The sequence below is a fragment of the Notamacropus eugenii genome, chromosome 4 (assembly GCF_028372415.1).
Source record: "Notamacropus eugenii isolate mMacEug1 chromosome 4, mMacEug1.pri_v2, whole genome shotgun sequence".
NCBI lineage: Eukaryota > Metazoa > Chordata > Mammalia > Diprotodontia > Macropodidae > Notamacropus > Notamacropus eugenii.
The window spans coordinates 121365590-121500947 of NC_092875.1; the positions used below are offsets into that span (position 1 = coordinate 121365590).

General features: G+C 39.8%; 1 protein-coding gene and 1 long non-coding RNA gene across 3 annotated transcripts; both read left to right on the forward strand.

The window, feature by feature from the left end:
- Window positions 1-20603: 20603 nt before the first annotated feature.
- DERL1 (derlin 1) lies at window positions 20604-64893 on the forward strand. 2 transcript variants are annotated; one of them, XM_072603176.1, is made up of 8 exons: window positions 20604-21044; window positions 45947-46058; window positions 50833-50897; window positions 52096-52122; window positions 53203-53298; window positions 54396-54448; window positions 58062-58172; window positions 63573-64893. In XM_072603176.1, exons 1-8 carry the CDS (start codon window positions 20892-20894, stop codon window positions 63712-63714), a joined length of 759 nt encoding a protein of 252 aa, XP_072459277.1. In that variant the 5' UTR covers window positions 20604-20891; the 3' UTR covers window positions 63715-64893. The 2 variants fall into 2 exon arrangements, with proteins under 2 accessions (XP_072459277.1, XP_072459278.1); XM_072603177.1 differs by lacking the exon at window positions 20604-21044 and adding an exon at window positions 36320-36582.
- Window positions 21051-44424, forward strand: LOC140500549 (uncharacterized). The gene is made up of 2 exons (XR_011965785.1): window positions 21051-29624; window positions 36628-44424. It is a non-coding gene; the product is annotated as an uncharacterized lncRNA (long non-coding RNA).
- Window positions 64894-135358: the final 70465 nt, after the last annotated feature.

Below are 135358 nucleotides of genomic sequence, written 5' to 3' on the forward strand. Positions count from 1 at the left end.
ATTTCTTGAGCTTTTTATATTAATATATTTAGTTCAGAGTTTGTAGGCTTTACAAACTCAGCTAATGTCATAATAATTCAAGGGTCCCTATAGATACATGTCCACTAAAATCTGAGCTCACAAGCCCCTACTGATACATGAATCTTTAAAAGCCAGACAGAAGACAAAATTAGTCTAAAAGCAAAGTCATTTTTTAAAATGGCATAGTAATACAAGTAGCAATAAAGCATTTCCCCCATAATCCTGGGGCATGCTCTCCCACAAATACACTCATTATCAGTTCTAAGAGTACATATATGGGGAACATTGCCGGGGTACAGGCACAGAGGTGTACTCATTGTAGGAGCCATTTGTAGTAAGAACACATTCTTAGAGAACCAGATCACGCCATCAGCATTGTACAGCTTCCGGTGTTTATCACCATGCTGCTCCCTGGTAGTCTTGTGCCCTATGCAGGGGTGGACTGGTAAATGTTTAGCAATCAGCTCTACAGAAAACAACTGTTTGCAGCATTTTTAATACTTTTTCCCTCATCTTCTTAAGCTTAAAAAATCAACAGAACAAGGAATCTAAGTCCTCATTTATAGTGTTTACTGATTTCAGAGCTATAAATGCTCATGCTGAAAATTCAGAGCTGGCTCCCATACGTCCCTATCAGTAAGTGTCTTCTAGGTGTATATTCTCTGCCAGTTACTGCTCTGCAAGATGCTGTGATTCTAGATTTGTATTCTCTACTGAATGCTGCCAGGCACAGCCCCACCAGATACGATGTTCCTGTGGAACTTGCTCCTCCTTTGTGGAGGTAAAGAAAGAGGGGCCTTGTATTCTCTGTTTCTTGACATGAAAGCCTCCATTTTAGATCTATCTCCCTTTCGTGTAGAATGAGCAATGTCCTGTGTTTGAGTTTACTCCTGTTTCCCTTTGTTCTAAAAGGCTATGCAGGGAGAGACAACTGTGGAAGAAACACATTTTTCTGCTTCTCTTAAAGAGGCTGAATTTAGAGAAAATTATCCCTTTGTCCTGCTTGAAATGACAGTTATAGACAGCTTTCCTTTGAGTATAAAAAGTTTGCTATCTACTTAGGTTGTAAGAATCTTTCCTGTGTCTGTGCAAGGACCTTCATAAAATTTTTCTTTAACTTCATCAGGGTTTGTCATGGTGGGAGTATAGGCACTGATGATGGTGGCATGGCGTTTTGCTGTTGAGTGGCAATTGCATTGTCATGAGCCTGTCATTCACTTCTTTTGGTAGGCATACCAACTTGCTGATTAGATTAGTTTTGATTGCAAAATCTATGCCAGCTTCACGGCGCTCCCCTTCACTGTGCCCACTCCAGAAAAAGGTGTGTATCCAGCTCCAACTTCAGTAAGCTGGCCTTCATTTGCCAACCTTGTTTCACTCAGGGCTGCTATTTGGATGTGATACCTGTTGAGTTCTCTTGCAATAAGAGCAGTTCTTCTTTCAGATCTACCAGATTTTGTGTTGTCTATCAGTGTGTGCATGTTCCACGTGCCGATGGTAAGTGGAATCATCTTTGCAGATGTTTTCGTACATTTTTTTGTGTTTCGACCACATAGTGGGATTCCCCGCCTGCCGTGGTAATCAGGCCAGGGTTGGGTAAGCAGGCAATGTTTAGGGCACCTTTTCTAACCACCTTCCTCACACCAGGAGGTGAGTAGTGCGATCCTTAAAATGCTGCTCAGACACCCAAAGGGTTGCTGAGTCCCACTGCTGCTTCCCTATAAAATGACCCTATGACCTGGGCTGTCTGTGTGCAGGGTCATGACTACAGTTCCCAGTGTATCCGCATCTGCTGCTTCATCACTTGCCTATCGCCATAGGACTTTGAGGCATAATAGTGAAATGGTATGGGTGATGTCTTTTGATTCGTGAGTAAATTGGATTTAAGTGAGGCAGAGTTGCACGAAGTCGTCAGCCTCACTCTCTCCTCCTGAGTCATCATAGTCCAGTGGCAGTACAGACTCAAGAGAGAAGAGGTATTAATTAGACTGATTACCAAACTGAAGGGCTACAGAGCCATTGTGCTGACTTCATTGTTGTATGCCTGTGAAACATGGACAATACACTAGTACCATGACAGGAAACTGAATCACTTTCATTTGAATTCTCTTAGGAATATTCTGAAAATCACCTGGTAGGATAAGATACCAGACACTGAGGTCCTTTCTCAAATTAAATTGCCAAGCATTCAAACTAAGCTTCAGAGAGCTTAACTCAGACAGGCTGGCCATATTGTTCAAATGCAAAATGAACACTTGCCAAAAAAAGATTATTTTATGGAGAGCTCACATAGGGCAAGCATGGTGGTCAGAAGCAGAGATACAAGGACACTCTCAAGGTCTCTCTTAAGAACTTTGTAATTGATTGTATGACATGGGAGACACTGGCACAGGACTGCTGAGCATGGCATGCTCACATCAGAGAAAGTGCTGTGTTCTATGAACAAGGCAGAATTGAAGTAACTCAAAAGAAATGTGAGATCCACAAATCTAGAGAATTCACCTCAAATGCTCACAAAGACTATTTGTGCCCACCCTGTGGTAGAACATACCAAGCTCTTATTGCTCTGATCAGCCACAGTTGGACACACTGTAACTTGACTCTAACCTAGTGATGTCATTTTGGTCCTATTCTAGAAGGAGGAACAGCCACCACCACCACCACTACCACCACCATCACAAAGAGGACCTAATCTAAGTGAATTCCAGCCCATTGTGTTTTCAGGCTTGGGAAGGGGGTAGATCCTTTGCCTAGAGTGCCCAAGACCAGGGATGGTGTGAGGGTAAATGACATAATCATGTCTCCCCAATTCCTCATTAAAATAGGTCCACCACTCATTATAATATTCATTTTCTCATTAATTGTTAAATAATCAGAGTTGATTACTACCTGTCAGGAACACCCTCTCTTCTAAGGGCATATAAACATTAAGAGGTCTCCGTGACTGGTCTTTGGTTTATGAGAGAAGGCCAAATGACCATCCTCTTATTAGGTATTTGCTAGCCATAATTAATAAAATGATTAATTACCCAGAAACTAAACCTCTCAAACTTTTCATTCATCACATAGGTGATGAAATCCTAGACAGGAAGGGACAGAAGGCAACAAGTGGGAGAGATACTTTGGAGGTAAAATTGGCGTCCCTTGCTTAGAAGATCAATTTTGCTCTCTCCTTCCATTGCTATGATGACAAATGATGAATATCTAAGGGATCATCCATTGAGTGGGAGAGGAGGAGATACCATGGACATAACATCACATATCAGCAGGTAGGTTATTATCTACCACTATATTATCTAAACTGTTTAGGAGACATACTTGTCCTTTACTGACTTTATTGGCCTGCATTGGCAAATATGCAATGGACATACTTAGATGGATACTAAATTTTCTTTGAGGTCACTAAATACTCATTCAGTCTGCTTGGATTAGTTTCAAACGAACATGGCTGACACAATCATTGATGCTTAGAATACTTTGCCCACCAAAACTATCCCTGTGTGCATATCATTCTTATAGTAACAGAAATAATATTCCATGACAGAAACAGGCCAAATGTCCCACTTTCCCTGAAAAATGTGAAATTGCTTTCCTTCTTAGCATTCATGCTCTCATTTCCCATAAATACTATTTGTTTGTTCTGCTAATGAGCTCTTTGCGTAAAATAGTACCTCCTATTTGTGAAAGCTTCATACCCCCGGTATTGTCCTCTCCCTTCACTGGGGACACAGGAAAAGCACTGAACCCCTTCTCTCGCTTTTCATGGAAATTTTGATATTATTATTATTATTATAGATCCAAAGTAATTTTGACATTGTCATACTGGTACAATTGGATACTGAAATGTCACTCCCCTGGGGAGTCTGGAGAGGTGTAGACTGAGGCATTCCAGTTGAACTTAGGAATTGTCAGTCATATCTGCTCTGCAAATGAAGTGAGAATTTGATGTGTCCCTCAAATTATATCACCTCATCTCAACTGAGTCTTAAAGAATAGCAGTACACCAGAGCTCCAGGAAGGAGGCATGATGTCAGTGGAGAACTGGAGAAAGAACCCTGAGGCTGTGGGATACTGGTGCTCAGCAAGGGATGATAGTATTGCAATTTACCCTTGCAAATATTGGACTTCAGAAACTGTAGAAGAAGACAACCCAGAGAATTGACCACATGTGGAGAGGGCTGGCAGCTTGGCACCAGAGGCTAGGCAAATCCTTTCATCTGTAGGGTATCTGCAGATTTCCATACTGGATAGCAAGAGACCCAACTGAGAAGAGACAGAAGAACTGAATCTTTTTCAGCCTGTCCACTTACATGCAGGATGGATTGTTATCCACCTCCACACAACAATAATAATAACTAGGATTTATATAATGCGTTAAGGTTTGCAAAGCACTTTACAAATATTATCACATTCGATCCTTACAACAGCCCTGGGAGATTGGCGCTATTATTATTCCTATTTACAGTTGAGGAAACTGAAGCAAACAGAGGTTAAGTGACTTGCTAAGGGTCACACAGCTATTAAGGTTAAATTTGAACTTAGGTTTTCCTGACTCAGTGCTCTATCTGCCTCTAATGAGATAATACATGTAAAGTGCTTTGCAGGTTTATTTAACAATAGATTATTATGTAAGTGTGAATCATCATCATCATCATCATTTTTCCTATTTTTTTCCTTTTTTGGAGATTGGGTCTTTCTATCTCACTCAAGGTGGAAGTGTAGCAGCCACTCACAAACCTGATCTAGCTGCTGGTCAGCACTAGAGCTCTGACCTGCTCCATTTATGACTTGAACTGGTTTATCCCTGTTTAGTTAGTCTGGTGGCTTACCATATTGAGGCTGCACTTAGCACAGACACTCCATCGTCTTCACTGCTTTAGCTCAGAACTCCTAAAGGGTTCCCTCTGGCTCAGCTTCCTCCAGGAACAAGAATTATAGGCATGTGCCACCATGTCTAGCCTGTTTGCTATTAATTAAATACTTTATCATTTCACTTATGGTTTTGTAGGACATGTGAATCATCTACTGCAATGGGGGTTCAAATCATATTTACATGTAGTTAGTATTACTCAAAATACTTAATACTGTATTTAGAGGAAGGTTCCAGAGTTGATGGAAGTTGGAGGGGCATGCTAGATTTATGGTGGTATAAGTATTAATATTCTCATTTTAAAGATGAGGCTAAAATAAGTTAAATGACTTATTTAATGTTACGTAGTTGCTAAGTAGCAAGAAGAGTCAAGGGAGGTGGATTTAGGATATTAGAAGAAATTGATAAAATATAAACCAGGATACAGGGATTCTTCATTTCCATCCCCAAGGCCACATGGTAATAAGGAAACAGGCCCAGATGCTAATTTATGAAAGGTCAAGGATACACATTTTACCCAAGGGTAGAACAAACCTTAAAAACTAACTCATGAATTTAGACTTACTGAATAGGATAGAGAGAAATGGAACCATGATGAAAGTAAGACTTTAAGGAATCAGTCAAAAAGACTTCTAGGAGAAGGTTTCTATGATGAGAGGATTAAAACTAGAAGGGACTTCAGACATCATCTGATGCCTAAAGAAGTAAATGACTTTGTGGTGTGGTGGTGACCTAGGTTTCTGTCACTGCAATGCAAGTTCTGGCAAGCTGGAAACATTTCAAGAATGGTCATGCTTCTGGTAATGGGCTCAAGGACCTCTGGAGAGGAACATCTCCAGAAGGTTAGCTTTTGTTGTTGTTGTTTAGTTCTTTCCTTCTCAAGTGGATTAAATCCAGTGGATTAAGCAGAGGTTAAGTGACTTGCCCAGTGTCACATAGCCAGTAAGCCCCTAAGGCTGCATTTGCACTCAGGTCTTTCTGACTCTAGGCCCAGCATTCTAAGCACCAAGCCATCCAACTGTTCTGGAAGGTTAGCTCCTTGGTGATGAATCCCTGGGCCACACTTGCTCATGAAGAACAACTATGAAAGCCTAGAGGCCTTGAGATCTGTGTCACTCGGTTAGGTGCTGCCGACCTGAAAGTTTGGCTAAAAAAAAAGGCAAACAGGCTAAATGCATACTGTTTATTTCCTTAAAGCTAGCAGTTACATGGCCATGGAGCCAGAAAGAAACCTCTGACTGAATGTTGCAGGAATTGATGGGGTGCTTGGGTGCATGTGCTTGGGCCCCAATTCTAAAATCACATTTCTCTTTAAAAGTCACATTTCTTCCTAAACTCAAAACACTATCCTAGGCAGTTTCTCCCCAGCCTGCCCCAGCAATAACCATTATGTTCCTTCCTGCTACAGCAGCCAGTTGCACCTATACAATTTATTAGTCTGAACCAGCTGTGTACTGGTTGAACTGGCTGTGCACTGGGTCATAACGATATTTACTACTCACTGATCAATCATATGTATCCTAGACTTAGACATATGTATACTCCCTTACATTTATCTTGTCTAACAAGACATTGATGAGAGCAGCCTATTATTCCTAAGCCAATGCTGACCACTAGTTGACTTAGTTACATTTCAAGTCTAAAACCACACCTCCATGGGCTATTTCCCAATGAACTCTGGGTAAAATACCTGCACAGTAGATACCAAAAGTATATGTTCCTTAAAGAACTAACCACTCCTTAACTACTCCCTAATCCCACTCCAAAACACCTAGTTAGCATATTTGGCACATGCTTCACTATAGAATATCCTATATAAACTCTACCTGTACCCCTCTAAGGTTTCAGGTACCCTAAGAACTCTTGCCCCCTGAAAAGCTGAATAAATCTTTACCTTGACCTCAACAATGCTTAGTCCATGAATTCATTCCAGGCAACCTGCCATTGTACTATGGTCTTTGTGGGTGTCTCACCCCCCCTTCCAGCCCTCATTAGAATGACCAGGCTTAAATCTATTTTAGGACAATCCAAGGGTGTCTGTATCCATCAGATTCATGGTCTCTATATGTGTTTAACTATTCCATGAGAAAGGAATTTTCCTAATTGAATAGGTTGTAAATACAAAAAGATATGAGAGTTGACAAAGCTTCAATTGAAATTATGACCTAAGACATCTGTGTTTTCTTTACCATTAACATGCCATAACATAGTATATGTCTACAAAATATTAAGATATGGAAAAAGTCCCATTATTCAAGACAGTGTCTCTGGTTAAGAGTCTCATAAAGTATGCTAAGTCAGCCCCATCTGGCCTTGTTGACATAAGAAGAGGTATTCTCTGAGTTTACTTTGGAGAACAAAGAGACTCTTAGGTCTAGGCTCTTCTTCTGATTGATTAATTCAAGCTCTGGTCCTTATTAAAGTCCAAAAATGATATTAAATGTTAACAGTGCAAAATGATAATAATATGCATATAACCATTGATTCTTGAAGTATTGAAGAAATCCTGGTACAGGAAGACATTCCTGCAAAGAGGCTAGTTCATATACAACTGATTTATTCACATCTATACACAGTTTATAGTTACCAGATTTGAGGAGTATGGTGGGAAACTTGGTGATTTCCAAGAGATTCAGGGGAATTGTCAAATGTGCTTACCAACTTCTGGTGGGTATACTATGGGAACTTCAACAGAATTTCATTTCACTGCATTCTCTTATATTAAAAAATCTAGTTGGCATTACTCAAAGTTCGTTTAAGTCACTTCACTCTCTGTTGTCTGTTGGGGGACAGCTCTGGACCGGGGTCCCCCGTGAGGACCGTGAGACGCCTGAGGGTCCGAACCTGCTTACGTGGCAGGCTAGCTGGTCTAGCAAGCCACGAGGTACTGGGATGGCCCTGGTAACAGGCTGGCTCCACCCATGGGGAGGCACTTGGGAGGAGCTCGCCCGCCCATGGGAGGTACGGGGGAGGAGACAGGGGATAATAAAAGGGGATGACCATGAGAGCTGGAGAGGGAAACGGAATAAAGCTTGCTGGCTGCAACTCCTTTCGGGTGCTCTGCCTGTTTATTCCCCTTCCCCAACAGGGAGAGGGAATTCCCTCCCCCGAACCAGGAGGAGGGCCAGAGACGTCTGAGGACCGGGGATAGGTAAGTAGAAGGCGAAGGCCCGGGAGTCGCCCCGGGCAGTTGTCCACTTAGCTCTTTCTCAGCCTTCACCAAAGGCCTTGTTAAGAAGCAGAATGAGACCATGTTCTACAAGAACATATGTCCTGGAGTACCACTATCCTGTTTGGTGATGGTCTCTCTAAGATTCATATTTCAGGAAAGTTTCTACCATCATGCTATACTTTATTCCCTACTTTGAGTCAGGCTCTGTGGCAATCAAGGGCTGGGGATATAAAAGACTATCCCCGCCCTCAAGGAGCTTGCAATCTACCAGGGAAGACAACACACAAGCAAATATATGCAAACAACCTATATACAGGATAAACAGAAAATAATAGGGCAATGTGGAAATTTGTTTTGATTATTCATGTTTAAAACAGGGGAAAAAGTACTGGTTAATTTAGTAAACTTGTGTTTACTAGATAGTGTACCTATGCAAAACAGCAAGGCATCTTGAGGAGAAAACAGGAAGGGGTACGTGGCCAGAGAATTAAACTACTGCCACCAACATGACTATCATGTCCAGAATACTTTGGGCATGGCAGAAATTGTCCAGCTCATTGAGCCTAGGGAACAGACATGTCCTCCCGGTGACCACAATAACAATACAAATTAATCCTTGGGCCTGTGCACTCCCTTCTACTTCAGAAATGATGACTTAGTGGAGGAAAGTGGGGAGAGGGTGCTAAGAATCATTGTTTCAGGAACATCTATAAACTTGAATTTAGTTATTGATGTTCTACATATGAGTTCTCTATCCAAATGTTGAGGTTTAGGGGTACTGAATACCCCAAAATACCAACATGCTGGGTCCTGCCTAAATGAATTCCATTCAAGCTTTCTTTCAGTCAAAGAAAAACAAAGTTTATTTAAGATCCGCTGTATTGGCCACACTCAAGAAATCTGAGCATTTGTGATGCTTCTATTGACAAGCAGGTCAGATAGAATTTGAGCAGATTGAACCTGAGCATTTCATGGAAGCAACATGGATCTTATATACAGAAAGACTGGGGAGGGATCTAGGGTTGGCTAAGTAATCTGGGATAACTAGACGATGATTTTAGGGAGGGTCTTGATGGGAGTGGCCAGTAGCTAAGGTGACTAGAGGTCAGATATCAGGAACCAAGAAAATGGAATTTTGATGGGATCAAGGGTGGGAACTAATTGGAGGCAATCTGGAGATAACAGATAATGGAGGGCTAGGCTAGGTTAAGGGTAACAGATTTGGGCATGAAAAGCCAAATCAAGTGAGAAGATTCAAGGAGAGTTCAAGGTAGGGTTTTCTAGGGCATATGGACAACTGGGACTCAAATTCTTTTGGGGTGAGGGGGGGAAGGTTTTGGCTTGGGTCTGGACCCTATCACAAAGCCCAAAAAGTTGATATACTACTTAGAGGAAAGGAATGAAGTCCTACAGCCTTTCCTAGGAATCATATCAATCTTGCCACTTTCATTATGAATTGTGAGAAATAAATATTTTTCTCTTATATTTAATAACTAATTTTTCTATTAGGACCAAGGTTTTTCCCCTTTTCTACTTCCTCACCCAGAAACCAACCAATGTGGGAAATTTCTCTTAGAGATGTACCCAGGCCAACATCTAATCAGACACTGTAAGAAATTGTAAGTTCAGGCTAATAGGTCTATTCCTGCTTATTGTGTTTTTTCAGACAGGTCCTGGGAAAATGTTAATTCTCCTTACAAGCAAGACAGGTGATAGGGAAATTAATGTCTCCTTGACCAAGATTTGAATGACCTAAGTCACTTACCCCAAGATAGCCCACCTCTTATTTGATTAACCAATCAGAATTGGATTGGCTCTCCTTGGGACCACCTTTTCTTAGAAGGGCATATAAACTGTGACCCCACCACAGTTAGGGGGTCTTTGGTCTGATAGAGATGGCCAAATGACTGTCCTTTTATTAATAACTTGCTGGCCTCTTTAATAAAATGATTAAATTATTCAGAAACTATGTCGCTTGAAACTTTTTAATCATCATAGAATGAAATCCAGAGAAAGAAGAGAGTGGCAGCTAAACGGAAGTATGGTCCTCAGATTTTGAAGGGGAGACAACTGACTTGGTTTTATTGCAGATCTCAAAGTAACTGAAAACATTATTTCAAGGAACATATGGTCAACTTATATTGCAGTGTTCATGCTAAATATTTGGGGGAAAAACCATGACAATAATTGCAACGTATGTAGCAGCATGTGTTGTACAGGGTGAAGAGATAAATAAATTCCATTAGAACATGATAATGAGGAAAAGTAATATTATGTTTTATCATTTGATATTTAATATTAATTTGTAATATACCCTTTTCTGTCAGAATCCTCATCTTTTAGCCTAACTTAAAATAGACCTCTTCCAAACTGGGTGAGGAATATAATTACTACCAGCCTCCAAGGTATCTGCCTGGACAGGAACTCTGCTTTTGTTTACCCAATAAACAGAAGACATCCAGGTCCCAGAATGAGTCAATTGGAATTAAGTGACTTGCCCAAGGTCACACAGCTAGTGACCTTAAATCCAGCTGCCCCATCTATGAGGATAAGCACCAGTCTTTTTGGATGACTTGTGAGGGCTTTTCCAACTCAAAATCTATACTCTGGATATCAATACTTAAATGTCAAGGGCATCTAGATGGTGCAGTGGATAGAGCATCAGTGCAGGAGTCAGGAGGACCTGAGTTCAAATCTCACTTCAGACGCTTGACACTCACTAGCTGTGTGACCTTGGGCAAGTCACTTAACCCCAACTGCCTCATCCTGGGTCATCTCCAATCATCTTGATGAATATCTGATCACCGGATTCAGATGGCTCTGGGGGAGAAGTAAGACTGGTGACCTGCACAGCCCTCCCTCACTCAAAACAAAGTCAAGTGCAAGTCATGTCATTATTTCTCCGATGGCATGGTCTTCTTCGGCAACAAAGGACGAACACACACACAAACAGAAGACAGTCAGAGAAAGATTCTTCCCCAGGACGATGTCCCTTAGTCCTTGCTTTTTCTAATTTGCAACTTTACCCCCACCCTCCAAAGAAAGGATGAAGTAATAGGAAGGAGCTGAGAACTCTTAGCCTATCTTCTCATTTAAATGTCCACCAATCAAGGTTGCCTTATATCTGCCAGGGAAGGCCCAAATGATGCACTGTTAGGGCAATAAAAGACACACTTGGGTATAAAAGATCTCATCAACCCTCTTTCTGGGTTCCTTTGTTACCAGACTGCATGCCCCTGCCTCTGGCTCAGAGTCTACCTTTTGTTAAATTCAAGCAATTACACTAATACCTTCTAGACCTGAAGAAAGCCAGGGAAGCTTGGAAAGTAGGAATAGGTAAGGACAGCAAGAACTATAAATTTATATTGGAAAATAAGGGTCAGGAATAAGGAATGAGAAAAGCCATAAACTTTTAGACTAGAAGAAGTTTCACACCTATATCACAAATACAAGCTATCTACTATCAAAAAACAACTAACCTGGAAAACAGGAGAAACAATTTAAGAATCATGAATCTCCCTGAAAACCAAGACAACACACACACACACACACACACACACACACACACACACACACACACACACACACGCACACGTACTCCATGCACATAAACTTCACATTTTTTAAAAAAAGATTATGCTTTATTTTAACATTCATTTTAAAAAATTTTAAGTTCCAAATTCTCTTCCTCCAGCCCCTCTACCCACTGAGAAACCAAGTAATATAATATTAGTTATGCATATGAAGTAGGCAAAGCATATTTCTATATTAGTCATGTTCCAAAAAAAAATAAAGAGGAAGAAAAATAAAGAAATGAAAAAGTATTCTTCAATTTGCACTCAGAGTTCATCACATCTCTCTCTGGCGGTGGATATAATTTTTTCATAATGAATAGTCTTTTGGAATTGCCTTAGATCACAGTATTGATTAGAATGGTTAAGTCTTTCACAGTTGATAATTGTTACAATATTGCAATTATTGTGTACACCTTATTTTAAGAAATCGTAAAAGAAAACTGCCAAAATCGTTTAGAACCAGAGGGATATGTCTAGTCCTGTGGTTCTACAGGTATAAGGACTACCTGAAAAATAGAATGGATTCCTTTTTAAGAAATTCCTTTCACTATTTCTGATCAGTAACTTATTTGAAATTATAGTCTCAGAGAATTGCTTAGAGCACTGAGTGCGGTTAAGACATGCTTGGGGTTACACAGCCACTATAAGTCAGAGGCAGATCTTAAAGCAAGATCTTTCATAATCTGAGGCTGAATCTTTACCCATTATGCTACACTGCCTCTCTAGGACCAGAGGATAAGGCAAAAATACAAAGAATCCATGGGTTAACTCCGGAAAGAAACCCTAAATTGAAATCATGTAAAAATGTCTTAGTCAAAGTCAGAGTATTTGGGACAAAAAAAAATATTACAAGTATCCAGAAAGAAAGAGTTCCAGTACCAAAGAACCATAGTTAGAATCATATTTGACTAAGTTGCAACTACTTATAGAGGAGAAAAATATCTTGGAATGTGATACATCAGAAAGCTTTTTTTTTTAAGGTTTAAAAGCTTCCAAAGCTTTTAAGCCTTCTTTAAAGGCTTATTCTGACCAAGAATATTACATTGCAAAACTGAGTACAACCTGTAAGGTTAAAAAAAGTAGATCTTTAACAGAACAGAGGACTTTCAAGGAATCTTGATATTAATACATGAGTTACCACCAGGGAAGAATCTTTGAATGCGAAAGCAGAGGACAAAAAAACAAAAGCAAAACCAAAAGCAAATACTAAGCCTAGAAAAGTAAATGCATTTAAGTAATGAGAGGAGGCTCAATGATAATGAAATGTTTACATTCTGATTCAGGAGAGGACACAAATGTCCCTTCAGACTCAAAATGGCTTTTTAGGACAATTAAGGAGTAGAGAAAGATAAACATAAGACCTGGGAGTGGCTTGTTTTTATATTTTATATTTATATTTTATGGGAATTCCCTAATACTAGGGAAGACAGAATGAAGGATAAGGAACTTATTTCTAATAACTGGGATGCTCTACAAAAGTGGCATCAAAATCAAATAGAAACAGATCCCCTCTGTTGTGTATTGACTTAGAAAACCACTTCTATGTTGTACTATATTTTTGTTTATTTTGTTAAACGTTGCATAAATACATTTTAATTTGATTTTTGGCCACTTTGGAGCTGTGTCTAAAGTTTGTGGCACAAAGTCTACAAGTTTGACACTTTTGCATACTAGGGGTGCAGGAGAGGGCATCTCATGAATCACATTCTTATCTGAACCAGGATAAAAAGAAGCGCTAAACACATACGTACAAATAGTTTGCTGTGAATATGTATTATATTAAATATGGAAACAGGTGAGGACAGAGAGATTGTAGAGTTGGAAAAGGAACAAGCACAAGTAAAACAAAGTTTAACTTCAGAGGGTAGATCATAAATCAGGGAATCACAAGGAGAGGAAGAAAATTTAAAGATCAGTATTCAGAATCACAGGCAAAGAGGAGTGGTATTGGACTACTTCAATTATAATTTGCCTTTATTGTTGTTTAGTCATTTTCAGTCATGATCCCTTTTGGGGTTTTCTTGGCAAAGTTACTGGAGTGGTTTCCAATTCCCTTCTCCAGTTCATTTTACAGAGGAGGAAAATGAGACAAATACAGTGAAGTGACTAATAAGTGTCTAAGGTCAGATTTGAACTCGGGAAGATGAGTCTTCCTGATTCCAGATACAATCTTCTTATCTACGATGCCACCTAAATACCCCTATAATTTGCTAGTGCTAACCATATATTTTTTCTTTCACTATCTTCTGTATTGTAAATAGTGGAATGGGGCAAAGAGAGCGAAAGGTATGAGGATATGATGGAGGGAAAAATGCAATTATCCATCATAACCATAAATATAATTAACTTATCCAGTATGCAGAGAAGCAGAATGAATTATAAAGTAGAATCCAACCATATGCTATTTACAAGAAACACACTTGAAATACAGAGATTCAAAAAACTAAAATAAGGGGTTAGAGAAGAATTTATTATGCTTCAAGCAAATTATAAAAAAACCTGGAGTGGCAAGGCAATAGTACACGGTTAAAAGTGTTAAGCAAGGAAAATATATTATGTTGAAAGGTACCATAGAAAATAAAATACTCTCTCTCTCTGTATCTCAATATATGTACCAAAACTACATAATATTTAAATACCTAATGGAAAAAAATCAAATTACAGAGAGAAATAGATAGTAAAATTATAATTGGGAGGTACTCCAATGTGACCCTTCCAGATTTAGTTTAAAGGATAAACAATAAAGAAATTAAGGACTTGAATAAAATTTTAGAAAATATGATACACCTGCCAGTTATTGAGTGGCAATTGAAAGGTTCATACTAGTTGTTGTCCTTCATTCTCAAAGAGGACCAAAATGACATCACCATGACAAAGTGAAGTTTCAGTGTGTCCAACTATGGCTGATCAGACCAATAAGAGCTCAGAATGCACTACCACAGGTTGGGCACAGATAGTCTATATGAATTTTTGGGGTGGATACTCCAAATTTGCACATCGTATGTTAACTTTGTGCTGTTTCAATTCTGCTTTGCTCATATAGCACAGTAGCCTTTTTGATGTGGGCATGCCATGCTGAGCAGTCCTGTGCCAGTGTCTCCCATGTTGCACAGTCAAATCCAAAGTTCTTGAGAAAGACCTTGAAAGTGTCCTTGTATTGCTTCTGACCACCATGAGATCGCCTGCCCCATATGAGTTCTCCATAAAATAGTCTTTTTGGCAAGCGTATATTTTGCATTTGAACAATGTGACCAGCCCATTGGAATTACGCTGTCTGAAGCATAGTTTGAATGCTTGGCAGTTCAGCTTTAGCATGGACTTCAGTGTCTGGTACCTTATCCTGCTAGGTGATCCTCAGAATCTTCCTAAGACAGTTCAAATGGAAGCAAGTGAGGTTCCTGGCATGGCGCTGGTAGACTGTCCATGTTTCACAAGCATATACCCATGAGGTCAAGACAACGGCTCTGTAGACCTTCAGTTTGGTAGTCAGTCTAATACCTCTTTTTTCCCAAACTTTTCTTCGGAGCCTCTCAAACACTGAGCTAGCTCTGGTAATGTGTGCATCAACTTCATTGTCAATGTGTACCTCCCTGGAAAGTATACTACCAAGGTAAGTGAACTTATCCACAGCATTCAAAACTTCGCCATTTGTTATAATCAATGGTTCCACATATGGATGGTGTAGTGGTGGCTGACGGAGCACCTGTGTTTTCTTGGTATTGATTATTAAGCCAAAATTAGCACAGGCAGCAGAGAATTGATCCACACTTTGTTGCATCTCAGCTTCAAAGGATGCATTGAGTGCATAACCACCTGCAAACAGAAAATCATGCACTCCCTCCACTTTGGTTTTGGCTTGTAGCCTTTTCAAATTGAAGAACTTACCATCAGTCGACCTTGATGCCTTGTTCATCCTCATTGAAAGCATTTGACAACATGGATGAAAACATCATGCTAAAAAGCATGGGAGCAAGCACACAGTCCTGTTTCACTCCATTGGTGAGTAAGAAGGCATGAGAGCTTTGTCCATTATCCAGAACCCGGGCAAACATCATCATGAAATTGATGTACAATACTGATGAACTTCTCTGGGCAGCCAAATTTTGACATAATTTCCATAAGGCCTTGGTCAGTTCTACAAATGTTGTGTGTAGACCTCTGTTCTGTTCCTGGCATTTCTCCTGGAGTTGTCAGGCAGCAACATCATATTGACTGTTCCTTGGCCCTTTCTGAAGCCACACTGGCCCTCAGGTATATGACCATCTTCCAGGTGAAGAGTCAGCCTATTAAGGAAGATTCTAGCAAGAATTTTGCCAGTAATGGCTAAGAGAGAGAGCCCACTGTGATTGTTGCAGGACAATTTATTCCCTTTACTTTTATAGAGATGGACAATGGAGGCATCTTTGAACTCCTGGGGGATAACTTCGTCTTGCCATATGATAATTTTGAATCGTTACAAAATTTAACTGTGTGCTAGAGTAAAAAAACTTGAGAAATGTAGAAAAGCAAAAAATTAAATATGTTCTTTACTAACCACAATTTAATAAAAAACTATAATCAATGAAGGGCCTTTGAAGAGTTTAAACTTTGATGGTGAAATTCAATCCTGTGGAGTTGGAGGCTCAAAGAAAAAAATCACAGAAATCATAGAAAATTCCATCAAAGAAAATGCCAACAATGGGCCAAAATACCGAAACTCCTGGGATGTAATCAAAGTAGTCCCTAGAGGAAAAATTCTATCTTTAAATATTTTCATTAAAAAAAAAAAAAAGAGAAAGAATGACCATCTCAATGAATTGGGAAAATACCTAAAAACCTTGAAGAACAACATATAAAAAAATCCCAAATAAACTCCAAAACAGACATTCAGAAAATTAAAGAAGAAATAAAATTAAAATACTACTAAATTGATAAATAAAATTAGGAGTTGTTTCTTTAAAAAAAAACAACCAAAAATAAAAAAACCAACTGACAAACCATTAGTTAATTTGACCAAGAAAGAGTAAAACCAAATAGCCATAATAAAAAATGAAAAAGAATTCATAACAGATAAATAGAAAATAGAGGAAATCATTAGAAACCATTTTACCCAATTACATGATATTACCAATAAATAAAATGGATGAACATTTCCAAAAACATAAAAGATCCAGAGTAACAAAACAAAAGGTAGAGAATTTAATAACCCAATCTCAGAAAAGTAAATTGAAAAAGCCATAAAGGAATTCCCAAGACCAGAAAAATTTACAAATAAATTATAACAAAAATTAAGGAACAACTAACTTCAATTTTTTGTAAACTATAAAAAGAGGAAAAGAAGGCATCCTACCAAACCATATTTGTCTCATATCTGCTATGAGACAAATATGGTCTTGATCACCAAACTAGAGAGAGATGTCAGAAAAGAAACTACATGTAGCCCTATGGATTACAGGGTGGTCTTTGATACCATGCTGGTTCTTCATATAAAACTATATTTTAAAGTTTGTGCACTGAGGCTCTAGGTCTTTGACCAGTAGGCAAAACCATTGCATGTTTCCACATTCAGAAACTACCCCACTGCGTGCTGCACAATGAAGGCCACACACTGAGATTGTTCTTTTTTGGCTTTGTTTTCCTTCTTTCCTTGTGAGAAGTAATAACATTTTGTTAATTGCTAAACCTGACCTTTATCTGAACTCTTCTGCATTATATTATTACCTAAACTGATTTAATGATTCGAGGTTATTTATTAACAACCTCTCTGTTTCTTGGTGTTCTCATCTGTAAAATGAAAAAGTTGGACTAGAGGACCTCTTAGGTTTCTTGATGATTTAGGGGAAAGGGAGGAAGGCCCCTTGCTCTGCTAGTTAGCTATAGTTTCCAATGCCTTCAAATTCTGGAGAAGCTGAAATCCATTCCTACAGGACTACTAGACTCTTTCAGAAAGAACCAGATCCCTTCTTGGAACCAGCAGAAAGCCTTCCCATTTCTGGAACCTTAGCTGTGTCCTAGTGACAGGATTTCATCTCCAGTTTTATTTCTTCAAAACCTCTTATCCTAGAGGAAGCTGGAGTTCAGAAAGCAATATCCTCTTAGTTTTGTACAGTCATGTGCTTCTGTAAAAGGATGCCATTGCCACTGGTGAGGACAGAGAATCCCTCTCCTGGAGGAAGAGTCCCACCCCTCCAAAGAGATACCAAGGAAAATGATGAGTAAACTCCTTACTTAGAACTTACAGACTCCGCAACTTACAGGGTTGCTTTTTAAAGACTACCAGTCTTTATACCATCAAGATCAGTCTAGCTGATTTTCAGCTGTCACCAAATTACTTGGTTGTTGTTCAGTAGGGTCCTATTCTTCATGATCCCATCTGCGTTTTCTTGGCAGAGATACTGGAATAGTTTGCCATTTCCTTCTCCATCTCATTTTACAGAGGAAGAAACAGAAGCAGCCTGGGTTAAGTGACTTCCCCAGGGTCACACAGCTATTGTTATTATTTGTCCTTCATTCTCAGAGAGGACCACTGACATCGCAAACACGATGTCTTGACTTGGGGATGAGTTGGATTTGAACGAGGCCATGCTCTCTCTTCCAGAGTCATCAGAGTCCAGATAAAAGTAGAGATGACTGGTGATGGCTCAGAATACAGTGGGTAAACCTGGCCTTTCTAAATTAAGATCTTTCCCAGGTCTCAGTTTGTCTGAGGCCACAACCATTAAATGACAAGGGCTAGGTAAGAATTGAAACCAAAGATGGGAGGGGAAGAGGTGGAGGAAGGAAAGTAGGAGGAGGAGGAGGGTCACTCCTTTCCACAAATACACACAGCTTCCATGGGAGTTGTAGCCTTAAACCTAGACCACAGTAGTGAGGCATAAGTGTAAGAAATAGGGTCACATAGCTGCACTCTATCCACTGTGCCACCTAGGAGGGTATTTATGCAATTCCTTTATACTTCATTATCTAGTTGTTTAAAAAAAAATTCTTCAATTTGATCAGAGACTCCTGTGATCCACCTCCTTCAAACTACTTATCAAAAGGATCACAAGGAAATATCAATTAGAGGCAAGAAAGTCCTGTCTTAGGCATTGCTCCATTATGTAGTAGAAATTGTCTCTTAAGCTTCTGACATTAATTATCACTGTTCTCCTTTCAACTTCTTAAGTGTACTTTACCATCGCATAACTTAATAATAACAGGTAAATACTTCTGATGATGACAAGGATATAAGAAGAATTCACTTTTAGAAAAGGCTGTTAAATTCCAGAACAAGCTACTGGAAAAGGCTGAAGAATTTTCTTTTCTGGGTAGGTAGGTAACAATAAAGATACAGTGGCAGCTGTTGATGATTACAGTGAGACAATCAGGTTGGTTTTCATAGAAACATAGGGCAGAAGAGGATTATGAAGGCATCACAAAATCCTAATGGACAGGACTAGAGTGAGGTGAGATTCTATCTTGTTTTTAAAGATACTCATCCAACAATTATTTAATGAATACTCTGGATTCAGAGGATCCAGGTTCAAATTCTACCTCTGAGTCTTAATGCCTGGGTGACTGGGCAAGTCACTTAAATCTCCCAGGGTTTCAGTTTCCTTATCTGTAAAATGAGAGGGTTGGGCTAGAAGGCCTCTAAAGTTCTATTTACCTTTGGATCTAGGATCCATTATTCTGTTAAGGTAGGGGACAAGTACATGCGATCCTTGATCTCAAGGAATGTATAATCCAATGGAATGAACAGGAAAAATTCACAAAAAGTTAAAGACTGTTTATGGAAGGAGGAAATGCTTTTGTAGTTCACCAGAATCCATCACATTTTACTGATGAAACTACTTTCTTTTCTCTGTATAATTTTTTCTTCCCCTTCTCTTTTATCTCTGACTCTTCTTCCTGACCACTGGCTATCAAGTGAAGGATAGGGGAATCATTCCTGAGATCCTATATTTTATGTGATTTAATAAGGCTTCAGATAATAATTGCTCACATTTATACAGTACCTTGCAACTACTTTTATATAGAGACAGAGCTACATATTGTTACATATACATGTATGGTAATATATGTTTACATGTAGTTATTTATAATTATGTATTTCTATATAAATATAGGTAAATTGTATAGTTTTACATGTTTGCTACTAGCTTTACATTTAGAGCTACATAGTTACATATAAATATAGGTAGATACGTTCACAACTAGCTTTACATATGCTTACTTGTAACTATATATATATAAAGATGTTATGTAGTTATGTTTGAAACTAGTTGTATACAAAGAGCTACATATAGTTGTATATACCTATATAATTACTTATAACTATATATTTACATATAAATTATTTAGTTTTATACATATAATGTTTGCAGCTTTATGTATGTAACTATATATATAAATGTCTATACCTATACATTGTTCAGTCCACTCTTCATTTGGTACTTGGTATTTTCTTGGCAAAGATACTGGAGTAGTTTGCCATTTCCTTCTCCAGCTCATTTTACAGATGAAGAAACCGAGGCAAACAGGGTGAAGTGACTTGCCCAGGGTCACACATCTTGCACGTGTCTGGGGAAGCATCTGAACTCAGGTCTCCCGGACTTCAAGACAATGCACCACTGCACCACTTAGTAAGACCAGAGACCATTTCGTCCCCACGGACTAAGAAACTGAGGCACAGAATGAGTGCTTTTCTCAGGGTCCCACTGCAAGAATCTCCTTAGTTTCAATCCGGATCTTTTCTCACCACATCACATTTTCATCTACGCAAGTTAGCCCTTTCACAAGTCGGTCCATCCAGGAGATTGGGAGGAGGGAGATGGGAGGGGAGGGGAGGGGAGGGGGAAGGGAAAGAATGCGGCCCTGCCATTGGCTGGCACATCTGACGTTGTTGCTCCAGACGACCTCTGTTCCCCGCCCCTTCTCCCTCTCGCCCCACCTCCAGTCGCCCTTCCAAGCCTTAAGGTTGCGCTTCCCCTTTAAGAGGTGGGATTTCCGGTTGCGTTGCCCCGGGAGTTGGAACGGGAAGTTTCCTTCCCGGAACACCCCGCCCGCCGCTCTCCACCTCCGAATTCGGCCCCGCCACGTCTTGGGGGCTGCACCCGCTGGTCTCCGCCTCCTGTGCCTGTCTCCGCCGCCTGCCGCGGCTTCCGCCTCCACATCTTCGCGGAGCCGGAGCCGGAGCCGGAGCCGGAGCCGGGGCCGGCCGCGGATCGCGGGGGCGGGCGGGGGGGCGGGGAGTCGGCGACGCTGCTGGTCTCCGTGAACCGGAGCTGCTAAGATGTCGGATCTCGGGGACTGGTTTAGGAGCATCCCGATCATCACGCGGTACTGGTTCGCCGGCGCCATCGTAGTACCCTTCGTCGGCAAACTCGGCCTCATCAACCCAAGCTACTTCTTACTCTGGCCTGACGCCTTCCTCTACCACTTCCAGGTATCGGCCCACCTCGGGACTGGGAAAGGGAGAAGACGAGGGGGTGGGGAAGCGCGAACTACAAATACCAGGTGACTTTGCGGCGGTTGGAGCCCGGCGGCCTCGGGTCTGGGCGCGTTTTGAATCACGGGCTTTGTAGTCCCGTGTGTGCGAACGTAGGCTTCAGAGCGTAGGGTGGGGTCAAGTCCTAGGGAATAGGATGGAGAGGTCAAAGGTTGGTCTGATTTTCTATTCCTTGAGGATTTTCGCTCTTTAACTCATTTCCTTTTCCTCTGTTCAGTAAAATAAGGCCTAAGTAATCAAAATGGATAACAGCCCAGAGAGGCAGCGTGTTGTAAAGTCTTGGGACTTAAGCACTGGAACACGTGGATTTAAATCTGGGCCACCTTGGATAATCCTAATTCATATTGGGCCTCAGTTTCCTCATCAGTGAGATGAGGAAGTTGAATTGGTTGGACCTTTGCTATCCTAAATCGTGTCAGCTTGATGACTAATCAGATCTTCCAAACACAACGCATGTTATGGGGTCATCTGCTCAGTAGTCTAGGACGTTCCTAAATTGGATTATATTCACAGGATTTAGAGTAAAGCATTAGTGAAGACTGGGTGATTTTATGAACTACGGTGTTCTTCCCTTTCTTCCTTCTCTCCCTCCTTCCAGCCCCAGAGACACAAAAGAGGAAATTAAGAGATGGTGACAATTCCCAAGGGATTGTTTCCCAGATGCCTAAAGTATCATAGTTGCCAGATGGAAGGAGGAGAGGAGGTGTAGGCTTTGGGCTTATTTGGGAGCCCGTGTCCTCACTTGGGTGAATGTGGGTGGCACTTTGTTATTTTATCTTGTCTTGTGAGTTTCTTTAGATTCAACTTAAGGTTCCATTGGAAGAAATCTTTGATAGGTGCCACTAATTTTCAAAGCAGATGTGATTACATCATGAGGGATACACAGGAGAAATCAGATTCTGATGTGGATATCAGCATTTTTGAAGAAATTCATCTGCTTTCAGGTGTTAAGACGTTTATGCACTAATATGGTGTTGTTCAGTGGTGTCCTACTCTTTAGTGACCCCATTTGGGGTTTTCTTGGCAGATACTGAAGTGGTTTGCCATTTCCTTCTCCAGCTCATTTTTAAGGTGAGGAAACGGAGACAAACAGGTACATGACTTGCCCAGGGTCACACAGCTAGTAAGTGTCTAAGGCTGAATTTGAATCCAGGAAGATGAGTCTTCCTGACTCCATGCCAGACATACTCTATCCTCTGTGCCACCTAGCTTCCTAGTTATATGGTAGAATCTTTTATTCTGTGGATTCTAATTTACTGTTGGTCACATCACATTCTCTGAAATATAATGATAACTGACATGATATAACACTTCACTCATAACTCTTGTTAGATTACATACTACAAATGTTATCCCCATTTTGTAGATGAGGAATGGGGCTCAGAGGTTAGGTAACTTGCTCCTGGTCACAGCTAGTTAATGGCATAACTGGGGTTTGAACCTAAGTTCTCTTACTCTAGTGGTGTCACATTCAAAAAGAAAGGGATTCCCTGGCAGCAGCATATTGAGACAGAAAATCACAGTTAACATTTATCTGTTTTGTATTGTGTTTATGTTCTGTTAAACATTAACCAAGTACGTTTTATTCTGGTTCAGGCCACGCTGGGGAGTTTTGCAGGCCTCAGACCATGAATTTGATACCCCTGAAATTACATCATGGTATTTCTCAACAGTAAAAATCTAATATAACACTTGCTATGTATAGTCAGTTTTCTTACCTCCAGTGTTATAAAGGCATTCCTCTCTTTTTACCTAGTGTTACCATTTCATTGTCAGCTAATGACCAAATTTGTTTCTCTTGATTTTTGCTTTAAGAATCAACAAATAGTGAATGACCACTATATATTTCTTTAGAAAGCCTGTCTTGATTCCCTAGGGCCTAGGCAGCTAATGTACTCTCTCCCAAAACTACCTCGTATTTATTTTATTTTGTATATATTTAAGATACGTACATAAGTATAGTAATATTGTTCTCCCCATTAGAATGTAAGTTTCTTGAGGACAGAGAATGTTTCACATTTGTCTTTTTTATCTCCATATCACAGCACAGTGCCTGGCACTTAGATGTGCTTACATACAGTCTATTTGTGGTTACTAAATGGCCCTTAAATTTGTAAGTTGTAGAGAGGGAGTTGAAAACTTAGATATTATGGATCTCTGGCTCTGTTCCTCTTTGCCTCCCCTTCCCCAAAACAAAAACAACTTAAAACCGATTGATTTGATGACCTAATCTTGCTCATTTTGTGCTTTTAGAGGAAAAAAGTGGTAATATGGACTCTTAAGTAGGGGATGAAATTAGGAAGGAGGTGAAGAGGAGACTTGTATGTCACATGTAAACACCTTCTCTAAACACCTTCCCTTGACTCACTTCTCCACCCTATATTCTTCCTTATCAAACATTTGGTGCAGAATTGAGTTAGTATAACCAAAGTTCATTTTTTATGTAATCCAGTGGGCCTAGGCTACTGCATGCCAGTCACTTTCAGGATGACTCCTAGTATACCGTACCCCACCTTGTCTCTCTTACTGGCTGTGTCCTTCACTCAGAAATTCTTGAAGCATGGATCAAACCATGCAGAATACCAAGAAAACCGTGGTGAGTCCATCTGTCTGTCCCCTACTTGAAGAAAAGAAGTCAGTCAGGGAGCAGAGCAAGCATTTATTGTGATCGTACTATACACCAGACTGTGCTAAGCACTAGGGTTACAAAAGAAGACCAAAAATGGTCCCTTCTCTCAAGGACCTCACAAGTCTAAGGATGGAGACAACATGCATACAACAACTATGTGGAGCCTTGATATAGACAGGATAAATTGGGAGTAATCTCAGAAGGAAGGCACTATGATGAAGGAGGACTGGGAAAGATTTCTTGTGGAAAGTGGGGCTTTAGCTAAGACTTCAAGGAAATTGGAGAAGTCAGGATGTGGAGATGAGGAGGGAGGGTGTTCAAGCCTTGGAGAACAGCCAGTGAAGATAATATGTAGAAGGCTGATGGAGTGTAGTTGAGAGGAACAGCCAGGAGCCAAGGTCACTGCATCATACAGTATATTCAGGGGAGTAAGACACTTGAAAAGTAGGAAGGGACCAGATTATGAAAGGCTTTCCTCCTAGAGGAATGCTTCCTAGCTTATTTGGTGGATCACCTGTAGAGAGTGGAGAGAGAGAGAGAGAGAGAGAGAGAGAGAGAGAGAGAGTGTGTGTGTGTGTGTGTGTGTGTGTGTGTGTATGTATGTGAGTATAGAGAGATATATTCAGATTTTAAAATCTCATCAAGGCACAACGCATATCTTGATCTGACTCTTGAAAACGAAAGTCTCACATATGTTTCCCCCACCCCACCCCCATCACCAAGGAATTTCAGAAAAATTTTATTGAGTGTCTACTCATTTGACAGATGAAGAAAGTGAGGCCTTGGAAAGTGGTCAGGGCCACTCAGTTTATTGCTGTTTCTACTTTATCATGTTTTGTATTCTCCACCCTGTTACTGTTACAGAGATGGAAGAGACCTCAGATATCCTCTAGGCAACTGGTGTCAGACTCAAGTAGAAACAGGGACCAAGTACATAAGAATCTCTGCTGGCAGCATATTGACTAGGAAAGCTACATATTGCCATTATTTGTGTTCTGTTATATTTTTATTCAGTTAAATTTTTTCTATTACATTAATCTGATTGTAGCCACACTGAGGAGTGTTGTGAGCTGTGTTTGACACTTCATTCCCATTTGTAACTTAAAATCAATTGCTTATCCTTTTAATTACAGCTCTCTTCTCTGTAGCTTATTGGTTTGGAACATTAGGTAAAAGTAAATTATTTTTACTTGGTTTGGTGCAGCATAAATGTGTTTGCCACAGGTGCTAGTCTAGACTAATACGTCTCGTTAACTTGTAATTTGCTCTGTGTTCTCAGGCTTGTAGCATATAGTGTCTGCGATTTCTTTTTTCCTCTGTACCATCCTCATGTTTCTCTAGCTTTTCATTTCTCCCGGTGATCATTAGCATGGCTAATATTGGTGATGAAATTCCATTTTCTTTTTGAAGACTTCACTGGAGGAAAAGTGAACAATCTTGTTTGACTCACTTTTTTTACAGACATACAGTGAAAACTTTGCTATCAGACTGGGGCAAGGGGAGGATGTAAAATTGATATTATTATTGCTGTTAATAAGGCTTTCATTTATTTAACTGTTTAAGAATTACAAAGTGAGACATAACAGAGCAAAAAGTCTTGTCTCTGACATGTAACTTTGTAATCCATAGCAAATCACTTCCGTTTTCAGTTAACCTAAATTACTCCCTAAGAGCTACAGTTGCAAATTTACATTGGTGGAGGGAGTTTTCCTTACACGGACTTCTACTATACCAGTGAAATCATAGGCCAGGGACCCACCAAAGGATTAAAAAAGCACTTTCTTCCTACCAATCCTATGAGGTAGGTCAGAGGATCATAGAGTAGAGCTGGAAAGGACCTCAGAGGTCATCTTGCCCAGTATCCTATTTTGTATGTAAGAAAATTGAGACGCTAATTGCAAGCATTATTATGGATAGTGTGGTCCTTTTGGAATCACATTCATGGGTTCAAATCTTGCCTCTGACAATTACTAGCCATGTGGGCCTGGGCAAGTCACTTAACTTCTTTGAAACTAGCCTTTTCTTATCCTACCTCAGATGAACCTTAAATGAAATAATGTGTCTAAAGTGCTATGAAACCTTTATCATGCATGTGAATGTCAGTTGCTGTTAAATGATAATACTACCATTTTACAGATGTAGAAACTGAGGCACAGAAAGATTAAGTGACTTCTCAGGAATCACACTTCTGGTAAATTAGAACTAGAAAATTCATGTTGGCTGGATCTAGGCAAGTGCTCCATAATTGTTAATATAGATTAGTGACAAAAATATACATGTAAATTTGTCCCTAAATTGAACTTGTAACAAATTTTCTTATGATTTCCTAAAATGTTCTGAAACTTTTTGCTTTCCACCTGTTTTCTGAACCTACAGAAATAGAAACTGAAATTATAGTTTTGACCTTAGAAAAAAATGATTCAGCTTCTAGCTTTAGCCTGTCATAGAGGCAATTTCAGATTTTCGTTTTCATCATTGCCTCTTTAACTCTGATTATTTTAACAAGGATTTCCTAATTGCTCTGTTTTTCAAAATTAGCTTTCATATTTTGCATTCATAAGAATAAAGTAACATAATTTCTCATGAACTTCAGAATCTTGTTTGCAGGGAAGGTTTTCCTTCAAAGTTGGTTCTAATTAGCTAAGGTGTTATAAACTCTTATTTTTTCAATATGCTTTCATTTATTTTGCTAAATATTTCCCAATTATATGTAAAAAAATTTTAACAATCATTTTTTAAAATTTTTAGTTCTAAATTCTCCTATTCCCTTCCACCTCAGTCCTCTTCTTGAGAAGGCAAGCAATTTGATATTGATTATGCATGAGAAATCATGCAAAACATTTCCATATTAGCCATAGTTACAAATTAGTTTAACTTCATGTTGGGATGTTACTGGTAAAAAAATTTATTTTTATTCTGAACTTAATGAAAAATGAACCCTTCCATATTCAAAGTAGAATATAAAAAGGGAGTCATGTGAAACTATGAATCTATTACGTACAATTAGCTATTAAAAAAGTATATAATACATTCAATATATTACTTTCAAAGCAGTCCAGCTTGCCTATGTTTCCTTCTGAACTTCCTTCTGTTCTCTCCTTTGCCTTTTAAAAAATACTTGCATGAGCATGAGGTCACGTTCAAAGTGTGTTGAGTCTGTCCTTGAAGTACTTCTGACTCTCATTGAAAATTTGTATTAAGGAATCAGAATTACTGATTTCTAAAGCTTTAGGTTAATAAAATAGTGAATGACAGTATTTGCTATTTGAAAATTTGTGTATTTATTCTGTGATCTCAGCACTTAACTAGTACTGATTGTCTTATTTAATTTCTTTGTAGGATACCTAGCAAAGTATATAGCTGGTGTTTAATAAAGGTATTTTGATGATAATCTCCATGACAATTTAATTTTCTCTTTTCATACTTCTACCAACTACATTCACACCATAATTAAGAACAATTCTAGTGTTAGTTATTGAAATGTTCTTGAGTGGTGCTTTCTTGTTTTTTGTTTTCTTTTAAAAAAAATACTTCATACTAAAATGGGAGAGAATTGATCTTCAAATTTCATTGAATTTTTTCAGGACATAATGAAAAACCTAACCATTCAGTCTTAGTCTGTAGGGAGACCCAATCCTTGGTTGTTTTTCAGGGTTTTATTTTTGATTTTCTTCTATCATGACATTCTTTCCTTGGTGATGTAATTTAATTCCTTGGTTTCAACTATCACCTCTCTCTAAATGGCTGTCATATCAATCCATCACTCAGTAAACATTTATTAAATGCCTCAGTGCTGAGGATACAAAAGGAGGCAAAAGGCAATGCTTGCCTTCAGGGAGCTCACTGTATAATAGGGGAGACAACCAGCAAGCAGATAAGCCCAAACCAGCTACATACAGGATAAATAGGAAAGAAAGAAGAGAGTGAAGACACTGGAGTTAAGAGGGGCTAGGAAAAACTTGTTGTAGAAGATGGCATTTTAGTTGGAACTTCAAGGAAGCCAGAGAAGTCAGTAGGCAGAGCTGAGAGAGTAGAGCATTCTAGACAAGGGGGACAGCCAGAGAAAATGCCTCAAGCCTAGAGATGGAGTGTCTTGGTCCTGTGACAACCAGGAGCCCATTGTCACTGGATCAAAAGGTACATGGTAGGAGCAAAGGTGTAAGAAGACTGGAGAGGTAGAAGGGAGCTAGGTTATAGAGGACTTTGAATGCCAAACGGAACATTTTGGTTTTGATCCTGGAGGTGATAAGGAACCACTAGAGTTTATGGAGTATATGGTGTGATCTGCACATTTGGAAAATCACTTTGGTGGCTAAATGGAACATGACTTGGGAGAGGCTTCAGGTCCGTAGACCCACCAGTAGCTGGGATGTATTCGAGAAATGTTGCCAAGGTGAAACTGAGGCTGTGACAACAGATTGGATATGGGAAGGAGGTGGGAGTTTGTGTGAGAGAGATATACAGGCGTCAAAGATGACACCTAGGTTAATAGTCTGAGGGAATAAGAGGATGCTGTTGTCCTTTATAGTAATAAGGAGGATAGGAACTTGAGGAGGAAAGATACTCAGTTCAGTTTTGGATATGACTTGAAGATGTCTACTTGACATCTTCAGGATGTCTGAGATGTCTGAAATGCTGTTGGAAATGGAAGATTGGAGCAGGAAAGGTAGATTTGAGAATTGTCAGCGTAGAGATGGTGATTAAATCCACAAATGCTGATGAGATCAGGAAGGGAAGTACCGTGAAGGGAGAAGAGACAGAGAGCTGTGAGGGACACCTACACTTAGAGGATATGATGTGGATGAATCAGAATCAGCATGCCTAAACTGAACCCCTCAGCCATCCCTTCCACCTCCTGTAGTACATTTTCTCTTCCCACCATCCCTGATCTCTATCTTAACATCACTATTTATATGAATATCACTATCATTCTTGTAATTCAGGTTCAGAACCTTGGAATTATCATTGACTTTTCCACCTGTGGTTCCCATATCCAGTTACAAAGGCATGTTGAGCATTTATTCCCACTTCCCATTCATTTGCATCTGTGCCTTCCTTTCTGTACACCAATCCTTGGATCTGTGTTCCTCTCACCTGGATGATCAAAGTTATCTCCTGGTAATTCCCAACCCTGCCAATCTTCTTTCTGCCAGTCAACAGTGCACTCTTGCTGCCATGCTCTGTCACTGCCTCATTCAGAAACCTTCAGTTGCTCTTCATTTCCCTATTGTTGTTCCAGACCCCATTTGGGGTTTTCTTGGCAAAGATACTGAAGAAGTTTGCTGTTTCCTTCTCCAGCTCATTTTACAGATAAGGAAACTGAGGCAAACAGGGTTAAGTGACTTGCCCAGGTCATACAGCTAGTAAGTATCTGAGGCCAGATATGAACTCAGAAAGATGAGTCTTCCAGACTTCAGGCCCAGCACTCAATCCACTGTATTACCTAGCTGTCTCCATTTCTCTATTGAATAAAGTTCAAATTCTGCCTATTAGTCAAGGCTCTCTACAAGCTATCTCTAATTACCTTTCCAATCTTATTTTCTACTATTAAAAACTTTGTGTTATCCTATCCCTTTCTCATCTCCAGGGTTCCATTTATATTCTTCTTCCTCTCTGTGATGCCTTTTCATCATCTCTACTCATCAGGTCATGCTTTTTCTTAAGGCTTTGCTCAGATGTCAGTTTTATCATGAAATCTTACTTGATCCTTCTAACAAATTGTGATCACACCTTTCTTCAAAGTACCGTAAAAGAGTACCTCGCACGTAGGAACCACTTAATCAATGTTTCTTGACCGACACTTTGTATTATGAAAGTCAACCCTTTTTTTTCCTGCCTTTTGTTATATTCATTTGTGTGAACAGGCAGTGTTATGGATTTGGAATCAGGTGCTGAGTTTTTTTTTTTTTTTTTTTTTTTTTTTTTTTTTTTTTAATTTTTATTTCTTTTTTTTTTTTTTATTAATTTTTTTATTTTTTTAATGTTTAACAATCACTGCCATACAATTGCGATTTTATCCCTCCCCACCCACCCCCCACTACCTCCCTCCCTCCCCACGACTGCATACAATTCTGTATAGATTCTACATATACTTTCCTATTGAGTATATTTTCACTATAGTCATGCTATGTAGTCAGACTAAGATAAATGAAAGAATCCGTATAACAAATCAGAACATGATACACAAACAGATACACATACACAAACATGATCTGCTACATTATGTGAGTGACTTCCATATTTCTCTCTCTGAGTGTGGAAGGCATTTTGCCTTGAGGTCCACCATTGGGATTTTTTTTTTTTTTTTCAGAAGTTCTTGTGTTATTACAAAAATCTAAGTCTACCAGAAAAAACTCTCACACACTGTGGTTGTTGCTGTGCATAAAGTTCTCCTGGTTCTGCTCCTTTCACTCAGCATCAGGTCATATAAGTCCTTCCAGGCCTCTCTGAAGTCTTCTTGTTCATCATTTCTTATGGCACAATAGTACTCCATTACATTCATATACCATAATTTATTCAGCCATTCCCCAATTGATGGACATCCCCTTGACTTCCAGTTTTTGGCAACTACATAGAGTGCTGCTATAAATATTTTTGTACATGTGGGACCCTTTCCCATTTTTATGATCTCTTGGGGATATAGTCCTAGTAGCGATATTGCTGGGTCAAAGGGTATGCACATTTTTGTAGCCCTTTGGGCATAGTTCCAAATTGCTCTCCAGAATGGTTGGATGCGCTCACAGCTCCACCAACAATGAATTAGTGTTCCAACTCTCCCACATCCTCTCCAGCATTTATCATTTTCTTGTTCTGTCATGTTTGCCAATCTTATAGGTGTGATGTGGTACCTCAGAGTTGTTTTGATTTGCATCTCTCTAACCAATAGTGATTTAGAGCATTTTTTCATATGATTATAGATATCTTTAATTTCTTCCTCTGAAAATTGCCTGTTCATATCCTTTGACCATTTATCAATTGGGGAATGACTTGTATGATTATACATTTGGGTCAGTTCTCTATATATTCTAGAAATGAGGCCTTTATCCCCGAGCTTAGCTGTAAAAATTTTTTCCCAATTTACTACATCCCTCCGGATTTTGGTTGCATTGGGTTTGGTTGTGCAAAAACTTCTCAGTTTAATGTACTCAAAGTTATCCATTTTGCATTTCATAATGCATTCTATCTCTCCTTTAGTAAAGAATTCTTCCCTTCTCCATAGATCTGATAAATACACTATTCCTTGCTTCTCCAGTTTGTTCATGGTATCAATCTTTATACCTAAATCATGTACCCATTTGGACTTTATTCTTGTGTACGGTGTCAGGTATGGGTCTATGCCTAATTTCCGCCACACTGTTATCCAGTTTTCCCAGCAATTTTTGTCAGACAATGAGTTCTTATCCCAGAAGCTGGGGTCCTTGGGTTTATCAAACAGAAGGTTGCTATATTCCTTGCCTACTGCATCTTGAGTGCCAAGTCTATTCCACTTGTCTACCTCTCTGTTTCTTAGCCAATACCAAGTGGTTTTGATAATTGCTGCTTTATAGTACAGTTTAAGGTCTGGTAGCGCTAGGCCACCTTCCCAAGCATTTCTTTTCATTAGTCCCTTTGATATTCTGGACCTTTTGTTTTTCCAAATGAATTTTGATATTATTTTATCCAGCTCTAGAAAGTAATTGTCTGATAGTTTAATTGGTATGGCACTAAATAAGTATATTAATTTGGGTAGAATTGTCATTTTTATTATATTAGCACGGCCTACCCATGAGCAACTAATGTTTTTCCACTTACTTAAATCTGAGTTTATTTGTGCAAAAAGTGTCTTGTAATTGTGTTCATATAGTCCCTGGGTTTGTTTTGGCAGGTAGACTCCTAAGTATTTTATACTGTCTACCCTAACTTTAAATGGGATTTCTCTTTCTATCTCTTGCTGTTGAACTTTGTTGCTAATATATAGGAATGCAGAGGATTTGTGTGGGTTTATTTTGTACCCTGCAACTTTGCCAAAGTTGTTTATTAATTCAAGTAATTTTTTACTTGAATCTCTGGGATTCTCTAGGTAAATCATCATATCATCTGCAAAGAGTGATAACTTAGTTTCTTCTTTGGCTATTCTAATTCCTTGAATATCTTTATCTTGTCTAATTGCTACAGCTAACATTTCTAGTACCATATTGAATAATAGTGGTGATAATGGACAACCTTGTTTCACCCCTGATCTTATTGGGAATGCATCTAGCTTATCCCCATTGCATATAATGCTTGCTGAAGGTTTTAGATAGATACTGCTTATTATTTTATGGAAAGTTCCCTTTATTCCTACGTTCTCCAATGTTTTTAGTAGGAATGGATGTTGTATTTTGTCAAAAGCTTTTTCTGCATCTATTGAGATAATCATGTGGTTTTTGTTAGCTTTGTTGTTGATGTGGTCGATAATGCTAATAGTTTTCCTAATATTGAACCAGCCCTGTAGTCCTGGTATGAATCCTACCTGATCATAATGTATTAATCTCGTGATAAGATGCTGTATTCGTTTTGCTACAATCTTATTTAAAATTTTTGCATCTATATTCATTAGGGAAATTGGTCTATAATTTTCTTTCTCTGTTTTGTCTCTTCCTGGTTTGGGTATCAAGACCATATTTGTATCATAGAAAGAATTTGGGAGGACTCCTTCTTCCCCAATTTTCAAGAATAATGTATGTAGTATTGGAATTAACTGTTCTTTAAATGTTTGATAGAATTCACTTGTGAATCCATCTGGCCCTGGAGATTTTTTCCTAGGGAGTTCATTGATGGCTTGTTCAATTTCTTTTTCTGAGATGGGGTTGTTTAAGTATTCAACTTCCTCTTCTGTTAATCTGGGCAATTTGTATTTTTTAAAATATTCATCCATCTCGTTTAGATTGTCGAATTTGTGGGCATAAAGTTGGGCAAAGTAGTTTCTAATTATTGTTTTAATTTCCTCCTCATTGGAGGTGAGTTCACCCCTTTCATTTTTAATGTTAGTAATTTGGTTTTCTTCTTTCTTTTTTTTGATCAGATTAACCAAAGGTTTATCAATTTTATTAGTTTTTTCATAAAACCAACTATTGGTTTTATTTATTAATTCAATAGTTTTCTTTATTTCAATTTTATTAATCTCTCCTTTGGTTTTCAGTATTTCTAATTTGGTATTTACTTGGGGATTTTCAATTTGTTCTTTTTCTAGCTTTTTCAACTGCAAGCCTAAGTCATTGATCTCCTCTTTCTCTATTTTATTTATGTAAGCATTCAGAGATATAAAACTTCCCCTAATAACTGCTTTTGCAGCGTCCCATAAGTTTTGGTACGTTGTCTCACTATTGTCATTCTCTTGAATGAAGTTGTTGATTGTTTCTATGATTTCTTCTTTAACCCAATCCTTCTTTAGAATTAGATTATTTAGTTTCCAGTTGATTTTTGGTATCTCTTTCCATGGCCTTTTATTACATGTAATTTTTAATGCATTATGATCTGAAAAGGATGCATTGATTATCTCTACCTTTCTGCACTGGATTGTGAGATTTTTATGTCCTAGTACATGGTCAATTTTTGTAAATGTTCCATGTACCGCTGAGAAAAAGGTATATTCCTTTCTATTCCCATTTAATTTTCTCCAAAGATCTATCATATCTACCTTATCCAGAGTTTTATTTACCTCCTTAACCTCTTTCTTGTTTATTTTAAGGTTGGATTTATCGAGTTCAGAGAGGGGGAGGTTGAGGTCCCCCACTAGTATAGTTTTGCTATCAATTTCTTCCTTCAACTCCCCCAACCTCTCCTCTAAGAATCTGGATGCTATACCACTTGGAGCATACATGTTTAGTAATGATATTGCTTCATTGTCTATGGTGCCTTTTAGTAGGATATAGTTTCCATCCTTATCCCTTTTGATTAGATCTATTTCTGCTTTTGCTTTGTCTGAGATTAGGATTGCTACTCCTGCCTTTCTTACATGAGCTGAAGCACAGTATATTCTGCTCCATCCTTTGACCTTTATCCTATGTGTATCCCCCCGTTTCAAATGTGTTTCTTGTAAGCAGCATATTGTTGGATTATGGCTTTTAATCCATTCTGCTATCCGTCTCCGTTTTATGGGAGAGTTCATCCCATTCACATTCACAGTTATGATTACAATCTGTGTATTTCCCTCCACCCTCTTTCCCACCATTTGTGCTTTTAACTCTCCCGTCTCCCTTCCCCTCCTCAATAGTATTCACTTTTCTCCCCCTCCTCCTGCAGCCTTCCCCTCCTTCTTTTAGCCCCCCTCCCTTTTAGTCCCCTTTACTCTTATTGCTTCTTTCCTCCCTTTTAGCCACCCTCCCCTTTCTTCCCCCTTCCCCTCCTACTACCTATAGAGCTAGTTAGGATTATCTGCTTAAGGTTATTGTTCCCTCCTTTGAACAAATCAGATGAGAGTACCTCTCAAACAATGCTCATCTCCCTCCCCTCCTTCCCTCTACTATGGTTTTGTACTTCTTCCTGTGATATAATTTGCCATTTTCTGCTTCCCCCTTTCCACACCTCCTATTACATTCCCTTCTCATACTTAAATCATATTTTTGCCATGACATCATTTACTTTATGCCCGTTCCCTCTACATATATCCCTTTTATCATAATAGCTGCACAGTTCTCAAGATTAACAGGTATCATCTTCCCTTTCAGGGAGGTAAACAGATTGCCCTAATTGAGTTGCAAGTTTTTGTTTTTGTTTTTTCCCCTCTGTTTACCTTTTTATGATTCTCTGGAGACCTGCATTTGAAGATCAAATTGTCTATTGAGTTCTGGTGTTTTGGTCAGGAAGCTCTGGAAATCCCTTATTTCGTTGAATGACTTTCTCCTTGCCTGAAATGTTATGCTGAACTTTGCTGGGTAGTTGATCCTCGGTTGGAGTCCCAACTCCTTTGCCTTACGGAATATTGGGTTCCAATTCTTTCGATCTTTTAATGTAGAAGCTGCAAGGTCCTGTGTGATCCTGACTGTGTGACCTTGATATTTAAATTGTTTCTTTCTGGCTGCTTGTAGTATTTTCTCCTTCACTTGATAGCTCTGGAATTTGGCAACTATATTTCTTGGGGTTTTGAGTTTGGGATCCCTTTCCGGTGGGGAACGGTGGATTCTTTCGATGACTATTTTGCCCTCTGAGTCTAGTACTTCTGGGCAGTTTTCCTTGATGATTTCCTGGAAGATATTGTCCAGACTCTTTTCTTCATCATGGGTTTCTGGCAGGCCAATAATTCTTAGATTTTCTCTCCTGGATCTATTTTCCAGGTCAGTTGTTTTTCCAATTAAATATTTTAGATTTTCTTCTATCTTTTCATTCTTTACATTTTGTTTGACTGATTCTTGTTGCCTCATTGAGTCATTAGTTTCTACTTGCCCAATTCTAATCTTGATCGTATTGTTTTCTTCAGTTAGCTTTCGCATCTCCTTTTCCATCTGGCCAATTTTTCCCTTTAAGGAGCTATTTTCTCCATTTAATTTTTGTACTTCTTTTTCCATTCGACCAATTTTCCCAGTTAGGTTTTGGGTTTCCTTTTCCATCTGATCAATTTTCCCTATTAGGTTTTGAGTTTCCTTTTCCGTTTGATTAACTCTTCCTTTTAGGGAATTATTCTCTCCAGTTAATTTTTGAACTTCCTTTTCCATTTCTTCAATTTTCTTTTTCAGATTGATGTTCTCATCAGTGAATTCTTTTTTTATGGTTTTAAAATCATTGGCCAGTTTTTCTTTTATATCCTTCTTCAGACGTTCCAGGTAATCTAGTTGTGCTTGCGAGAAATTCATAGTCCCATCTGAGGTTTCAGATGGAAGTACAGTCTCAGCTCTGACCTCTTTGGTGTTTGTGTTTTGGTCCTTATCCCCATAGAAAGATTCTATGGTTTTTTCACTTTTCGTCTGCTTTTTCCGATTCATGATGTTGGCTGAGTGTTGTAGCTTTTGGTTCTTTCAGTCAGAAGATACAGATCTTTTAAGTTGAGTTGATGTTTGTCTAGGCTAAAAGCAGGCTTTTTTTTGTTGTTGTTGTTTCCCAGATCAACCCTGGGCTTAGCTTGATAGGTGTGTGGGAGGTGTGCTCTGGTCTCAGGCTATCTCCTCAGCTGGCCTGAGGCAAAGGCAAGGTCCAGGGGGATGGTGATCCCAGCTTCCCTATTGTCTTCCCTTTTCCCCTGGAGGGCTGGGGCACGCCTAGAGGCTAATGCGTGTTCCCGCCCCTCCTGGGGCTCGTCTCCCGGGCTGAGGCTTGCTTGGGTCTCAGTGCGAATTTTTCTCTGCCCTGGGTCGTCTGTCCCTCCAGATAGCCTCCACCACGGTAGGAAGAATCCCCCTTTGCCACCTCTCCAGCCTCTGGTGTTATGAGATCACCCGCCCCCTTCTGCTGCTCCCACTGATCCAGGATCAATCTGGGGAAGAATTTTATGGTTCCCTCACGGTCATGGGGGGGAGGGGAGAGCACTTACTGATCACTCCGGCATCCCAGCTCCTGGATGTTCAAGTAGTGACCCACTGAAGTCCCGTCTTTAGGCTGAAGATTTCAAAGGCTGTTGCGCTGATATCGTTGGCTCGGCCTGGCTTATCTCCTGCTCCGCTGGTCTCGCCCGCCACTCTCGGGCCCCTCGGGTTGCCTCCGCCCTGCCGCGCCGACCGCGCTGCGCTGTGCGCCGGGGTCTTACCCCCGCGGAACAGATCCCTCCCGTGGACCTTCCAGTCCAGCCTGGGCTCCGAATCTGTCAAAGTCCGTCTCCCACTGGATTCTACACCTCCAAAGTCTGGTGAGACTCTCCCCCCAGAAATATCCAAAGGAGTTTTTCCAGGAGCTTAGGTGAGTCGTTGCTTTCACTCCGCCATCTTGGCTCCGCCCCCCCAGGTGCTGAGTTTGAACCCCTGCTCTGTGTGTATGACTCTGCTCCACCTTGTGGCTATAAGCAAGTCACACAATTGCAGAATATGAGTTGGAAGAGATCTCGGAGACCTTTTAGGCCACAGGTTCTTAACTTGAGGTCTCTACGGGTAGATTTGAGAGCAGTCTATAAAGGTGGATGGGGAAAAAAAAATACATTTTGATTTTCACCAGTCTTTGGTTTCCTTTGTAAGTCTATGAATTTTATGCATTTTTGAAATGTAAGTTTTAAAGACTCATTTATTTAAACGCCTCCTATGTGCGTGCCACTGAGCTAAGTGCTTTACAGATATTATTTCTTTTTATCTTCACAACCACCCTGGGAGTTAGGTGCTGTTTTTATCCTTATTTTGAAGGTGGAGAGAGCTGAGGCAAATTGAGGTTAAATTACTTGCATAGGATCACACAGCTAGTAAGTGTCTTAGGCTGGATTTGAACTCAGGTCTTCCTTACCCCATATCCACCATGCCATCTAGCTGTCTCCTTTTTTTAAAACATTATCTTGAGGAATCCCTAGGTTTCTCCAGATTACCAAAGGGGTCCAGGACATGAATGAAAGGTTAACTTTGATCTAGTCCAAACAGTTTTCTCATCTGTAAAATGAAAGAGCTGGGCTAGATGATCTTTAAGGCCTTTATGAAATTGTTAGTTGTACCTTGGGCAAGTGATGTCATCTGCAAAATGGGAGTAATTCTTTACCTCCTTCACAGGTTTGTAATGAGGGAAGAACTTTTCAAATTGAAGCTATATAACAATGCATTTTAAATGAATGTGATCTTAATATTTAATGATACTATACTATAAAAAGTAGAAGAGGAGATCACATAAATCTGTTTTGTAGTAGAGTCAACCTGTGTCAGCAGAAATTACTGTTATTAGGACAATTTAAAACATAGAGGGATTGGTTACAGATTTGCCTCAGTTTCTTCAACTATAAAAATGGCATTAATGATAGCACGTACCATTATAAGATTATTGAGAAGAACAGATGTGATATTTGCAAATCACTTTGTATAGCGTCTGGCACATAGTAGGGATGATGAAATATAATTACCATTATTAAATATCAAGATGATTTTGGTATTCCATTGCTAATTGTCAACATTCAGTGAGCCATATTTGCTGATTATGCAGCTGCAGGATTGACATTCAGTAAGAAAACTGGTGTTTCCTGACTTTTCATAAATAGTGACACTTCCTGTTTTACAGTTGCCCGATCTTGATCTTAAATACTCCCTCTGCTCCCCTTCCCTGGCAGCCCCTCACATTGGGCAGCTACTTAGTGATTATTTCTATTACTGGCCTACCTCAGTTGACAGCCGCCTCTCTTACTCAATGATGCAAAGTGTTAGGCAAATACTGCTTTGTGTATCTTCTACAGAACCCTAGCTTCTGAAATATTTAAGAAGTGCTCAATGAAAGAAGTAAAAGCTGAAAGTTTTGTTAGTCATGGCTACTAGAAAATACTTTTAGTCTTTCTCTGAATAAGTAGGATACCGTAAAGATTTGTTTTTAGAGGTTATGTCGATGTTCTTTATTTTTTTAACATCACTGTCACTTCCCTACTCCAAACAGATTGACACCTTGGACACCTTGTTGCATACGATACCCCTAGTCCTCCATCCCTCTGCTGGGAGGGGGTAGATTTACTTCTTTGAAGTTGTGATTGCTCTATGTAGTGATCAGAATTCTGGGTTTTTTTCTTTTATAGAAATTAATCTGTTTTTATTATGAGCTTCACAAACATGAACATTTCACTACATAAAGAATAGAAAGGAGGATTCTACATGAAAGTGAACTTCTGTTATGTGTAGTTAGGTTAAAAAAGGTTAAATTTGGCACAGTAACAAAACTAACCTGTTTATCTATGTGACCTTTTAAACATCCTTCTGCTCTTTCTTGAGTTATTTAAAAAATGTTTCATTAATAAGCTTTTTTCCCTTTTTTCTAATGATTTTGAATATAATTTTCCTTTATATTATTGTGGTCATTGTATAAATTGTTCTTCAGGCTCTGCTTGTTTTGTTCTCTATCAGTTAATACAGATTTTCTCAAGTTTCCCCCAAATTTTCATATTCATTTTTCTTGTGGCATGATTACATTTATAGTTGACAATTTGTTCAAGTCTTCCTCAGTTAGCAGACAGGCATATTTTTTCTCATTCTTTGTTATTACGGAAAGTGATGTTATGAATATTATGACCATGTTGGGATATTTGCCTGGGGAGAGGTATTGATGGATCAAAGGGCATGCACACGTAGATCAGTGGAATGGTTGCATTTGTTGATAGCTCCACTAAGAGTTCATTCAAGTGTTTCTCTTCCCACAGCCCCTCCAACATTGACAAGTTTTGTTCTGTTGTCTTGTTCATTCTGTTTGGTGTGAGGTGAAATGGGGAGGGAATTCTCAGTCAGGTATGTGTTGTACAAGATGGCCCTGAGAACCCCACGATTCTGTGACATCCCTCTCTTCTTTATACTCTGCTGCTATTTAAAACAAAACTGTGTATGGCTTACACAGAAAATCAATAGTTATGTTTTGTTTTTGTGTAAGCTTTCATTTTTTCATGCCTTATTTCATTATAGCTAAACAATGATGTGGTAAGGAATTATTGTCCCCAGTTGATAAACAAGAAAATTAAAGCATAAGTTATGTCTCTAAGGTTATTAGGTATCTCATAGTCATGGGATTTTTTTTAGGGCAGCTTGATAGTGTGGTGAATATGGTGGCAGACCTGGTGGCAGGAAGACTCCCTGAGTTCCACCTGGTCTCAGATACTGACGAGCTGTGTGACCCTGGACAAGTCCCTTAAGTCTGTTTATTGCAGTCTTCTCATCTGTAAAATGAGCTGGAGAAGGAAATGGCAAATGACTCCAGTATCTTTGCCAAGAAAATTCCAAATGAAGTCACAAAGAGTTGAATATAACTGAAAAAACAACTAAACCACAACAAAGTGATAGGATTTTAGAGGTGTGGATTATATTCTTCCTTTTAGATCTCGTTGCTTCTGCCTAGTTGATTTGGTTGCAAACTAACGTATACTGATTGGCATTTGTAATCTGCCAGTGTGTGTATGTAGTACTCCCTTCCCTCAGAATTCTGGAGATAAAATGAAAACTTCAACTATTGGTATTTATTCGAGCAGGTGATCATATATAAAAGAAGCTGTCAGATTGGAAAGGAAGAAGAGATTTAGTGGTACTTTCAGTAGTAATATTGTATTTTTATAGTATCCTATTTTTCCAGGACACTCAGTATTTGGGATAGTTTAATGTTTCACATGAAGAGTTAAAATGTGGTTAAAGTCACTTTTTGTTGTTGTTGTTAAGCCATTTCAGTCATGTCTGACAATATTGTGACCCCATTTGGATTTTCTTGGGATATTTATTGGAGTTGCTTACCATTTCCTTCTCCAGTTCGTTTTATAGATGAGGAAACTGAGGCAAACAGGTTTAAGTGACTTGCCCATCGTCACATGACTAGTAAGTGTCAGGGCCTGGATTTGAACTTAGGACATAAGTCTTCCTGACTTCAGGACCAGCACTATATCCACCATACCACCTAGCTGCCTTGAAGTCACTTAGATGCTAATAAAAGCCAACTTCCTGGGTAAATTTAATTAAGAGGAAAAGGGTTCTTGTTTTTTAATTTCGGCAGCTGTGAGTTCTAAAGAGGAAGTTGCTAAAAATAGTGCTGTGGTATCTATTGCATTTATAAAACTCAAGTCAGAAGGAATTATGGTAGTTTCTTGAATGAATAAAGCATTTATTAAATGCTTATTATCTGCAGAGCCCTGGGGATCAAAATAGAAAAGGAAGAAGAGGCGCTTGTCTCAAGGAGCTCCCATTCCAATAATAGCCCATGTGGAGGGTTTTGGCTGCAAGGGGCAAGGGTGCTCCTCTTAGTATCATTTCCACTCATTTCTTTTCCAGTTTCTTATACTATGATAGGGTGGTTGGGTGCATGTGCTTAGACCCCAATTCTAAAATCATCTCTCTCTAAAAGTCACATTGCTCCCTAGCCTCAAAACACTGTCCCAGGCAGTTTCTCCCCAGCCCAAGGACACAGCCTGCCCCAGCAACAACTGTTATGTCCTTTCCTGCTAGAGTAGCCAGCTGCACCTTTAGAATTTATTAGTTTGAACCAGCTGTGTACTGGCTGAACTGACTGTGTTCTGGGTCATGGTGACATTTACTACTCACTGACCAATCGTATGTATCCTAGTTTTAGACATACTTATACTCCCTTACATTAATCTCATCTAACAAGACATTGATGAGAACAGCCTGGTATTTCTTAGTCAGTCCTGACTGCTAGTTGACTTAGTTATGTTTCAGATCTAAAACCACACCTCAGTGTAGCCCCCTCTTGGCCTATTTCCTGATGAACTCTGAGTAAAATGCCTGCACAATAGATACTAAAAGTACATGTTCCTTTAAGAACTACACTCCTTAACCATTCTGTAATCCCGCCCCAATCACCTAGTTTGCATATTTGGCACATGTTTTACTACAGAATATCCTATATAAATTTACCTGTACCCCTTCAAATTGCAGGTTCCCTAAGAACTCTTGCCCCCTGAAAAGCATAATAAATGTTTACCTTGACCTCAAAAATGCTTGAGTCCCCCCCAGCCCTCATCAGCAGTGTAGGGGAAAGCACACAGGGCTAGGAATGCAGTTGGATTCTGGATGTTAAGTGGGTCCCTTATCTATCAAGTGACTGAGTGGGACTGGAAAGCCACTTTTAGCTTTAAAATTCTGTTTCTGTTCAATTAAGACAAGGAAATGTAGGGATAAGTTCAGCCAACGTGTCATTAACATCTAGTGTTGTGAGATTGCCCAGGTGCATCCTGAGGTCAGACTTCTACCTGTTTACTTTGTTTTCCAACATGAACAGTAACTCATAAAATGGCATGGAAGAGCAACAGTAAGACTTCTATTCTGAGGTATTGTCTGTGGACTGTTTTGAATGGTAAAAAACAAAAACCAGAACTGGGAATGTAAAATATCTTATCCTTCTAGTTTCTTATCCCTCAATAAACTCCAGTGGATCACTGTACCTCCAGGATCAAATATAAAATCTGCTGTTTGACTTTTAAAACTTGCCTTTCCAGTATTCTTAGCCCTTCTTCTTTATTGTTCTCTTAGCTTTCTTTACCTGAAAGATATTGGTGTTAGGTGATTCCCTCTCTATGCTAAGTAATGATGAACAGTGACTCTCCATATGGCCCTGTCACAGTGGGACTATGCATACAGTGCCCTCCCCCCTCACCTCTACCTCTTAGAATGCCTGAATTTCTTCAGGACTTTGCTCCATCTGCATGAGGCTTTTTTGGGTTCCTTTCAGACCCCAAGGTTTTTCTGAATATATGGACTGAAAGCCTAGAAACTCCTTAAGGATATTTCATTTTTCCCTTTGCATTTCTAGCACATTGAACAGTGTCTGTCATAGAGGAGGTACTTAATAAATGTTTATTGATAGATTACAGCCTCAAAGAGGGAGATTTAGATTGATTATTAGGACTTTTCCCTTACAGTTAGAGCTCTAACACAGCAGAATGGGCTGCCCCAAGAGGTAATGAGTTTCTTCTCATTAGAGGGTGTTTCACAGGTAACACACAGGAGGCACTGGAGTTTTTGGACTCCAGCCTCTAAAAGGTTTACTCTTTATCTGGTCAGATAGGAAGGACAGGAAGACAACTTTAGAGGGTTTAATAATCTTACTTTATTCTAGTCTATTCTTCTCAAAGGGGTTGCTGATAATGGGGGCACCAGCTCCTACAGCATTCCCTAATCACCCTTCTTGCAGAGGCCAACAAGAAGGGAGGGGCAACCACCCCTGTGTCTTGATGGGGTCAGTTGAGACAAGCACAGCATTCCAACTTGGGCACTCCCCTAAATCCCTTCAAGCCTCAATGGGGGCTGGTTGAGGCATGTACATGCATTCCTCTCTGCATTACCTGAATCCGAAATGAGTCCCCCATGGACTCCCCACTCACTAACCAGTGCCCACTTGCTTTATAGGGCAACAGACAAAGAAGGCATCTTGCCAACGTTAAGCTCACAGGTTAACTTTAAGCAATATTGTCATTCTGCGCAAGTATAGTCAGTATCACATTATATCACCCCATATCTCGCTGCACAGTCTCAGTAGGACTGTCTATTGCTATGATTCTAGGGATTACTATCTAGGATCCTTGGGACTATTCTAGGAGTTATTATCTGACACCTGGAAAGTAGACATTGCCATGGCTGTGGATCCTGAGAAACTAAACTCTAAAAGGATAACAAAATCCTCCTTATTTACAGAAAGTCTTCAGGCAAAGACTACATATTGGATGTGTTGTATAGGTTAACTAGATTATTTTCTGACTGAGGTCCCTTCCAACTTGTAGGCTCTGATTCTATAGTCAGTGTTATAACCTGGAGAAAGAGGGAGGGAGCCTCCACCCAGTATGTACCTGGCAATCTAGAGACGGCCAGAAGGGGTGTCAATTGATAGAAAGGTTCTTACTGTTCTCCATCCTTCCCCCCAGTAAGTGGAAGCAAAAGTGAGTCAGCCTCCCTTTGCCGATTGGTCCTCCAGTTTCCCATGGTTAATCGATATTGAAGGATGCCAGCCAAGTTGGTTACTTTTGTTTATCCCCCTTAGTAAAGGCAACCAAGGTGGTTTGTGAGGGACCTTGAAGCTGAATCTAGCTTTTATAATGTGATGTTTAGTTGAGAGGCAGCACCGAATGGTGGAAAAAGTATTTTGCTTTTTACCTGAAGTTGGAATTGTGTTTTGAATATTTACTACTCACTCTTTACTCATGGACTATTTTACAGATGAGGAAAAGTGAGACTCTAAGAGGTTAACTGACTTTGGGGAAGTCACTTTTAGAGCCTCACTTTTCCTCATCTGTAAAATGGTTCATCAGTACACATTAAGAGCTTACTCTCTGCCAGACACTATGCTAAGCACTAGGGATACAGAAAGGCAAAATATATTCCCTGCCCTCAAGGAGCTCACATTATAATGGGGGAGACAACATGCAAACAGATATGTGCAGAGCAAGCTATATGCAGGACAAATAGGAAATAATTAACAGAGGGAAGACACTGGAATTGGAAGGGTTAGGGAAGGCTTCCCACAGAAGGTAGGATTTTAGTTGGGACTTCAAGGAAGCCAAGGAGGTTGGTAGAATGGAGAAGGCAGAGCATTGAAGAGAGGGAGGACAGCAGAATGAATGTTTGGAGCTAAGAGATGTCTTATTGGTGGAACAACCAGGAGACCCATGTCACTGGATCAAGGAGTATGTGTTGTTGGGAGGAAGGTGTAAAAAGACTGGAAAGGTAGGAGGGGCCTAGGCTATGAAGGGCTTTGAATGCCAAATAAAGCATTTTGCTATATGCTATGTAATCAGACCTACTATGTGATCAGGCCTACATTTTTTAAAAATCGCTTCAGTGGCTGAATGGTGGATAGATTGCGGTGGGGACAGATGTGAGGCAGGCAGATGCATCAGCAAGCTATTGAAATAATCAAGACATGAGGTGATGAGGGCCATATTACAGTGGTGGCAATATCAGAGCAGAAGGGGTTATATTTGAGAGGTGTTGCAAAGGTGAAATTGACAGGCCTTGGCAACAGCTTGGATATGGTGGAATGAGAGATAGTGAGGAGTCCAGGAGGAGGCCTAGATTGTCCTCAGGTCCTAGGGGGATAATGTTGCCTCTACAGTAATAGGGAAGGTAGGACAGGGGGAGATTTAAGGGGAAAGATACTGAGTTCTGTTTTTGACATTGAGTATAAGATATCTATTGGACATACATTTTGAGATGTCTGAAAGGCAGTTGGAGATGAGAGGTTGGAGGTCAGGAGAGAAATTGGGGAAGGATGTATAGATCTGAGACTCATCAGCAGAGATATCATAATTAAATCCATGGGAATTAATGAGATCACCGTGGGAAGGAGAAGAGGGCCCAGGACATAATTCTGAGGGTCATCTGCAGTTAGAGGGTGTGATCTGAAGGAGGATCTAGCAAAGGAGACAGAGAGGTAGTGATCAGATATGTAGGAGGAAAGCCAGGAGAGAATGGTATCTTCAAAACCTCAAAGAAGAAAGTATCAGGGAAGAAAGGGTGATCAGCGGCTGCAGAGAAGTGGAGAATGAAGATTGAGATGCAAGAGATCACTAGTCACTTTGGAAAGAGCAGTTTCTGTGGAATGATAAAATTGGAAACCAGATTATAAGGGGTTAAGAAGAGAGTGAGAAGAGAGAAAGTGGGGGGCACCTATTCTGGATGGCCTTTTCCAAAATAGTTCCTGCCTCACATAATTGTTGAGAAAATATAAAGTACTTTATAAACGTTAAAGCACTATGTAATAAATATGAATTCTGAGTAGCCTCCAGCTAGGCACTGCAATAAATGTCGTGACTTGCCTCTGAGAGTTTTTTTCTCTTCTTTGCTCTCCAAGTGTGTTCTGAGCTGAGAAGTGGAGCAGCTGGGGGCAGTTTGGTGCTGTAGTAGATAGAGTACTAGTTTTGGAGACCAGAATATCCAAGTTCAAATCCTGTCTCAGATACTTGGTAGCTGTGCAATCCTGGCCAAGTCACTTAACCTCTCTTAGCCTACAGTATCCTCATTTGTAAATGTGGGACATAATAGTATCCTATCTTAAAGGGTTGCTGTGAGAATCAAATGAGATAATATTTGTAAAGTGCTTTGCAAACCTGAAAGCTCTGTGTAAATGCTTCTTGTTATTATTATGCTGGAGAAAGGCTTCCCTGGAAACAGTAGGAGTTCTTCCTATTCCCAAATGGAGGTTGGGCTTATAGGATTCCGGGAAAAACCTGGATGTCAGCAAGACAGGACTTAGAATAACTAGCATTTATATAGCACTTTAAAGTTTGTGAAAGCACTTTATATGTTATTCTCACATGATCCTCATCACAGCCTGGTGAGGTAGATCCTGTTATTATCTCCATTTTGCAGATAAGGAAACTGGGGCTGAAAGGTTAAGTGACTTGTACAGGGTCATATAGTTAGTAAGTTTATGTGTTAGGATTCAATTTCAAGTCTTTCTGATTACAAGTCCAGTGTCCTAGCCAATGTGCCACATAGCTTACTTAAATAATGATTTCTTTCAACAACCGAGATGTTATTACTCAACAGTAATAAACTGTAAATAAACAGTAAAAAAGGGAGAGTACTTTGCTAGGGTCTAATTTTGACTTTATTTTGTTTCAGAATAAGCTAAACTTATTAATATTTATGAATCTTTGTTTTGATTTGGACAGATATGGAGGCCAATCACTGCAACATTTTTTTTCCCAGTTGGCCCAGGAACCGGATTTCTCTACTTGGTGAATTTATATTTCTTATATCAGTATTCTACACGACTAGAAACAGGTATGTTTTTTTTACAATGATTTCCATATGAGTGTGTGCTTTGAGTGTGGTCTTTGCATAATGCATCTGTCCAAATGTTTTCTTCTTTGATGGGATATTGAAGGCAATTAAGAGAAGAGAAACCTAAAGTATGCCTGATATCAGAGAAAAACTACTTGTTTAAATGTTAACCTTTCATTTGTAATTGGGTAGGTTCACTTTCATACTTTTTGGTTGGGGGGTGAGGTGTAGCTTCTTGGGTAATTAGGGTCAGGTATAGTCTTAAGTAGAAGGAAGTCATTTACAGAGAAACTTTGAAAGCTCAGTTTAGCTACATACTTGGGTTCTAATCCTTTGGTTTCCAGATTTATGGTTTGAATTATAGCTACACTGGAACAACCTTCAGCTAAAATTTTCTGTTCACTAAATTGTAATTTATTCCTTGTGTGCTCTTGTGAATTGCTGCTTATATTAAGAAATGCTAAATCGATACTACTGTGATAAAAATGTGAAAATAATTTGACTGTTAAGTCTAAATGGTTTGGAAAAGGTTGACTAACTCTAGAGTCTTTATATTCTTAAAATAAAATGACTGGTTATTAGTCCAGGATATAGATTGAGGGTCCTGAACTGCCCATGATTCTAATAAAGAATTTATGCCACTGAAAAAATAGTAGTTACATCTTTGTCGTTTGGAAATATGAAACTTATTTCACATTTTAAACTTAAAAAAAAATTTATGTTGCACTTTTCTTAGTTGATATTCTCAATAAAGAGCTATTACAAAAATGCACATAGAGAATACAAGCATCTTATTCTCCATATATGTATATTATTCTTTCATAGATTTTACCTTTGGAAAAGAGCTTCCAGCTCATTCAGATTCTTATTTCACATATGAAGAAAGCTCAGAGAGAAGCTAGGTAACTTGCCCAAGGCTGCACAGCTATTTGATGGCAGAAGGATCTCCTGAATGTCAGCATTGAGCTAGAAACTGCAGTCATGTGTCATCCTGACCTTCTGGCATATGCTTTCTAAGTATATTGCTTCCATTAACAAAATAGTCTTTTTGGATGACTTGTGAGGGCTTTTCCAACTCTAAATCTATACTCTGGATATCAATACTTAAATGTCATCCAGGTAGATTATCAGTGGCCAGTTATTAATTCCAGGCTGACTCTCCCTAGTTTGCGTGGCTTCTTTGAGCCCACCTCTGCTTAGCCAGCCAGTATTTGCTCAGGAAATACAAACTGATTTTTAATATTAATCAAAACTACACATAATTAGATAGATCCATGACAAAAATATTATGCATTTCCAGGCCAAATGTGTTTTTTGCAGTTGTGCCCTACTCATTGGCATGGATAATTGAAAGCTGACTTTGCACAAATGTCATTGAGGAAACATGAATTCCCATCAAATTACATAAGAAGTTTGAGGTAGAAGAGCTTAGAAGAGTTTAGAGATCATTTTATTCAGTCTCTTCATTTTTGAGATGAAGAAATTGGAATCCAGAAGTTTTAAATGGCTTATTGAAGGTCACACCGCTTTTTTTAGGACAGTCAGGATTAGAACTCAAGGTTTCTATCTTCCAGCTCAGTGCTTTATCCATGATACTATTTAGACTCAGTAAATTGGACTTAATGTAATTTTTATCAGCCCCAGGTGTTGCTGCCTGAATATTTACCAACCTGACCAAATTTTTTAGATACTCAGTATGTGTAGTGCTTACTTATTTATGAGGCTTCTGATTTGAATGGGAAATTGCAATTTGAGGCCTGTTAATTTGCAAGTTTTAATTCACTCAAGTAACTGAAATATGTTTTAGTTGGTGTGATAGAAATTTTAAAACTGAAAGCCATTTTGAAGGCGTAAAGCCTTCATTCGGAAATTGAATTGGAATTTCACTCAGATTCATCACTGTGAGACCTTCACATTACGTTTTTCTCAGTGTTGTGGTCAGAATTACTCCATGCTGCAATGTGGGGTGAAAACAAAGGAACTTGGAGGAGACTGAGCTTGGAATTTATGAGCTTCCTCCTACACTGACCTGTGTTCTGCTTAGGAGTGTAGATTTCCTTTGTTTTTTTTTTTTTTCATCCTCATTAAACATGCCTTGTAACCAAGAATACTCTAGTTCAATTCTTGATTTACTGGCTGTGTGACCCTAGGGAAGTCATTTAACTACACTGAACCTCAGTTTCCTCACATGTAAAATGGTTAGTAATAGCAGCACTGCCTTTTCAGGGGATGTTATCAAATGTGATAACATATAGGGAGAGCTTCACAAACCAGAAAATGCCATATAAATGCCATTATTATTACTACTGTGACTAATAAAATTTAGTTCAACTCACATATTGTAAGTGTTTGCTGTGTTAGGTAGGCCCTGTGCTAGCTACTGTTCGTTTTCATGTAATCAGTTGATGGGGACAAGTCCACTTTTCCAACAGACACACCTTCCTGTGGAAGGAAAGGCAAGGAGGGGCAAGTGCTACCTTTTTATTTGTTCTGTTGGGCCTTGACCACCGTCTTTAATATGGGGGGAGGAGGAGGTGTACACCTGGGCAGGTGGCATTGCAGGCTTGGGTGTGTGTCACAGTGACATGAAATTAACCCAGGCTTAGAGATCCAAGAGTGTCAGGCCTTGTCTTATTTCTGACATTGATTTTCTGTGTGACTCTGGGCAAGTCTCTTCCTTTCTTTGGTTCTTGATTCTTCTATAAAATGGGGATGATACCTTCTCTCCCTATATCAGAGAGATTTTCTAGTGATGAGGGCTGGAAAGGGGGATGGATAAAATTCTGAAATCCCCTACAGACCAGAGTACAGGGGCAGGACATGGGCCTCCTGGAATGAATTTTCAGACTCAAGCATTGTTGAAGTCAAGGTGATAAAAGATTTATTACGCTTTTCAGCAGGCAAGAGTTCTTAGGAAACCTGCAACCTTAGAGAGGTATAGATAAAGTTTATATAGGATATTCCATAGTAAAACTCTGCCAAATATGCTAACAAGGTGATTCTGGAAGGGATTAGGGAGTAGTTCGTTCTTAAAGGAACATGCACTTTTAGTATCTACTGTGCAGGAATTTTACCCAGAGTTCATCAGGAAATAGCCCAAGATAGGGCTACGTGGAGGTGTGGTTTTAGATCTGCAACATAACTAAGTCAACTAGCAGTCGGGACTGACTAAGGAATGCCAGGCTGCTCTCATCAATGTCTTGTTAGATGAGATAAATGTAAGGGAGTATAAGTAAAGTGTAGGATACATATGATTGGTCAGTGAGTAGTAAATGTGGCCATGACCCAGTACACAGCTGGTTCAGACTAATAAATTCTATAGGTGCAGCTGGCTATTGTAGCAGGAAGGGACATAATGGTTGTTGCTGGGACAGGCTGTGTCCTTGGGCTGGGGAGAAACTGCCTGGGACAGCGTTTGGAGACTAGGGAGCAATGTGATTTTTAAAGAGAAATGTGATTTTAGAATTGGAGTCCAAGCACATGCACCCAAGCACCCATCACTAGAACTCAGTATAGCTTCAAAATGCAAAGTACCATAGTCATTACTAGATATTTGAAAAGGTGATTGACATCTGGAACATTTTAACTCCTTATTGCATGTTTTCACTAAGATGGTTCTTTTCATTAGGGAATTCTTTGCAAATAACAGAATTTGCATATTACATGGATTTTGAAGGGTCAATGAATGATTTTTTTTGGAGCTGAGAGGTCTAAGGTACTAAACTTGTAGATTTTTAAAGAAATATTTTGTTGTTTCCTCTCAGACCGGTTTTTTCTCCTGCCGTCTTACTCTGCTTGATGTGTCATGACCCTCTTCTCTATATAGTACTTTCAGGAACACAATGTTGCTGTAAAAGGAAGACCAACTTTGCTTATGATCACATGTTGCCCCAGTTACAGTGGGATGACTGTGGCCTATTCCATGCTGCTTTTAATATGGGGCCACTAGCTTTTTGTTATTCTCTTGCATGCTGTCTGCTATAGGCAGAGGGCCTGGGGTCAAACCTCATATTGTCATTACTAGCTCGGTGATTGTGGCCAAGTCTTTGAACTTTGGTTCTCAGTTTTCTAATCTATAAAATGTACACAGTATTTCCGTTTACCACAGAGGATTGTCCTGAGGAGCAAATGAGACATTGTACATGAAAATACTTTGTAAATTATAGATATTATGTGAATGTAATTATTGATAATCATGTCGTAGAATTTTAGAGAAACCTGGTACTTTCTAGTCATTAATCCAGCCCCTTAAAATAATAGATGATTCTAGGTATAGAGTAGTCAAGTGACTTGCCTGAGGTCACATGCACATAAGTGGTAAAGCTTTGACAAGAACCCAGACCTCCTGGGCTTTGTCCAGGGCCTCCTCTCCATGCTTGCTGCTGGCTGGCTGATGCTTGCCTTTACCTCTCATCTCTATAAGTCCCCCTTGGAGACACTTAGAGCGTGATTATCCTGAGAGACCTTTGGATTTGATCCCAGGGCAGTGCATCAAAAGCATATTGGAATTCAGATGGCAAAGCAGAGCTGATTTTACTCGAGTGACTTTAGTTTGGGGGCTATATATCTGCGTCATTTAAGATGTCAGAAAAGCTCGCGTTCTCCTTTTGTCATTTTATTCGGCAGGTTCTCTTCCCTCATGAAATTGACTCTTTTTCAGTATTATTATTTGTTCCCTCATTTATTCTGGATATGTGCTATTTTGTTTATTTAACTTTTTGCCACAAGATACATCTTGATCAGGAAATCTGAACTTGTTTATTTTTGTTTTCAGGGGCTTTTGATGGAAGGCCAGCTGACTATATGTTCATGCTCCTTTTTAACTGGGTTTGCATCGTTGTATCCTTCTGCTCATCATTACTTTCCATGTGAACGAGCCCCTCCTTTTCATGTTTTAAAAATCCAAACAAGATTTCATCAAACCCTGCACATTGTTAGTCTCTTTGCTTGCTAGCTAATCCAGCTTCTTCTTAAAAGCTACTCCAGGGTTAAGAAGAGCTGTGATGCTTTTTCTCACTGTTTCCTTTGTGAGACTTTTCACATTGTTGTGTGGGTTTCATTCCTCTTCTTGCTTCCTGTTCTTTGTGTTCTTATGTGACAGCTTGTTGACTACAAGAAGAAGAGATGCAGTCCCTTAAGGGAGCTTTGAAAACTGGTTATCCTGGACATTTAGTCTGAAATCAGCCTAAACCCTTTTATCACTACACTGTTTCCTTCGGCTTCAGGTACTCAGTGGTAATTAAGTCTTCCCCTTCCATTAAAGATTCTATCTCTGTAAAATGATAGAGGAGTCCAGTTTGCTCTTTGCATCAACAGAATTGTCAGCAGGCCGGGCCCTCCATCTTCTGAGTCCTTATGACAGCCAGTGAGAGCGGCAGAAGGAAAGAACTCAGCGGTTTGGATCCTGTGCCGTGTTGGGGAGGCTGGCAGCAAGAAAAATTGCCATTGGGTTTTTAAACTTCCATTTTCAGCTTGGAAGAGAGCCAGTAAATAGGACCCTGTTGAGTCTTTTCTCCCTTCTTTTTGAAAAGTTGCTTTCTGACTTGTAGCCACACTTTGAAGTCCAGTAATGAGCCAAGTCCCAAGGAGCATTGGCAGGCCCAGTTTCATAGGGATGAGCACTTGTCTTCTCTGCATGAGAAAGAAAGGCTGAAACTCTTAAGGGCAAAGACTAGGCAGATTTGAGTTTTGTACATAAAAAGCAATTAATTTCTATTGTTGCTTGTTTCTTCATGGCGTCTGTTTTAAAATGTGAAGAGTCACCACAGACTATGGCAGCGTATAGCATGTGCTTGGACATTTTAAACAAACTGAACTATGGAAAATATTTTTCGCTTCTGAATTTTACTTTCATGCTTCAGAGCACTGTCTTGAACTAGATAAACCCCCAGCATAAAACCTCCAACACAGATTCTGTGAAGAAAAACCTTTTATTGAAAAAAAATCACCACCAACCACCACCACAAACCGATAACCAAATCCGATTTGATTATGCACATTATTTCCTGCTGAATTTTCTTTAACTATATAAACTAAGATCACTGGTTTAATAATGGACATGCAGGTAAGTACCTCCATTAAAAATACATATTAGTTTGCCAAGATTTTTAATATATTAACTGCTTTATCAGAAGAATTGCTTGTGTGTTGCATGTCTGTTCTGTGGTGTTTGAAAATATTAATATTTTATTCAGATTGAGTTTTTGCATGAGAAAATTGGTGATATTTAAGCCAGTGATGTGGGTACTTATTTGCCTGTCTTTTGCATTGTGTTGTCTTTAGCTCTCTTAAGATAATGGGCATGATCCTTGAATGCCTTTCAAATGAGGGGAGAAAAGGAATAGAATTTTGGAAAAAGCATATATCCATTTCCTTTATCTTAATGCATTACTTGAGCATTTGTTAGTTTCCCAGCTGTGAGTTTCAGCCCCCCCCCCCCCTTTTGCTATCACTCCCCATGAGTTGTTGTCCAATAAAATATATACATTGGACTGATTTATGTGTATTGCGTAATCCATCTGAAAGTGGTTAGGTTGTGTTGCATCTGACCTTTACTTGCCTGATGGAATTGATCCATTTGTTGCAAGATTTCAATTTTTTCCCCCCACAGTAATAGTGGTAGTAGTTATACTGTATTTTTTTGCTACTGATGCTTTCATTTTTCCCTTTTGGTCAGGAAAATAGCTATTTGATTATTTCCAATTTATTCTGTATATATCTTGCTTATACATAGTTTTTGTGTCTCCCTCATTAGACTGTGAACTGGGACTGTTTTTTTCCCCTTTTTTGTATTCCCAGCACTTCGCACTGTGCCTGGCACATAGTAGATGTTACATAATAAATGCTTAATGGATTGACTGATGATCAGTTGCTTTTTTATAAATTTAAAAAAAAAAAAGATTATGGCTTGCATAGCCTAATTATAAAACCCACCAGATTTATATCATGTTCCTTTTTTCCCTCCCATGCCAGCTTAGGGGTATATGTTCCCTCATTTTCCTTTTTTACATCCATATTTGAAACGCTTGGTTGTTTCATCAGGTTAAGTTCTAGCTTGATAGGCACTAGAAAAAGTCAGGAACTAGCTGGATTTCTCTGTGAGTCCCTCTGTTACTTGGCCTTACATGTGTGATTTCTTTTGCAGTTGCTGATGATTCCTTTGATCATGTCAGTGCTCTATGTCTGGGCCCAGCTGAACAGAGAAATGATTGTATCATTTTGGTTTGGAACACGTTTTAAGGTACATTCCCCAAAGCAGGAATTCATCTTCCTTCAGCCCTCTGGAGGGAGGGCTCAGCCTTCTTTTCTTCAGCTTCAAGATCCAGTTTCTGGCTCCTCCAGAAGAGGTCACTGCAGAGCAACATAACTACAGGCAGCTCCAGGGGCTGAGTTTTTATTTATTTAGTCTACTTAAAAAGACTAACCTTGTCTGAACTCCTGTGCTATTTTAGTATGTGTAACACCTGTTGGAGCAAAAGGTGGTGGGTGCCTTACCTCACAAAAAGGTTAATTTGTCTGAAGGCAGGCAGGTTTTTTCTTGTTGAAGTCAGGTAGGAGGAAATGCTTCATTATTTAAAATCTTATTTTTTGAGCTTTTCCTGTCTCCTCATTTCATCTGAGTACAGTTGTGTGAGTTTCAGTCCTACCCACGGAATGAATGATTGGAATGTGTACACTTTCATTTCTCTTCAGCTGTGTGACAGAAACATTCAAGGCACCTTGTTTTCTACAGTTGAAGAAACTAAGGACCGGAATTGCTAGATCTGTTTGTGCAGCTAGTTTATGGTAGAAATGGTTTGTTTTAGGCCAGTGAATAGCATCTCCCTTGAAAAGTAGAAAGTGTACTGTAAACAGCACCTTACAAACAAAGAGAAGAAGGGGGTCTTCCAAGATGGAGACAGTGTGGGTCAGTAAAGTATCAAACTGGGGCTCTGATCTCAGCTCCTTTGACTTCTGGTATTCTGGGACAGGATGAGTCACTTCACTATTCTGATGTACAAGTAGCAATAATACCGGCCCAGGCCCTGCTTGACAGGCAACTCAAGTAGTAGACAAATGAAAGGTGCTTTGTGGACTTTCTTTCACTCCCTTTCTCATCATTTAGAAACAACAATAACAAACCACAACCATGAGGTTTAAAAGTCACATATATGCGTGACCTGTTTCAAGATCTCATACATATATGATCTTGCCCATATATGGTTTTAGTTTCTCTTACATGAAAAGTATAGAAGTGATTGTTGTACTCACAAAGGGTTTTGTAGAGTTCCATTCCTGGGTATCATGACTTAATGAGGTGCCAACCTGATACTCATTTGTTTGTGTATTTCTTTCTAGGCCTGTTACTTGCCTTGGGTCATTCTTGTATTCAACTACATTATTGGAGGATCGTAAGTATTATTATATTTTATTTCTTTGGGAACTTAATCTTTTCTCTCCTTTATTTTCTCTTCAGTCTTTATAAATATTAAAATAGAGAATGCTAGCTTGGAATGTTCTGCTATTCCCATGAAGAAATAACTACATTGCACTAATATGGCATACTCCTGTTCCTTATTGTTACAGCTTATTGAATCGCAGGGGGCTAAGGACTTAGGTTATGAGGTGGTTGCTATTTTAATTCACTATTGTTGGATAGCACATTTTAGTCACGGTAGAAAGTGTCTTTGACCTTTTTATGCAGTGTTTTCTTTATGTATTCATTTTTCAGATTGAGTTGGTGAATATCTAAAATTGCATATAGATTGACTGTCCCTCAGGGATTTAATCTTTAAATATTCTAACTAAAATGATTCATTTTATCTTCAGTAATCTTAAAATACTTAGGAAACTCATGTTGATATCATTCCACCAGTCACAGAAGTGTAAGTATTTTTCTAGGTGGAATTTATTTTCTGAAGTGGAAACAACTTTTAAAGTACAGGAAAATTTTGTCAAAGTTTGTATATGAGGCCAAATGTCAGAGTCTCATTTGAATATACTCTTATTGTTTTCCTGTGTGATAGTCTGGATTTATACCAAACATTATTTAGGTGTGGAATGGCGAGTCAGACTTAGAATCACATTTGATCTAATGGGGATAAAAATGTTATTCACCTAAAATTTAATAAAGAATGTAAGTAGGTGGAAATAAGTTAAGTGAAAATAGTGTTCAGCATTCAGTAAGCATTTATTTGTTAAGCTTTTACTACATGCTAGGCACTGGTGATAAAAAGACAAAAAGGTAATAATCCCTGTCCTCAAGAAGCTTTATATTCTAAGAATTCTTTATTTCTGTGAAGTGTCATCTGGTTTGGAATGACTCCAGTAGGCAGGATGTCAGTTAATACATTGTTAGGGTTGTCTCTACTGAATGCTAGTGAACTGAGAAAGTTAGTCATATAAAAAGTTTGTGCACTGAAAACCTGGGAAAGGAAACTGCTTTTCTGATACAAATTATTAAAACAGGAGAGAAGAATCCCATTTGATGAAAAGGGGTGGTTGTGGTTATTGACTGACTGTTGACAATAAGCAGAGTGAACTTTAAAATAGAGACTTCATGTCCGGCTGCTGGGGGAGAGCAGAGAGTTGGTGACCTCTATAATATTAAATACATAGAGATTTATAAATGTAAGGTTATGAAAGAACTGGAAAGGGAAAATATTTAGCATAGGGATGCCCAGTGGAGATCAGACTTCCTTTTGTAAGTAGTCATGGTGCCTTAATCATCCATCAGATTAATGTTTTAGGGAATAAACTACAAATAGGACTTCCCACCAACCTGTCCTACCTTTCCTACTACTGTTTTCTTTTTGGCAAAGTTGGGACCATAACAGTAGTTGGAAGCCACCTGTTATAAATTCTCTCTCTTCCCTAATTCCATACTTCAAATCCCCTCAACATCGTCTCCTGTTTGCTCCAACTTTTCTGTGGTTTCTGCAGAGGTAGACTTTATTCTTGCTAAGTCTAACCTCTCTTTTTGGGTCCTTCATTCCATCCCCTCCTTTGGATGTTTAAAAGTAAAACCAAACTTTCACTTGATTCACCCATCCCCTCAAGCTACCATTCTACCTTCTTTTCAAACTTCTGGATAAAGCAGTTTGCATTGAGTTCCTTTACATTCTCATCTCCCATTCACTTTCCAGCCCTTTACAGTCTGACTTTCAGTCTTACTTCTTGACTAAAGTCAACTTCACATCTCTGATGCAGGCTCCCAAGGGGATCTCAGTCACTAAGTCCAGTTTTCTTTGCTCAGTACTCGCCCTGATCACTTTAGTGTCCAGCACTGTTGACTACCACCCTCTCCTCCTAGATAGTGTCTTTTCCTTGGGTTTTCATGGCACTGCTCTTCCCTGTCTGGTCAGTTCTTCTTAGTCCTCTTTCCTGGATTGTCATCGTCATTATCCATGTTGTGCCCCATCAGGGGCTATGCCCTTTCTGGGCTCTGTTCTGGGCCCTCCTCACCTTCTCTATACTCTCTTCATTGAAGATCTGAACAGCTCCCATGGAAGTCATTTGTCAGCCCTGTGCAGATGGTTCTGAAGTCTTACTGCTCCTGAGTTTCTAGTCCTATATTACCAATCGTTTTCTAAACTTTTCAGCCCAGGTAGTCCAAAGGGTGTCTCAGATGCAGCATGTCCAAAATGGAACTCATCTTTGCCCCTACTTTTCCTTAGTATTCTGTTTCTGTTGACTGCACTTGTCATCCTTCTTGTCACCTAGGAATCATCTGAAGTTTTTCCTTCTTCACATTTCCCATTGCCTGTTTTGCATGACTGCATATGTATCAAATTGCTTGCCTTCTCAAGGTTGGGGGAAGGTCAGGAAGGAGGGAGAGAATTTGAAATGCAGTTTTTAAAATTGATTGTTAAAATTCTTTTAATGTAATTGAAATATTTAACAAAATAAATGAGTCTTTTTTTAAAAAGAAAAGAAATAATGAACGACTTAAATTTTTAAAAAAGCCTTTCAAACCAACCAAACAAAAAAAAAGACATTCCCCATTTCTAATTTGTTGACTCCAACTTCACAACATCTCTCATCCAACTCCTTATATCTACCCATTAACCTCATTTAGGCTTTTGTAGTGTCTTGTCTAAACTTTTGAAATAGTCTCCTAATTGACCTCCTCTCCTCTCTGCTTGTAGCCTCTTACTCCTCCAATTCATACTTGACACAGTAGAGACATTATTTTTTTCTCTTTCCCTTCCTCTCTTCCTCCTACCCTGCCCCACCATGGTCTAGCCAAATGGGCCAACTTTTGATGTTGCCTTTATACAACATTTCCTCCCTTTTTTGTGCCTTGGCACAGGTTGCTGTGTGCCTGGAATTCTGTGCCTCCTGGGTCCTCTTCAAGATTTTGCTTAGGGGACACTTTCTACACAAAGTCATTCTTACTTACTTCCCTACCACATGCCTTTTATTTACTTTTTAATGTATTTTGCAATTTCTCATCTATGTACCTGCTGTTTCTCTCATTCGAGGGTAAGCTTCTTGAAGTAAGGGTCTGTTTCCCCTTTGGCACAGGGTATGAACCAAAGTGAATAGTTGGAACTAATGACCTTGGAAGAATTTCAGATAACAATCTTCTGCAGGGCTAAATTTTCCCTGCCGGTCACCGAAATTCCTCACAGGAGCATAGACTCATAGAATTCTTATGTGGTCCTGAGCCACAGTGAAGGCTGCTGTTGCTGATACCTCATGGAAGCAGGGTTGATAGACCCTGGCCTTGAAGTCAGGAGAATCTGCGGTCAGATTCTGCCTCAGACACTAAACGGGCTCTGTGATCCTGGGCAGGTCACTGCTTCTCCCAGCCTCAGTTTCCTTTATTATAGAATGGGAGTAACCTCACAGGGTTGTTGTGAGAATCAAATGAGATAATGTATATAAAATGCTTTTTAAATGGTAAAGCATTATATAAGTGTTAGCTATCTTGTCATCGTCCTCTTTGTCATCATCGTAAAGATTCAAAGCCATTCATTGTTCGCAAGATTCCTGTAAAATAACGTGACTTTTATATTTCAGGGTTATCAATGAGCTGATAGGAAATCTTGTTGGACATCTGTACTACTTCTTAATGTTCAAATACCCGATGGATTTGGGAGGAAGAACTTTTCTGTCTACACCTCAGTGTCTGTGAGTGGTTTTTCTTTTTTTCCATTTGTAATTGTTACCAGTTATCTTTCACTAATCCTGCCAGCTTCTCTGTGAGCTAAATAGGATGGGAATTAACTTCACATTGGGAGAAGAAATCTGAGGCAGAGACAGTAAATTACTTGAGAAGGATCACAGGGTTAGTGGGAAGTCAAGTGTTATTGAGGACAGGTCTCTCAATTCCTAACCTCTCCTCTGATCCTTCCATAGTTCTGTAAGTGAGTAGCTAGACCATTGGCCCATGAAACACTATTTCTACAGAAATTGGGGGAAATACCCCCTGCCCAACAAAGTGACTAAATTTAGGGGCAACTCCCCTAGACAGAGGATTAGCATTATCTGTATTTTACTCCACATTTACATAATACCATGGAGTCTTAGACATCCACAACTGGATAGTGATCAGATAGGACAGGACAGTCCGTTCCCCCCTCAGTTTCCAAATAAGGACGCTGCAGCTAAAAGAGTTTGAGCAGTTTGCCTGAGGTCACAGGGTTAATGAATTACAGAGATAGTTTGCTTGATTCTCATTCCAACATCGTGACCACTCTAAGTTTGTTGAATACCTGCCATTTGAAGTAACACTTACTATTTGGAAATCAGAGTGGGTTGTTACTAACATCTAAATTTCTTCAGGCTTTTTACCCATATTTCCGAACACTTGAGGTAGTGATTGGTAAAGTGAATTACATTAAGCATAGAAAAGGCACCTTCTCTTAAGTAGATGTAGAGTTTTCAGAAGCACATCTCTAACACCTCTCTCCCCATGATATACCTGACTTTTACTGTAGAAGTTACATTAGAGACAAGGATGAGAGTGTGATTGAGACAATACTTTACTGTACTTCAGGTTTATTGTGACTTATGTAGGTTAAGTGCTTGATACATAAGAGGCACATGGAATCTGTTTGAATTGTAAATGAATCACTATTTTCCCAACTTTATTTCTGATGAGAAATGTATTTTATTTTCTAAATGCCAGGTAGAAAATGTACTTTTAATATTCAACTTGTTTGTAAAGGACTGCCTCTGTTGTGAATCCTTGAATAGGAATATTGTCAGGTAATTCTGGCGATCAGGCTACGGGGGAGAAGGCAGTGCTACCCTGGGCCAGGCTGAATCCAGGAACAGATCTGAAGGAACACTAAATCTGATTAGGAGCAGCTCCCTTTAGGCATGGAGGGAAGAAGTAGAGAGGTCAGAACCCCAAAGGTCAGAATCCAGGTTAAAGGGAAGTGCTAGAGTGCATAGAAGAAATTATTTAATGCTTTTAACTCCTGCCAAAAAAAACAAAACAAAACCCCAAAACAACTTACTGACTTGAGCTCCTTAGCTATATGTCATTTACATGCCCCAATCTCACATTTTTAGCAGTAATGAATAATAATGACAAAATCAGTTAGTATGAGGAGGCTTCTGAAAGGTCCATCCAGGTTGTGGTAGGATGTTGAGGTCCCTGTAGGGAGGAAACCTGCTGATGGCATCACTGTGCTCATCTTCTTCCTGCTGTAAAATCCTGATAGTTGATCCACAAGCATTTATTAAGAGCTTTTGTACCAGGAACCATGCTAAGCCCTGGGAATTTATATTTGTAACCTCTTCCTGTACAGCTATTTTCCTAGAATTTGGGAAAGCCCCAATTCATGTTTGTGGGAAGAGTGGCTGCATTTGGAATTGGAGGACCTGGGTTTAAAATCGTGGCCTCTGTAACTCTGGGCAAGTCACTTCACTTCTGGGCCTCAGGGTACAGATTGAATGAGACTCTGAAGTTCTGTTACAGCTCTCAGTCTTTGGTCCTGTGACTCTTAAGTGATGCTAGTTGACTAGACAAGTTCAGGCATAAGAATGGGGAAGGAGTCAGAGGACTTCAGTGCTGATCTTAACTCTGCTCTTTTCTTGGGCAAGCCCATTAACCTCTCTGTGCCTAAATTCCCTGGTTTGTAAGATGAGGGGCTTGGGCTTAGTGGTTCAGAAGGTCTAATCCAGTGATTTTCTGCGAGCATCCAAGGAAAGAAGCAAAAGCCCGTTAAGAATGGGTCAGCCACAGAGCCATCTGGATGCCCAAGCCTGGCTGGCAGTCGTGTCTGATCTCACGTCTGAAACACAAAAATGTTTTGAAATCCTAACAACTTGTGTCTAGATTGTGCTTTTTACTTTTTAAACCATTTTCTCACCCTGTCAGTTTGGCTGATTTGCTGTCCTGATTCCCATAATTGACAAGAAAGGGAGAGCCCTGACAGTTTAGGAAAAGCCTTGGCTGTGTTTGTGCTCAGGGGGCTGTGGTCAGGAGAAGGGTATAGAGGTTGGAGGCTAGAGGCACAAAAGGGACTTAGTTCTCTTTTGAACTCTGTTGCTTCTAGTCTCTGAACACAAATGACAAACCTGCTTTTTAAATAATCATAGGGTACACCAGCTGAATAACAGATTTTCGTCTCTGGTTCACATTTCCTTGGTTGTGCAAGATAATTGTATTAACAAAATCAGCTACAGTTTGGTTTGCTTCCTTTGGAGGAAGCAGGTAGCTTCTTGTCCCTCCCTCCTTACCCCCTTCCAGCCTCCATAGGTCCCAGGACACTGAATGCAACAGTATACATTAGGTTTGTAGTGCACAAAGGTAGGCAGTTCTGTGATTTCTAATGGCACTCTGGCTTTCTTCTGGAGCTTCTCGGCTGGTGGAAGCCTTTCTGTTGAATTTTGTAAGATGATCACATTACAAAATGTAACTTAAAATATGTTCATTGCAAAAGCAATAACTGCTTCAAAATTACCATAAATTTTTGTTGATTATGTATAATTGGGTGTCTTTTTATACTAATTACTTGCATTTAATTTCCCTGTAATATGTTTGAGCAGTGGAAACAGCTTCAGTATTGTCTTACAGCAGCAAAGCAAAATTGCCCTTAGCGTGGTGTCTTTTTTTTATATGAATATTGTTATGTTAGAACCAGTCATCATAATGTTGAATAAGAGGCTTTGAAAATGTACTTTAATTTAATATTCAACATTTATTTGTTTAAAGAGGGGAAATGTCAGTGTTAGAACGTTAAGATGTGGCAGTGTTTTTGGCATTCCATTTTAAAATGGAATCCCAGAGGGATAATGTTAGATAGGCTCCTTTAGTTACTTTTTTCTGATGAAGAGTGATTCATTGTGCTTCTCAAGAAAGAAAACAGTGCAGTGAGAGACAATATTCAGGTCAGGGGAAATAAAATCATATGTTTCATTTCTAAGACTGAGAGTGAGTATCACCAGAACCAAGAGTTGGAAGAGGTTTCAGAGGCTATCTGGTCCAGCCTGTACCTCTTTATGACGTTTCTGGCCAGTGAAAGTTTCCAAGTGAAGGGACAGCCACTTACCTGTCTCATGCGTTGTGCCTGGTCCTGTCTTCTGGGGCCATAAGGTTGATCCTTCCACGTGAGAGCCCTTCAGCCACATGGAGACAGTTATCATGACCTCTCCCTGCAGCAAGTCTCATCTTTTCCAGGCTGAACAACATCCCCATTTGGTATTTTCTAGCTTGTCAGTGTTTTTCTTAAATGTGGTACCCAGAACTGATTATGGTATTCTAGATGAGGGCTGACCACTGCATGAAGTAGTTTAGTTGTGTGTTTCCTATCACCTCCCCCATTATAGATGCCGTGTCTTTTTCTCAATTCTTCCTGAGATCACATTAGTTTTTTGGCTGACAGATTGCAATATTGACTTTTTGAATTTGCAATTCACTAAAACCCCCAGGTATTCTTCAGAGAAACTACTGTTTAGCCATATCTCTGTTCTTTACTTGTGAAGTTGGTTTGTTGATCCTAAGTATAGTATATGTTTTCGTTGTTAACTTTTTTCATCTTAGATTTGGCCCAGTGCTCTTGGTTTTTGGAGCCCTCTGTTTTTGACAGTCATCCATGATGTTAGATGTCCTTCTCCCTTGTGTGTCACCTGCAGCTTAGATAGGGATGCCATTTGAGTGATGGGAGTGTTAAATAGCATAGGGTCCACCAAAAATCCCATAGGCACTCTGCTTGGGACTTCTGAGCAAGTCAGCATCACCCCTTTTAATGACTACTCTTTAGATTTAATTATGCAGCCTGAATCCACCATATAGTCATTTAACTCCCCCATTTCTCCAAACTTTCCATATGAAAAGCATGACTTATCCATACATATACCATTTTGGCACTTTTAGGCCATCATGCCAGGTTCAAATCAGGAATTATTTATTGAGTACTGATTAAATGACCATATTAGATCAAGAAAAGTAGGGGTAAAGGTCTTCAAGGAACCTGTCCTTTTCTCGTTGGGGAGACAAACCACATATGAAGCCATAGGAGAACAATGTAAGATCAGCAGGTAATAAGAGAGCCAGACAACAATAACTGGAATAGGAGTTCAGAGAGAAGGGAATGCTCAGGGTGGGCTAGAGTAATTGGCTAAAGCTTTGTTATGGAGAGACTGGCTTTGGAGCTAAGCCTCCAGTGATGGTGAGGATTTGGCAGTGTGCAAAGGAGAGGGCTCTTGTGGACTGTGTATGCTTTGCCATAGCACAGTTAAGCTAGATTCCACTCAGAATATGGCTCTATACATTTAATTGCTTTTTCATTAAGTAGTGTCCCTGTAGCTTCTTCAGCTCTCTACTTTGTTTTCCCCCCTCCAAATCTTGATAAAACATTTTGAACATAGTAGCACAAATCTGAGCACCCTTATACAGCTGTTTTCTCACTATCCCCTACTGGAAAAGGTATGACTTTCCAGCACTTGTAGAGCAGCTTCTCAGCTGGGAGGTGGCAGACCTATTCTGAACTTGAAGCTCAGGGATGATTCAAACCTCATCATTTATTCTTTTGGTTTCTATTTTATTTTGTGTTCACAGTAAACATTTAGTTAGTGCCTAAAAGTGTAGAGTATGGTACTGTACTAGATGGACAGGTCCAGTGAGGTCTGTCATTTGTTGGAAGGCTGAGGATGTCAGGCAGATGCGTTGAAACTCCACACAGTGGGCATTAAGAAGCACTGGCAGATTTTTGTGCATCTCTAAAATAGAAGGACTAAAGACTACAATATGAAAGGAGATTAAAAAAAAATTAGGATTCTTTTTGTCTGGATGCAGCAACTGCAGGGATGTAATTGAAGTTTATAAAAACCTTTTCCTAAATTTAACAGTAATATACTTCCTAGTACTTAATTGGGAAAGATGATGCTGTGGAAATATTTGTGAGGAAAATGCTACATAAGTATGAGTTGTTATTTTTATATTCTGAAACTGAGGAATGCTTACCCAGTAAGAATTTGTCTTTTAGAGGTGTGAATTTAAAGCTTCAGTTTTGTGGAAATTCATCCCTTTTTTTTCCCTTCCTTCCTCCTCTTCTCCCCCTTCCTTTTCTGTTCCAGGTACCGCTGGCTTCCTAGTAGGAGAGGAAATGTCTCTGGATTTGGTGTTCCGCCAGCTAGCATGCGGCGAGCTGCAGAACATCAGCTTGGTGGAGGTGGTCGGCACAACTGGGGCCAGGGCTTCCGACTAGGAGACCAGTGAAAAACTCAGTGATGTTCAGCAAACAGTGATCCTGGGCAGTTCAGGATTCTTCCTGGTGTGGGTTGTGCGTAAGGCCTGTGTTTTATCTAATGCTGGTGGATCTGACCCGTGCAGAATGTAATTATTTTTTCCAGTCCAAGAGAGATTGTTAAAAGTCCTGAAGAGAAATGTTCAACCTTCCTCCAAATTAGTGATCACGCTCTACTCTTTACTACTCTGAAGAAAGAAACATCAACTCTGCATCTTTCAAAACCAGCTGCTGTTTTTGTGTCTTTTATGCTTCCTCCCCCTTTTCTGAACAGCGGGTACTCTGGTCCAAGTTTGAATTGCTCTGTAGATTTTTGTTTCTGTGGCAAACCAAAATTTTGCCAAAAGACGATCTAAGGAAAACCCTCCCACCCCCCCACTCCTCTCCCCACCCCACCAAAAATGCCATTATTCTTTGAAATTTAGAGGTCATTTATTTAGTGATTTTATGGTGAGCTCTCCTACCTTACAGTGCTGACTCTTCGGTTGGCTTGAGTGCCAGGAGCTATCATGGAAGGACAGTTTTCCTTGCCTGTGGTGGCAGAAAGGAGGAGAGGACACCAGAACTTGAGAAAGAAGATGGGGAGAAGATTGGCCGTGAGCAGAAGTGATAAGGACAGAAGCTGGCTTTGACTCTGACTCTGGGAATGTTGGGTGTTGGAAGAGTTCTAGCATTGACTCCTCTGTGGGTGCTCCTGCAGAGCTGCAGCCAGACCTCACCTGTGACCATTTGCCACACTTCTGCAGATATTTTTATGTTTCATTTGACATTTTATTGAGTCATTGAGCCATGCAGATTTGTATTAGGATTAGCAACCTTGTGTCCATCATGGATTATGAATGGGAGAGCGTTGCTTGCCAGAATCCCCCCTTTTAAAAACCAAAACCAAATAAAATATGTGAATTGATCCTAAACTGCATTATATACTAGAAGTTAAACATTTTAAAGGTGAACACAAGAAGGCCCAAATGGGTTGCAGACACCTTTTGAGTTATCAGGTGTGTCTTGAATTGTTTCTGTTTTTGTCATTCTGAGACATGAGTGTATGACTTCTGTGAAACAAAAGAATTTGAAAATCTTTTTCCTAAGTGGGTTATCTTTTTTTCCCCATCAGGGCAAGGTTTGTCACTAAATAAAGCTTTTGAAGCCTACAGTGTTTCACACAGCTAAATGTTTCTTTTTTCAGCCTGTGTTTTTAGTTTCAAGTCAGCTGACTTTGCTGTGATATCCTTACAGTAGATCCACAAATTTGAGTCAGGATGAACTAGCTTCAAAACCTTTCTGATCCTCAGTCTCGTTGAAAGAGACACCATTCTAGACCCTAGTAGTGCATTTTGGTTTTCCATGCACGGGCATGTACAAGAAATTCAGGGATGGTTATTTGTGTTGTTATTCAGGGCTTTGTTGGTGGAAAAATAGTTTCTTATTTTCAGTACTAAATTGACATCTGCTTTCTTAACACCTGCCTCTCCCATCCATTTTTATTTATATTTTTAAAAAAGTTAGGCAGAGAGCATTTGAAACTTATTGTCATACATGTTCTGCTGTTGGCCATAAATAAAGTTTACCTATACAATTTTAGAAACCATTATTCCTACTATGTTTTGTCTGTACTACCTCTAGTCTTGGGCATCCCTGGAGTAGTCTGATACTGGTTCGATATTTTCTTTTTTTAAATGGAGCCTGATGGTGAGCTAAACGCCAGCTCTTTAAAGATCAAGTGCAGTGGTTTCTAAAACTTCACAAGTGATCTGCACTGTGCTCATCATAACATTCTCTCTCTTAACAGTTCTAAGAAGATGTAGTTGATTGATCTTATCAGGATCCCTTGTTATGCTTGAGGCTGGAGTGATCTTAACAAAAAGTGCCCCTTACACATGCTAGCCTCACTAGAGCCTGTGATGACAGTGGAGTCTATGCTCTCTATAGAGAATATTTCTTTGTGTGAATCAACATTTTGTTGGCATAAAGATGATAAATTTCACAACTTGAAACATTGTACTGTCTGTTTCGTATTACCATTTTCTAGGATGGTGCTTGTGAGACTGAAGTCCTGGTTTTGAGCCTCTTGGGCTCATTAACCCCGTGTGCCCTATTGCTGCAGACTGTTCTCCTAGCCTCAGCCATTTGCAAAAGCGTCCAGTAAGGGCTTATGGGTAACTCATTGCCAGCCATTCCCACAACTGGATACTGGACTCCAAACACTACTGACAGGGAGAAAACTGCCTCACTCTTGTTGATGAATGACTGCCTTTGACAGCACATGCTCAGTAGTATTTTCAAAACCGTTAAGTGGCAATGTCTAAAGCAATAATAAACCTCTAAAGCTTAATAAATGTTGACTGACTGAGTAAAGCAGCTGTCTTCCTGTGCCTGTCTTGGTTTTTGTGGACAGTGAAGACTTGTACTTGGAATATAGTGGCGTTCTTTATCATGAGGCATCACTGTCATCAAGTTACAGACTTTATATGGTGGTGGTTCTTGGGCATGTTTAGTTTGTGGGCTAGTAACAGAGTAAGGTCCCTCCCTCCCCTCCAAGTCCCTTTCCAACCGTTTCTGTTTACTGTGACAAAACAAGCTGACAAAATCCACCAGAATTCATGGAAAATTGAAACTCTTTTCAGCGTGAACCTGGGAGCTTGTCTGCTTTATAAATTTGCCTACTTAATGACTGTTGAGCTCCTGTGTGTGTGAGGCATTGTGTGAGACATGCTTCCTTCTAGTGAGGTCCTTATGGCCATATTGAGGATAAGATAGGCATACAAATAATCATAAAACCAGGCAGCAAGGATGGGCTATGGGAGTGGATGCATTGTATTTCAGAAGAGACCATGATCACTTGTAATCCCAGGAAATTGGGGAAGTGTCAGGGAGGAGAGGAGCTGTTAGAACTAGTGTTTCAAGCTAAGTAGCTTTTTGATAGAGATTTTGAGCAGGTGGGGGGTGTCTGTGGCATGTGACACTAAAATGCATGCATTTATGCCTAGGCATAAATCAGCCTTTGAGTTTTCTTCTGTAGACCCCAGTATACAGGACAGCATATTGTCTAAACTAGGGGTGGAGAACCTGTGACCTCTAGGTCCTCAAGTGTGGACCTTTGAATCCAAACTTCCCGGAACAAATCCCATTAATAAAAGGATTTGTTCTGCAAAACTTGGACTCAGTCAAAGGGCTGCACCCAAGCACCTAGAAGTCCACATGTGGCATCAAGGCCGCACGTTCCTTGCCCCTTGAAACCCTCTGTACTTTATGCTTATGGCATCTATGGGAAAAAGAAAAAAAGGAAGCACAGCTAGAATTCTAATCCTTTGTTCTCAGAATTTTTCATTGGCCTAATGGCAGGCAGGCTCTCTTGGTATTAGTGAAAGACCACAAGGTTTTTGTATGGAATGTGTCACTTTTTAGAATGAAACAAGTTCCCATCTCCCTCTCAGGTTGGTTCCTCTTTCTGCACTGGTTTTTATTTAGGGTGCTAGACCTGTTGAATTACTGAAAGGAAAGGATTTACTTAGGAGGAAGGTGTGAGGGATGTTTGTTGGACCTACCAGCAAGAGCACTTGACTTAGCCCAAAGACTTGGCTTCATTTTCCTTCTTTGATCCTTCACCATTTGTGTACAGTGTCTGTGGGTCTCATAATAATGCTCCCTCCCCTCATGGATCGATGAGGAAAGTGCTTTGGCAATTACAATGTTCCCTATAAATGTGAGCCTAACTTTCAAGTATGAGACTCTTAGGAGTCTAGTGTTAGGAAGATAAATGAAGCAGCACAGTAATAGTAATTAAAAACCCATTAAGTGAAACTTAAAATCACTTGAACAGTAGGAGGCTCTGTAGAGATATTTACACATCAGGAAAGAACATTGAATTTGGAACCAGAGGAACTTAGTTCAAATCCTGGCCTTGCTGCTTACTGCCTGGGTGACCTCAGGAAAGTCACTTAACCTCTCTTGGCTTCAATTTTGCCTCACCTGTCACAGGAGGAGGATGAATCAGCTGAACCACTAAGATTTCTCCTAGCCTTCAATCTATGGTGATGATGCCATAAAGTTGTATGGAATGGTCTTTGGTCTTTTTCACCTCAGATTCTAGGATTACTATCCCTTCTCCTTTGCCCTGATTTGACAATATAATTAATATCCAAATGAGTGAAGATGTGTAGAATTTCTAACCATTGTTAATTGGTTCATTATCTGGATTGCTCTAAATACTTTTGGTTTGCCACTCCCTGTAGGTAGGGCCAAGCTGTTTTAATCAGACCAGTGAAAATAGCAGCTGCTATTTGTGGGGGAGGGCAGTCAATAACTAGAAATGAAAAAGCTGTTTAGCAAATAGGCACTTAACAAGTTTTACACTGAAGTTTAGCAGGAGTTGAAAAGTTATGTGATTCTGTCAGGATAAACCCAAGACCACACAGGGTAATATGCAAGTCACTTGGCATCTTAGACCTTTTGCTGCCTTTTTAGAAGGGAGCTCACAAGTCATCTAGGCCAACACCCCTGCCCTACCATTTTCTTTCTTGAGTATCTACCATGTGGGTACTCCTTCCAGTGGTGTGGATTATAACTTTTCATCTGTGCCCTCTTGTCTATGTTTTTCCATGTGTAATACAGGATCTACAGTAAATATATTTGGGGCATCCTTTGGGTCTTTTGTCAGGTCAGAATATGGCCTGACCATCAGTATTTCCTCATTCATGCTATGTGACTGGCTTGCCTTCCTTTCTGGTCATACATCTCTTTGAGCATACACGCTGTTACTTTGTTATTAGTAATAGGCTACTGCATATTTATGTTCAAAACTTCATAAATCTGATTTGTAATCTTTCAAAAGAATTTGGCCTTCCTAACCATCCATACAGAGAGAAACCCTCGAACATTTTTTTTTTTTTTTTTACAAAGAAGTGAAACAGAGATCCAGGGACAGAAAATAACGCCCAAGCTTTGACAGCCAGTGACTTGCAAAGCTGGGGCTGAAGGTAGTTCGTCTCAGTTGATGTCAAATACCATCACTCGTCGATACTGCCAAAGATAGGCTGATAAAGCAAGTGCTCATGGTCTAGGAGTTCCTAATCTCATTCAACAGTGACAGGCAACTGGCTTTGCCTAAGGATGCTGACATTTAGAGCACATCGATTCTCTTTCCTCCCCACCATGGGGCAGTGTCCTCCCTTTCCCCTCCACTCCTCAAATCCCCTTATTCTCCAAGTTTTGGCTCAGCGACTGTAGTATTGGTTGCTTCCTTTACAATTGAAGTTCCATGCACATTTTGTCCAAATATCCTCTTTTGTGTGAATCTGGCTTTTTCAGAAGAGTCAAGTGTGGCTTACCCTTGGTTGCCTTTTTCAACATGATCTGATTCCACATGAAGGGACAGACCTGCAAAGAACAGTCTCAGTCCAAGGTTATTAACATTGGGAGTATTGGCTTTCTTAACTTGTCATTTTAAAATACAACATTGGACTGTTTATTTTAAGAAAATGTATCTGCTGGCATTAGCTTTGGTACCAGATCCCTGCTTGTTTCCAAAGAATCAAGGGTCAGCCAGTTGTTAGTAACTTGAATTCTCCAACAGGCATTTTGAAATTGCCATTAAAGCAGAGAGACATTTGCTGAGTACTTAATTTTTTAGCACCGATTAAGAACATATCTTTTTGGTAAGGGGTTCTACAGCACCTCTGGTTCAGGGGAAAGAATATCAGACAAGGAGTTGAGGCTTGAGTTCTAGTTTTGGCCTGAGTTCTAGTTTTGGGTTTTTCAGCATCTGTTTGACCATGGGCAGATCCCTTAACCTCACTAGAACTCATCTATAAAATGAAGGGATTAGACTATATAATCTTGGTGTAGTAGAGATAGTACTGGACTTGGAATCTTTTTCTAAATCTCTCCTTTCTCCCCAGCCCAACTAGTAAGTTGTGTGCCCATGGGCAAGTCACTTAAGATTTCTGGGCCTGAATAAATGTAAAGTGAGGAAGTAGGACTCAGTGGCCTCTAAGAGCTCTTTGGGCTCCATAGCCACGATCCTCTGTTGTCCAGTTTTTCTGCTATAATGTGTGATTCCATGTTCAGCATCTCTAAAGATAAAGCAAATCCATGCCTTCTAGGAATACCATTAAAAAATGTAACATTTACAAGAACAGAAGCTATGTGTATGTGTGTGTATATATGTATGTATATGTACTATCAGCTGGTCCCTAAGATGAATTGCTGAAATCACTTATACCAGCAAGGATTTGGGACAAATCAGTGTAGGAAGGCTTCCTGGACATAAGTCTGACAGAGGCTTCAAAAAAAAAAAAGGTAGAAACATGCTTTGCCATTAACATCTGACAATACTTTATAATAATTTATGGTTAACAAAATGCTTTATATACCTAGATTCTTACAGAAACCCTGTGAAGTGTCTGTCCCCCCATTTTACAATCAGTTAAGTATTTCTTAATCACCTACTATGTGTCAGGTACTGAAAGAGTCCCTGCCTTTAAAGAACCTACATTCTAATGGCAAGTACCATGTTTTTGCCTCTCTTTGTATCCCTAATGTTAGCAAAGTACCTGTGATACAGTAAGTGCTTAATGTATGCTTGTTGACTGACAGCTCACTGATATATACAAAGCAGATATTGGGTAACTTTGAAGGGGATAGTAGCAACAGCTGAGTAGACCAAGAAAGGCCTTATGCACACGGTGATGCTGGAGTAGAGTCTTGAAGGAGGCCAGGAATTACAAAGCCACAGAAATGGAGTGTCACGTGTGAGGAACTTCCAGAGGACCATCATGTCTAGGGCAGTGATGTGTCAGGTGAGATAGGTCCAGGTTGTAAAGAGTTTTTCCTTTTTAAATTTGTTTTAATAATTAACATTTTTTCTCAATTATGTGTAAAGACAATTAACATTCATTTTTTAAAAATCTGAGTTCCAAATTCTCTCCCTCCCCTCCCCTCAACAAGTTGGTAAACTGTCATGCAAAATATAGTTTCATATTAGTCATGTTGTGAAAGAAGACACAGACCAAGAGAAAAAAAACATGAAGAAGCGAAAGCGAAGTACAGAATTCTTCGATTTGTGTTCAGACTCCATCAATTCTTTCTCTGGAGGTAGGTAGTATTTTTCATCATGAGTACTTTGGGAGTTGTGGATCATTATATTGCTGAGAATAGCTAAGTTGTTCACAGTTGATCATCGTACAATATTGCTGACTGTATTCCATGTTCTGGTTCTGCTCACTTCACCTTGCAACAGTTTATGTAAGTCTTTCCAAGTTTTTCTGAGAGCATCCTGCTTGTCATTTCTTTTGGTACAATAATATTCCATTACAATTATATACCACATATGACTTGGTCAGCTATTCCCAATTGATGGGTGTTCTGTCAATTTCCACTTCTTTACCATCACAAACAGAACTGCGATAAATATTTTTGCCCATATAAGTCTTTTTCCTTTTTTTTCCATCTCGGGGATGCAGACCCAGCAGTCGTACTGCTGGGTGAAAGGGTACGCAAAGTTTTATAGCCCTTTGGGCATAGTTTGAAATTGCTCTCCAGAGTGATTGATCAATTCACAACTCCGTCAACGAGGCAACAGCGTTCCAACAATTTTTCCACATCCCCTCCAACATTGATCATTTTCTTTTTCTGTCTTATTAGACAATCTGATGGGTGTGAGGTGGCGCCTTAGAGGTGAAGAGCTTAAATGTCTAAAAGAATGGTTTATCTGTGATCCTAGAGAAAATAGGAAACCACTGGAGCTTACTGAATAGGGGGAAGGGATATATGATCAGATCTGTTCTTGAGGAAAATCACTGGCAACTTTGTGAAAGGGGGATTGGATGGGAGAGACTTAGCCAGGGAGATCAATTAGAATGAATCTGAATTAGACATGCTTATGGGTTGAGAGAATTGAATAGATGTGAGAGGTTTGGAAAAAGAAATAAGATTTGGCAGCTAATTGAACAGGGAAGGTGAGGGAGGTGAGGAGTTAAGAATGACAGGGAGCAAAGTTGAGTGATTAGAAGGATAGTGATGCTTATAACAAAAATAGGGAAGTATGGAGGTCATGTGAATTTGGGGAAAAGATAAATAATTACGCTGGAGGAAATGGAAACTCCAACTCTGGTTTTGATCTTATGAGGCTGGATTTGAATTCAGGTCTTTCTTTTTTAATATTTAATTTAAAATTTTTTTCAAGCACATGTAAACAAAAGTTTTTAATATTCTTATTAAAATTTTTTGAGTTCCATATTCTCTTCCTCCTTGAAAAGGCAAGCAATTTAAGTACGTTATACATGTTCGATCATGGAGAACATTTCCATATTAGCCATGTTGCAAAAGAAAACAGACCAAAAAAAAAAAATCAAGGATACGAAAGCAATTAAAAAAAATATGCTTCAATCAGCATTCAGACTCTATGAGTTCTTTCTCTGGAAGTGGATAGCATTTTTCATCATAAGTGTTTCAGCCTTGTCTTGGATCATTGTTGAGAATAGCTAAGTTGTTCACAGCTATTCATTATACAGTACTGTTGTTACTGCATATGATGTTCCCCTGGTTTTGCTCATTTCACTTTGCATCAGTTTATGTAAATTTTCTCAAATTTTTCCTGAAGTCTTCCTGCTCATCATTTGTTATAGCTCAATAGTATTCCATCACCATCATATACCACAACTCGTTCAACCATTCCGCAATTAATGGATATCCCCTTAATTTCCAATTCTTTGCCACCGCTAAAAGAACTTCTATAAATATTTTTGTACAAATAGGTCCTTTTCCTTTTCCTTTGATCTCTTTGGGATACAGAGCTAGTAGTGATATGGCTGGGTCAAAGGGTATGCACAATTTGATAGCTCTTTGAGCATATGAACTCAGGTCTTTCAGAATCCAGGCTCAGTGCTCTATTTCTTGTACCACCTAGCTGCCTCTCAGGTAGTAGAGTCAAGATTTGAACCCAGGCCTTATGATCCAGTGTAATTTCTACTCCATCATACTTGCTTTATCTCTAGACTTCTGTTCCTTCTCTAAGTAAATTCCATCATCTTAAAGGCAATGACTTTCTCCTTATTCCTCTCCTTCAATGAATAACTCCACTTAGTATATGCAGCTGGTGCTTCTAGTGACCGTCACTACCTGTGCTTCAGGGGATGTAGCTTCCATAATAAATCCTGGACCCTCTCCTTTCCCACCCTTTCTTGGGGATCCCCTCCTATGGATTCAGTTATATCTATACAGAGAAGTACTGTATACATTTAGCCATATATCTTTTCCTGAGCTACCTGCTGGACAATACCTGGATGTATTAGCAAAGCTCAGTAAGTTTAAAATGCAATCATTTTTCCTAAACCTACATCTCTTCCACTCTTTCTATTAATGACACCACTGTTCTAGTCACTCAGGTTCCCAACCTATGGGTCTTTTTGGATTCTTTCTTTAATTTCCCATATCCAAATCAGTTACTGAGTCTTATCAATTCTGCTTTCACAGTTCTCATGTTCAACTCCTCCTTTACATTTAACACAGACCCTGCCCTAATTCAGGCCCTCGTCACTTAGTAGTGTCTGAAATAAAGCAGCCTCATTGGACTCCCTCTTTAGGTCTCTCCCTTCTCCCATGCATCCTCCACACAGTTTCCAGGATAATTTTTCTCCTTAATTTATTTTTAGTTTTCAGTATTCCACAAGATCTTGAGTTCCAAATTTTTTCCCCATCCCTCCCCTCCCCACATTCCAAGACTGCATGCCCCTTCTCCCAATCTTCCCTCCCTTCTATCACACCCTCTCTTCTCTTATCTCCTTCCCTTCTATTTTCCTATAGGGCAAGATAGATCTTATTTCCCAGCTGCATGTAAAAAACAATTTTTTAACATTCATTTTTAAACAGGATAATTTTTTTTAAGACACAGGTCTGATTTACTCCCATTTTCAAAGATCTTTGGTGGGTTCCCCGTTGCTTCCAGTAGAGAAATGTAAACTCCTCACCTGACTTTATTTAAAGCTTTCCACAATCCTCCTTCAACTTAATTTTATGGATTTATTTTAAAATTCCTCCCCCCCCCCCACCCTGTTCCCACACTCTGCATTCCAGGCATCATATCCTGAAATCAAGCTTTCATCTCCCATTTCTTTGTACAATCTGTCCACCTTGCCCAGGATTCACTCCCTTCTCCCTTTCATCCTAGAATGACTTTCTTTAAGTGTCTGTTCAGGGACATCCTCCTGCTTTAAGTTTCTCCTGATTTTCCTTCTCCCCTTCCATTGTAGTGCTCCCCTCCTCCTCCACTTGCCCTGTGTGATTAGTTACCTGTGCACATAATATCTTCCCAGTAGAATGTAGACTCAAGGATGGGCACTGTTTCACCTTTATCTTGACACCTCCATAGCTTAACACAGTGCTTGGCACACAGTGGGCAATTAGTGTTTGAGCTGAGTTGTTAATGGTGAATATAAACCCCAAAGCAGTACCTCCAGATGTCTGTAATGTACAATCCACCTGTTCTCAGTAGCCCATGATGAACGCTTTTTCTGTCACGGTGATGTCCTTAGAAACCAGCTCTACTGGGTTGCATTACTGGATAATTATTTTTTTTCCAAGGCACATGGATAGTACTTGCTCATGGGTCTGACATTCTTCAATATTGTGCAGCGTCATGTGCTATTCTGCATTTCCCAACAGGTAAGAGAGCAGGGAGGGAGAATCTGCTTGAAACAAAGAGCATCCACAACTACTTGGCATTCTCAGTTGGGCAATACACATTTACTAAGCCCCTACTATGTATGTGTCAGGCACTACACTAAGCTCTGGGGATACAAAGAAAGGCAAAAGACAGTCCCTCCCCTCAAGGAGTTCATAGTCCAATGGAAGAAACCATGTGCAAATAGCTATATAACAAGCATGCTATATACAAGTTAAATGCTAGTTAAGGGGGAATTAGGAAAGGCTTCTTGTAGAAGGTAGGATTTTAACTGAGACTTAAAGGAAGCCAGGAGGCAGAAATAATAAGAAAGGTTCTTTGGTATCAATTCAGCTGAATAAATATTAAGCACCTACTGTGTGTGGATCACTTTGCAGGTACTAGACAAGATACAAGGCTTAGATGATTTACTTCAGTTTGATGATTAAACAAGCATTTATTGATCACCTACTGCCCCTATTCTCTTCCTCCCTCATTTATGCATTATTTCATTCTCCTTGGTAGCTGTTCTAAACCCTCTTTTTTGTCCTCAACCTTCCCATAGCAACCCATCCCCTCAACCTCTGAACTGAAGACCTTGACTTCTACTTCACCATAAAAATTGAGGAGAATAGGATAGACTGCCTATTAGGCAAGAGCAAAAGAATTGCTGCAGTGAGATCCCAGTTCACATCAGATAAATTTGCAGTGGACCTATTCAGCACAGTTGCATAACTTCCTATTTCAGAGTTCAACATCATGTCTGTAGGTGGATGGTGGGAGTATTCTAATTGGGCAAGGTATGTGTGAAAGGTCAATGGGGTCAAGGACTTAAGGATGGTAGACAGTGAAAAATTGAACTGGATAACTAGAGGACTAAGATTTTAAAGGGAGTAGAGTGAGTAGAGGTCAGAACAGAGAAATGGAAAATAGGAAAGGGTACAGTGACTGGGGGTTGTGGAGATGATGAAGAAAAGATTTGGTGAAGTGGAAGAGAGGACAAAGTACAGGGAGAGGTAGGTAAGAGGCACTGGTCAGATAGAGCAACACTGGGATGAAACATTGTAGAGGTAGAACACACATTGGTGATTAGATCAAGTATGAGCATCCTTATGTCTAGTGACTATAGAAGTACAACATTTCCTTCCAATACCTGGGGGCACATTTTCCTCTGTACCACACATACCCCAGGGGAGAGTGGGGCTCAAACTTTTTAATTTTAAATTCCAAATTCTTTCCCTCCCTCTATCCTCCCACCCATTGAAAGGGCAAGAAATGTAATTCTCATTATACATATGAAGTCATGCAAAACATTTCTGTATTAGCTATGCCCCGCCCTGCAAAATCAATAAAAATGAAGAAAAAAAGTTTTATTCTGCACTTCCATCAGTTCTCTACCTGGTAGCATTTTTTATCATGTGTCTTTTGGATTTGTAGTGAATCTTGTATTGATCAGTTACTAAGTCTTCCGCAGTTGATTATCTTTACAATGTTGCTGTATTTTGTTCTCCTAGTTCTGATCACTGCATCAGTTCATAAAAATCTTCAATCAAACTACCAAAAATTATTTTATAGAGCCAGAAAAAAATAATAACAAAATCCATCCAAAGGTCAAGAATACCAAGGAAATTAATGAAACCAAATGTGAAGGAAGGTGGCCTGGCCATACCAGATCTCAAACTGTATTATAAAGGGGTAATCATTCAAACTGTCTGGTACGGACTAAGAAAGAGAGTGGTAGATCAATATAATAGATTAGGTACACAAGACAGTCAGTAAATGATCATAGTAATCTAGTGTTAGAAAATCCAAAGACTCCAGCTTTTAGAACAAAAACCCACTATTTGACAAAAACTGCTGGGAAAATTGGAAAAGTTTTGCAGAAATGAAGTGTAAACCAACTTCTTGCACCATATGCCAGGGTAAGGTCAAAATGGGCATTTTATTTAGACATAAAGGTGATACCATAAGCAAATTAGTAGAGCAAGGAATAGTCTGCCTGTCAGATCTATGGAGAAAGGAAGAATTTATGAGCAAACAAGACAGGGAGCATCACTAGATATAAAATGGATAATTTTGATTATATTAAATTTAAAAGATTCTGCATAAACAAAACCATGCAGCCAAGGTTAGAAGGAAAGCAGAAAGCTGAGAAAGAATTTTTACAGCAAGTATCTCTGATAAAGGCTTCATTTCTCAAATATATAAAGAACTGAGTAAAATTTTTAGATAGCTTTGATTTCTTCATCTGAAAACTATCTATTCATATCCTTTGATCATTTATCAATTGAGAAATGACTTAAATTCTTATAAATTTTACTTTGACCCAGCAATAGTACTACTAAGTTTGTATCCTAAAGAATTTTGTTTTTAAAAAAAGGTGGTGGGTAGGAAAGGATGTATTTGTACAAAAATATTTATAGCAGTTCTTTTTGTGGTGGCAAAGAATTGAAAATTGAGGGGATGCCCATCAATTGAGGAATGGCTGAACAAGTTGTGGTATATGATTGTGAAGGAATACTATTTTGCCATAAGAAATGGCAAGCAGGATACTCTCAGAAAAACCTGGAAAGACTTAGATGAACTGATGAACAATTAAATGAGCAGAACTAGGAGACCTTTGTACACCATAACAACAATGTTGTGTGATGATCAGTTGTGAATAACTTAGCTATTCTCAGCAATACAATGATCCACGACAACAATGATCCATGATTCACGATAAAAAAAAATGCTATCTGTCTCCAGAGAAAGAACTGATGCAGTCTGAATGTATATTTAAGCAAACTGTATTTCACTTTATTTTCTTATGATTTTTTTCTTTTGGTCTGTGTCTTCTTTCACAACATGGCTAATATGGAAATATGTTTTGCATGATTGCACATATATAACTCATATCGAATTGCTTACCATCTCAGGAAGGGAGGAGGTGAGGAAAAGAGGAAGGAAGAAAATTTAGAACTCAAATTTAAAAAAAAAGGTGAATGTCAAAATTTGTCTTTATATGTAACTGAAAAAAATAAAATATTATTAAAATAACTATATAAGTTGATAAAAAGTCTTATCAGTTTTTAATGAAATTATCCCTCTATTATTTCTTATAGCACAATAGTATTTCATTACATTCATATATTATAATTTATTCAGCCATTCCTCAATGGATGGCCATCCCCCACTTTCCAATTCTTTGCCACTACCAAAAGAGCTCTTCTCAATATTTTTGTAGGTTTATAGGTCATTTTCCTTTTGCTTTGCTCTCCTTAGGGTACCAATCTAATAGTGATATTGCTGGATCAAAGGATAGATATAGTTTTATAACCTCTTGAGCATAGTTCCATATCATTCTCTGAATGGTTGGATTTATTCACAACTCCACCAACTGTAGTGCATTAATGCACCTCTTTTCTTAAACTCCTTCAGCATTTGACATTTTCCTTTTCTGCCAGCTTAGCCAATCTGATGAGTATGAAGTGATAACTCAGAGTTGTTTTAATTTTCATTTCTCTAATTATTAGTAATTTAGAACATTTTTATATGAGTACTGATTACTTCGATTTCTTTCTCTGAAAACTGCCTTCATGTCCTTTGACCATTTATCAATTGGAGAATGGTTCTTCTTAAAATTTTTATAAATTTAGCTCTATTTTTCATATATTTGAGAAATTAAGCCTTTACCAGGGAAATATGATATAAAATTTTCTCCTCAGTTTCCTGTGTTTCTTCTCAATTTGTCTGCATTGGTTTAACTCCCATGAACTTCACTATCTCTTGTTTGTTCATGAACTCTGCTCCTATCATAGATCTGACAGGTAATTTTTTTCCATACTCCCCTGATTTGCTTACCAAACGGCCCTTCATGTTTAAATCAAATATCTGCTTTGAGCTTATGACATATGATGTTGTATGTATATATGAAATATACGATGTGATACGCTGGTCTGTGCTTAATTTCTGCCAGACTACCTTCCAGTTTTCCCAGCAGTTGTGAATAGTGAATTCTTGCCTCAGTAGCTGAGATCTTTGGACTTCTCAAACAATAGACTGCTGTACTCATTTGCTTCTATGTATTATGTACCTAATCTAGAGAGTGGATTCAAACTTAAAGCAATTTCTACAAAATGTTTGCCCCACCAAGTTCACTTCCAAACGTAACGTATCAGTTCCCTCCCTCTTGTAGAAACCAGAATCGTGAGTGCAGGGTCATTGCTGAGCTATTTCCCGGTTGTTCCTTAGGGAGGTAACATAAAGTCTGGCCTGGACTCCAGCTTTCAGACCTCTCCTTTACCCTCAGAGTCAGGTGAGTTTCTTGCATGGGTAGACAAACCTTTGTTTATATTGCTATAAAGCATGTATATATTTTTGTCTGCCTTGCATGATAATAAAGCTCCAGATCATTTCATTTCCTGAGTACCAGTTTTTTAGGAATCCCAAACCCAGGTGTTTGCTTTAATCAGAGAGGAGAGGTCAATTAAGCAATCACTAATGGAGTGGCACATAATGTTACATCTACCTTTTCAGTCAATGACCATGTTATGTGACCAACAAATTATGAAACCAAATTAGAAGAAATATGGTAGAGGCAGAGTAATATTTACATTAAATATCATCACTAAAAGTCTTATATCCAAAGCATGTAGGAGTATAAAATATAAATGTAATAATATAATGAATATAAAACAGCCAGAACCTTCCCTAACAGATAAGTGGTAAAATAATATGAACAGGTAGTTTTAAAAGAATTGCAGACTTTAGATGATAATGTGAAAGCTTGTTTCAAATACACAGAAATCTAACAGAAATGCAAATTAAAACAACTGAGATTTTACTTTACCCCTATGCAAATTGGCAAAGATGTAAAAAAAGGGTGAGAATAGCTAATATTGTAGGGGTTATGGGAAAACAGGCACACAGATGTTCTGTTAGTAGAGCTGTAACTTGGTTCTGTGTTTCAGTTTGGAATTATGTAAGAAGGGTGTCTAAACTGACTTTGATCTAGCAATCTTGCTCCTGGGTGCATATGCCAAGGATGTCAGAGATGGCAACAAAGGCCCAATGGTTGACAAAATATTCATAGCAGCATTCTTTGTGGAACAAAGCATTAGAAGCAGAGTGGGTGCCTAGAGATTGGGGAATAGTTGAAAGAAAAGTCAAATCTGTGGCCTCTGATTGTAGTGGGATATTATAGCTCAGTAAGAAGGGACAAATATGAAGAATTCGGGGAGACGTGAGATGATTTGTATGCACTGCTATAGGGTGAATGAAATGAACTAAGAGAACAATAGCATACACAGGGAAAACAATGTACATGAGCAAATCACTAAAAGGAAGTTGGACTGTCAGGCACGAAGAAGCCACTGAAGGGTCTAGAGAAGAGATGATGGAAATTATCTACTCCCTTATGTCAGAGATGGAGAACTGCTAGCTAAGAATATTGCTTACCTATAATTTGTGCCCGTTGTCTCAGATATTTTTGATTGTTTTTCTTTGGGAGGATGCTAGGTGGGATGTGATCGTCATACAAAGACAACATCAATGCAATGTATTTTTAAAAGACTAATTCAGAAGCCTCCTCCCTCTCTCCCTCCTTTCATCTCTTCCTCCTTTTCTTTCTTTTCCTCCCTTCCTTTTCCTCCTTCCTTCCTTCCTTCCTCCCTCCCTCCTTTCCTTCCTTCCTTCCTTCCTCCCTTCCTTCCTTCCTTCCTTCCTCCCTTCCTTCCTTCCTTCCTTCCTCCCTCCCTCCCTCCCTCCCTTCCTTCTTCCCTTCCTTCCTTTTCCTTCTTTCTGTCCTTCCTTCCTTTTCCTTCTTTCTGTGCTTCCCTCCTTCCCTCATTTCCTTCTTGCTCCTCTCCTACCTCATTCCTTCCCTCTTTCTATATAGCACAGACTTGTCTTGTCCAGAGTCATTGCCATGGAAACTTGGTTATCCAGATGAGCTGGCAGACTGCTCTGAGCTCTAGAACTTCCTGTCATTTTTTCCTTGGTCTTGAATAGACTTCTGAGAAGAAGCCAGCAGGGCCGGTGTTGCAGGGAGACACTGAGCAGAGCTGATGGAAGCCCAGGGTGGGGTGACCACAGGACTTCATTGAATGTTGCTTGACCATGGAGAAGAGTAATGATGGCTAGGAACAAAGAACAGTGGAGGAGATGGGCTATGTTGCCGAGGAATGAGTCTGGACCTGATTGACTGAGCAGGCATGAGTCAGGAGATGGTCTTAGAACTAGCTGGTGAGGAATATCAGCCCAGTTGGAAGCTCTTTTTTTTCCTTCACTTGTTAATAAATTCCATCTCTTCTACTTTTCTTCTTCTAGTTTTCTTGTTTGTGTTCTCTAAATTGTTGTCATAAAAACTTGATGGCCATCATTCCTAAGACTGCTTGGTTATTCAAAATCACATACACCACACACACACACACACACACACACACACACACACACACACACACACACACACACACACACACACACACACACATACACACACACACATCACAGAATCCCATTCCTTAAAGGGATAGGAGACTTCTCTTGCTGGAGTGAAAATGATGAGAATTTGGGGAAGGGGCGGGGAGTGTCCACTCCCTCTTAGAATTGAATGGGTAAGTAAAAAAATGCATTTATTAAATAATCGCTGTGGGCCAAGAGCAATGCCAGAGTCTGGGGATAAAAATATAAAAGTGAGATAGATACTCTCTAGCCTCAGAAAGCTTACATGCTGGTCTTTTGGTTTGGGAAACAGCAGGGGGAGGGGAAGAGAGTCTGAATGCACGTGGTGGCAGAGTAGTTAGGAGAGAGATAGCTGGGGTGGAATGTGAAGCTTGGCTGGGGCTAGATAAATATAATAGGCAATATCACACATTTACCCTTTAAGGCATTGGGAGCCCTAGGGCTTGTGCTCCAGAGCTGAGAGGCTCAAGTCCTCTAGGACAAGGTCTAAATGGTACAATGGTGGACAGCGCCAAAGGCAAGAAGAGGAGCAGAGTGAAATGTGGAAACCTGACTGGGGCTGGCTAGATGGAGAGGACGCTGTGACACATTCATGTGACACCAATCAGGGCAGCCTACTCATGTGCCAGAGTAGGAATACCAGGGCACAGAAAGCTAAGTCCCCTAGGTCAAGGGAGAAGTGAGAAAAACCAGGCATGGTCTACTTGTTTCCTCGATTTGAAGAGATTCGATTTTAGAGTGTTCAGATAAGGGACACACACACATTATTATTATTGCATATTATTTATAATACATGAGTATACATACACACATATTCCTATAGAAAGAAATCCCACAGGGGAAGTTAACTAAAGGAGGATGGGAAGCTATCAAGAATGCAACTCCAAACATACAAAGAGAAATAACTTCAATGAAAGAGGGAGTTGTTTAAAAAGACAGATGTGGATAATAGTAGGCACCTGGGAGGTATAGGAGATAAAATACTGGACTTGGAGTCAGAAAGTTCTGAGTTAAAAATCCTAATTCAGATGCTTATTAGCTGAATGACCCTGGCCAAGTCACTTAACTTCTTTCAGCCTCAGTTTTCTAATCTGTAAAATGGGTACTTGAGGCAGCTAGGTGGCACAGTGGATAATAGAGCACGAGTCCTAGAGATAGGAGCACCTGAGTTTAAATCCAGCCTCAGACACTTACTAGATGTGTGACCCTGGGCAAGTCATTTAACCCTCATGCCTCAAAAAAACCTCCCCCAAAATAAAAAAACAAAACCCAACTAATACTCCTAGCCCTTACCTTACAAGGCTGTTGTGAGTGTCAAATGAGATAATACATGTACACCTTAGAGCACTATATAAATACCGGCCATCATTCTAATAATGACAGATGTTTGTGTAGCACAAACGTTTGCAAAGCACTTTACATGTGTCATCTCATCCGGACCTCGCCTCAACCTTGTGGAACAAGCGCTACAGATACCATTACACCCAGTTTACAGATGAGGAAAGGGGATTCAAAATCAAAAATCTTGTTTGTTTTTTTGAAGCTACTCTTTAAACAGCTTCTATCTAAGCCATGTAATTAACTGCGAAGGAACGTTCACGTGTAAATTGGTCGATTCAGGCAAAATACTAGTAGTCTTGAAAGTGAATGCCAGTGGGGTTGGAGAGTCCAGGAAAGAGCAGAACTGCAGAGTCAGGAATGGGTCAGAAATAATCTTGGGAATGCCGATTGAGGCCTGTTTCACCTCAGTCTAGGGTGGGGAGTCTTCATCTTTTTGAGTGTCCTGGACCCCTTGGACAGTCCATTGAAGCCTGTGGACTTCTTCTCAGAATAATGTGTTTAAATGCATAAAATAAAATTTGTGGGACTGCAAAAGAAACCAATTATATCAAAATCAGTTACTAAAATACTGAAAAAAGAAAAGGAAAAAAAAGGGCCAAAGAAAGGAACTTACTCAATGTCACAGGCAAGAATTAGTGAAGCCAGCATTTGAACTCAGATCTACCAACTCCAAATCCAGTATCTAAGCCAGGGTGCCATGCTGTTTCTTCCACAGATCACCAAAGGTTGATGTTTATGTCAAGTCTTGAAGAAAATCAGAGATTCAAGAGATGGAGGTAAGGAGGGAGAGCATTTCAGACATGGGGGACAGCCAGTGCAAAGGCTTGGAAATCAAAGATGATGGGGAGTATGTGGGGAGTGGAGAGGGGGCCATTGTGTTTGGATGGGAGGGGATAGAGGGGAGTAACGTACAAGAACCTGGAGGGTCAGGAAGGGACCAGCTTGTGAAGGCTTTAAATGCCAAACAGAGTAGAACTAGAAATAATAGTGTTGTAGGGGAAATTTAACTGATAAATAAAGTTAGGCCATTTCTCTGAGCATAACATAATTTATTAATAGATGCATATGATCTATTAATAAAGGACCGGTCAAGGACATACCTCCATTTGTGCCAAAGACCCTGAGTGAGAGCTAGCATGGTTTTTTATACCAATATGGATCTTTCTTCTGATTGGTGTGACAGACATCATAGGGACCTCCCCTGGCGATCCTGATTGGTGGACATTTTAAGGAGGAGGTAGGCTAAAAGTTTTAGTATGGTCCATAGGGTTTTCTTGGCAAAGATACTGGAATGGTTTGTCATTCCCTTCTACAATGAATTAAGGCAAATAGAGGTTAAGTGACTTGCAGAGGGTCACATAGCTAGGAAATATCTGAAGTCAGAATTCTGTACTATGATATGTCCATCTGCATGTCATGGCTCATTGTTTCATTGCAAGGCTCTCTATCATGACAAGAGAGTGATGGGTGATGGCGGTGGTGGTGAGATTGCTGTTTAGTCATGCCCAATTTTTCATAACCCCATTTGGGGTTTTCTTGGCAAAGATACTAGAGTAGTTTGCCATTTCCTTCTTCAGCTTATTTTACAGATGAGGAAACTGAGGCAAACAGATTTAAGTGGCTTGCCCAGGGTCACACAGTTAGTAAGTGTCTGAGGCCAGATTTGAACTCAGGGACAGAGTTCTGACTCCAGACCCCCATGTTCTATCCACTGTACCACCTAGCTGCCAGTTGGACTATAATGAAAGAATCTCAGCAGAATCAATGCTTTGGAATTGTGGTGCTAAAACAGGCTTTTGAGAGTCCCTTGGACAAAGGAGATCAAATCAGTCAACACTTAAATTGATTCAATCTACTCCCTGGAAGGTCAAATACTGAAGCTAAACCTTAAATACTTTGGCCACATAAGGTGACTCAATTGAAAAGATCCCAGTGTTGGGAAAAATTGAAGGCAAAGAGGACAACAGAGGATGAGATGGATATAGTGTCACAGAAACAAAGAACATGAACTTGGACAGACTTTGAGACACAGTGAAGCACAGAAGGGCCTGGCATGCTATGGTCCATGGGGTCATAAAGAGTTGAACATAACTGAGCAACAAACAGGCTAAGAGTTTTCAGCTCCTCCCTTTTGCTTCATCTGTGGGCCGAAGGGAAGGCAGGGGGAAGGTGGGCTGGTCCTCAGATGTGGCTGATCATGCCCCATTCTGACTACTAAAGGAATGCAAGTTGCTAGCAATCTAGAAAAACACACATCATCTCAGTCAGGTTTTCACTGGCTTGTTCTCCACTTTGTAGACCAGGTCACCCCAAATTTTAATGAAGCGAGCAAGGACACAGCTCATATTCCCTGGAGGAGGGTCTAACTCAAATGGGGTCCTATTTATAGGGTAAGCAGAAGCCAGGGTACCATTTGGGTGAGACCCAACCCAAATTAGTTAAGGTGCAGATGCCTTGGGGGCTAAGAATGACCACATTACTTGGCCGCACCCTTCAATGATTACTTGGTCTTTTCAGATTTGGGCTCTTGATAAAAATAGGAGGAAAAAGGATGGATCACAAATTAATAATTGGTTATTAGCATAATAGTGTAATATTAATTTCTATCAATAGATAGCCACTGGAATTGAGTCTGTGGAGGTTTGACATCAGACCTGTGCTTTCAGAAAATCACAAGGTATTGTAGGTGGGAATGTTTCTACAGAGCCAGGCAGACCTTTAGGTGCTGAGTGATTCCCAGAGTGGAATGGTAGCAGGAATCTGCCTGACTTGCCTGCATGGGTAGGCACATGCCATTATCTGATATTAGTAGCTTGACAGCTAATAGCAGCTGGGAACTGCCTCAATTACTTGAAATCTGTACATTTCACTCAGCCGGAACACTCCCTGTCCATTTAGCCAGTGAACCCTCTGTTATCTCAATCACTGTTATTGGCCAAACTTTTGGAGATTAGTAGCCCTGTGAACTTCAGGGTTACTCGCCCTTTATCTGCGAAAGCATTAGGCTGGAGTTGTTGATTGAAATAAAGTTTTCTCAGCCTTTAGGTGATGGCTGCTTGGACTTCCCAGAAGAGGCTGTACGGGAGCAGGCTTTCAACACTCAAGCGAGGGATTTGTCTTTTATTTAAAAAAAACAAACAAACCAAAAACCTCTCAATTCTCAGATCCTTTAAAGCTGACGATCATCTCCCTAAAGCCTAAAATCTTAGAAACCTAAGCACTTTGCAAACGTCAAATTTGTCTAAACATCCAATGAGGAAAAATGTAGCCCTCTTATAAATGGTGCCAGAGAGTGACAGCAATGATATGTGCAGCTTATACTTACTAATAAATGAAAACTTGCCTCATCATAGGAAGTAGGTGCCAGAGGTCACTGGCAATTTCTTTCTGCATCAGCATGATGCAAGAGAGATGTGTTAAATTTGAAGTCGGGGATCTATGTTCAAATTCTGTCTATATTACAGTGTATCAATTTTCTGATGTGTAAAATAAGGGGGGGTTGGATTAGATTGCTTTTGAGGTCCTTTGCAGTTCTAGATGTGTGATATAATTTTTCCTCTTTGTGCCTCAGTTTCCTCATCTGTAAAATGACAGAGTTAGACTATGTAGCCTGTGAAGACCTGTCTAGCTCTAAATATACTTTCATGATCTCAAAGTCACTGACAGCTGGTAGCACTGGAAATAAAATATTTTATTTTACTCCTTTTCTATTAAGCGGGATGGTCCTAGATTTTGTACGCAATACAGAGTGGGACTGGGAATCAGAAGAGCCAGCTTCATCTCTTTGTTCTGCCTCTTCCAAGTTGTTGATCATGGACCATTGATTTCACTTCCCAGTTTTCTCACCTGTAAAGTAAGGGTATTGGGGTAGGTGAACTCTGAGGTTCTTTCCAGTTTTAATATCCTATGATGATTTGATGACTTCTTCCTCTCCTGAGACTTTGATGGGTCAGTGTGATTTTATCAGTATGAGTATTCCTTTCTCAGCAAGGAGACACAGTGGATAGAACACCACACCTAGAGTTAAGACCTGAGTTGAAAATAGACCTTAGACATTTACTAGCTGTGTCACCCTGAGTTAGTCACTTAACCTCTGTTTGCCTGAGATTCCTCAACTATAAAATGGGGAAATAATAGCGCCTACCACCCAGGGTATTTGTGAGGATCAAATGAGGTAATAATTATTAAGTAATTAGCATAGTGCTTGGCACATAGTTGGTTGTTGTCCTTCGTCTTCAAACAGGACCAAAATGACATCACCATGATGAAGTGAAATTTCAGTGTGTCCGACTGTGGCTGATCAGACCAACACAAGCCTGGAATGCTCTACCACAGGTTGGATATAGATAGTCCATATGAATATTTGGGATGGATATCCCAAATTTGCGCATCCTGCATTTATTTTGTGCTGTTTCAATTCTGCTTTGCTCAAAGAGCACAGCACCCTTTCTGATGTGGGCATGCCATGCTGAGTGGTCCTATGCCAGTGTCTCCCATGTTGCACAGTCAAATCCAGAGTTCTTGAGAGTGTCCTTGTATTGTTTCTTCTGTCCACCATGTGATCGCCTGCCCCATGTGAGTTCTCCATAAAATAGTCTTTTTGGCAAGCGTACATTTTACATTTGAACAATATGGCCAGCCCATCGCAGTTGCGCTCTCTGAAGCATAGTTTGAATACTTGGCAGTTCAGCTCAAGCAAGGAGTTCAGTATCTGGTACCTTATCCTGCCAGGTGATCCTCAGCACATAGTAGGTACTTAATAAATGCTTATTTTCTCCTGTGTCTCTTCAGCCCGAGTCTTATATATTTTATCTTATTAAAACATATGTTGATTATTATGTTGATAATATTTCTGGAAAGTAAGACATCCTTGATAACATGTTATGTCCAGCTTACTCTTACCATGCGATTTTCCATCGGAAGCTCCTTAAGAGTGTTGCTCAGTTGTGTCTAACTCTTCATGACTGCATTTGGAGTTTTCTTGGCCAAGATGCTAGAATACTTTGCCATTTCCTTTTCCAGCTCATTTTACAGATAAGGAAAGTGAGACAAACAGGGTTAAGTAATTTGACCAGGGTCACCCAGCTAGTAAGTGTCTGAGACCAGATTTGAACTCAGGAAGGTGAGTCTTCCTGATTCCAAACCCCATACTCGATCTACTGCACCACCTAGTGGTCTCTTTAAGAGAAGTCATTGTTTCGTTCCTCATATTTGAATCCCTAGCTCTCAGAATAGTTCCTGGCATATAGTAAGTGCTTAATAAATGCTTGTTGATTGATTTTGGGTTGTTTGTGGTTTTCATTTTTCCTGCAATCCTGCTGTTTCATGATTTGAAACTATATAGCCATGTAGCATGAATGAAAGAATATTTGTATAAAAAGATGAATTTCTCCAAGAGGAAATTGCATCTCTCCTCATTTATCCCTTGAAGTCTCTTGCTAAAACATCTTGTCTTTCAGCAAGCTTGGGGTGATATGGCAACGAAGAAAGCTAATGGGATCTTGGGATTCATTAAGAGAGGCCTAGCTTTCCAGACCAAGGCAGGCATGGTCCTTCTTTCTTACTCCACTGGATTAGAATGTTCATTTCTGGGTAACAGCCTGAAAAGGACATTGATAAGATGGGAAACATCCTGGGGAGGATCAGTGGAAGGAGCTGGGGATGATTAGATAGGAGAAGAGAAGACCCTAGAGGCAGACATGTTTATGCTCAGTATTTTAGGGAAGAAAGATTAGCCTTGCTGCGTTTGGCCCTAGAAGGCAAAATGGGGAGCACTGGGTAGAAATCGCTGTATCAGAGAAAGGGATCTACATTTCAGAGATAGTAGAATCATATTCCCTACTCCTAACTCAAGTTGATTTGTGCATATATGTTTATCATGAATCCTTCTCCAATGAGGCAATTAGCTCTAGCATCCCAATAGCACAAAATGTCCAGGTTATTTGCTTAACTAAGTCATTTAGGAATGGTCTAAAAAAAGAGTTTTCTGCATCTGGAATCATTATGGCTAGGTGGAGGGAGTGAGGTTTTACAGTGGATCTCCATACACTTGGATTGGACTTGGAAGACCTGAGTTTGAATTCTGCCTCAGATGCTTACCAGCTAGGCGGCTCTGAGGAAGTCACTTAACTTCTGCCTGCCTCAGTTTCCTCATCTGTAAAATGAGAATAATAGTAGCCACCTTCTTCCCAGGGTTTTGTGAGGATAAAACGAAATAATGTTTGTAAAGTACTTTGCAAGCTTTGAAGTACTAGATAAGTGCTAGTTTTTTTGTAGTATGATCATTGTTAGATGTGCTTTGCTGAAGAGGTGGGGATGAAATGAGGCAAGGAAGAGCAGTGAGAGCTGAGGAACTCTGGGGCAAATTCTATTCTGGTGTCCTTCCCAGGAGAATAAGACAGTGGAAAGAAGGCTGGATTTAGAACTGGAAGACCTGAGTGCATATTCTGGCATGACCTTAGCTAAGTCATTTCCCCTCATTAGGCCTTAATTCTTTCATTTATAAAGTGAGGGGGATTGAGTAGATGGCCTTCCAGGTCTCTTGCATCTCTAAAGCTATGATCCCACTATTTCAGAAGCACTTTAACCTTATTCCTGGAAATTATGGGTCTCATAATGAGGTGACCTGGTCACATCAGCACTTTTAGCTGTCATATCATACCACCGACTCCTACTGAGTTTATAGTTCACAAAACCTCCAGATCTTTTTCAGACAAAGTGTTACCTGACCTTGTCTTATACTTGTGAAGGTGATTCTTTGAACCTAGTAAGCTCTTTATCCCTGTTCAATTTCATCTAATTAGGTTGCACCCATTGCTCTAACTGGTCAATATTTCTTTTAGGATCTTGACTTTGTCAGCCTGTATGTGTGCCATCTATGCATCATTTATAAAACTCATCATATATCCCTTTATCCAAATCACTGATAAAAATGTCAAACTGTTATCGGGTAAGCACATTGACAATATGACAAATGAGAATGCCGAATGAGTGTCCATTGTGAAGATGGGTCTGGAGTATGAGCAAACCTTAATACAGAAACAGCAGAATGATATGAATCTTTTGTCAGATTGGACACTCTTGGGGCACTCCACTAGAAACCTCCTGCCATGTTGAAATTGAACCACTGGGGACTTCTCTTGGAGTCAGTCATTCAACGAGCTCTGAATCAATCTGATTGTATTATCATTTTGTCCATAACTTTTTGAATAAGAGTAACGTAAGATATTTTTTCAAGTTCTTTGCTAAAAATCTTATGGTATGTTTATGGCAACTCTTTTTATGATGGCTAAGAATTGGAAATTGAAGGGATGTCCATCAATTGTCCATCAATCCATCAAATGTCCAACCAACTGGCTAAACAAGCTATGGTATATGATGATTGTGATGGAATATTATTGTGCTATAACAAATGACAAACAGGATGATTTCAGAAAAACTTGGAAAGACATATAAAGTGAGGCAAAGTGAAAGGAGCAGAAGCAGGAGAACATTGTATGCGTTAACAGCAACATTGTACCATGAAGAGCAGTGAATGACTTAGCTATTCTCAGCAATACAGTGATCCAAGGCAAGTTCAAAGGACTAGTGATGAAGGATACTATCCGCCTCTAGAGAAAGAACAGATGTTGTCTGAATACAGATTAGACATGTTATTTTTCACTTTTTTCTTTTATTTCAATTTTGAAAAAGAAAATGTGGTTAATGTCTTAGGATCTTTAGCTTTCTTCAAGCTTAACTCATCTACCATGTCCTTCCTAAGGGAAACCTTTACTAATCTTCCTTTTTGCTCTCTTTCTCCTCAAATTGTTCAGCATGTTTATGCATATATATATCTATATATATATAATATGTGTACATACTTCTCTATTTGCATGCTATATATAGCTCCCGAGTAGAAGGAGAACTGTTAAGAGAAGGGGCTGTTTTTTCATTTAATCTTTGTATCCTCAGCATTGAATACAATGCCTGGCACACAGTAGGTGATTAATAGGAAGGAAAAGAAGGAAACAAACATTATTAAGCATCTACTAGATACTATGTGCTGGGCAGTATTCTGAGTGCTTCATTTATTTATTTATTCATTCAATTCATTCATTTACTTATTTTTCCTTTAAAAATATTATTTTATTTGATCCTCATAACAAGCCTGGTAGGTAGGTGCTGATATCACCCTTAACTTTACAGTTGTGGAAACTGAGGCAGACAGAGGTTGACCCACTTGCCCAATGATTTACATAGCTTAAAGTCAAATTTGAATTCAGATCTTTTTGACTCAAAGACTAATACTCTATCCACTATACTACCTAGCTCTTTATTGGACTAGATAGGATATATTCATAGGTTCCTCTGTAAAGGCATTCTTGAGGAATATCCTTTAAGCATTTACTATATTTCCCCTCATTTTTTAAAAAAGTAGTATTTGTTATCTATGGCTCATAACTACAGCTTTGGATGCACAAGGACTGGGTTTAGTTTTGGAAATCTCTCTCTAATAATAAATTCTATGGTTTTGTTGCCTCCTGGTGAAAATTTGGGAACATTTGACTTTAGCTTTTCTTTTTATATCCCTTTATTAGAGATTTCAGTTCTGTTTTAAATGCCGAGCTAACAATAAGCATTTAAATCTAGAACACGTTTTATCTAATCTGGTAGAAAACACAAAAACATCCCCAAATCCACAAACAGTCCCCGGGGGGGAAACTCTTCCTTCTAGTGAACTCTGCCTAATGCAATGATCCACCCAACCCAATGATCCACCCAGTTCTCCCAATCAGCTGGGATTGAGGGGCTCTCCTCCCTCCATCTTGGGGTTTAGGGATGTCAGGTAATCCTCTCTCTTAGGTCTTCTCTGCCATTGGGACCATACAATCCACCTGACTCGATAATATTAGCAATAGTTTAGAACTAAGATAGTTTCAGGATTCTCTGTTTTAGAACTTGGAGGCCATTTCTCATTTTACTGATGAAGAAGTTGAGGTCTGGGGAGATGAAGTGGTTTGCCTAAAGTCACATAGGCATTAAGTGGTAGAAGCAGAATATGAACCCAGTCTCCCAACTCAGAATCCAGGGCTCTAACCATTATACCACATTGCCTCTTATGCTAGCTTCTTTTCCTCCTTTTGCTAGGTAGAGATAGTGATAAGGATATGCTCAAGGGGGAGGGGAAAGGCCTTTAAAATTATTAAGATGTAAGACCTGGTATAAGTGTAGTTTCTTATTAATAGTCAAGTCCCGATGGCATTTTATCAGAGAGAAAAGTTAGGCTGCTGATGAGACAATAAAGTGAACTTTCCAAGCAACTTGGGTCACTTGCTCACCCCCACCCCTAACTAATACACATAGAAGACTGGGGAGTGGGTATTCTCCCCCAGTGGGCATTGGGTAAATGTCATTGAAAATCCAAGTGCACCAGGATTCATAGGCACCAGGGGAGCGCTCTTCCCCAAAGGTTAACTGCTGAGGCTATAACTTAAGACATGGTGGGCCTGATTAATGTGCACCTCTGGAGGGTATTGAGGCATGAGACAAAGTGGAGTATTTCCAACTCACTTGAGAAATGCATAATCATTAATCAACATTACCCTGACACACTCAGCAGTCTAGACTAAGTGGCCTCTTGTTATTAGGGCCTGGGCCCTTGAAAAATAAAAGTGTAATATTTTAACATTTTAAAACATATAGGGACGTGTGCATTTGATAATGGCTGGGGGAGCTTCCGGGGGAGCCTGCTGGGCCAGACCAGGGAGGGGGAGGGGAGCTTCAGTCTCCCTGGAGCCAGAGGAGACAATGACACTCAGTAGGAGGCCAGAGTGGTGGGGGGACAGGGTGGCTGTCATCAGACATGCAGATGAACCCTTTACAATGCTCCTGGAAGGCCCTCTTTTCTTCCCTCAGATTACAGTGGAGAAAAAAGCAGAGTGTGGCCATGAAAAAAAGAAAGTAAAATCTTCCTCTGGTAGGAGTAGTTATTGTTGGGGTTCTTTGTCCTTCATTTTGAAGAGGACCGATGACATCATCAAGTATTTAAGTGGGGGCAGTTGTACAGACTTGGCAGCCTGCTCACTCTCTTTTTCAGAGCCGTTGAAGTCCAATGGCAGACCAAAAGTCAGGATGACCGCCAATGGCCAGGGATGCAGTGGGTGACTTTGGCTTCTTTGATGTCTGACCAAGTTCTACCAGGGGTGGGGAACCTGAGACTTTGAGGCCACATGTGGCCCTCTAGGTCCTCAAGTGTGATCCTTTGACTGAATCCGAACTGGATTCCCCACCCCTGCGAGTCTAAGCACTCCACGGCTTGCTTCAGCCACTTTTACTGTCATTTTGGAACAAATTATTCTCATCCTCCCGTTCACATGCTTGGGATAGACCATCCCTTAACTCACAGATGAGTTTGAGGCCTGCTGGTTACCTTCAACCTGGTTTAGCCTGTCTGCTGAGATGATTTTACAGGATGTAACCACACAAGGTGCACATGTTACAGCTTCAAGAAACCCACAGGTGAGAGTTGGGTGACTAGGTGGATGAGCAGCCCAGAAAAGGGCTTAACAGTCCTCACACCAGAGGTACTGGTGCTCCCTGAACACCCTATACATCAATAATAGTGATTGATCTTTATATAGATAGCCCTTTGAAATGATCCTCACAACAATCCTATGAAGAAGCTAATGCTGGTATAGCTCCTGGGAACAATCCTTGGCCCCACCCCTACCAAGTAGCAGGTTAGGGGCCACCATTGGATGGTTCATGTTGCTCAGTGAATCTGCAAGTATAAAACCATAGCTCACAAGCAACCACTGAGGCATTTATACTTAAGAGTCAGCCAGATCACGTAATTAGTTCATAGAGAAGGCATTTAATGAAATAGTGAAGTAGGAAATGTATCAACAAAAAATATCCTTCATAAATATGAAGTTCAGTCTTCCATAAACTCTGAGCACACATGGGGAACTCACATAGAGAAGCGCACATGTGGCCTGGCCATACACAAAGATGGGTAATTCACAGCCATGATGTTGCAGGATTGTTAATATCTTGTAGTGGCCTGCTAGCCTTGTAGTTTTTCTGTTAGATGGTCCTGCTTCCTATTGGATATACTGTTTCTGCTGGATGCTGTTCTCCTGGACGCAAAGTCTTTGCTGCTAGCTGTTGCCAAGCTGGGATCAAAGTCTCTGAGAGATTCTACTTGGTTACAGACTCTACTGCCTCCAGCTTCTGACTTAGTTGAAATCCTTAGCTACATCTTCCATGGCTATTACATTCCATTTAGATTATCAGCCCTAGGAGTCATGTTCTTTCAATCAAAGATCAGGGTCCTTTCAGCTAGCTTACGTTCTTAGATTGAGTGTATTTTCTATCAGAGACTTCGCTCTAACTTACGGTGATTATTACATATCATTAAATAGACTTCCAACTTTCAGTTTCTGAAGGCTAGACCTTGTCTTTCATCACAAAGGCTTCTGCTAAGAGAGGGAACAAAGGTACGTTTGTTTTCTTTTTTTTTCCCAATTCTTTAAAAACATTTGTGTTTAAGGTTTTTAGTTCCAAATTCTATCCCTTCATCCCTCTCTTGTCCCCTCCCTGTGAGAAAAGCAATCTGTTATAGATTATACATGTGCCATTATATAAAACATTTCCACGTTAGTCATTTTGTACAAGAAGGCTGAAAAGAAAAAAAAAAGAAAGTGAAAAATAGCATGTCTTAGTCTGTATTCAAACAATACTAGTTCTTTCTGTGGAGGCAGATTAGTATGCCATTAGTACTTTGGGACTGTCTTGGGTCATTGCATGGCTGGGAATAGCTAAGTCATTCACAATTCATCAAATACTTCTGTTATTGTGTATCAAGTTCCCCTGGATCTGTTCACTTCATTATGCATCCATTCATGTGAAGTCTTTCTAGGATTTTCTGAAATCATCCTGTTTGTCATTTCTTATAGCACAATAATATTCCATCACAATCATATGCCACAACTTGTTTAGCCATTCCACAATTGATGGGTATCCTTTTCATGTCCAATTCTTAGCTATCACAAAAAGAGCTGCTATAAATATTTTTGTACAAATAGGTTCTTTTCCCTTTTTTTGGATATCTTTGGCATATAGACCTAGCAGTGGTATTGCTAGGGTATGCACAATTTTATAGTTCTTTGGGCATAGTTCCAAATGGCTCTCCAGAATGGTTAGATCAGTTCACAACTCCACCAACAGTGCATTAGTGTCCCAGTTTTCCCGCATCCCCTCCAGCATCTAACATTTTCCTTTTTTGTCAAATTAGTCAATCTGATAAGTGTGAAGTGGTACCTCAGAGTTGTTTTGATTTGCATTTCTCTGATCAATAGTGATTTAGAGCATTTTTTCATATGACTATGGATAACTTTGATTTCTGCATCTGAAAACTGGCTATTCATATTCTTTGACTATCAGTTGAAGAATGACTTGTATTTTTGGAAATTTTACTCAGTTCTCTACTTATGTGAGAAATGAGGCTTTTATCTAAGATACTTGTTGCAAAGTCCTCCCTCCATCTGGTTTTCTGCTTTCCTTATAATTTTGGTTGCATTGGTTTTGTTTGTGCAAAACCTTTTTAATTTAATATAATCAAAATTAAATATGTTATATTTTGTAATGCTCCCTACATTTCTTTTCTAAAAATAATTTTAATTTTATTGAGTGTCCATCAGCTCCTAGTTGACTTGTGGCATTAATGTTCCTCTTTAGCAGTAGTATTTTTCTTAAGTGTTCCTATGAATACCTTTTTTTTTCCTCCATGGTCTGAAAGTTAGTTATGACCAAATATGGAAATGGTATTAAAAAACCTTCAAGTTTGTATTTATTTTACATTTCTTTGAACCTACAGGGATTTTGATAGGGATCTTATTGGTTCAGACAACACAGCCCTTTGTCATGATGAGGTTTTTAGTCACCGTCATAGCGGATAAAACCTTCCAGAGGGTTCATGTACCTATTAGATCAAAATCAGTGAATAAATTCTTTTCCCTTCTTTTCTTTTAAATCCATTTCCCATCCTTGATCTGATGGGTCTGTCCAGTCTAACAGATCTCATTGATCTTACCCTGGTGGTGGTAACCCTTTTGACCCATTTGGGCCATGGAGAATAACATGCAGGCGGGATACCAAGCTTTCATACAGACCATCTTGCACAGGTTTTGCTAGGCATTTACAAGATAGCATCTGGGTGTGCTGGTGACTAGTGACCCCTTTGTAATTCTTGCCATTGGTCACACCAATAACATCAATCATTTCATCCTGTCCAGACACAATGGACTCTGACCTTCAGTTTCCACTTGGCCCAGCCTACCTTCTTAGGCGTACAGCTATTGGATGTCCATCAGGTAAGATTTCTTCTTCCTGGGGTGCAGCAATGACTTGGCACTTTGGCATTATGTCTTCACATTTCTGGGTCTTCATTCCAATGCTTCTTGTCATCCTCATCTGGCTATTTCTTGTTGTACTTGATGAAGGCCCTCTTCTTGGATTTATATTAGTATTTGCAGAACTGTATCTTATTTTTTTTTCCATTTTTTGGGGGGAAGCAATCAGGGTTAAGTGATTTGTCACACAGCTAGTAAGTGTCCAAAACTGGTTTTGAACTCAGGTCTTTCTGAGTCCAAGACTGGTCCTCTATCCTCTGCGCCTCTTAACTGCCCCAGAACTGCCTCTTATGCTCTTCACTGGTGTGCTTGGCAAAGACAACTTTACATGTATGAAGACCACACCCTTCCAGCTTTGCTTCCTTCTCCTCCCCCCATGATGCTTATAATGACCATGGAGGTTATCTTCACAATGATGATGGACTGTTACTTCCTGGTTATTCATCTTGGACCTATGGATATTTTAGTCCAAGAAGGCAGTGAGATGAATGAGTTTAGTGGATTCATCTGGAGAAACTCTTGACTTTCCTCTGTGCCTGTGGCAGGAAGCCCAGAGAAAGCAGTGAAGTACAGTGGAAAGAATGCTGAATTTACAGTCTGAACACAGGTTCAAATCCCAGCTCTGATACTTATTCCCAGTGTGACCTGGACAAATCACTTCATTTCTCTGGGACTTAGTTCTTTATCTGCAAAATGAAAGGGTTGGACCAGGCGGCCTCTTAGCTTCCTTCCAAATCTTAATCTATGATCCTATGATTTATGTCTACTAAAGTGGGCTGGGGGAGCCAGAGGGTATATTTCCTACTCAAAAGTTTCTGCTGCCACTCCCATTTGTATATCCACTAACTGGCCAACAGGGTCTCAGAAATAGGTTCTTAAATCACAGGAATGATATGGAAACAGCTGCTAGCTTTAAGGACTGACGAGTCTGTGTTATTTTATCAAATGTTAACAGGAGCTGTGGGAATGCCCAGGCAAAACTGCTCACGCTGTCACCCGACCAGCCCCTTTGCACCAAATTAAAGGTTTGACAGATTCCTGTAAAGTTCAAGGAGATGGAAATTCAGTGTTTTCTCTCTGTTGGTCTTCATCCTCTTTCCCACCTTCTCTGCCCCTTGTCAGTCTAAAATGCTCTCTCTCCTTGCTGCTTGCCAAGCCCTGAAGGGAACACCCGCTGGGATTTACCACCTGTCCCCTCCAACAGATGTCTCCAATAATAAGACTGGGACACATTTCAGGCTGATGTTCTAGGGTGATGATTGAATGTCATTTCTCTACCCGAGCAAAACCCCAGCAGCTGTACTGGGAAAGCCAAATGGAGCAGAAGTAACTGAGAAAATGAGAGAAAAAGAAAATACCTTTTCATATTTCTTCCACTAAATTCTGCTCCTTTTATCTTTAAAAATAGAAATGAACAGACTATCTCCTCCGTGAAGTCTTCCAGACTGCTGTTGCTCATGGTTTGTTCAGTCCTTTCAGTTTCTTCATGATCCCATTTGGAATTTTCTTGGCAAAGATATTGAAATAGTTTGCTGTTCCTTCTCTAGCTCATTTTGCAGATGAGGAAACTGAGGCAAAGAGGGTGAAGTGACTTGCGTAAGGTTACATAGCTAGTAAGTGTCTGAGGCCAGATTTGAACTCAGATTGATGAGTTTTCCTGACTCTAGGCCCTGCACATTATCAACTGTGTCATCTAGTTGCCCCTAGTTACTCATTATTCTCCCACTAGATCCCAAAGCCCCATATAATTTACTTTGTTCATTTGTAATGTACATGTGTGTGCATATACATACATATGTACATTCACATGTATTTGTATCTCCATATAGATATATATCTATATGCTTTTATTGTGAGATACATTTATCTCTTCCAATATCTATATGCTTCTCTCACAATAAAAGCATATAGATATAAAGGTAAAAATATCTCTATCACTATCTTGACATACGCAAGGATTAGAAGCCTCACATCTAAGGAAAGGCTCCATCTGCTAAACATATCTTTTGTGGTTTGAAGGGAGGCAGAGCAGACATCTCAAGCCTCTTCTCCCTGTACCCTTCTCCAAGGAAGACCTTCATTCCTGTCAAGATGAAATAGAAAGTTGGGACCAGAAGTCACCACTCTGATCTCCTCATCTATCTGCCCACTTGAGTGTTATTAGTCTAGTGGTTATGAGTAGGTTTCATCGAGCTTCTGATCACTTCATCATTTTGGGGGGAAAGAGGAATCCCAAACTTCATACCCAAAGGTTGACCCTTGTCCCACAAAATATAAGTTCTACAAGGAATACATATTGAATAACAGAAAAATCCATTTATCCGAATCATAGCAAAACAGAAATCAGAGAAAGCCTGCATGGGAGAGTATATACCAGACAATGCAGAATAAAGGAGCTCTCCCGTTGGGAGTGAGATAGCTCAACCAACACAGAGAGAGAGAGTCCTAGATCTCACCCAAGGGGAAACTTCCCAAAGTCTCTAGAGTAGCTATCTGGGGACAGGGATAGGATGGAGGCTGCCATCTCCTCTCATATCATCTCAGAGTCTTGTCCTTCAGCAACCTGAAGTGGGGTTGGCCTCTTCTTCTCTCTTCAAGTTGGAAGCCAGAAGTGACTCAGTTTGCAACTTGATGACTCCCAAAGGGGACTGGCTTTGTAGAGTCCTGAAGGGGATCAGTCAAGGCTGGAGCTCTCTCAACACTCACCAACTCCTTCCTTGACTCTCACACAGGGCAGAGCATTCATTTCTACCAACAAAGACCAATGGCCTTTGGGATAGCGGTTACATATGTGTATATAAGATATACATATACGTATGATTCATATATCATATCACACATAGTATAGGCTATATAGAATTATATAATATTTTAACATACACACACATGTTTATATTATTTATACATATATAACACCTCCCAAACCCTATTGTTATAGAACTCCCTATATGTGTATGTATGCACACAACACATATACATACACACACATATGTATACATACACACCTATGCACACACACATATACATACTATTACAAGGTCAGTGTGACATAATAGATAAGGAACTAAAGCCTCAGAGCCAGGAAAATCTGGGTTTAAATCCTGTCTCTCACCTTACTCTGGGTTAGACTCTGGGAAAGTCTTTTAACCTCTCAGTGCTACATAGGCGACTCTCTGAGGCTATAAATTGCCAATAAGACGTCCACCTACATTGGTAAAGGAGACATTCTCATCTGGAAATTGCCTACATTGATGAAATCACAATTCCAGTCCCTGCCCCCATTGATGTTTATATAGCCCCTTAAGATTTTAAAGCACTCTGCATAGATGATTTTATTTCATCTTCACAAGCACTCTGTGACACAGGTAGTTCAAATATGATTATCCCCATTTTCTAGATGAGGAAACAAGGTCAGAGAGGTTAAGTGGATTACCCAAAGTCCTATAGTTAGTAATTCAACTTAATGTAAAGAACGTAGGTTTAAGTAAGGGCCTTCTGTGTTAGGTAATGGGGATAAAGGGAACGCAACAAAAGTCAATCTCTGATCTTGAGGAACTCACATTCTATGTGGGAAATAGCAGGTCAGCAGATACAAGGTAATTTGAATTTACAAAGAACGCAGGCATCAGGAGAAAGAGAAAAGAAGGCTCTATAGAGAAAATGGTCCCCGAGTTGAAACTTGAAGAAAGAAAAGGAATCTGGGAGGAAGAGGTGAATGAATGAATGAATAAAGCATTTACCAAGTGTTACTATATGTAAACCCTGTGCTAAGTGCTGAGGATACAAATAGAAAAGAATGAGTCCTTACTCTGAGTGCTCCCATTCTAGTGGGAGGGGGGAACAACACATATAAAAGGTTTCAGCTGCAAGAGAGTTAATCTCTTCAAGGACAGACCAAACATGGTTAACTATTTACTACTTTACTGACCAGGGGCTCAGTAAAAGCATAAGGCATCCAACACTTGACTATTCCTTCAGCCTCTCCTAGACCTAGCCAATTTCCAGATAATAATAAGCTATTCTGAACCCAGGAGTTCTGAGAAATGCACATTTCAATTGGTTGAGCCTCCAGCTGTGAATGGGTGAAGTGTACCATGTTCACAACCAACCTTGGACTCCCACATCCAACACTGGACTTATACATCCAACAGGGCTGCCCATTCAGTGGAGACTCACAAACTCAGGATGTCTCATAGTACAGATTTAGCACAAACTGAAACTCCGGAAGGCTGCACTTTTATTGCATGTACTTTTGTTGATAAGGACTTCTAATTGCCTCTCAGTTTCTGGTGGACCAAAGGTAGTGGATTCAGACAATAGTCCTAGCCAAGGGAGCCTACTACCATTTCATACGGCCATCCCTCTCTTCTCATTGTGACCATGAAACCTTCTAGGCTGTCTTGTATCTATTCACTTTTGGACAGCTCCTCACCATCAAGTACAGTCCTAGGTTACTCCTTAGAGCAGAAGAAGGATGTGAGTGGCCCTATGGTTGCTTCCTTTAGTTCTGTATTAGATTTTGGCATGACACATGAAGGTGGCTGCTTTTATGAATCAGAGGACAGCTGTTTACCTCCTAGGCAAAACTCTGGAGAGCGGAGGCCTCTGGCAAATTGAGACCTCTTAAGATGCTCTAGAATGAGACAAGTGTGACAGTATCGATATTGAGGTATGTGCATGCTATTTAGACATTTAATCATCAAGCAAAAATGCTTTATCCTTGTATGTGAATATATGCTATCTAGTAAGAAATTAGATAGCATATATACATATGTCTTTACTCAAAATCTCTAATACAAGTGTTATGCTTTTTTATGTTCTGGCTTCTTTTTACACATAATCTTCTCTTACTAGATTGTAAACTCCCTGAGGGTAGGGACTATTTTTTTTCTTCTGTGCTTAGCACAGGGGCAGCTAGGTAGTACATTGGTAGAGTGCTGGGTCTGAGGTCAGGCAGACATCATCTTGAGCTCAAATCTGACTTCAGACAATTTACTGTGTGACTCTGGGCAAGTCACTTCCCTCTGTTTGCCTCAGTTTCCTCATCTGTAAAATGAGCTGGTGAAGGAAATGGCAAACCACTTCTGTATCTTTTCCAAGAAAAGCCCAAATGAGGTCATGAAGAGTCAGATATGACTGAAAACAACTGGACAACAACAAAGTACTTAGTGCATGCAGTGTCTGGCACTTAAGCATTTATTGTATTAAATTGAATATAACCCCCAATTCACAGCTGACCTTTTGGTCACTCACTTGAGCTATAGTTTTGTCCCCAAATATACTTGCTCAGCTGCTTAGATTTTTAATGTAGTAGACAGATCTTTAGATTTGGAGTCACAAAGACCTTTGTTCAAATCTCATCTCAGGCACTTATCACCAATGACACTCTGGGCATATAATTTTCCTCATCTCTAAAATTCCCTCTCAGTCCCACTTTCCTCATGAGAATATTCCTTAAAATAGGAATAATAATAGCACCTACCTCAGGGGTTGTTGGAAAGATCAAGTCAAATGAGATAACATATATAAAGCACTTTGCAAATTTCAAAGTTCTATATAAATGCTACTTATTCTGGCTATTGACATTTTTTCTGTGTCTGATATCTGCCTGTTGGCCTTCTTGTTAGCCCTGGCTTAGCTACCTGAATTCCTATTATTCTTTTTGTTCCTGACCTCTGGAAATACTCTGCTCCTGGAATTTTGTTCTCATATTCATATTTCTTAAGTCCTGTCTTCTTGACTCTGGTATTTCCTTAACCCTTTTCTTGCCTGCTTAGATCCCTTGTCACTTACTTATTTTCTCTCTCTCTCTCTCTCTCTCTCTCTCTCTCTCTCTCTCTCTCTCTCTCTCTCTCTCTCTCTCTTTCACACACACACACACACACACACATACATACATACACACACATACTTTTAGGGCTTTATATAATTTTATAGGGCAGTTAGGTAGCACAGTGGATAGAACGTAGGACCTAGAGTCAGGAAGACTCATCTTCCTGAATTCAAGTCTGGCCTCACACACTTACTAGTTGGGTAACCCTGGGCAAGTCACTTAATCTTATTTGCCTCAGTTTCCTCATCTGTAAAATTATTTGGAGAAAGAAATGACAGACCACTCCACTATCTTTGTCAGGAAAACCCTAAATGGGGTTACGAAGAGTTGGACATGACTGAAAAAAGTGACTGAATAACAAATATAATTTTATGCTTACGTCACTATATGCCATTATCTCTTCCAAATATCTCTCCCAAATATCAATGTGCCACCTGAAATCTTAGATGAATTGGAATTGAATATAATTGACTTCATCCCGTAACTTAAGCAGGCTTTCAAATAACAATCTAGTTAACTAAAATTAGTCAGCCAGTCACGTAAGAAGTTTTATCCCTGTTGTTGTAAGAGAGCAGGAACATAGACCAACAAAACATGAGTAATCTAAAAGTCAGTGAAATTTGACTTTGTCATGGATCCAGAGATGAGCTTCCCAACACTCATAAAAGCCCTCATTCCTCCCTTTTGCTAGCATATCACCAGCATGCATTTTTCTGAACCAAGTAGGCATCCTGAGAAATAGTGGCATGTACCACTAATGAGTCAAGCCATCACTTTGACCATCACATCTCCTCAGACCCTGGAGAAGACAGTCCAGGGTCCAGAGCCCAAGAGTCCCAGGAAGAGCAGGGCCTCCCAGATCAGCAGTCATTCTTTCCATCCAGAGTCCAGAACCATTTTGGAGGGGAGCAACCCTTGTGGAGATGCAGCCTATTGGTATTGAAAAGAAAGTTCTTTCTCCTCAAGTCGTTGGCACTGTCAGATTGTTCAACATCAGAAAAAGATAATGATTAATAATAATAATAGTAGTAATAATAATAACTTTTATATAGTGCCTGCTATGTGCCAGGTACTATGCTAAGTAAGCACTGTATAATTATCTCATTTGATCCTCACAGAGATGTATCAGTGGATGTGATATTGAAGAAGATGCATTATCATCTGCTTTTCCACATGGCTTTCATGACATGACTCTCTCCTGGTTCTCCTCCCTATTTGGCTGGTTCTTCTCTATCTTCATTAGTAGATCTTCTACTTTCTTGGATCAACTGTGGGAGTCTCCCAAGGCCCCATCCTTGGCTCTCTTCTCTTCCTCATTCGATGACATTTCACATGATGACCTCATCAACTCCCATGGTTTCAATCATTATCTCTATGTAGATGACTCTCACATCTTCTTATTCAATCCCAGTCTCTCTCCAGATCTCCATGGTCACATCTCCAATTGTTTATTGGACATGTCAAATTGAACATCCCATAAACTTCTTATACTTAACATGTTCAAAATCAAATTCATTTTTAACCCCAAATCCTCCACTTTTCATAACTTCCCTGTGACTGTTGAAAGTATCAACATCCTCCTAATTACCCAGGTTTGACATTGAGGTGTCATCCTTGAGTCTTCCAATGGGTTGCCGTATCCTGTGATTTTTAATTTTGTAACATCTCTCCTATATATCTCCTTCTCTCTTCTGATACTGCCCTCACCCAGTGCAGACCCTCATCACTTCACATTTGGACTACTGGTATAGTCTGCAGCTTAGATTGCCTGTTTTGTCTCTCCCTACACCAGTCCATCTTCTGCTCAGCTGTTAAATCCTAAAGCACAGGTCTGACCATATTCCACCCTTATTCAATAAACTCCAGTGGCTTCCTGAAACTTCTAAATTGAATACAAAATCCCCTTTTTGGTTTTTTAAAATTTATTTTATTCTGAACCTGAGAAATAAAACAAATATTTCTGTAACATAGTAGAATAGAAAAAAAGATGATTGTACATGAAACAACAAATCTATTTATGTACAATTTGCTATTCCTTTAAAATACGTAATAAAGTTAAATAATTTTTTTCCTTTTTTCTCCCTCCCCTCACCCTAGAGATGGCTACCATTAGGCACAAATATGTGTATGCATACACACATGCACACACATACATGTGTATATATATATATATGTATATATATATATATATATATATATATATAAAATCATTCTATACATACTTTTATTTATCAGTTTTTCCTCTGGATGCAGGTAGTTACTTCCTTCATATGTCCTTTATCATTAATTTGGGTACTTATAATAGTCAAAATGACTTGTTGGCTCAAAGTTGTTCTTAAGCTATACATATATATATATATATATATATATATGCATATATGTATACACAACATTCTCTTTGGTTCTTCTCAGTTTGCTCTCATTATTTCAAACCCTGTTTGGTTTTTAAAGTCCTTCATGACCTCATCCCTTCTTTACTTTTGCAGACTTCTTATGTTTTCCTCTCCATGTACATCCCATGTACTCTGCAAGCTGGTGACACTGGCCTCTTTGCTGCTCCCCACTTGGGACCCAACATTGTCTTTCCCTAGTTGTCCTCCCTGCCCCTTCCCCTTGCTGGGAGCTCTTTTCCTCCTCACCTCGACTTTCTAGCTTCCCTGACTTCAGATGTAAGGTTAAGTCTCACCTTCCACATATTTGCACACTTCTCTAAACTCTTCGCAGTCATCATTTTCACAATATTTCTATGTCAGCCTTTGTTCAGCCAATCTGACAGCTGGTGGGCACTCCCACCCCAATTCTTTGCTACCACGAAGAATGCTGGTGTGAATATTTTGTACACATTTTAAACGTACAGAATCTGGGATTCCTATGAGCCAACCAGGCAGAGAAGTACAGGAGGCAGCTGGTGAGGTGGTCCTGGAGTTTAGAAGAGATATTAAGGCCGGATATCCATGTTCTGGAGTTTGTTCACTCATGTCTCAACCCCTTGTAATCTGGCTTCTGTTCCCAGCACTCAACGGAGACTTTTTTCTTCATGGTTACCAAGGATTTCTTCCTTGCAAAATCCAAGGGCCTTTTCTCAGTCCTCACCCTACTTGGCCCCTCTGCAGTGTTTGACACTGTCGATCAATTCTTCCCCCTGGAAAGTCTCTCTTCCCTGAGTTTTCATGACACGGCTCTCTCCTGGGTCTCCTCCTATTCATCTGACCATTTTTTCCCCCAGCAGAACTAAAGAGAATTTATATTTGATCTTTTAAAAATATTTTATTTTTTCCCCCAATGACGTGTAAACTGACCATTTGTTAGTATTCATTGCACGATGGTTATCTGTCCTCTCTTAAACACGGATGCAGCCTAGAGATCTATCCTGGGTCCTGTCCATACTATCTGTTTAGTAATTTCACCACTTCCACCATTTGTATAGCACTTTAAGGTTTTCACATTGCTTTAAAAATATTATTTCATTTTTTTCTTTACAACAATCCTAGGAGATAGGTGCTATTATTATTTCTGTTTTATAGATGAGGAAACAGAGTCAGAGGCTAAGTGACTTGCCCATAGGATCTCACAGCTACTAAATGTCTCAGGCTAGATTTGAACTCAGATCTACCTTCTGCTCTACCTAGCAGCCTGTATGGGTTGAATGACCATTTCTATGACTTCTAAATCTGTATATCCACATCTACTTTCTCTTCTGACCTCTAGTCGCAAATCACCTACTGCTTCCTATACATTTTTACCTGGATAAGCATCTTACACTCAACATGTTGTAACACCAGTCAGGGCAGCACACCTGAGGACTGCTGCGGTGAATAATTTCAAGTTAATCACATAGTATAATGAACTCTCCATTTATTCAGCAATAAACTAAACGTGATCACAGCTCAATTCACTTTAACAGCTCTCCAAAGGGGCTTAAACTAAGCCTCCTTCCCATAGGCAGGTTTCTGCCCTACAGCTCTATTCACTTTCAAAGTTTGAGGCTCCTTCAGCAAGTATCTGCCATCAGAGGTCTCCTCTCAGCTCTCTTCTTCTCAATGCTCACTCACCCTTTCAGTTGCTGGTTCTCTTCAGTGCCTGCTTTCGCAACACCAGCTCTTTATGTACAGTTCTACTCAGCATCTGATTGGCTAGAGCCCACATGTACTTACCTGATTGGTTAGAGCCCACTTACATGTCTGATTGGCTAAATCTCAATCCAGATCCTACTTTGCTTGCTGTTACACATGTCCAAAGTAGAATTCATGGTCTTTTCCTCTAAACAGATTCCTTCTGAAATTTCCCTTTTTCTTTTTAGGGCACTTTCATAGTTTCAGCAACCCAGGTTTGTTATCTCAGAATCATAGCCTTCCCTCTCCACTTTCCCCACCCCCAAATACGCTCAGTTGTCAAGTCTTGTTAATCCTATCTCCACAACATTTCTTGTACCTACCCCCTTCCCTCTGTTCACAGGTCCATGACATTAGCTCATACCCTTATCACCTCTCACCTGAACTAATGCAACTGTCTCCTACTTGGTTTCCTTGAATTCAGTTTTTCCCATCTCTGATTCACCAAACAGCTGCTGAAATGATTTGCCTAAAGTACAAGTCTGGCCATATTAATTCCTTGCCCAAGAAGCTTCAGTGGTCCCCTAGTGTCACTTAGATAAAACACAGATTCCTCTATTTGGCATTCGAAGCCCTTCACAGGCTGGCTCTAATCTGTCTTTCCTGACTGCTATCCTAGCAGACCTCCCCATGCACTTGCTTACTTGCTGTTTCTGGTGTACAACATTCCACCTGTCACCTCTGCACATTTGCATAGGTTGTCACCCATGCCTGGAATGCTCTCCCTTTTTATTTCCAGATCCTATAATTTGTTTGTGGTCCAGTTCAAGCGCCGTCTCCTAAAAGAGACCATTCCTGATTCATCTAGGTGTTAGTGCCTACCTTCCCATCCCCCAAATTATTTTGCATTTCATTCCGTGCATCTTCCCTCCTACTCTACCCTGATCCATTGTTATCTTTGAATCTCACGTTAAGCATAATATAGATGTGTAACAAATGCTTATTGATCAAATGAATAAATCTGTAGGATGAATGTGATAGGATATTATTATGCTTTAAGAAATGAAGAATGTATTTCAGAGAAAATTGGGAAGGCTTGTATAGAGAGACAGTGAAGTGAGCAGAACCAGGAGAGCAGTTTATACCATAACATCAACATGGTGGAAATGAAAAATTTTGAAAGACTTGAGAACTCTGATGAAAGCAATCGTGGGATCTTATTCAAGGCAAAGAATCCATCATTATTCCAGAGGAATGATGACAAAGAATGCTGCCCACCTCCTGACAGAGAGGTGATGGATTTGAGATATAGAATGAAACACACATTTTTTTTTTTTTGTTATGGTTGGTATGGGAATTTGTTCTACTTAGCAATGCTAATGTGTTATAAGGGTTTGGAATTCTCCCCCGCCCAAACGTCCCACCTCTCCCCCACCCCTCACTAGCAGGGGAAGAGAGAGGAGGTGGAAGGGAGGAAAAATGCTTGAACATTTAAAAAAAATTATGTGAAAAATAAAGTATGCTAAATTTCTCTAATAAAGGTTTAATTTCTCAGATATGTAGGGAAATGAGTCGAATTTGTAAAAATAAGAGCCATTCCCCAGTTGACAAATGGTTAAAGAATAAGAATAGGCACTTTTCAGAAGAAAAAAATCAAAGCTATCAATAGTCATATGAAAAAAACCTTTCCAAATCACTATGGATTAGATAAATGCACATTCAAACAACTCTGAGGTACCACCTCACACATATCAGAATGGCTAACATGATAGAAAAGGAAAATGATAGATGCTGGAAAGGATATGGAAAAATAGGCACACTAAGGCAGTTTTGGTGGAGCTGTGAACTGATCCAACCATTCTGGAAAATAAGTTAGAACTATGCCCAAAAGGCTATCTGTGCATACCTTTTGACCCAGAAATACCACTAATAGGACTGTATCCCAAAGAGAGCAAAGAAGAGGGAAAAGGACCTATTTGTACAAAAGTATTTATAGCAGCTATATGGTGGCAAAGAATTGGAAATTGAGAAGATGCCCATTAATTGGGGAATGGCTAGACAAGTTGTGGTATATGATTATTATAGAATACTATTATGCTATAAGAAATGACAAGGGAGATAATTTCAGAAAAACGTGAGTTGATTTATATAAACTGATGCAAAGTGAAGTGAGCAGAACCAGGAGAACATTGTACGTAGTATCAGCAATAGTGTAATGATGATCAACTGTGAAAGATTTAGCTACTCTATCAGTATGATGACTCACTACAACTCCAAAAGACTCATGATGAAAAATGCTATCCACCTCCAGAGAGAGAACTGATGAACTCTGAGTGCAGATGGAAGCATATTGTTTCACTTTCTTTATTTTCCTTGCTTTATTTCTATTTTTTATTTTTGCAGCATGGCTAATCTAGAAATATGTTTTGAGTGACTTCACATGTATAATGGCAAGCACACTGCTTGCCTTCTCAATGCATGGAGGAGGGCCTGGAGAATGGGAGAGAATTTGGAACTCAAAGTAAAAAAAAAATGAATGTTGAAAAGTGTATTTGGGAAATAGGTAACAAAATCAACAAAATTACAATAGAACATAAAAAAATATAGTATGCTGGAAATGAAAATGGTTGGTCACATAATGAAAACAAGCGATAATAGATGGATAGTGCTACATTGCTACTGACAAAATGTAAAGAGACCTAGAAGATAGTTTCTAGCATAGTTGGTGAAACACTCATGGAAAATGACATGGTCAAGTGTTACACAAGATGAGAAGGTGGGATTGGTTTCATTCTGTCCAATGGAAGAGATACCAGTGTCAATGAGATCATGGATCCAGAGAAATACAGGTAGCTTGGTGGCACATGGATAGAGAGATGGACTTAGAATAAGGAAATATGAGTTCAAATTTGGCTTCAGATATTTACTAGTTGTGTGACTCTGGGTAAGTCACTTTAACCCTGTTTCCCACAGTTTCCTCATCTGCAAAATGAGCTGGAGTAGGAAATGGCAAACCATTCCAGTTTCTCTGCCAAGAAAACCCCAAAAGGAGTCAGACACCAGCAGGATAGTTCATCCATCTCTAAGAACTCAGCATTTAGCTCCATCAAAAATAAAGTGCAAGTTAAGTTAAGAGAGATACAGTATTCTTGGCTCAGTAAGAAGGCAGATGAAATTCAGTTTTTTGGTGATGATAACCATTCAAACTCTTGTAGAGAGTGCAACTCTGAGGGGTTGACTACATTGTTTGAATGCCAAACATGTTTGCCTAAAAGACTATTTTACAGAGACTTCACACAAGACAAACACTCACATGGAGGTCAGAAGAAGTGATACAAGGTCTCTTTGAAGAATTTTAGAACCAATTATGTGATACGGGAGACACTGACCCAGGCCTGCCCAGGGTGACACACCCACATCAAAGAAGGCACTGTGCTCTATGAGTAAAGCAGAATTGTAGTAGCTCAAAAGAAACATGAGATGCACAAATTTAGGACCATCTTTACTACAAATGTTCATGTGGACTATTTGTGCCCGATCTGTGGTAGAGCCTTAGGAGTTTGTATTGGTCTGATCAGCCACAGTAGGGCACATCATAGCTTGATGCTAATATTGGAGTTTGACTAATATGTCATTTTGGTTCTCTTTGAGAATGGACAACATCCAACCAACCAACCATGAATTGTTTCCCATTAGAATGTCAGTTACTTGAGGACAGGGATCAACTTGCTTATATTTATATCCTTAGTGCTTAGCATAGAGCTTGGTACACAGTAAGTGCTTAATAAATGTTTTATCATCCATCCATCCATCCACCCATTCATTTAAAACCAAGGAGACCAGATGACCCCAGGTCTGAAGGAAGTAATGTTTGTCTTGGTGAATAATCCCTCCTAGGGAACTTGTGCACCTGTTGGCAGATTGGACCTCTTGAGGAAAGGCTGTCCTTCAAGGGGAACATACCAGCTACCATAATTATAAAGCCAACTCACATTTCCATGGCTCTTCAACTTTTATGAAGAGCTATCCTCAGAACAACGCTATAAGGCAGAGTTTCAAAAAGCTCAGTGGGATAAAACATGAAGACAAATTGAATAAGGTGAAATTTATTAAAGCCACATGCAAAGTCTCAGAAAAAAATCAATTTAACAAGTGCAAGATGGGGCAGCATGGACATTTAGTTGAAAGGGATCTGGGGTTATTAGCAGACTGTAGCTCAGTCTGAGCCAGGAGGGAGGATGTAGTATCAAAGAATCCCAGGTAAGAGAGTCGTAGTATCACATACTAGGGAGGTGATAAAGTTCTGTGTTGCTCTGCCCTGGTCAGACTTTATTTGGAATAGATTTGGTCCAAACTACAGCTAGAAATTCTGGAGCTGAGGGCAACTTCAATTCATGGTTCTGGGGGACTGCTTCTCGTCCCACTGTGAATCTTGGACCTTTCTAGTTGCTATGCACTAAATATGATGTAGACAAGTGCATTTCTCTGTCCTTTTTACCACTTGTCCCCAGTAACTAGACCATCCCTCTCCCTCCAGGGATTAGGTGTATTATGGCTGGGGAGCGTGATCACTTTCTAGTTTGCTGTTTGGCCTAGTCCCAGTCTGTGTGGAAGCTGCATTGGCTCTCTACCTGGGCTGAGTTTGCTCTAGACCTGATTCCTGACCTTTTTTTTTTTGATATCACAAACCCTTTTGAAAGTCTGATGAAGTTTTTGGACCTTTTCTCAGAATATTTTTGTTTTAATTCAGAATTGAAGGAAATGCTAAATTTTAGTTAGAGGTCAATGAAAATCAAGATGTAATTTTTTTCTCATTTAAATTTGTGGATTTCCTGAAATCTACCCATGAGAGTATGTGGACTTCAGGTTAAGAACCCTTGGTCTAGAGAAGCAGCATTTTACTAGAGATCCATATCTTGCCTGCTCCTTTCTCTGGAATGCACTTGTTCTGACACACTCTGCCTCTTGAGGTTTTCATCTTCTAGTATTTCTCTCACCCTTTCTCCACTCTCCCTTTTTTTTCCTTTCTTTTTTCTGGAAAACTTCTTATTGTAGGTGGAATGGGATAGCTGTACATAGTTTAGATGAGTCTAATTTTGTTGGTAACATTTAAAGCATCATAGTCTGGAGCAAGTTGGACTTAGGCCTTCTCTCCATCAGGCTAGATCAGTATGTTGGTCTTGGCCATGTCAATGTCACACAGCTTCTTTACCACCTGCTTGATCTCATGCTTGTTGGCCTTGATGTCACTTGACAGTGAAGACTAGGATGGTGTTGTCCTCAGTCTTCCTCATGGCAGACTCAGTGGTCAAAGGAAACTTAATGATGGCATAGTGATCAAGCTTGTTTCTCGGAGAGGCACTTTTCTGAGAGTATTTAAGCTGTCTTAGAAGTATTAGTGTCTTGGGTTGCTGGAAGGTAGGGGATATTCAGATCTTCTTTCTAAGACTGTGGACACCTTTCAGCACCACTTTCTTGGCTTTCAAGGCCTTGGACTTGACTTCTATCTTGGGGGGGACAATGACCTCTTTCTTTACCTTCAGTGCCATCTTGGGGGAAGGGCACCCTTTCTTTTCTGGATATGTCATGGAATTGGTGTCCTCTGTGCTTTCCCTGGCATCCACTGCAATTGTGTAGATTCTGAATTCAGTTCTGAACAAAGTTTTGGGAGGCCCAAATGCTTTTGGTGTTGTCTGGAAAATCCCCATCACAGAATATGAAATCTTAATACCCTCCTCCCTCTACCCCGTGCCCCCCATGCCCAGACACAACACACACAGACACATCTCTCTTGGAATTCCAGTTTTTGTTTCACAATACACAGACGACTTACTGTGCAAATGAATCAGCAACACTTGGATTAAATTTCCACCACGGGCCAAAGGAATTAAGAAAAATTGGTTCAGTTCAAGCCAAAGTCTACATTTATATTCCTTGGCTGCTTTCCCAATCTGGCTCCCAGTAGGTCTTCCCACCTCTACTGGGCTCTCTTCATTTGGGCAACATCAGCTGAGTGAGGGATCTTTGAACATCAACAGTTGCCCAAATTCAAGGCTTCAGGTATTTATTATGTGTCTACTATACGCTAAGTAAAATGCGGCAGGGGCTACAAAGACAGAAACAAAACCATTCCTGGTAAGACTGCAGTGAACAAAGGCCCTTTTTTTCCTCATCTGTCTACTTAGAAAATGTCATTTTGCATTCAGCTCATCTGGGAGAGAAATGCTAAAGTCCTATCATGAGCTGAAAGCACCACAGTATGCAATGCAAAGTTTCCCATGATGTCTTAGCTTCTCTTTAATTAAACAATGTTTATAGGCACATACGCTCTTTAAAGGTTCCCAGGGGAAGGTTGATGATGGTCTTTGCCAAGCAGATTCGAGCTACTATTTACTCAGAAGCCTGCTTTGTTAATTGCTGCTCTAGAATTCTGGCCCAGGGAGATGCACAGTCCCAAGCCTGACCATGCCATGATTCTTCTGCTGTGGGACTGGGGCAAGCCACTAACTCTCACACTGATTGGTCTTGGTCGATCTCAACTTCAGACAGATGAATCTTTCTATCCTGCCCTTACGAAGGACATTGCTAGTAAAAGTGAGGTCAGCCAAGTGAGACCATACAAATACACAATTTAGGATTGAAAGGAACTTTAGAAATCATTTAATCTATTCTCTTCATTTTACAGATGAGGAAACTGAGGTTCAGAGATTTGAAGTCACTAACCCAAGGTTAACAGAGGTAGGATTGGGACTCAGATCCCATGACTACAAATCCAATGCTCTTTTAACTGCATCATATTAATCCTTGGAGTCAAATTCTTAGGCAGTAGACTGTTTTCATTAAGGCATGGTCTTTGAGTTTTAGCTTTTTTTTTTTTTTTACCGTATTTATGTGGGTGCAAATAATGTGGCAAGAGCACTAAACTGGAGTCAGAAAACTAAGATTTGAATCTCAGCTCTTCTACTGGCTGTGTGGCCTTGGGCAAGTCACTTAGCCTTTCCTGGCCTTAGTTTTAAAATAAAAGAGATTAGATTTAGCTGGCCCAACATAAGGGCACTTATAGCTCTAAATCTTATAAACTTGTGGTTGTCTAAAATCAAGGGAGACATAGCTCCACCTGTCACAAAACACAAAGTGTGCGTTATATGCCTTCAATTACGTACCTTCTCAAGAAGTGACTTGGGTCCTTCCTGTTGAGCTGCTGTGGTAGGGTTATGTGGTATTGTATATAGAGTACTGGGTCTGGCATCAGGAAGTCCTTGTTCAAATCCTGTATCTGATACTTAATACTTGTGTGTGCGAGATGCTGGACAAGTCCCCCATACAAGCCTCAGTTTTCCTATCTGTAAAATGGGATATCTGTAGTAATTACCTAATATGGTGGTTGTGAAGCTGAAATTTAATAATATTTGCAAAACATCTATGTCTTATGCAAATGTCAGTCATTATTTTTAGTTAGGATATAATACAGGAATGGAAAATGAAAGTAATAAGGGTTTATAAGTACATTTATAACGCAATTAGGTGGGTTGGTGGATAGAGCACTGGGTTTGGAGTCAGGAAGACTGTAATAAAATCTGGCCTCAGACACTTACTAGCTATGTGACCCTGGGCAAGTCACTTAACCTCTGTTTGCCTTAAACCACTGGAGAAGGAAATGGCAAACCACTCTAGCATCTTTGCCAAGAAAATCTCATGCTATGGTTCTCAGAGTCATAAAGACTCAGGCATAACTGAACAGCTGCAAAGCAGACATTATGTCAGGCATCATATTAAGTACTTTTTACAAATATCATCTCATTTGATCCTTACAACAATAACCCTGAGAGGCAGGTATTGTTATTATCTCCATCTTACAGTTGAGGAAATTGAGGCAGGCAGGAGTTAAGTGACTTGCCCAGGGTCACAGAAATAGGAAGTGTCTAAGGTCAAATTTGAATTCAGGTCTTTCTTATTCCAGGCCCTGTGCTACTTGACTGCTTCTGGTTTAAGAACACCGAAGTAAGTCATCAGGCAAAGGAAAGATTTGGGAGTTTTGCATCCGAAGCACAGTAAGTAGGATCATTATAACCTAAGGGCTCTTCAGAATCTTCCAAAAGACTTTAGGTCATAACTAGTTTGGGTCATTAATATATAGAGAGATGTTTGAGAGAGATAGTAAACATGCAGATTACTGAATTGGAATCCAATATGATCTCTACAAGTCAGAGAATTGGGTCAAAGAGAATAAGAGGAAATTTATTAGGAATAAATACAAAGTCTTTATTAGCATGCAAAATAGTCAATTTATAGGCACAAAGTAGGGGAGATTTGGCTAGATGCCAATTTGCCTGGAAAAGATCCACAGGAGTTTTTGTCCTATAATCTCTCCAGTATGATATTGCACCCAAGAAAGCTGGTGTGGTCATAGGCTGCAGTAAAGGAGACAGCGACCAGGACTAGGGAAGTGATAGTCTTGCTATACCTTGCCTTTAGGAGAACATGCCTGGAGCATTGTGTTTAGTTCTGGATGCTTTATTTTGGGAAAGACATGGATGACCTATTTGTCTTTGTACCGTGGTGAAATAACTGCAATCTCTGTAGAAAATCACATTGTCCTCTCTCCTAGAAGAGAAGGTAAAAAAGAGCCAGGTGGGTCTCTCTCCTCTCTCTCTCTCTCTCTTATTTGTTGCTCTTGAGTCATTTCAGTTGTGACTGATACTTCGTGTCCCCATTTGGGATTTTCTTGGCAAAGATACCAGAATGATTTGCCATTTCCTTCTTCAGCTTACCTTACAGATAAACTGAGGCAAGCAGGGTTAAATGTCTTACTCCAGGATATGCAGCTAGTAAGAATCTGAGACTTGATTTGAACTCATGAAGATGAATCTCTCTGATTTCAAGCCCAGTGCTCCATCTACTCTGTCACCTGACTGTCCCCACTAAGTCGTTAGGGAAAATGAAATATTCACTGAGAAAGAAAATGGAAAAGTGGAAGGTAAAAACTAAGAAAAAAGAATTTGAAGATGATAAAAGACAAAAATGTCATTGGAGGGTTTGTGGGAAGACATGAACACTCAAACCAATGTACTGTTTTTGGACTTATAAAGTAGTCCAGCCATTCTGGAAAGCAATTTATAATTGTGTGACAAAAGTCGCTAACCTTGTTATTATCCCTTGATCCTACATTCCCATCACTTGACATATACCTGAAAGGTCAAAGGCAATGAGGAGGTTCTATCAAACATTCATTGCAGTCCTTTTTGTGGCAGCAAAAATACAAAAAAACCAAAAAACTGGAACTAAGTGGATAGTCACCAGTTGGGCAGTGGACAGACAAATTGTAGCGTATGGATTATAGTTCATTCTTACCATGCAATGGAATATTATTGCATGGTGAGAATAGCAGAAATTTAGAGAAAAATGGGAAGATATGAACTGAATGGATAAAGCAAATTAGGTCTTCAGGAACTTTCCCATAACCTTATTGCAATGAGTTGTTGTTGTTGCCTGTGTTTCAAGAGAACCATGACATCAAGGAGGAGATACTATAACATGCAAGTGAATTGGATTTAAGTGAGGGAGGGCTGTGCAAAGTCACCAACCTCACTGTCTCCATCTGGGTCCAGAGGATCAAGATGACTGAAGATGGCACTGGATATAGTGGGAGACCTTGGTCTTCTTAAGCTAAAGTCTTTAACAGGTCTCAGTTTGACAGAGGCAATGCCCATGCAGTGATTAAGGCTAGGTAAGGAATAAGGCAGAGAACGGCCCTTTATCTAGTCCAAAAAAACCCAATCAACCTGGGAGGGAAAGACTCTCTGGGTTTCTGGTCAAAACAGAAACAATTGCTATTTGTAGCCACTCTGAGCCAAACAGGGCCCTGACCAAGTGAGGGTTGGCCTGGGACCTATTGTTGGCCAATCAAAGAGAGCTAAAGTGATTTGGGTTTGAGGTGTGATCCTTAAGAAAAAGAGAATTTCAGTGGTCAAAATTTACATAGTCTAAGCACAGTCTCAGAGATGAGACCAATTCTAAGACATTTCCTGTGTGGCATCTTCAGCTTTTCATCCAATGGCCTCTCTATGATTCTTTTAAATCAATAACAGGCTTGTTCATCCACTGTGATGAGGAAAATTCCTTAATACCTAATTTACTCTGTTGATTGGTTAAAGGGGATATCAAATCCCTTTGGGAAGTTAAGAAGAACCAAGAAAAAAATGTATACAAGACTAATAATACAAATGAAAATGACGCTAGAAGGCAACTGGATTCAAGATAATTTCAGTGAGCAGTCTTGGTCCTGGAAAGCAGATTAAGGAACATACTTCCCTCTTAGTATAGAGGTTGAGGAATATGGGAGCATAATATTACACAGGTGTTACAGATGTGGTCAATTTTTTTCTGAAATGTTTTCCTTGTTACAATATCATTGGGGGAGTATACTGGGAAATGACTGGGTTGTAAAAAAAAATTAATAAAAACTTTGAAAAATTTTGTTTCAAAGAAGGTGAAAAATGTTTAAAAGAATCTTTGTTAGGAAGTAGGAGAATAGAAGAATGCGACATGGAGGAAAATGGGGTGGGAGGGGTAGGGGAAAGACTATTAAACACTTAGAACAGATATAAGGTATGAAATTCTTCCCAGAGAATGGAGAGGTAGGAGGGGGAAGCAACTGTTTATGTGTCAAGGTAGTGGACCAACTGATGGTAACAGGGGGTGGTCATTCAGGAAGAGACAAAGGAGGGAGAGAAGTAGTGGTCATTGGTGATTCCCTGTGGAAGGAGACTAAGATAGCTATTTGTCAGCCTGACATTATTAATGAGAGGTCTGCAATCTTCCCTGAACATGTGTTTAGAACATGATAGTGAGCCTCCTAAGACCTGTCAACCCTGAAGACTCATTCATTTTTGATGATTAACAAGGGGACAAATGATGCTGCCAGAAGAGGAACATAGAAAGCCTTACTGAGGATGATGAAGCCCCAGGTACGAAATAGAAAGCCATAGAGACACAGGCGGTATTTTCATCACCGCAGTTGATAGAAGGCAGGGGCTTTGAAAGAGTGAGGCTGATCTAGAAAGTGAACAGTGTTTTAAGAAATTGACTTTATGGTTTAAAAATAAGAATGATAGACCCTTGGCCAGGGATGGAGTACATGTAATAAGGGATGATAAAAAATATATTTTCCTATAGTCTTACGAATCTGATGAAGAGAGTTTTAAACTGAAAATGGAAAGAGAAAATTGTTTATTTATTTCCATTAAGCTAGAAGAAGTTGGGAGCAGAAGTTGCAACATAGGAAGAAAAATAGATCCAAAAAATATGCCAGCAATATAATCCATGGCTTGAGATGTTTATATACAAATGCATAAAGTTTACAGAAAGAGTATATTATAGATCACCTGGGAAAAGTTATAGGAAACCCAAGAAAAGCCCGTCTTAATGATCCCAATATCTGCTGGAATTCTCTCTCTGCCAATAGAGAGAAGCTATTAATTCCTTGACTTGTCTTAATGATAATTTCATCCTTCAAAAGGTGGATAAACCAATGAAGGGAATCATTATTCTATACTTGCTTTATAATAACAAAGAAAAACTTTGCTGGAGTGTAAATAATGAGAATTTTATGGGAAATGTTCACTTCATCTTAGGATTTCTCTTAGAGAAGAAGAAATAGTCTGACATGCACTTTAAGCTGTGAAAGAGCAGACTTCAAAGGGTTCAGATAAAGGATAAATAGGATCCGACGAAATATAAACTCTATGGGAAAAACAACCCTGTTGAAACAGGGAGCTCTCAAGAGCGATATTCTGAAGACACTGAGGAGAGAGAATTAGAAGGAAAAGAGGAATTTGTTTAATGAAATGATGTAGTTACAAAGAGGAATCACTGACCAAAGTAATGTGTTCCTTTCTATAAAATGATGGTTTCCGTCCTCATTCACACACTTTGTACTGCATTCCTAATATTTCGAATCCTGATTTCCCAGACATAATTTAATCTCCTCCTGCCCCTGTACCATATGAAACCACGAGATTTAGGAATCTTGCTTCAGGTGTGAACAGGGTATAGGCATTTGCTCTTTGTCCCCACATAGTCTACTAATTTGGATATTCAGATAGTGTTATGTGTGTGTGTGTTCTTAACAGTCATTATTTTCCTCCTTATGCTCCTCCTTTCCTTCTACCTTTTCTTCCTTGTCTTTTACTGAGTACACCTTGCTATTTATGAAATGTCCAGTTCTCATCAGTTTCCATAACAACCCTGTGATGTAGGCAAGACAGGTATTATCCTGAGATTCAGAAAGTCAAAAATTAACCCTGATCATTGGTGACAAGAGTTAAGAGGAGTGCCAGTGATACGCCTGAATCAAGGAAAAGATGCTTCTGGTTTTCCTTATTTGAAAAATTAAGCATAACTACAAAATAATAAAATGGGATTATCATTTTAAAGCATTTATCTCAAATGTGGGTGCTCGAGTAAAAACAGGATAATTAGAAGAGACTGAGAAGGTGTGGAGGAGAATTTTGGGGGTGTTATGAAGGAGACATCTGGGTACTTTTGAGTTGTTTTTTTGTCACTGAAGTATTAGATTTAATTATTAAAAGGAAACAATTTATGGATTCATTTTTGGTTTCTTTCATTTAAATATGCTTTTAAAAATTATACAACATAAGTGTCTCCGTATTGCAATGATTTAAAAATTACAAGTGTTATTTATTTTAAATTCTGGATACTTATATTTTTTTCAATAAATACTCCCCATTCATTCTCAATAGTAGTAATTAACAACAAAAGCAATCTCATCCCATCAAAGCATTGAAATACTTTCTTTTTTTTTTATTTTTTTATTTTATTTTATTTTATTTTTATTTAACTTTTAACATTTATTTTCACAAAATTTTGGGTTACAAATTTTCTCCCCTTTTATCCCCTCCCCCCCCCAAACCCAAGCATTCTAATTGCCCCTGTGACCAATCTGCTCTCTCTTCTATCCTCCCTCTCTGCCCTTGTCTCCGTCTTCTCTTTTGTCCTGTAGGGCCAGATAGCTTTCTTTACCCCTTAACCTGTATTTCTTATTTCCTAGTGGTAAGAACATTACAGTTGATCCTAACACTTTGAGTTCCAACTTCTTTAACTCCCTCCCTCTCCACCCCTTCCCTTTGGAGGACAAGCAATTCAATATAGGCCAAATCTGTGTAGTTTTGCAAATGATTTCCATACTAGTTGTGTTGTATAGGACTAACTATATTTCCCTCCATCCTATCCTGTCCCCCATTACTTCTATTCTCTTATGATCCTTTCCCTCCCCATGAGTGTCGACCTCGGATTGCATTCTCCTCCCCATGCCCTCCCCTCTATCCTCCCCCCCACCCTGCTTGTGCTCTTGTCCCCCACTCTCCTGTATTGTGAGATAGGTTTTCCTATCAAAATGAGTGTGCATTTTGTTCTTTCCTTTAGTGGAATGTGATGAGGGTAGACCTCATGATTTTCTCTCGCCTCCCCTCTTTATCCCTCCACTAATAAGTCTTTTGCTTGCCTCTTTTATGAGAGATAATTTGCCCCATTCAGTTTCTCCCTTTCTCCTCCCAATATTTATCTCTCTCACTGCTTGATTTCATTTTTTTTTTAAGATATGATCCCATCCTCTTCAATTCACTCTGTGCACTCTGTCTCTATGTATGTGTGCGTGTGTGCCATGTGTGTGTGTGTACTCCCACCCAGTACCCAGATACTGAAATGTTTCAAGAGTTACAAATATTGTCTTTCCATGTAGGAATGTAAACAGTTCAACTTTAGTAAGTCCCTTATGACTTCTCTTTGCTGTTCACCTTTTCATGGTTCTCTTCATTCTTGTGTTTGAAAGTCAAATTTTCTTTTCAGCTCTGGTCTTTTCATCAAGAAAACCTGAAAATCCTCCATTTCATTGAAAGACCATTTTTTCTCCTGAAGTATTATACTCAGTTTTGCTGGGTAGGTGATTCTTGGTTTTAGTCCTAGTTCCTTTGACTTCTGGAATATCCTATTCCATTCCCTTCGATCCCTTAATGTAGAGGGTGCTAGATCTTGTGTTATCCTGATTGTATTTCCACAATACTTGAATTGTTTCTTTCTAGCTGCTTGCAATATTTTCTCTTTCACCTGGGAATTCTGGAATTTGGCCACAATGTTCCTAGGAGTTTCTCTTTTTGGATCTCTTTCATGCGGTGTTCTGTGGATTCCTAGAATATTTATTTTGCCCTCTGGTTCTAGAATCTCAGGGCAGTTTTCCTTGATAATTTCATGGAAGATGATATCTAGGCTCTTCTTTTGATCATGGTTTTCAGGTAGTCCCAGAATTTTTACATTGTCTCTCCTGAATCTATTTTCCAGGTCAGTTGTTTTTCCAATAAGATATTTCACATTATCTTCCATTTTTCCAATCTTCTCACTATGTTCTGTGATATCTGTCTTTCTCACAAAGTCCTTAGCATCCATCTGTGCCATTCTAGTTTTGAAAGAACTATTTTCTTCAGTGAGCTTTTGAATCTCCTTTTCCATTTGGCTAATTCTGCTTTTGAAAGCATTCTTCTCCTCATTGGCTTTTTGAACCTCTTTTGCCAATTGAGTTAGGCTAGTTTTCAAGGTGTTAATTTCTTCAACATTTTTTTGGTTCTCCTTTAGCAGGGAGCTGATCTGCTTTTCATGCTTCTCTTTCATCCCTCTCATTTCTCTTCCCAGTTTTTCCTCCACCTCTCTAACTTGATTTTCAAAATTCTTTTTGAGCTCTTCCATGGCCTGAGCCCATTGGGTGGGCTGGGACACAGAATCCTTGATTTCTGTGTCTTTGTCTGATGGTAAGCATTGTTCTTCCTCATCAGAAAGGAAGGGAGGAAATGTCTGTTCTCCAAGAAAGTAGCCTTCAATAGTTTTATTTCTTTTCCCTTCTCTGGGCATTCTCCCCAGCCAGTGACTTGACCTCTGAATATTCTCCTCACACCCACCTTGCCTCCTGGTCCTCCCAGCCAGCGTTTGGGGACTGGGATTCAAATGCTGCTTCCTGCCTTAGGGCTTTTGGCGGGGGCAGGGCTGCTATTCAGTGTGAGAATTAAGTTCAGATGGTCAGGTCTGGGCAGGGCCGCCTCTCAGGCTCAGTTCCCTCAGGGGGTTTATGTACAGACCTTCCACAATGGATCCAGGCTCCTGCCCACTTGGGGAGCCCCTGTCTGCAACCGCCTCTCAGCTTCTATCTCCCGGGGGGGGCCGGAGCCATGGGGGCACCTCATCCCCCTCTCGACCCGCCAAAGAGACTCTCTCACCGACCCCCGTCACCTGTGGGTGGAGGGCTTGTGCGGCCGCTGGAGATCCTGTCCCTGAAGCCTGCTCCGATCTGTACCTCTCGGAGCTGCGGCCTCCGCAGGTCTGGGCTGGGCTTTGTGTCTGCAGCGCGACGGACCTTTTGTGAGAGGTTTGCAGGTCCCTCTGTGGGTGGAGGGACCTGCATGGCCGCTGGAGATCCCGTCCCCGAAGCCCGCTCGGATCTTTTCCTCTCGATGCTGCTCCCAGACCCGGCGCCCAGTCCGCAGCGCGAAGGACCCCCCGCGAGAGGTTTGCAGGTCTCTCCGGAACAGAAATCTCCCTCGCTCCAATATTCTGTGGCCTCTGGGTGCAGAATTCACCGTGAGTTGGTCCCCTCTAGCCGTTCTGTGGGTTGTGAGTTCGGAGTTATGTGTATGTGCGTCTTTCTACTCTGCCATCTTGGCTCCGCCCTCTTTTTTTTTTTTAAAGTCACAAAATGATGACATATATTTTGACCTTTTCTCTTTAGCAATGTAGTTTAGTGCTTGAGTTTTCATTCTGAACATACTTCTTCACAGCAGTAAATTATGGTGAAAAAAATGTGACCTATCCTAAAATAAATATTCTTTGTTTAAAAAACATGTTTCCTTTAATAATCTGCTCTTTCCATTTTTCTCCCCTCCCTCACCTCCACTGAGCAAATTTTAAAAGAGCAGCAGTAACAATAACAACAAAACCCTGAGAAATAAAGCCCTTAATACATTTCTGCATACTGTGGTACAACAAGTACCCATGTTGGCCATGCTCAAAAAACCTGTGTCTTTTTGTGTATGTCATTGCCTGTCTGGCAGTAGGTGACTGACGTTTCATCTTTTTTCCTTTGTATTTGAGCCAGCTGGGTGGTGACGTTGATAAAGCAGTAGATTTAGAGCCAGGAAGATATAAATGCTGCCTGCCTCAGTTTCCTCATCTGTAAAATGAGGATAATAATAGCACCTCCTCCCCAGGGTTGTGAGAATCAAATGAGCACTATTAGCTATTTTTATCATTATGTTGACCAATGTTCTAAAGTCTTTCAAAGCTATTTTTTTCTATAATGTAATTCTTGTGTAGATTTTGTTTGTTTGCTTCACTCTGCATCAGTTCATAGAAATCTTCCCAGTTTTCTCTGAAACTATCCTTTTAATCATTTCTCATGGCATAATAATATTTCATTACATTTGTATACTATCATTTGTTTTGCTATTTCCGAACAGGAGGATGCCCACTTAGTATCCAGTTTTTAGCTACCACAAAAAAGAGCTGCTATTAATGGTTTTCTCCATCTAGGTCTTTTTTTCTCTTTCTTTGATCTCTTTGAGGTGTAGGCCTAGTGCTGGTATAACTGGATCAAAGAGAAAGCACATTTTGAAGTTTTGGGGGCCTAATTCCTTTCCATTGCTTTCCAGAATGGCTGAACCAATTCACAGTTCCACCAACAGTGCATCAATGTGTCTGTCTTCTCTTGGCCCTTCCAACATTTGTCATTTTCCTCTTTGATCATTTTTTCCAGTCTGATGAGTCTAAGGTGAAAGAGATGCTTTAATTTGCAAGCCTCTACTTATTAGTGATTTTCAGCATCTTTTTCATATGATTATTAATAGCTTGGATATCTTCCCTTGGAAACTCCCTGTTCATATCTTTGACCATTTATCTACTGAGAACGCAGTGTTCTGTTCCCTTCTCCCACTGAACTCACGTAGTAACAAAGAAAAACTGTTAAGCAAAACCAACCCTCAAAGCAACTATGTCTGAAAGGTGTGGAGCTATCCATAACTGTAGTTCCCCAAGTCTTTACTGAGAGAAGGAAAACCTGTTTCATCATCTGTATTCCAATGAATCTGTTACGTTTAAAATTTTTTTCACTCTTTTAATTTACTTTATTGTAGTCGTACTATATATTTTTCTTCTTACTCTTCTTACTTCATTCTGTATTAATTCATACAAGTCTCCTATTGTTTCTATAAATCCCTCCTATTCCTAATTTCTTCCAGGGCAATCATATTATATTAATGTAGTATCCCTTCTGGACTACCCCTTTCTCCACTTGCATTCACAGATTGGTTCTCTAAGGGGGATGCCATCTAGGACTATAGATACTCTGTGAGTCTGCACTCCCCAAACTATAGCTTGCAAGCCCCGACCACAGTGCATGCCTTTAAGTCAGCCAGTAGGTGCGACTAGCTCAAACAAAGGCTTATACAGAGATGTCATTCTAGGGAAAAGAGTAACAAAACTCTCCCTTCATAAACCTGAGGGATACCCTCACAAATACACTTAGCATCACTGGGAAGAGTGGACTCAAACAAAAAGTCTGCTAGTAAAGAGGCATAGACCAGTGGTACACATGGGACATAGACAATTCAAAATTTGAGGCACTTGGAAGGGCCCCATTTCTTCTTCCCCCCCTTTTTGTATTCTCATGCTTTTCCCTTTGAGCTCAGTTGTTATGCTGTGAAGGCTTTTCAGATGGGCTCCCTGGGCTTGTTCTCCATAACTTAATTATCAATGGCAAGGGTTGGCTCTCTTCTCAATTCTTGGAACTCATACACCTCAATGCTGTCTCCTGCCTCAACTCTTGACTGAGTGGCATACTTCCTTATGGCTATAGTGTCTCTTGTTCAATGAATAGCTCTGCTGTAAGAAATCCAAGAAAGTTGTAGTCATTGGGAGTGGGGGGAAGGAAGAGGGAGAACTCCCCTTAACTGTGAGATACAAAGAGTGATTCCTTTTCAAGAGTTGAGTTTTTCATTGATAGCTGGCTCTCTTCTCTGCTGCCAAAAGTCACATGTCTCACAACTGTTTCCTGTCTCCACTGACTCCAGAGCTGGCCAAGATTGCTTTCTAAATCAGGGAAACGAATGGCAGTTCTATCAGTCAATGACTAGCTTCTCTCTAATTCCATAAAATTCAGTCTTAACTAAACTGAGCAGCAGTGCTTCTTTACACTTTGTTTAACTTCTTAATACCTTGTTGTCTATATTAACCTGCCTCTTAACTTTTGTGATTTCATCCACTGGGGTTGGAAGAGATAAATTGTTGGAGGTGGTGGCAGTGGTTTGCCGTGAGCTCCCTTCTCTACTACATTAATATGGCACACTTTGTTTATTCATTTCCCAATTGTAGTGGGAGGGAACAAGTCACTTGTAAAAGTGCTGCTATGAAAATTTTAGTATATATGGTACCTTTATTTCTTGGATTTCATTGAAATATATGGATTTCATTGTTGGTGGACTCAAGCACTAACATATATACAGAACATCCTCACCAGTGAGTATTTTAGTGTTCCTTTGATCAGTATGTAATAATAAAATAATTGCTAACATTTTATAGATATAGCACTTAAAGGTTTAAAAAGTACTTTATATATGGTATTTCATCTGATCTTCATAGCCACCTGGGAAGGAGGGGTTACTGTTCTCCTCATTTTACAGATGAGAAAACTGAAGCTAAGATGAAGTCACTTGCAGGGGTTCACACAGCTAGCAAGTGTCTGAGATTAAATTTGAACTCAGGTCTTCCTGATTTCAGTTCCAGCACTCTATCCATTTGTGATAGCAAGGATCCTGGCATACACAGGAGGGCCTGCTGTGCAAGTTCTTAGATCTGCTTTTTTAAAAGGAAAGTAACTTTTGAGGGGTCAACAATCTACTTTAATCAAGCACATATATCATTCACTTAGTTCAGGGGAAGTCAGCACCCTGAACTTCAGAGAAAATACAAACAGAAATTACAGGCAGAATTACAAAGAGAAAGACCAACAGACAGGGCTTCCAACATACATACATTGTTACAGACAATACATACATTGTTACCAGAGAGAGAAGCACCAATGTCTAGGTTTCCAAAGCTGGGGGGCTCCTTAGTGGCTGCCCAGGGCACATGGACCTTCTTCCAAAAAATAAGCCTCAAAGCAAATCCTCATCTCAGAGTATATATACTCTTTTCAGGGCTGGAGGGCAGGACCCTCATGATTCACTGTCTCATTAGAAGTTAACAAAAGATGTCTGAGGGATGGGAAAGATCTTTAACTCTTCCCCCATCCACCATTAACCTTTCATTAGCATTACACTGCTGCACCACTGTGCAGTGGATAGGGCACCAGTGCAGGAGGCAGGAGGACCTGAGTTCAAATTTCACCTCAGACACTTGACACTCACTAGCTGTGTGACCTTGGGCAAGTCACTTCTAAATAGAGTCTTGTCTCTCTAATTAGAAAGTAAGCATTTCGAGGACAGGAGCTCAGTGTCCTTTAGGCTGTAGAGATCCACACTTGGCATATGGAGCCTAGTAGGTATTCAATGGCTATTTATACCAACAAGACAAGAGATCACAGACTATTGTTTGTTCTTCATTTTCAAAGAGGACCAGAGACATCCACAGGGGTGATGTCCTGACGTGCATGAATTGGATTTAAGTGAGGCAGAGTCTCACTTTCTTCTCCAGAGGCATCAAAGACCAATGGCAAAGGAAGGATATTCGGTGGAGGGATTTGTATTTATGTCCAGTCTTGAGGTATTTATGGCTTATAGCTTTCAGGAATCAGTAGGCAGGAACTGACTAGTCTCCAGATTGTATTGTGGCAGGTCTGTGAGAGCTGCCATTTCCCCAGGCTGTTTTTTGGGAATGAGCTCCTCTCACCTACCATTGGAGTGGCTTAAAAAGAGTCTGTTTGTGCTTTGTGAATCATTCATTCTCTCTAGCCTTAGTTTCCACCTAACTCTCTCTGGTAGCCTCGGGGTCCACACGCTGGCTGGGACTCCAGGGACAGAATGTTGTATTCCAAAATCTCAGGCCCCAAAGGGACAGCTTGGGTGATAGTCATAAGTATCTATGGCTGAGTCCACCTGATCACTAAAGGATGTGATGCAGGAGATCTGGGTTCTTGTCTTGGGTCTGCCACTAACTAGCTGTATCACCCACTCACAGAAATTTAAGCGTTAGAAGACACTTGAGCTGCCAATTATCAAATCCAATTCACTTGCAAATCAAGACATCACCCTTCTGATGTCCCTGGTCCCCTTTGAGAATGAAGGATGAACAACAACAAATCGACAGTACCAGTCATTCAGTCTCTACTTAAAGACCTCTTGAGGAGGCCCACTTACTTTAGGATAACTCTGATTGATGGGAGTTCTCCTCCCCTTCCCTCCCCCTACAACAGGCCTAAATTGGCTAAAATTGCTCACAACTCTGCCCTTTGTTACTGCTTGTCCTTCATTTTTCGTAGAGGACCAATGACATCCCAGTTATGTCTTGACTTGGGTGTGAATTGGATTGAAGTGACACAGAGTTGCACAAAGTCATCAGCTTCACTCTCTCTTCTGGAGTCAGTGACGTTCAGTGGCAGGACAAAAGTCAAGACTTTTGTGGCCAGGGATGCAGTGGATAACCTTTGGGGTCTTTGACATCTGACCAGGCTCTAAGGACTCCATGGTACCCGAGTGCATCCGATAGGAAGTCTGCCTTTTGGGGAGAGACAGACCAAGTCTAATTTCTCTTGAACGTGACAGCTCTTCAAATATTTGAAAAAAGCTGTTCTCCTCCCCTCTCCAGGTTCCTCTCTTCTCCAGGCTAAACACCCTTACATCAACTGGTCTTCATATGAAGTAAATTCCAGGCGCTTCATCTCCTTAGCCATCCCCTTCTGGGTAGCTTATCTATGACCTTCCTAAGATGAGAGTGGCCAGAACAAAGTGCCGTGCTACAGAAGTGTTCTGTCCAGTAGAGAGTGTAGTGAGATTGACATTTCATGACTCAATACCTTGTCTATAAAAAGAGTGAGTGCAACAAATGACCTCTGCTGTCTTTTACAACTTTAACATTCAACAATTCTCACACTTACCTCCATTGTCTTCTTGAATCTTTTTCACTTGTGTCTGACTCTTTATGACCCCATTTGAAGTTTACTTGGTAGAGATACTGGAGTGGTTCATCATTTCCTTCTCCAGCTCATTTGACAGATGAGGAAACTGAGGCAAATAGGGTGAAGTGACTTGCCCAGGGTTACATACTTGTAAAGTGTCTGAGGCCAGATGTGAACTCAGGAAGAAGAGTATTCCTGACTCCAGGCCTGGCACTCTACCCACTATGCCACCTAGCTACCCAATTTCATTGTCTACTCTTTTGCAAGTAGATCTAGTGTAGAGATGCTTCTTTTCAGTGGCCTTTCCATTGCCTTGTTTTATTTTTAAGTCTTCTCTATATTTAGAAGATATCTTTCTTTTTAACAAGTGAGATCAGTCATGCTAGTTTTAGTTCAATGATTTTTAAGCTCTTACTTTAGAATCTCATACTTTATTCAAGGATAAATGTTTCTTTATCAGTCAGTCAACAATCTTTCATTAAGCTCTTACTCGGTATTCATCGGAGTGAACCTCTGTATCACTCAGTGATTCTTCTACTGGTAGCTTGTAACTCTCTCTATAGGGGTAGCTAGGTGACCCCACTTTGAGGTCATGATGAATAGGACACAGCTATTTCTACGACTTAGTAGATAGTTTTTAATTGTGACTGAGGTAGAAAAACTTACTAGCTGGGTTGAAGTCTTTATTATTCCCTATGTGATCCTGGGCAAATTGTGATCCTGGATAAATCACTTAATCCCTGTGCCTCAGTTTCCTTGTCTGTAAAAGTGGGCATAATAGCATCTGCCTCACAGTATTTTGTGAGGATCAATGAGTAAGCGTATGTAAAGTGCTATATAGGTGCTAGTATCATCATTTTCATTTTGATTATTAATTTCTCTGAGCCTTACACATTTTCCTAAGACCATGAATTTCTAACTGACAGGTCTTTGACCTATTGACATGATATTTTATGCTTCTTATCCAGAAAGAAGCAGTGGTTAATAGGGTGAAAAGGAGTTCAAATCTAGCTTCAAACACTCACTATGTCACTTAACCCTGTTTGCCTCAGTTTCTTCATCTGTAAAATGAGCTAGAAGAAAGAAATAGCAAACAACTGAACAATAAAAACTGTTCATCTGCATTAGTAGGTAGAATTTCCTATTCCAAGGTAAAGACCTGTTTGGTTTAAAAGTCATTAAAAAAAAGAAGAGCTGGAAAACATCTAAACATGTTCAGAAAGATAATAAACAATGGCTGGCTAGTTCTTGGCATGTAGGAAACTGAGACAAGTGACTTACTTGTAGTAAGTGTCGGAGATCTTGAATTCAGGTCTACCTGACTCTATGTCCGATGCTCTATCCACTGTGCCACCTAGAGTCTGGGATATTTGGCCCAGTGGAATAGCCCTCAAAGAAGGGAGGTCCCAGGAGGTCTTGAGATGAAAGGATGTTCTCAGGGGAACTGAGTGAAGGGGGCTGAGTGCCCTGAATCTAGACGAAATAGTCAAGATATCTGTGAATCCAGAAACACTGAATGGGCTGAGGAGTGCTGAACCAGAAAAAGGTTTTTTGCTGAACCCTCAGTTCTCCGGGGCTTCAAATTTATCTGAGCCTCCTCCTTTCTTGAGCATTCAGACTCTTAAGTTAAACTTTTTATCATTTCCTTTATCTAAGTTTTTCTCATTTCTGGAGCATTCAGGCTGTTAAGTTATACTTTATGTTGTTTCTAATATTTGCTGGCAGTTGCAAAATTTGGCTGTCTCCCCAGCAGTTGGGTGTGATGGTCCTGGCTATCTTAGAATATACCCTACCTCCTGTGCCTTTTTTTTTTTAAATTAGGGTTTTCTTTTAATGAACAAAAATTGTTTTTCTCTTTCTGCCATCCCTCTTCCCCTCGGAAAAAAAGGAAAAAACCAAAATCAAGCAACATATGCATAGTCAAGTAAAACAAATTCCTGTATTGGCCATATCTAAAAAAACATATGTCTCATTTTGTACCCTGCATGTAATACATCTCTGTCAGGAGGTCAGGGCCATGCTTCATCATCAGTTCTTTGAAATCATGGTTGGCTGTTCAGTTGATCAGAATTCTGAATTAAATCTTTCAATTCTTTGTTTTTTTCTGGTTTTGTTGTTATTGTAAAAACTGTTCTTTATTCTGTCCACTTCACACTATGTCAGACCATACAAATCTTCCTGAGTTTCAATGAAACCATCTTCATCATTTCTTAGAGTCAGTCAACAAACTTTATTAAGTGCCTACCATGTATTGGGCAATGTGGTATGCACTGGGGATCCAACAGGAGACAAAAGACAGCCCCTGCCTTAAAGGAGCTTACAGTTGAATGGGGGGAGACAATAAGCTATATACAGATAAAAACACATGACCAAAATACCAAAGAGCTCACACAGGTTATCACAGTCACAGTTAACTTTAAGGAATAAAATAAAATAAAAATAAAATCAAAGCTAACAGTGGTCATAAACTTTTTTCTTCTGTTGGAGGAGGGTAAGTAGGCACATGTGCTGGAGCCTCCTCTGATACCAAGGAGACCCACTTTAGTGTTGGCAAATCTCAATACCTGTATTAGTCACTACGCCGTGAGCCATAGCCCTGAAAATGAAGGCCAGTAGCAACAGCGAGGCAAGTTTGATTTATAGCAGAACTTCATGACTGGGACACGGGTCCTGCAAGAGTTTGTGGGAGCTCAGGGGCCACTTGGGCCTGTGGCAGAGTTCATCCTGAGGGTGAGTGCAAAGAATTGTTGTTATGCCAGGCTCAGGACACAGCTTGCTTGTTGGGCCTTACCACTGGAAATAGGGTGTCTCCTAATAGCAAAAAAAAGAGGAGTAAAAAGGAAGGGGTGGTCCTGGCATGGGGACCTTAACAACAGGATAATGGTATTCCATTACATGCATATACTACAGTCTGTTTAACTATCCCCTAATTGATAAATGGCCAAAGTATGTGAACAGGTAGATTTCAAAGGAAGGAATCCAAATTTTCAGAGCCATTTGAAAAAGCACCATAGTTTTTTTCTTTCTCATGGTTCCTCCCATTCATTCTAATTCTTCTATGCAACATGACTAATATGAAAAAATGTTTAATAAGAATGTATATGTAGAGCCTATATCAGATTGCATGCCATCTTGGGGAGCAGAGAGGGAGAGGGGGAGAAAATTTAAAACTTATGGAAGTGAATATTAAAAACTAAAAATAAATTAACTTAGAAAAGAAAAAACACCACAAATCAGTAATACTCAGAGAAATGAAAATTAAAACCACTCTAAGGTTCTACCTCATATCCATTAGATTGACAAAGTTGACAAAAAAGGAAAATAGCGAATGTTTAAGGAGCTTTGGGAAAACAGGCACACAGGAAAACAGGGTATCTGTTAGTGGAACCATGAATTGGTAGAGCCTTTCTGGAAAGCAATTTGGAACTATGCGCAAAAAGTAATTAAACTGTGCATTCCCTTTGACCTAGCAATACCACTCACTACTAGTCCTGTATCTCAAAGAGCACAGAGAAAGAGGAAAAGGACCAGGGGTGTGCTAGTATTAACATTCAGTGCTCTGAAAAAAAAAAAAAACAGTGAGGATATACTTTTAAGCTTAATCTGCATTATTAAAATTATCTCCATCCCTTTCTTAAATCTAGATAATTAATAACAACAGCTATCAAGCCCTGATTTGTAGTCTGTCAATTTTTGCTCACACTGAACATTTTCCAATGGGCTGTGAGCCCTTTCAAGTTAACTCCCCTGAAAAGTATTCATGCAGAAAACTATATCTGGCAGCTCTTTTGTTCTAGTTGCAAAGAACTAGATACTGAGAGCTTTGTCTTTGAAGAACTGAAATATTCCAGGATTCTCTTACCAATATCTGCCTCTTTCTCCTATCCCTAACTCCAACTTTGCAAAGTTTTCTTTCTGATATACTCAGAGACCACTCTCCACCTGAATTCGACCAGGTTGGAGGTCCTCAGTTTTCCCAAATCAAGAAGGTAGAGCCATTGATCTGTGGAGCAGGAAAGCGTGCTCTGCTGCCAGTAATCATGATGAGTACACTGCCATGTTGCTTCTCTCCCTTCCAGGTCATTAACGAATGTCAGATTCAACCTCAGCCCTCCTAGGATTCCTTTGTTTTTTAGTGAGAGGTCTTTAAGTTTGCCTATAGCAAGCCTCTGAAGTCACAGTTAGCTAACATTTCTGAGCTGGTGTTTCTTTTTTTTAAATAATATTTTATTTCCCCCCCAATTATGTGTAAAAGCAATTTTTACCATTTAAAAAAAAAATTTTGAGTTCCAAATTCTATCCTTCCCTCCTTCCCTTTCCCCCCTCCCTGAGACACTAAGCAATGATATAGGTGATACATGTGCAATTATGTAAAATATTTCCATATTAGTCATTTGTGCAAGATGACTTGAACAAAAAAGAAAGAATGAAAGAAAGAGAAAAATAGTATGCTTCAGTATTCAAACATCAGTTCTTTCTCTGGAGGCAGAGAGTACTTTTCATCATTAGTCTTGGGATCATCGTTGCATTGCTGAGAATAGCCAAGTCATTCATAGTTCTTTGCACAGTGTTACTATACATGATGTTTTCCTGGTTCTGCTTGCTTCACTTTGTATCAGGACATGTAAGTTTTTCCAAGTTTTTCTGAACTCTATCTGCTCATCATTTCTTCCACCACAATAATATTCCATTGCAATCATATACCACAACTTCTTCAGCCATGTCCCAATTGATGGGCATCCCCTCAGTTTCTAATTCTTTGCCACCCCAAAAAGTGCTGCTATAAATATTTTTGTACAAATAGGTCCTCCCCACCACCTTAGTTTTTAAAAATCTCTTTGGGATACAAACTGAGCAGTGGTATTGCTGGATCAGAGTATGCACAGTTTTATAGTCCGTTGGGCATGGTTTCAGGTTTGAGGTGGTGTTTCTTAACTGGCCCCTAAAGAGCTGACCATGTGTTCTAGAGGTAGTGACTAGTAAGATCTCTGTGGGAGAGTAAGGCAGCTGTAAGGAGTCTGGTTTATCATAGCTTTTACAATGGGTTTGTATTTTCCTGAACTCCATGTATTCTTGGGGAGAATTTTTGTAGTGGAATATACTGCAGGTACTGTATGTCAGAGGTGTCAAACACATTGCCTGAGTGCAACCCTAATCAGATTAAAATGTAATTGGAAAATATTTAACAAAATAAATAAGAATGCAATAAAACACAGATAATGTTAATATGTGGTTTTCTAAGTCAATGCGCCACTGGGTGGGGTCCTTATGTGTGGCTTGAGTTTGACGCCACTGCTACAGGTCACTGAAAGGCTGAGTAGTGATGATGGTGAATCACAGGTCAGCAATGTCTTTGTTCTTGACACCTGAGAGGCTGGGTTGTGTAGAGGTCTGACTGATGGATTTGAAGTTAGGAAGATCTATCTAGGTTTGAATTTTGCCTTATAGATGTTCACTGGTTAGGTAACCCTGAGCAAGTCACTCTATGAGGCTTGGTTTCCTCATCTATGAAATGGGATTAACAAAAGCACCTACTTCACAGTGTTGTAAGGATCCAATAAGGAAATCATGCAAAGCTCTTGGCAAACCCTAATGTACTATATTGTGAGTAACTTGGGAGCATACACGTGCCAGAAGTTTTGGTACCCCAATGGTAATGATCGGTTAATTCAGATATTAAATTGGCTGTTATCATCTCAAAAGGCTTTCAGAACACATTTAGAGAATTTAGAGCTAGAAAGGAATTTTTAGAAATTATTTAGTTTATTTTGACTCTCATTTTATAAATGAAGAAACTGAGGTGCAGAGGAGTTAAATGACTTACAGCTTAAAAACTGGCTCCCAGAGAATGCACAATGCACTTTGATTTTTTTGGAGGCTATCAGGGTTAAGTGAATTACCCAGTGTGACACAGCTAGTAAATATCTGAGCTTGGATTTGAACTCAGGTCCTCCTGACTTCAGGGCCAGTGCCTTATCCACTGTGCCACTTAGCTGCCCTGATAATAGACTTTTAAGATTAATCTGCATTATTAACTTTTTCTTCATCACTTTCTAAAATCTAGACAATCAAGAAAACAGTAAATCAGGCTCTAATTTGTAGTGATTTACATGGGGTGTAGGTAGTCACACTGAGAACTGAACAGTTGCTTTCCCTGGTTGGAGGTGGTTCCAGCACCCTCCTGCAACAGTCACACAGGTACCAAGTAGCTAAACTGGAATCTGAACTTGGATCTCTGGGCTCTATGTCTAATGCTCCACCCACTCAGCCTTAATGCCTGTCTCTTTTGTGATGAGGGTCTGCCTTAAGGGGATAATAGGATCAAGTGGATTCCTGCTCTTCACTGGGCAGATCACCAGATGCTGCTTTGTGGTATCGCTTGCATTTTTGTCTCATGTTGATTTCTATTCACTGTCTTGGGTTGTTTCAAGTCCAGCCCCTTAATTCCAGGATCTATGTGGGAAGGGGATCTCACATATGGAGAGGGCAATGGAGGAGGAAAAGCCCCAGCTCTCAGAAGATAATAACTAGGTTTTGACTGTGGAAGGAAATGCTAACAACCTGCCCCTCCCTCATACTCCAACCTGTAATTTTTTCCATTGCACTGACTTTATTTTGTGGGCTTCTGCTCATTCTTGGTTCGTTTGTAATTCCTTTCCCTGTTAATGCTTCCAACATCTGCATCATGGAGGCTGCTCATCACTTCCATGCTGTTTCTCTGCCTTCTGGGACTATTTAATGAGCATCAAACTCAATTCCAGCCCTGCCAGGATTCCTCAGGCTCCTTTATCGGCAGAAGGCAGCATTTATAGCCCTTCTGCCTTCTCATCCTCCCTGAACCCAACCCTATTTCTACCCCTACTCCATTCCCACCCCTTCATGGTGCATCTCTCTAAGGCAATTTAAATGATTCCTTCAAGCAAGACGGTGTGAGAGACAATAGCAACGGTTTCACAAAACCAAAGGGAGAACTTTCTGGAAACATCTGTCTTCTGGCTAATTTCTGTACCTAATGAATTCCTTGATAATTTGTTATGCCTTAAAAAACAAAAAGCGCGTGTGGGAGGAGGAGATACGTCTCCAATCATAGGATTTGAAGCTGGAAAAAATATTGCCATCTAGTCCAACCCTCTCATTTTATAGATAAGGAGACTGAGGCTGAGGAGGGGACGTTTGTTGCCCAAGGCCACATAGATAGTATATCAGAGGTAGGATTTGGACTTAATCAATCAATGAACATTTAGTAAGTGCATACTATGTGACAGGCACGGTGCTAAGAGATACAAAAAAGAATAAAAGTTTGTGCCCTGAAGGAGCTCACAGTCCAATAGTCATGACTCTAGAGCCAGTGCTCTTGCCAATGAACCACACCCTACTAGTTCATAACTGTTACTTTAGGTAGGAAGCATATTGGATCTACATTAATCAGCTCAGCCCTTAGTATAGTGCCCTGCACACAGCAGGTACTTAATAAGTGCTCATTGACTTGTTAAGTGAAAAGTCGACTGCATGAATGAAAAATGAGTGATCTTAGAGTTAGGAGGTAACTGAAGATCCGATCTAAATATATGATTTCAGGAAGGGTAAACAAATATCCTCTCCATTTTATATGTAAGGCAACTGGCACCTAGAGATACACTTAAGGTCATCTAGTTGATGACTGGAAGTACAGGAACACAGGTATCTCTTCCTTGTTCAATTCACTTTGTCCACACCACATCAATGATTTAAGACCCTGGGGTTTTTACTTACTTTTCATCAGCAGGACACATCTCTTAGAAGACTTTAGATTCTCAGAATACCCTGACAGTTATTCCCTTTAGAATCTAGGCTGTCTCTACAAACATCTGACTCCTAATTCAATTCTTGAGGGCTCTCATGTAGGTTAACAGAATCCACATTGTGTGTGTATGTGTGTGTGTATGTGTGTGTGTATGTGTGTGTGTGTGTGTGTGTGCAGGTATGTGTGAAAAATCGATGATAATGTCTGGTGAAAATCAACTAGAAGCCCACCACGCCCCATGGAAAAGAGAAGTGACTTGGAGGATCTGAATTCAAATGTCACCTCTGACACTTATGCTACCTAGCTGCCCCACATAGTAGGTATTTTCTTGCTGCCTGTTTGCTCCCACTTCTCTGAGGCCAAACAGATCAAGTTGAAACCTTCTTCTCTGTGACAGTCCTTCAAAAATTTGAAGACAGGCAAGTATGTAGTGGTAGCCAACTCAAATAAAAACTGGGTCTACTTAACGATCTCAGTAGGTCCCATATTAACTGTTTTAAAAGGTAATATTCACGCTTAGTTAGGGGCAGCTAGATGCGCAGGGGATGAGTGCAGGGCTTGAAGTTAAAATATGGCTTTACACACTTACTAGCTGTGTGACCCTTGTTGTGTTGTCCAGCCTTCTTTTTTGAAGAGGACCAATGATATTATGGGATGATGTCTTGACTTGTTTATGAATTGTATTGAAATGAGGCAGTTACACAAACTAGGCAGGTCACTTAACCCTGTTTACCTCAGTTTCCTCATCTCTTTTTTAAAAAAAAATTATTTACTTTTAGTTCTCAACATTCATTTCCACATTATTTTGAGTTCCAAATTTTGTCCCCATCTCTGCCCTCCCCCAACCCAAGACACTATGCATTCTGATTACCCTTTCCCCCAATCTGCCCTCCCTTCTATCACACCCCTCCCTTCCCTTATCCCCATCTCCTCTATTTTCTTATAG

Excerpts from the sequence above, each read along its gene's own strand:
- DERL1 (XM_072603176.1), top strand. The coding sequence starts at position 20,892 with ATGTCGGATCTCGGGGACTGGTTTAGGAGCATCCCGATCATCACGCGG. Across the intron at positions 46,059-50,832 it reads TTCTACACGACTAGAAACAG|GGGCTTTTGATGGAAGGCCA; the intron begins GTATGTTTTTTT and ends TTTTGTTTTCAG. Across the intron at positions 53,299-54,395 it reads GGTTTGGAACACGTTTTAAG|GCCTGTTACTTGCCTTGGGT; the intron begins GTACATTCCCCA and ends ATTTCTTTCTAG.